Source organism: Osmerus mordax, chromosome 3 (genome assembly GCF_038355195.1).
Source record: "Osmerus mordax isolate fOsmMor3 chromosome 3, fOsmMor3.pri, whole genome shotgun sequence".
Classification (NCBI taxonomy): domain Eukaryota; kingdom Metazoa; phylum Chordata; class Actinopteri; order Osmeriformes; family Osmeridae; genus Osmerus; species Osmerus mordax.
This window is the reverse complement of record NC_090052.1, coordinates 9,004,437-9,130,902: the sequence shown is the minus strand read 5'-3', so window position 1 is coordinate 9,130,902 and position 126,466 is coordinate 9,004,437. Positions and strand designations below refer to the sequence as shown.

At 41.8% G+C, this 126,466-nt stretch overlaps 2 protein-coding genes across 5 annotated transcripts; both read left to right on the top strand.

The window, feature by feature from the left end:
- The first annotated feature begins 29,789 nt into the window (after positions 1-29,789).
- LOC136940322 (putative nuclease HARBI1) lies at positions 29,790-33,506 on the top strand. Of its 3 annotated transcripts, XM_067232408.1 has the most exons (13): positions 29,790-30,168; positions 30,450-30,520; positions 30,608-30,784; positions 30,875-30,936; positions 31,019-31,105; positions 31,193-31,234; positions 31,303-31,476; positions 31,556-31,578; positions 31,925-31,969; positions 32,075-32,244; positions 32,314-32,429; positions 32,526-32,637; positions 32,732-33,506. In XM_067232408.1, exons 1-13 carry the CDS (start codon positions 30,011-30,013, stop codon positions 33,100-33,102), a joined length of 1,608 nt encoding a protein of 535 aa, XP_067088509.1. In that variant the 5' UTR covers positions 29,790-30,010; the 3' UTR covers positions 33,103-33,506. The 3 variants fall into 3 exon arrangements, with proteins under 3 accessions (XP_067088509.1, XP_067088507.1, XP_067088506.1); XM_067232406.1 differs by having other exon boundaries at positions 31,925-32,244; positions 32,338-32,429; XM_067232405.1 differs by having other exon boundaries at positions 31,925-32,244.
- Positions 33,507-37,619: 4,113 nt separating this feature from the next.
- abat (4-aminobutyrate aminotransferase) lies at positions 37,620-123,019 on the top strand. Of its 2 annotated transcripts, XM_067232409.1 has the most exons (18): positions 37,620-37,684; positions 38,611-38,670; positions 55,589-55,668; positions 66,245-66,409; positions 86,246-86,343; positions 86,691-86,720; positions 96,564-96,681; positions 99,805-99,854; positions 100,060-100,140; positions 100,878-100,970; positions 102,277-102,339; positions 113,071-113,134; positions 113,886-114,034; positions 114,102-114,239; positions 114,370-114,537; positions 121,153-121,299; positions 121,383-121,494; positions 121,764-123,019. In XM_067232409.1, the coding sequence occupies exons 3-18, from the start codon at positions 55,638-55,640 to the stop codon at positions 121,883-121,885; spliced, it is 1,629 nt and encodes a 542-aa protein (XP_067088510.1). In that variant the 5' UTR covers positions 37,620-37,684; positions 38,611-38,670; positions 55,589-55,637; the 3' UTR covers positions 121,886-123,019. The 2 variants fall into 2 exon arrangements, with proteins under 2 accessions (XP_067088510.1, XP_067088511.1); XM_067232410.1 differs by lacking the exon at positions 55,589-55,668.
- Positions 123,020-126,466: the final 3,447 nt, after the last annotated feature.

Genomic DNA, 126,466 nt, shown 5'->3' with positions numbered 1-126,466 from the left:
AACTGCTACGGGGTTGCTCAAGGTAGCTGCTTAGGTCCATTACTTTTTTCTCTTTATATGTTACCACTCGGCGACATAATCAGAGAACATAACATAGATTTCCATAGCTATGCGGATGACACACAACTATATATCCACTGAACCCAACGATGCAACGGCCATCAATTCCATTACCAACTGCCTGTTGGCAATAAACAAATGGATGAATGATAACTTTCTTAAATTAAATGAAGACAAAACCGAAGTCCTACTATGTGGCCCCAAATCCAAAAGAGAGATGCTTATTAAGAATCTTGGAGGCTTAACCCCCTGTCTTAAACCAGAGGTGACGAGTCTCGGTGTAATCCTGGACTCAGATTTGAATTTCAACTCTCACATTAATAAAGTGACCAAAACAGCTTTCTTTCACCTGAGGAATATAGCAAAGGTACAACCATTCATAAACCAAAATGATGCAGAGAAGTTAATTCATGCTTTTATATCCAGCCGGCTGGACTACTATAACGCACTTTTCACTGGTCTTCCCAAGAAAACCACTGAAAGACTACAGCTCATTAAAAATTCTGCAGCTAGATTATTAACCAAAACTAAAAGGAGAGAACACATTAGTCCTGTCCTAGCTACTTTACACTGGCTCCCTGTTACCTTCAGAATTGACTTTAAGGTCCTTTTCCTCACATACAAAGCTCTACACGGACAAGGACCTAGCTACATTGCTAACTCCTTTATAAACTACACACCAGCTAGAACACTGCGATCATCAAATGCAGGCCTATTAGAGGTCACCAGAAGCAGTCATAAGAAGATTGGTGATTCGGCCTTTGTCAATTACGCCCCAAAACTATGGAACAAATTACCCATAAATATTAGGGAAGCAAACACTCTAGACATTTTTAAAAGACAGCTTAAAACCTACCTTTTTACCGAAGCATTTAAGTAATTTTATCTAAAAATTTTATCTAAAAAAGTTTTCTTACTTTTAAAGTTGTTTTCTCTCTTGAACAGAGATCTTATTGGGATTTTTATTTTTGTTTGAATTGTTTATCACTTGTATTATTGTTTTTATTGATTTTATGCAAAGCACCTTGAGCTACAATTCTTGTATGAAATGTGCTATATAAATAAAGTCTTACTTACTTACTCTTACTTACTCTCACATATATATATTTATTATTGTTTATTTTCGCCCCCCTAAGGATAAGTCAATATTTGGACTACATAGACAACGCCTGTGTCAAAATGTTCGTCTTGGTCTCGATTGCGTTGCTTGTATTTTTATTTACGCTCCGTTGCACGGTTTAGGAGGTTACAACGTTTTTATGGCAAAAAGTGCCTTTAGACAACGAAGGGTACTCAGTGCTAGCTACGTCACCACGTCAGCACACGTTAGCAACGACGCATGGATTGATGAGCTGTTGCACAGTGAGTATCGTGCCGTGGTGTACTACTACTAGCAGCATCATACATGTACATTTAAGCAAATCGAGACTTGCATGAACAGTAAGTAATGTCACATTAAAGAATGTATGTAAAGTTTAAACTCAAGCTTGTGTGGTGCGTCGCTGGCTTCAGTGCTTCAGTCTAAACTTAATGTCAAAACAAACGTTCTAATTTCCGGCGCTTTCAAACAATCCCCTCACTCAGTGAAGTTTGGCTAGCCACCGCAACTAGCTTGCTCGTAGCAAACTTCTTTTGAATTAGCCATTTCTCCCTAAATAGATGTAAATCTTATTTATGTTGTTGGGGGAGTATTTTCAGTTAGCAGATGGTACTGTTTGAATCGCGATTCCATCCGAAATACTGCCGGTGACAACGTTGTTACGTTAGCAACGACGCATGGATACAACGTGCATAGATGTGCTGTTGCACAGCGAGTATCGTATCGTGCCGTGGTGTAATAGTAGCATCATACATGTACATTTAAGCAAATCAAGACTTGCATGTACAGTAAGTAATGTCACATTAAAGAATGTATTTAAACTCAAGCTTGTGTGGTGCGTCGCTGGCTTCAGTGCCACAGCCTAAACTTTGTCAAAACAAACATTCTCATTTCCGGCGCTTAAAAACAATCCCCTCACTCAGTGAAGTTTGGCTAGCCTTCTTTTGAATTAGCCATTTCTCCCTAAATAGATGTAAAGCTTATTTACATTTTTGGGGGCATATTTTCAGTTAGCAGATGTTACAGTTTGAATTGCGATTCCATCTGAAATACTGCCGGTGACAACGTTGTTACAGTAGCTTGTTTCAAAGGGGGTTCTTGAGTAGGCTAAATGCTTGAAAATATCACTAGATGGGAAAAAACTTAAAGATCCTGTAAAGTAAATTCCATTTTTTGCTTCTAAGTACATTATATACGTGTGAAATGAGTTCCTGAAAGCATGTGCAAAGCGCTAAAACTTTGTCGCACTGAAATGTGGAGTTAAACCGAAGAACAGTTTCTCTTCCGTTTTCAGATCAAGTTTTAATGGGCGGAGCCCAAAAATGCCCTATCTACGTCATTTCGCCCCATCTACGTCAGATCACTGAATGGCTCTCCTGCTGTACTGTTATTGTAGCTTACATCAGCTAGCTAGCTAGCTTCAGGATGTCTCCCACCACCCGCAACTGCATCTTGCCTGGATGAAAGAACTCCAGCTGCGCTGCAATGCCATTTAAGTTCCCTATTGATAATGAAAGGAAAAATAGGTGGATAGATTTTGTGAAGATCCACGCTCATGGAAAGCTTTGGATAAACTCCAACAGCCGCCTCTGCGCCACTGACCATTTCACGGCGGACAGTTTTAACATGGACCAGAGACAGACGGGGTTCACCAACACACGGCTTCTCTTGCAGCACGGAGCAGTACCGAGCATTGCCCCCCCTGGCCGGTCATCCTCCGGTCGCACCTGGACCATCCACCGCCGCCAGCAGTTCATCACTCAGTTCTGTGTGCTTGTTATAATTATACTAGATAACTTTTCCATAGGTATCTCTGCTATAATTAGTGCAAACCGCTAACTTGATATTAGGCTACTCGGTGTAGAATGATGGTATTTTGGTGAAATGGTAGCTAATGTGAGAGTCAGGTGGCTGAGCGGTGAGGGAGTCGGGCTAGTAATCCGAAGGTTGCCAGTTCGATTCCCGGTCATGCCAACTGACGTTGTGTCCTTGGGCAAGACACTTCACCCTACTTGCCTCGGGGGGAATGTCCCTGTACTTACTGTAAGTCGCTCTGGATAAGAGCGTCTGCTAAATGACGTAATGTGTTTGTGTGTGTGTGAAGTAGCCTAGTTGGAGAGCTCACTGTCTGCTGTCTCTGGTGTCCATTTTTACTGTACAGCTCAGGGGAACATTTCATTTATATGCATCTGTATGTTTGCAAATAAATAAATTCAAATTCTATACGGTTTGTTCGGCTTGACATAGCGTCCATTATCTGGGTCGGAGGTAGGCACTAGGCAGCGAGGGGCGGAGCTTCAGCTCCTTCAGGCGACACGCCCCCCCCAGTCTCAAGCAGAGAAGACTGCAGATTTTTTCACGATTTCAAAGCCTAATTTAACATACTTGTCTGTGTTATTTTTTCATTTGGATGGGTATTTAATAACACATTATTCTGTGGTGTGGCGAACTTAAAACTCGTTTCCAGGTCCACTTTACAGGATCTTTAAGGGGACGGACCCATCTGCAACCGACGCAAGCGAGCACACCCTACAATTTCCCCAGAAATTGTACCCTCTCTAGTTTATCTTGCTCCTTTGCACCCCAGTATCTGTACCTGCACTTTTACTTTCTGTGTTAGTACAGCCCGAAGAGACAACGTGGGACCCCCTTCCAGTGGGCTCACCATCCGCAGGAGGGGTCATGGGGTGTGCAGTGTGAGACGGGCGGCGGCCGAAGGCGGGGGCCTTGGCGGTCCGATCCTCGGCTGCAGAAGCTAGCTCTAGGGACGTGGAATGTCACCTCGCTGGCGGGAAAGGAGCCGGAGCTGGTGCGCGAGGTAGAGAAGTTCCGGCTAGATATAGTCGGCCTCGCCTCAACGCACAGCATCGGCTCCGGAACCAGTCTCCTTGAGAGGGGCTGGACTCTCTTCCACTCTGGAGTTGCCCTCGGTGAGAGGCGTCGAGCTGGGGTGGGAATACTTGTTTCCCCTCGGTTCGGGGCCTGTACGTTGGGGTTCACCCCGGTGGACGAGAGGGTAGCCTCCCTCCGCCTTCAGGTGGGGGGACGGGTCCTCACTGTTGTTTGTGCTTACGCACCAAACGGCAGCGCAGAGTACCCACCCTTTTTGGAGTCTCTGGGAGGGGTGCTGGAAAGCGCTCCTCCCGGAGATGCCCTCGTCCTCCTGGGGGACCTCAATGCTCATGTGGGCAATGACAGTGAGACCTGGAGGGGCGTGATTGGGAGGAACGGCCCCCCCGATCTGAACCCAAGCGGTGTTTTGTTGTTGGACTTCTGTGCTAGACACGGCTTGTCCATAACCAACACCATGTTCAAGCATAAGGGTGTCCATATGTGCACTTGGCACCAGGACACCCGAGGTCTCAGTTCGATGATAGACTTTGTAGTCCATGTCTTGGACATTCGGGTGAGGAGAGGGGCGGAGCTGTCAACTGATCACCACCTGGTGGTGAATTGGCTATGATGGTGGGGGAAGACGCCGGTCAGGCCTGGCAGGCCCAAACGTAATGTGAGGGTCTGCTGGGAACGGCTGGCAGAATCCCCTGTCAGAAGGAGCTTCAACTCCCACCTCTGGGAGAGCTTCGATCATGTCTCGGGGGAGGCCCGGGGACATTGAGTGCGAATGGGCCATGTTCCGGGCGTCCATTGTTGAGGCGGCTGACCGGAGCTGCGGACGCAAGGCGGTCGGTGCATGTTGCGGCGGTAACCCTCGGACCCGGTGGTGGACGCCGGAGGCGAGGGAAGCCGTCAAAATGAAGAAGGAGGCCTATCGGACTTTGTTGGCTGGTAGGACTCCAGAGGCAGCTGATGTGTACCGGCAGGCCAAGCGGAATGCGGCTTTGGCGGTCGCGGAGGCAAAAACTCGGGCGTGGGAGGAGTTCGGCGAGGCCATGGAGAATGACTTCCGAACGGCTTCGAAAAGGTTCTGGACCACCATCCGGCGGCTCAGAAGGGGGAAGCAGTGCACTGTCAATGCTGTATATGGTGGGGATGGTGCGCTGCTGACCTCGATGGGGGACGTCCTGGATCGGTGGAAGGAATACTTTGACGACCTCCTTAATCCCACCAACATGCGTTCCGACGTGGAGGCAGAGTCTGGGGACATTGGGCGGGGCCCTTCTATCTCTGGGGCTGAGGTCACCGAGGTGGTTGAAAAGCTCCGCGGTGGCAGGGCCCCTGGGGTGGATGAGGTCCGCCCGGAGTTCCTTCAGGCTCTGGATGTTGTAGGGCTGTCTTGGTTGACACGACTCTGCAACATTGCGTGGACATCGGGGACAGTGCCTCTGGACTGGCAGACCAGGGTGGTGGTTCCCCTCTTTAAAAAGGGGGGCCGGAGGGTGTGCTCCAACTTTAGGGGGATCACACTCCTCAGCCTCCCTGGGAAAGTCTATTCAGGGGTTCTGGAGAGGAGGGTCCGTCGGATTGTCGAACCTCGGATTCAGGAGGAGCAATGTGGTTTTCGTCCTGGCCGTGGAACTGTGGACCAGCTCTATACCCTCGGCAGGGTTCTGGAGGGTGCATGGGAGTTCGCCCAACCAGTCTACACATGTTTTGTGGATTTGGAAAAGGCGTTCGACCGTGTCCCTCGGGGGCTCATGTGGGGGGTGCTCCGGGAGTACGGGGTACCGGACTCCCTGATCGGGGCTGTTCGGTACCTGTACGACCGGTGCCAGAGTTTGGTCCGCATTGCCGGTAGTAAGTCAAACTTATTCCCGGTGAGGCTTGGACTCCGCCAGGGCTGCCCTTTGTCACCGATTCTGTTCATAACTTATATGGACAGAATTTCTAGGCGCAGCCAGGGCGTTGAGGGGGTCCGGTTTGGTGGCCTCAGGATCGGGTCGCTGCTTTTTGCAGATGATGTGGTCCTGTTGGCTTCATCGGGCCGTGACCTTCAGCTCTCACTGGAGTGGTTCGCAACCAAATGCGAAGCGGCTGGGATGGGGATCAGCACCTCCAAATCTGAGGCCATGGTTATCGACCGGAAAAGGGTGGAGTGAAACCTCAGGGTTGGGGAGGAGATCTTGTCCAAAGCGGAGGAGTTCAAGTATCTCGGGTTCACGAGTGAGGGAAATATGGAGCGTGAGATCGACAGGCGGATCGGTGCGGCATCCGCAGTGATGTGGGCTCTGCATCGGTCCGTCGTGGTGAAGAAGGAGTCGAAAGGCGAAGCTCTCTATTTACCAGTCGATCTACGTTCCTACCCTCACCTATGGTCACGAACTGTGGGTAGTGATCGCAAATACAAGTGGCCGAAATGAGTTTTCTCCGCAGGGTGTCCGGGCTCTCCCTTAGAGATAGGGTGAGAAGCTCGGTCATCCGGGAGGGGCTCAGAGTAGAACCGCTGCTCCTCCGCGTCAAGAGGGGCCAGTTGAGGTGGCTCGGGCATCTGATAAGGATGCCTCCTGGACGCCTCCCTGGTGAGGTGTTCTGGGCACGTCCCACTGGGAAGAGGCCCCGGGGAAGACCCAGGACACGCTGGAGGGACTATGTCTCTCGGCTGGCCTGGGAACGCCTCGGGGTCCCCCAGGAAGAGCTGGTGGAAGTGGCCGGGAAGAGGGAAGTCTGGGCCTCCCTGCTTAGGTTGCTGCCCCTGCGACCCGACCCCCGGATAAGCGGAAGATTATGGATGGATGGATGGACATCTAATACCTCTGGGATCACCTTTGTAAGATCTCAAGTAACGGGACTCTTTTAGCCCCCACCTTTCTCCAACTCTCCTCTGGATTTCTGTAACTCCTTGGTCAAAGAAAAAAACACACCACACTCCTCTCTATTTTTATTCAACACAAAACAAGTTCAGGGACTCTAACCCTTTTAGGACTTTAGAGGACACTTAACCTCAGGGACTCTAACCCTTTTTAGGACTTTAGAGGACACTTAACCTCAGGGACTCTAACCCTTTACACAAAACAAGTTCAGGGACTCTAACCCTTGGAGTGGATTTAACCCTCTCCTTTTTTATAAACACAAAACACGTAGGCCTACAGGGACTTTCACCCTTTTTGAAGAGGACTCTTAACCTCTCCTTGACAAAGACAAACCACGTGTTAGGACTCTCACCCTTTTAAAGAGGACTCTAACCTCTCCTTGACAAAGACAAAACACGTGTAGGGACTTCCACCCTTTTGGAGAGGACTCTAACCTCTCCTTGACAAAGACAAACGTGTAGGGACTCTCACCCTTTTGAAGAGGACTCTAACCTCTCCTTGACAAGGACAAAACACGTGTAGGGACTTCCACCCTTTTGGAGAGGACTCTAACCTCTCCTTGACAAAGAAAAACGTGTATGGACTCTCACCCTTTTGAAGAGGACTCTAACCTCTCCTTGACAAAGACAAGCCACGTGTTAGGACTCTCACCCTTTTGAAGAGGACTCTAACCTCTCCTTGACAAAGACAAAACACGTATAGGGACTCTCACCCATTTGAAGAGGACTCTAACCTCTCCTTGACAAGGACAAAACACGTGTAGGGACTTCCACCCTTTTGGAGAGGACTCTAACCTCCCCTTGACAAAGACAAACGTGTAGGGACTTCCACCCTTTTGAAGAGGACTCTAACCTCCCCTTGACAAAGACAAACGTGTAGGGACTTCCACCCTTTTGGAGAGGACTCTAACCTCCCCTTGACAAAGAAAAAACACAAAAACGGTTGATTTCCCACCACTGTTGGTTTGACTAGGTACGATGAAACATAGTAATCGTCTAAATTTGGTTCTCAGTTCTGAATAGCAGTACTTTGAATTAACAGGTGTCTGCTTACCTTTTTTTATGTCGAGGCGCCTCTGACGATTACATCTGCCTCCTCGTACCGGTGTATGGGTCTTTCTCCCGATCTGTCGGTCGGGCCGGAACCGTCTGGACTTTTCAGCGTTGGGGTCACCATTTGAAGGACTGAAATATTGTGTGTCTATTCCAATGTAATGATAGTATGTGATAGTAATGACACAAATCTGTGTTCTAGAAAGAGTGGTCTGGAGTCGCAGAGGTCCGATAATATCAGCTTTAATGCAGCAGTTGGAAATCAACAAGTACAGAGCTCTGGGGTTGTCTAAGTTTCCCTACCCGCAACAGAGTTTGGGCTGGTTCACGAAGTCCAACTGGCTATCTGTCCCTCCCCAGCCTATATTTATACAGTGCAATTAAAACAGAAAGATGAAAAGAGGGTTGAGCTTGTTCTCTCGTGCATCAGGGAGTTGTTCTTGCCTACGCGTCCCACCTGCTCGGGTGCCGTCTCCACCCGGCTTCAAGGTTGTTTCTGAAAATGAAGAGATAGAGACACAAAGAACAGCCTGCTTCCCACACCCTGTGTGAGACACCATGTTTAAGCCTGAGCACACTTCTCAAATCATAAGACAGAACTTTAATAAGCACAATGAATAACTTTACTAAGCACAATATATTCTTTACTAACTAGTGTTAAGGTTAGCTATCGAGATGTGTTATGTGCAGCCATACTGTGTTGCTGTATACCAGGGGCCTTTACTACGAAACCAGTTCAACAGGATATATTTTCGTTACAGTAGTACAGCCAGCTAGCATCAATAAGTTTGGCAACCGCACTCTCTGTCACCATGTCACAATGGTGGTTTTCAACTCCGGCATATGCAAGTTTTCAGTTGTTTTGTAATTGGTTTGTACCACATGATCTATCGCAAACGGAAACATTCCACTACCGCATAATTGACACAAGACAAGCTCATTATAAAATAAATGATCAAATTAAACAAATAAATTAAATAAATATGATAGAGTAAAAGCAACACAATCGCTTTTTAGAAAGGCTTTTTAGAACAAAAAAGCGACTTTAAAAAAATCTAACACCCAGCAGTGTGTATTTTCTTTGCCTCCCCTTTCAAATGCAACATTCCTAGACAAAAAATTATATCCTGAGAAAAGTGGATTTTGAAGGGTATAGCTCCATACCTCCATTCATTCTGCACTCACTGGTGAGCGCCCTCATATGGAACCAGAGTGGAACTGCAACCAGTTCAGAAGCCGGAAGTTTCCTGAGAGTGGCAGTTCTCCCTATATCTGATCTGACTTTGATCTGTTATAACAGGGCTTAAAGTATTCCGGCACCGTGCCGGATGTCCGGCGTGCGGCCATAAAAAAAATAATTGGGAACTTGCATGTGTCTTAAAATTTTCGAGTTAATTGATTTCACCTACCAATCATATGAGAGGAACGCAGCTATAACTAACATTACAAGCCTATCAAAGCAGGGCAGGGCAGGGCGGGTCCTGGCAACACAGTGTGAATGAGGTCCATACATCACGTTAGCTTTGTCGGTGAAAGCATGGAGCGCAAATTTATGAAGCCTGGGGATGATGTCCTACCCATAGATAAAGGACTCAAAAATAAATGGCACTGGTCATGGATAGAAGGTAGAGAGATACTTGTTTCTGCACGTTTTGCTCGAGGAAGCTACTATATGCCAGCAGCGGTAAGATAGGGCTTGATCATCATGAGTTAGGTCCCGGTCATAGAGCCGCTGCCAGTGCACTCAAACTTACCACAACGTTGCCAGGAGCAACTGTTACAGCTGACACACCGTTGTCTATGACTGACCGTGTGTGCGACTTAGAAATACGTTTGTGCACATTTATTGCGGAACATGACTTGTCATTCACAATTTCTTAGCCACTGGTCACCCTGTGTAGAAAAATAGCAGAAGACAAAAAAGCGTTTCTCTCCACCCCCCCCCCAAACTTTTTCTTTGTGTGTGTGTGGGGGCCACAAAAAAAGTTTTACCCCTGGTTATAATGAGCATGTTATGTGTGCAGCATAAATTGCCATGGCAGTGTACCCTGGAATAAAGTGAACCACCACTATGACATAGAAATTAAAGAAATTAAAAAACCACCACTGTTACCCCTTTTCCACCAACGCATTTTGAGTGCCGGTTCGGAGCCGGTGCTTAATCGCGAACCAGTTCTTTCTCTTTCGACAGACTGAGAACCGGAAAAGTGGTTCGTACGTGGTTCGTACGTGGTTTGCAATTTACAGAGAAAATGTACTTTTCTCTGTTTATACTGTCCCAGAGTAGGACAACTTAGTCTTTGTTTCTTTTTGTTGTTGTTGTTGTTGTTGTTGCTCTGTTATATCGGTTTGGACTACTGTAATGCAAAATGAATATGTACGCTTTACTTCTCTCCTCTGTGAAATACGTTTATATCCACATCCCTATATCTTAACTCTAAATTCCAATAAAACATTCATCACCCCAAACATTATACTAATAGTAACCCAGATTAAGGGAGTTTTTTTTTGCAAAAGTTCCAAGGTTTAAATTAGGCTGATTTCCCCTGTGCCCCATAACTCCAAAATGCCTGAAAATTTGAATACATGCCTTATCTCTCATGGGGAACAAAAAAGCCTCAAGGACCCATAAGGTCCACCATGATGAATATGCTGTACTGTCCAAATTTGGTACAACCTTCAAAACCATTCTCCCCATGAACCATAGACCCAATCGACTTGAATTATCCAAGCCTGATAACGACCATTCATTTGAATCAGGTGTGTTGGAGCAGGGAAACATCTAAAACATGCAGGGCAGGGGGTCCCGAGGAACAGGATTGAGAACCACTGGCATAGAGGATAGAGAGACTGACTTGTTACCTTATGCTCACAAGTTCAAATCCCCATTCAGCCTATTGTTGTTGGCCAAACATGAAGTAGTTTTGCTCTCTTGTTGTCCCAACTCTTGATCTTCTACAATGTACATTTTTATCGCATCTCTGCTTGCAGCTATATTTTTCTATTGTGATTCCGTTATAAAACTTTAATAACTTTTTTCACCTACATAATTTCACACTGTTTACATACTTTCACACTGTTTATGCTAAAAACACTTTTTTCACCTTCATACTGCTGACATACTTCTGTCTGCTATGATATTGATAACTGTTATGCAATATACTCCACTATATTTGCTAATTTTTTTAACTTCAAACTTGTTTATGTTTCTTTCAATTTGTAATACTTTAACGCTTAAAAATGCATGAAAGTCAATAAGATACTGTTTTCATCACGCTTGTTTTCTCCTTTTTCAACAGTAAGAAAATATTGCAATGCATAACAATGACAAATATAATTTTAACACTCTCACCATTTTGTTTTTAAAGCAACACTTTTTTTCACCTTAATTTCACACTGTTTACATATTCTCACACTGTTTAAGCTAAAAACACATTTCCAACGTTATTGCCGACATACTTTAGTTAATGTCATTAATAACTTTCAACACTTTCTCACCTGCATACTTTCACAACATACTCTCACATACTATTCAAGCCATCAAAACAAAATCGTTTCAGCTGCTTTCAGCAAACACACACATTTTCTTCAGGAAATGTACCTTTTCTAGTTGTCTTTGATTGAAATAAGGACATTTGTTCATAATTTACATTTAAAATATATAATGTTATACTGTTTTATGGAACCATTTGATTTACGCTGGAAATATGTTGGATGACACAATAGCAATGAGCGCAACTGAGGTGGAGTCCATAACAACATTTTGTTAAATGTAATATTTGTAGATAGAATATTTGAATCTAACCATATAACCTAACCCATATAACCTAACTGTGTGTTGTCATGCATCATGTATTGAAACAGATTAAATACAGAGGTTTAATACAGATTTGCGTTCTGTGTACTTGACTTTAAGAGGGTAGGACTTGGGAGTTGAGCTGCAGGACTTTTGAGTTCAACTGTTGGACTCTAGAATAGACACTAATTAGTCTTCTATAATGAAAAGATAGATCATGTTCATGTGTTGGTTGTTGATTACAAATAAAAATCCAAGCACCTGAAATAACTTTACTTGACTAACAATGACCTAAGAGATGGGGAAGGAGGTTATCACCAGCCTACTGTCTTCCAATTATATCAGGGACATGGTATAATACTAGTTTGTCACCACAAGGGCACAATCAAATAGATCACTGACACCTGCCATCCTTTTCTTCCTGTCTCAGTATGGTAAAAAGAGTAAGAAATGTACTTTTTAATCAACATTTCATTATGGTTTATTATTTTAGAATACATAGTGGATGCTTCATAGACAATAGCCATTTGAAATAATGACATCAATAATATTCTAACTCACAAAACACTGTAAACCAACTAATACTCTTTATATATTGTTAATGATTAACAAGTAATCAATAAAACACAGCTCTCTATACAATACTGACTTAGCCAAATAAGACTGGCACCATCGTCATCATTATGAAGGCTTAATGACAAATTAGCAGAAGCCTCAGACTAGAGCTCTCCACAACATTTCAACCTGCCCACAATATTCAAAAATATTAGAGGCATTCAAGACTATGGAAATACCTTGTACTGTACATCAACTATGGGTTCTGTTGTTTTAAAAAAGGATACCGAAAAAACATACTAAGATGCCCTGCCCACATGGGCGTGGCTTTACGTAGACATTGCGCCAAAAATACATACTATTGCTACTATTTGGGGAGGAATGATATCTTGAAAAGTACATGTTGTACTATATGTTATATAGTACCACTGTTGTACATCTTGATAGCCTGTTAGTGAAGATATTGTTAATGAGTATTTTTCAATAGATTCTAGTTTTATAGTATGAAACCTGCAATACTTGAGTAAAAAGTTGGGAAATTACACAACATGCGGGCACATTAATAACCTTTTCATTATTATCCCATTGTCCTTCACAAAATCACATTGGTTAGGGTTAAAACATTTCAGGCAAAGCTGAAAAGTGTGTTTCGTAAAAACACACTTTTTTAAGGATGGTTAATTATTAGATGTGTACATCCTATTTCTGCACGTAAAGGAATTGATAAGCTTAATTTCAAATACAATTTGCTTTCTATTAATGAAATACCCATGGAGGGAACTGATTCGAAAAATTGGTATTTGAAAAGCTTGAATCACAATAAGAGCAATTGATATTACTATTATGTGCTTTCAAATGGGGTTTCCAAATAAATGGCTAAGACACTATGGATGAACTGCCATGCGAGGAACAAGTATGAGAAGAAAGAAAAGTGTTCCGTGAGAAAATCTGTGTGCTTCATGAACCTCCTTATTGTGCTCTCCCTCCCCAGTTGGGCTGACCATATTTAAGTTGGGTTGGGACAGGGTTGTGTTTAGTTGGCTTCTAGTTGTGTTCTGCCAAAACATCATTGAAGATGTTGAGGAAAAGGTGAACGTGGTACTCCTTAAAGACCAGAGATGGACGGAACCAAATCGAGCAGTCGCCACAACCCCCCAGGAGAACCCCTGTGTCAAAAAAGAGAAACATACATCAGCAAGTCCCTGAATTTGTTTATCTGTGAGAGGAGAGAGAACAACATTACTGCATCCCTTCTATGGTGTACCTCAGGGGTACCTCCTTGGACCAGTTTCTTATTCTCCATCATCCATCATCATCCTCCCTATGGTATTCAATAACCTACTTCTTATGAGTTTCTTACTAGTTTATTCTTCTTACTAGTTTATGTACCCTTAGTATAGTTAGTCCACATATTTAAATTTTAGGTATATGTTTATTGTATGCACCTTCCTGCCAAAGCAAATTCCTTGTCTGTGCAAACTTTCATGGCGAATAAATCCCATTCTGATGAGGATTCCATGTGGATTTAAACATACTTTTACAGTATACATACAGCTTCTAAATCAAAAACAAATGGTTGATAATGAAGTTTTACCTTTGTCCCTGGACTTAAGGAGGATACTGTTACGTGTTGCATCATTGCAAATGTCAATGGCACAGAATGTCCCCTGTCCTCGAGCGCGGCTCAACAGGTTAGGGTACTGTGCCTGGGAGGGAAAAGAGAAGGCAGTAGATGCACACAGAGATCCAGAGAGTGTGTGCAGATCCATAACTTGTTTTACAAACTAACCTGTAGTGCATAAAGCCCCTGCAGCAAGGCTTTCCCAGAGCGCGTGACCTCTTCCAGACGATTCTCTCTACGGATTACATTCAGGACCTCTGCCAGGAACAAGTTCTTAGAGGGGTCTCCCATCCACGTATTAAAGATGCGGTAAGCCTGGGAGAGAACATATGCAAAAACAATGTAAATAAACGTAAACTGCAAATGTTTACTCCTCGACAGGTCTGCAAACGCCTTTGTAAACCAATATTTGTTAAAACGTTTGTTAACCGAGACTGTAGGTCTCAACAGGTTTTAACAAATCGAGGCGACAAAGCGTTTGCTGACCTGTCGAGGAGTAAACATTTGGTTTCTTATATACTACAACAATACGTGGGAAGATCCCAAATCAAACACGTCGAATCTGGAGCAGACGCAATGTTGTCAGAGCAATCAGCTGCACTTGCACTGGTGACGTCACTACATCTCCAACGCAACATATCAACAACATCAATTCGTCTTCTGTCTGCCTCAGATACTTCTTTAAAACGGGAAGCAATTGCGGGGCGTTTGCGGACCTGTGCAAAAACCGTATTTAGTTGTTTTAGGCATGCTGCTTCAGATTTCACACACCTGTATTCAGGGCTGGACTGGCCATCTGGCATACCGGGCATTTGCCCTGTGGGCCGATGCACTTTTGGGCCGAATCGCTAATATAATTTATAGGCCTTTTTTTTTCGTCCTTTTTTTGGGGGGTCGGGCCGGCCCATAAAGAACTGACGGCGGCCCATTGGTTCATTTTCTTTATGGGCACTGGCATGACCCAATCAAAGCCTCCCGTAGGCCCTGAGACACGCATACGCTAATGCGTATTCTGGTTTAACATCGGTAACGTTTAGCATCGCTAAAATGGATAAACGACCACCAAGGCGCAAGGGAGGCGCAGAAAAGTGAAGGGAGAAAAATATAAAAAATCTACAGGCGAATGCCACAAAATGTGCAAAAAATTCGAACATGTTGGGGGGGGGGGGGCTTTAGCTGCTTCAACATCAGCATACCTGTAGATGAAGGAGGGAGGTATCTGGCTCAGAGAGGAAGAGACATACTGACAGGGTCAGGGAAGAAGCCGAGGAGGAGGAGAGTGACCATGACGGCCATGGGAGCGAGTGAGGAAAAGATGGAAGAAAAAGTAGTTGACGACGTGGTAAGGAGTAGGAAAATTAACAGGGACTCTAAGGAAGGGAGGGAGGCTGTGGGTGTGTTATGTGCGCCTTACGTCGTAACTGCAAAATCCAATAACATGAATAATACTGAATGAAGTAGCCAACTGAAGGGGAAGATTATGGGCATACCACGCTCACACAACTGATTTGTTATAGGCTAGTAGTAATACAAAATAAAATAAATGATCTATCTAGCTAAATTGGAGGACACAGTATTATTAGGTTACCCTATTAAAACCACTGCAGCCACCAAGCAGAGGTAAAATGGTATCACAAGGTATCTATATGGTAATAATACAGTGTTGTTCAGAGGGCCATGCAGCTTTCCACTGTTACTTGCACTTGAGTATGGACATTGTGTACTATATGGCCTCCAAATCGTCAATAAAAAGTGAGTGAGTACACGGCTTCTCTTGTATTGATGCTCTTTTCCAGGTCATATACTACTCTCAGCTTTATTGTAGCTTTTGGGAAGGGTTGTGGTTATTGTATTTAGCAGACACTTTTGTCCAAAGCGACAAAATATGAATCTTATGATAGTTAAAATTAACAGTAAACAGTTTTTAAAAGTTGCTAAGCCAATATTAAGCAAAATAGTAATAATAACAATAAAGGCAATACAATATCAAATATCAATAATAATAAAAAATACCGTAAAATACCATAAATATACATTTACATTTTACATTTAGCAGACGCTCTTATCCAGAGCGACTTACAGTAAGTACAGGGACATTCTCCCCGAGGCAAGTAGGGTGAAGTGCCTTGCCCAAGGACACAACGTCATTTGGCACAGCCGGGAATCGAACTGGCAACCTTCAGATTACTAGCCCGCTTCCCTAACCGCTCAGCCACCTGACTCCCCTGATATACAAATCATAACTCTAAGAATTAATTAATTATTTAAGTGTAAGATCAACAAATAAGTCTTGAGACCCCTCTTAAAGGATCCAAAACTATCACATGAACGCATATTTTAAGAGGACTGTCTGCAGGGAATGTGTCTGACCAATCACGGTGGGTGTGGGCCGCCTGGGTCAAAAATGCCAGGGCCGATTTTTTGGCCCAGTCCAGCCCTGCCTGTATTTGAGACAGTTGTACTACCAACGCACACCTAATTGATAGCCAATGAGAAAGGGAGTTGCTGCACTCATAGACAAACAAAGAATAGTCAAGGAGGTCAGCGGTAGTAAATGAAACCTGCGTTTTTAGCAGCATGATTCATTTGTCACAATGCCAGCAACGAAGTTGTCTATGGCTGCAAAAATTAACGTTAGTTAATAAACGCTGCAGCGTTTATTTGAAGAAATATGGTAATGTAAGCATGCATGTTGTCTTTTGTAGGCTAAACCGTTGTAACTTTGTGTAGTCTATTAGTTTACACAGAAACAGTTGTAGCTAATAAACTTCTAACTACACCTACTGAAATAAACCATCCACTTTAAGTAATGTATTTTTCTTAGTTAGCTAGCAAGTATTTCATCAGTAAAATAGTCTAGGATTATTTGTATCGCACGGACATAATATTATTCCTGTGCCGGTTTTCGGCTGGCTATATCCATATCTTTTAGGCTTGCGAGAGCTAGCTTAGTGCAACTCAGTCAACTCAACATGGCAGTGTTGAAAGCGAAGCGAACAAAATTGGCAGCCAATTATTTTTTCAAAATGTCTAAATGCTTATCCACACAACAAAAATGTCAACACTGCACTCCATTGGATTATAAAAAGGACACCTACAAAATATGCACAGTGCCCGGTTCTTGAGAAGGTATTCCAAAACTAAACCCATTCTAATATGTTCATGCACAGATACACAGAGATTCCTGTCAATATTAGGGAGATATATTGCATATATGATTTTGCATTATATATGCTGCTCTTAAATTTATAACGAAGAAAATCCACCCTGAAAAGTAATACAAAAATACTGTACTCCATGTGCTACTACAACAACAAAAAATCATAGATGCCACCTACGTCACTACCAAATAGAACACCACCATATTCACGACCGATATCGCCCAGTATGGCCGCCCACACTGCCCATTTGAATGAGAGAGACAGAGATATCTGGAGAAAATTAAAATTTTAGGCTCTGATCCTTATTTGTTACCCCCAGTTTTCATATATACTAGAGCCCGACCGATAAAGGATTTTTAAGGCCGATACCGATACAAATATTTGGTGATTTAAAAATCCGATATTCCAATATAAAAAAATAGTTAAAAAATACAGAAATGCGTAACAAAACAAACTATTTTCCCTAACATTAGTTATTTGTAGTTTACATTTAGTTATTTTAGCAGACGTTCTTATCGAGAGCGACTTACAGGGACATTCCCATAGGCAAGTAGGGTGAAGTGCGGGTTTAGTGAAAACTTTGTGATAACGGGATTCAATGTGCTTTAATTCTCTGATGAATACCTAGGTTAACGTTACCGTTTCCCGCCCAAGTAGGCCTACACCATCTCTTGGTCAGTTTTTGGCATGGTGCAGTTTGTACAACTCCTATACTTGTAACTGGGAATACATGAGATTGCATTACATTTCACAGTTCCACATGCAGAATTCACCTACCATTAAATTAACATCTCACTGTATAATGCATCCATGCTCCGTTCAACAGGATCAGAATGTGCAAATAATTTTTTATATTCATTATTCTCATGATGTCAGTGTAACTGACAATTCCACACAAGCCTGTAAATAAAAGTACATGGGGAGAGAACTACCAGTAGCTACCATACATAATTCTCTGCATCCATTTCTGCGGCAGCAGTCAATGTCTCTTCGTCATCTTAATAATCATCATTCTTTGATGAAAAGGATTCTGTTGGGGGAAACTGCTACTACAAGTTGAAATAGGCACCAATTATATTTTCTTTGTATCATGTCGAATATGATTAAAAACCAAGGTGACGTCATGGCTACAATCAGGATAAGAGCGTCTGCTAAATGACAAAATGTACAATCACAAGCAGGGTTGCCAGGTCTGTGTGACAAAACCTGCCCAAAAACCATCCCAATATCAGAACTCAAAATATGCCCCTGCCAAACCATATACACTGCTTTTAAAGTCCAACAGCATTGCTGTCATTGCCAAATGTATTGTAATATCTACAAAGTAACACCAGATGTTTGCCAGCATTAAAAACAGTTTTCAAGAGGTTTTCTCAGGAGACTGTGAGCATTAGGCACGTGTGCACACGCACAGTGCGTGTGTGTATGTGGGGTGTCCCATGTCCATGTGTGTACGTGCTGATCTGGAGTCAGTTTGGTAGGATTTGGGTATAAATAAATAATTTTATTTAAAATATGGATTTTTATTTAAAGATTCATGTAATATGCATGCAAAATAGGTCTAGGCTAACCAGCGGACACAAATTCAACCCGCGGCAACACTTCAAAAGTAGCCCAATTCCGCGGGAAAACCGCGGACCTGGCAACACTGATCACAAGTGTATAGCCTAAGCAAAATATGTCTTACCTGTTCGTAGTATGTTTTTATATTTAATATTACATTGAACATGCTATTTTATTAAGTCCACCACTTTTTCTCCTGTAATATTAACGGACAGTGGGGTTAAATGACCCGAAGATAACACAAGGCTTAATGTGTGCTCCCATCCGGACACAACAATGCCCAAGTTGTCCCCTACTACTTGGACAACCGTGAACTTAACTACACCTTGAAAGCTAGGGCTGTCAACAGTGATGCCATCACTTTCAAGAGACTTAAGCTCTTCAACCACAGGTTGCAGCACAGCATCAAGCCCATAGGTCTTTGCATCATCCGTTTTGTACACTACTAAAAGGAAGTGTGACCGTAAACTGGATAGCAAGTCTGGTGGCAAGCTCTTTATGATAAAATACACAAACCCTAGCTTATGTATCGAAGTCTTCGATCGAAGAGGATTTACAGTTTCACAGTCATCAGTGTAGATGAGGAGTGGAATGGAAACTTCTTTCAAGAATAGTGGATGTGTTTTACAAAAGTCCCCATCAAAGACATCCTGAAGCACATCACCCTTTCTCTGCTGCCATGCTAGCATTGCCTGTAAAATACCAGGAATTTTCAGAACCTGGACCAGAAGGCGCTTCAGTGGAATCTGCTGATATGTATCAGGGATAGCAACCTGTTTGACCATGCCGGTGGCAGAGTCCCTTTGCTGTACATAGGAAACCCTGGGCAAAACCTCTTCAACTGGCTGAATGAAGTTTCCTGATTGAGCAAAATACTGCATCTGTTTTTATCTGTCTCCAGGCCTCTGAAGGGTTCAGCAAAATGTTTAAACTCCTCTCTGAGTTCCTTTACCTCTGCTCTATGACCATGACCAAATTGACTAAATAGAGACATGGTCTTCGATTGTAGTCTAACCACAATGTCACCAATTAAACTAGAGGTCTGCTGAACCACAAAGATTATGGTGGAAAATGTTTGGGAAGACTTGGACCTCAGATTTGCTAAAAGAAAGAGCTACCCGATTGGTAATGCCTCCTTGTGCCAATTCCTCCCATTCATCTACAGCTTCCTGTGCTGGTTCCTCTTCAGCATTCAGGAACTCACAGGCCGGGGAGGACCTTCACAAAGAACAGGTTCAACTTGGTTTACATGCTGCAGTAGGTGTTTTCTGTAGACCTAATGAATGTGAATGTTCTGCCGCAGCCATTTTCGCTGCATTGGAAATATGTTGAGGAACTATTTACATTGTGTAATGCACGTAAATGTGTAAAGAGACACTTTGCATCACCAGGAATTTGCCTTTTGCATCGAAAGCAAACATATGCCATTTGTCCTACAATAACTAAAACAAAATAAAAGTAATTTCTTTACAACTGGTCTAATCTATTCTAACTACTTACAAGTTCCCTGTAATGTTTTAGGAACTTAAGCCTGAGGCCGATTTTTGGGATTAGGTTGTGAATGGTTCCATCATCAAGCAGTTTAAAACTATCCTCATCTATAGCATTATAGGCGAGTCAGGTGGCTGAGCGGTTAGGGAAGGCTAGTAATCAGAAGGTTGCCGGTTCAATTCCTGGCCGTGCGATGACGTTGTGTCCTTGGGCAAGGCACTTCACCCTACTTGTCTCGGGGAGAATGTCCCTGTACTTACTATAAGTCTCTCTGGATAAGAGCGTCTGCTAAATGACTAAATGTAAATGTAATGTAAATTATCTTTAAGACAGACACAAAACAAAAAATGCTATTTTACAAAATCACAACAAAAAGACACATAGACACCCATACACAGGCATGTTCCTTGCATAAAAATATATACACCCTATAAGGCTTTCAAACCTGATTTACTGACCTAGGAAACTATCAAGAAGGTCTGGAAGCTGCCATTCCTCAAGTGTATCCCTAACAAAGCTGTCCATAGCCTAGTGGATTAACCTGAAACATTAAAACGAGGAGAGCATCATATAGACCGATTATTTGTTTGTAAACATTAGGGATGCGCGCGCAATGTGGCTGCAGAAAACCGTGAAAGGATAGTCTTTATATTGGCTAGAGAAGTACACGGATTATACAAATAGTTCAATTTAAAAAGACCAAAAAGGTCAAGGAGGACAGCCTTTAAGAGAGAAAGCGATTCCCCATTGATCTGTCACATCAGAATGTTGATTTGGGTTACGAAAGTCTTGAAATTTGAGTGAGAATGTCGCCAGGTAGACCCCATAGTCTCTTAGGCGGCAGCCATGTCTTCACGTCATGTCACGACGTTCATAATTTTACAGTTTTACAGTCAATTCTACACCTAAAAAGTCAAGCAGGGCAGCTTTCAAGAGATATGGGAATTCTGCTTTTAGCCAGCTGGTCCGATTATTTTTGTGATTTGTGTAAAACTGGCAATCTGAGTGAGACTGCATCCCCGTTACACTCAACTAGGGTCGCTCACTGTGCACAATGTTGTATTTCACTCCATTCTACACTATAAACGTCAGGGAGGACTGCCTTTTGTAGATACAAGCCTGCTGAAGATAGCCAGCATCTCGGATTTCTTTAACCAAGCCTGTTTCATTCATCATTTGCCTGAGAAAGCGACCTCCGTTAGCAAGGCTAGTTTTGCCCGAGCCACGCTAGTTTTGCCCGTTCACTTGGTCAGGCCATTTAAAGGTATCGGGGTCAAGTGACATTTGTGCATGGACAAATGAAACGTAAATGTAATTGTCCAAAGGACAAGTGCCTCAAAAAGTTAAATGTCAAGCCCTGAAATCCAGTGGCCAGAGATATATGATGACCTGATCGACACTCCAAGTGTATTATACCCGGGAGAAGTTTGTCTTTTGCATCCGACATGCGCAGTTGAGCATGCTTGACAGTCGTGTGACATAGGGTGATAATTGGTCTAAAGGCTGAACAATAAAAATAGCACTGTAATATTATTATAACAAATACATATCCTACTGCATTGGTAATCTCAGAGGCCTTTACTGTGAAAAAAATATGATAATTTGCAAGGTAACTTCTGGTTTAATCCTACATTTTTACCCCCTTTCCACCAAAGTGAACCGGGAGCTAGTTCGGAGCTGGTGCTAGAGCCAGTTCAGAGCTGGTTCAAGAACGGAGCCTTCTAAGAACCAGTTTGCTTTTCCATGGGCTAGAGAGCCACCACAGAGCCACATCATTACGTCACTGTATACGTCTCATCTTGCCCAGCATCGCTAGCGCGGCAGCGCCAAACACAAAGCAGAGCCCGTCTAAAGGCTGTTTATCCGAAGAACGCAAGGTTGAGATGCGTGTTTTACTGGCTATTGCGCAATACCCTGGACTCGCAGCAGTATGAAAACACTGCCATTATCAGCGCAACATTTTATAAACTTTTGCTGTATAGTGTACATTTGTGTTAAATATAGGCTCAATAGCTCATAACATTTGTGTTTGTCATTTCACTCATTTGATAGGATTATGATCAAATGCAGCAACAAGTGTCTGCACTGCAATGCTAGCTAGGTTATCGAAAAGTCGGAGCAAATTTTACAAATGAGCAGTTTCATCAATAAAATAAGCACATTTTCAGCAACTACACTGCCCACTTCTCGTTATATTTGAATTAGTGGTGGGCCGTTATCGGCGTTAACGTGCTGCGTTAACGTGAGACTCTTATCGGGCGCTAAAGAAAATATCGCCGTTAATCTATTCTCAAAGTTGGGTTGGGAGCTGGGTCTATACTACGCAAGCTATGATGACTTTCACCTTGATATTTTAGCGCGGATGTATACCTAGCCAAATTGCACTGTAGGGGGCGAGAACGAGTCTTTGAACCTGTGTGTATGCCTTGTGTATGAAATTATCACATCAAACGTGACGTGCTAACATGGATGCAGCTATGAAGCCGCCTGGTTTGCTTCAGGGAAAATTTATTTTTAAGAAGCTTCCCAATGGAAACCTCGACAAGACTAAGGTTGTTTGCACCTTGTGCTATGCAGAATTAGTTTACTGTAGGAGTTCTTCCAGTCTTAAATACCACCTAAACGCAAAGCATCCCTTAGCTAATGCGGAAGATGCCGGGCCAAGCACTGACGTAGCGCAGGGGAAGAGTCGTCCTCAAACTACTATGTTTGAGTGGAACCGAGGCAAGCCCGTCAGCACAGCTCTATCAGCCAAGCTAACTAATCTAATAAACAGGTAATAAACACGAGTACATCTTATTGAACATAATTTATTTTCATCACCAATTATCATAGTAGAACAGCTTTCTCAAGCAGTTTGTGATGCTTTTTGGAAACAGGAGTTGAGCCCCTGGTCTAATGCGCCACCTAGAAACCCGTTCTCAAAGACTTACTTTTAGTCATTATTTGGGTAGCACACATATTCTGAATGCCTTCGACGGAATTCAAATGAGCCATTTTAATCTAGATTAATCTAGATCAATGCCACGATTACAGTGAGATTAATCTAGATTAAAAAAATAATCTATGCCCACCACAAATTTTTATTCATATGCTGATTTACAAGTACCGTTTAGCTGAAATATGAATTGTAAAAACTTAGAGCAATGGCGGTCAAAGGATTCTGTTCGTCTTGTTGGTCACGGTAATTCCGCCCCAAGCGGTTCTTAATTGGTTCCCACACTAACCCAGCTTCGAAGTGGTGCCCGCGAACCACTTTCCCTGGTTCGGAGCCGGTTCTCAGGCTGTCGAAAGAGAAAGAACTGGTTCGAGATTAAGCACCGGCTCCGACCAGCACCCACAACGCGTCGGTGGAAAAAGGGTATCTGTGGTCTGGTGCTTGGTGGTTCATTCACACTTTCATTTTCATTAATTCTGTCATCAGAAATATCATCTCCTTCCAGTTCAAGTACAATCTCATAATCCGTGTTGTCATACAAATGTTCAGCAATCTCTGCATAACTCAGAAGATTTAGTAGCAATCAACTGGTCTATGTGTTTCTTACATGTTTGTCCATCCACATTTACAAGTTAAGTTACAGGACCTAGTACTTGTTCAATTACACCAGATTTCCATTTCTTTCCATCCCCTCCCCGGAAATTATTTACCAGCACTGACTGATTTGGCTGTAAGACTCACACGGTTCTGGGTTTTTCTCAAACTTTCTTGTTTTTCTTGCATCTGCACAGAACTTGGGTGTAACTTGTGACAACCTAGTCCCAGTGGCGCGGGAAGGGGGGTGCTGAGGGTGCTGCAGCACCCCCTAGCTGCAGGAAGGAAAAAATGAATAAAGGTGTTAGTAATTTGTTTTATTAAATATATATATATATTAAAACGATATAATAAATAATTTTGCTTTGGGGAAGAAAATAGACGTGTGAAAAAATTGTTTGCTAGTTTTTAGCTATCACAGGCATGCATCTTGCTATATGGGGTTCATGGAAGTTGTTACTTGCTAACGGTTAAAGAAGAACGTGAAGGAACATGGGCCAATTAGAACTTTTTGTGTGTGAGCGAGCGCTAGTGAGCGAGAGACCGAGAGTGTTCATGTCCGAGTTTTTATTTTCCATATGCAAATACTGTAGCCTAGATTATAGACAGTACCTTACCACCCCCACTCAATACCTTCCTGCGCGCCTGCATAGTCCTGACATTTCTCCTAAGAAACAGCTCAGAAGGAGTTTTTCCTGTGGCTGATGATTGCGTGTTCCTATAACTAAACAAGAAACTATCAATGCAATGGTTCAAAGTACGTCCATAACCCTTCTGCTTGCAGACATCCCAAGTCTCCCGGAAGTTCCGGGAGTCTCCCGCATTTCAATAGCGGCTCCCGGACACCCGCAAATGCTATACAATCTCCCGGAATTCGGCATCATTGACCAGCAAGAACTGATGTTTTCCCTTTCCTGCAAAATCAATATGTATACACTCCCATGACTGCTCTGGCCATTTCCAAGGGGGTGCATTGGTGCTTTGTTAGGTGCATGTCTATTTTGTTGACAGGTCAGACAACTTTTTACCATGTCTTCAATTTCTGCATCTATGCTGGGCCACCAAAAATGGCTCCTGGCTAATGCCTTTGTCCTAACAATGCCCAAGTGTTCTTCATGTAGTTCTTTTAACATCTGGTGGTTTAGTGTGGTAGGTATTATTACTCTTAACCCCCATAGAACACAATCTGCTTCTCCACTAAGTTCCTCACGTCTGTTCCAGTATGGTTTCAATTCATCATCAAACATATGTTTAGGCCAACCACTCTGTGTTAAATGTCTCACTCTGGTAAGTATCTTGTCTTTATCTGTCTCTTTCTTTATGTCTTTGGCTGACACAGGAATTGACTCTAACCATGACACTCTGAATTCAGGGTTGCTTAGTGGTGCCTCTTTCTGTAATGGTAATCTTGATAACCCATCTGCATTGGCATGTTCTAATGATACTTTGTAGACTATGGCATACTGATAAGCTGACAATAATAGAGCCCATCTCTGAAGACGTGCAGCAGCTAATGCTGGCACTCCTGTCGTTGGTCCCAGAATCTTAACAAGTGGCTTATGATCGGTGACCAACAGAAATTTCCGGCCATATAGGTAATCTCTGAATTTCTGAACACCAAATATGATACCTAAAGCCTCCTTCTCAATTTGTGAGAAATGTATCTCTGTTTTGCTCAAGGTACGTGTGTGCTATCACTGCCCCTAAGCCATATGCACTAGCATCACAGGCCAACAATATTTGTAATTCAAGATCAAAATGTGTCAGAATAGTTGAAGATGACAACTGTGCTTTCGCCTTCTGAAAGGCTGCTTGACAACTAGTGGACCAGCTCCATGGGCTATTTTTCTGGAGCAACACTGTCATCAGTTGTATGATGGTGGACAGGTTCTCAATGAATTTCCCATAGTATGTCAATAACGCTAAGAAAGCACGAAGCTCAGTGACATTCTTTGGAACTGGAGCATTGGCTATTGCTTCCACTTTCTCTTGGATAGAGTGTAACCCTTCTCTGTCAATTTTGTGCCCCAAGTATGTTACATTTGATTGGCAGAAGCTGCATTTGTCACGGTTTACCCTAATACCTCTCTCTTGCAAACGCTTTAACACCTGTTCCACATTTTCCCAATGTTCACTTTCAGACTTCCCCGTTATCAAATTGTCGTCTAGGTAGCAGACAACACTTGGAAGGCCTTGAAGTATCTGATCCATAATACGCTGAAATATGGCTGGTGATCTGGCGATGCCATAGGGTAACCTATTCATCTGATACAGCCCTATTGGTGTGTTAATGGTAAAATACTGCTTAGATTCATCATCTAGCTCTACCTGCTGGTAAGATTCAGTAAGATCTAGCTTAGTGAAGTATTTTCCACCAGCTAACTTGGCAAACAGATCCTGTGTTTTAGGCAGAGGGTATTTGTCTACGTCTAACCATGGATTTATGGTTACCTTGTAGTCACCACAAATTCTGACCTCCATTAGTTTTTGGAACACAATTGGAGTAGCCCATTCACTATATTCTACAGGACTACAGACTCCTTTCTCTGGTAGTTTGTCTAACTGCTTGTCAACATCTGCACTCAAAGCATACGCTACTGACCTAGTCTTACAGAATTTTGGCTGAGCATTCTCCATGACTCACAGTTTTGCTTTTACCCCTGAGATAACACCTGGATCAGCATTGAACACTTGAGAGTATTTCTCACATAATTCTGTCAGTGGATCTGCTACTGGTACATGGTTCACTCTTGACAAGTGTAAGTACTGAATCCAATTCCTACCCATTAGAGTTGGACCACTTCCCTTTGACACTAACAAAGTTAGCTTTTCTGTCTGATTTCTACATTGTGCTGTCACTTGGAATTCACTCAGTAACACAATTGGCTCTGAAGAGCATGTTTTCAGACTAACATCACATGGTTGCAGCTTACACTTATTAAACCTTCGCTTCTCTGAAATTATGCTCATGGCTGCACCTGTGTCTACTTCCATTTTACGACGTAGTGGGTCCCTTGCTCGGCTGTGGCGCTTTTCGCAGCGACGGAAGGAGTTTCCTTGACTGTAGGTCTCTCTCTGCGATGCGTTCCTACAGGCCCGTTCCAGGTGTCCCTTCTTATTGCAGGCCCTGCACTGGAAATCCTTGTACTTGCAGTTGGCAGCAGAATGTCCTTCTCGCTGGCATCACAACGAGAGTGAGCTTTCCATTTTCTGCAGCTCACACTGTCTGTTCTCAGCGGTGTGTGCTGGAATGTTTTCAAACTGCTCGTTGTCGACTCAAAATTGTTCACAACGTCCTTCACTTTTTCCCATTTGAGCTTTTCTCCATAAGCAGCACTCAACAACTTAATTCTCAGCTCCTTACTGCTGATTCCATAAACTAATTGATCCCGCAACTGCTCTTCGAGCGTCGCGCCAAATTCACAAGTGGCGGCAAGTCCTTTTAGTGCAGCAACATATTCTGACAAAGACTCCATTTTGTTACTTTCATGCAAGGAAAGTATAACGCTCACTTAACACGTTCTTCTTTGGCACATGAAATTCCCTTAGAGCTTTTAGAATGTCATTATATGTAGATTCAGACAGCTTTTTCGGAGCTAGCAAGTCTCTCAGTAATGAAAAAGTCTTTGCACCTACCACAGATAAGAAAACGGTCCTTCGTTTTTCTTGTTCAATTCCGTTGGCTTCCACAAACTGTGCAAAACGTTGCTCATACGTTTCAAAACTTTCGCTGCTCTCGTAGAAGCACAAGCCCGTCTCACTGCTAAAGACAGCCATCTCTGGTTCACTTGCTAGTTTCCTTTTGTCGACGTTAGCATCTTCGTTCAGCTTCAAACAAAAATGTGGTTAAGAAATCCACTCCTCGTCGCCAGTTTGTTGTGTCCGGGTGGGGGCATGCATTACAGAAGAGGCGTTGGAGATGCCATCAATGTAACTGGTATTTATTAACTAATTACAGGTAACCCTGGCTCATCAGGAGCGCAAACAAAGCTTCCAACATTTGCAAAACAATGGCATTTCGGCATCAGATGATGCAGTGCTACAGTTTCTTGTCTGGTTCTGTGCTAAGCCACAATGCTGAAGTTGGTACCTTCTTGGCCACCTTAGACAGATTTCAAGAAATCCTAAGTGGTCTAACTGGTATTCCCCAGATGACAGTTTCTACATCTCCCTGCGCTATAAAATCTTTTACACTTCATCAGCTGAACTGTCACTAAGTGCGTCTATACACAGGGTATCCGCAGGGTCTTAAGTATTAAAAGTTGATAAATCCATTTTGGGAAAATTAAGGCCCTTAAAAGATAATAAAAAGTCTTAATCACAATTTTATGAGGTATTACATTTTGTTCAAGCTTTGTCCAAAGAGTTTGACTCCAAAACGTATGCATGAATATATTTATTTTCCTACCCATGACTATTATAAACAATGACGTGCTCAGATCAGCAAGTCACATATTTTGTGAAATGCACGGTTAGGTGATGTGTCGCCCTCCACACACGTCGCGAAACAGACTCCGAAATGGGGAAATGTAAATTTGCGGACTCCTGGTTGGAGAACGATGAGTTTATACAATGGCTGAAGCCTGTCGCTGAAAACAACTGTGAGGCTTACTGTACATATTGTGAAAAGAAGATTAGCGTAGCCTCGATGGGCATCAACGCTGTCAAGTCCCACATGCACGGTGCTAGCCACAAGGCCGCCGTTGGCCGCAGAGAGAGCCGCAGCTGTCCATCACTTCTGTGCTCCACCAGCGACACCACTACCCAACAAGACAGCTGAACTTGTCAAAACAGCTATCACAGCGTCCACTGCCCCAATCGTCTGCCGACATCAGGGTGGCTATGGGCGGTACATCAACGATGCACGCGGAGGATAATCTGGTGTCTCAATACTGCGGCAGTAGCGGAGTGGCCATTGGGAGAATCGGGAGAATTCCCGGTGGGCCTCTCTGCCCGCTCATAAATTGGACCTGCTTTCTCTTTTTTTCACACACCGAATTTACGCGCAAATTGCAAAACAAATACGCCTGAAGTGGCCGCAAAAGCGTTAGTACATGAGGCCCTGATTGTGTAGCTTACCAAAGCACTAAAACATGTGTGAAATGTTTTCAAACTTGTCTATAACTGTTCAGACACAACAATCAAAAATCCTTGATCATAGAAATTTTACTTTGGAAGGCAAAAAACAGTTTTTGGAACTTAAATGTGCTTACATGCAATGAGGCTCTCTTCTTTGCAAGATGAGTAAAATGGCTGATTCTTCAAAAATGTGTGGTCACATCAGAATCAGACCAATGTCTTCTATGGTTCCCTAGAAACAGGCACAACTTCCCCACTGGCACATATCACCCCACTCTCCCCTATGCCCTGGAAAAGAGCATCAATTCAAGAGAAGCAGTGTACTCACTCACCATAGAGTCCATAGAGTACACCTGGAATTCTCTTGAGATCTGTTTTAGGGCCTCTTGAGTAGTGATGACCATCCTATGGGCAGATCGGATGTCCATCCCTCCAGTCTGCAGGTACTGTGACAGTGGAAATGTAAGCTCAAATATAGACTAAAGGAATAGCTGAGCTGTAAGAATTGTCGCATATCTGATACCCTTTTCCACCGACGCGTTTTGGGTGCTGGTTCGGAGCCGGTGCTTAATCTCGAACCAGTTCTTTCTCTTTCGACAGCCTGAGAACTGCCTCCGCACCAGGGAAAGTGGTTCGCAACGGCCACCACTTCGAAGCTGGGCTAGTGTGGGAACCAAGTAAGAACCGTTTGGGGCGGGGTTACCGTGACCATTGCTCTAAGTTTTTACAATTCATATTTCAGCCAAACGGTACTTATAAATCAGCATCTGAATTCAAATGTAACGAGAAGTGGGCTGTGTAGTTGCTGAAAATGTGCTTATTTTTATGAAACTGCTCATTTGTAAATTTGCTCCGACTTTTCGATAACCTAGCTAGCATCGCAGTGCAGAGCAGAAACTAGTTGCTGCATTTTATCATACTCCTATCAAATGAGTGAAATGACAAACACAAATGTTATGAGCTATTGAGCCTATATTTAACACAAATGTAATACACAAGCACTACACAGCAAAAGTTTGTAACATGTTGCGCTGATAATGCCAATGTTGTCATACTGCTGCGAGTCCAGGGGCCTGTTGCACAAAAGTAGAATTAAGACATCCGGGATAAATGACTCAGCTGAGCTCAATGAAGCCAAAACATGTGCGTCCAGGCTTAATTGGTTGCACAAAGACCAAGCCAGGATGAGCAGACACGGATTCATTAAGCCAGGTGAAACCAATCCTGGATAGGTGCGCGCTCACGGCTCACTCAAATAGACCCCGCCACAGATCACAGATTAACTGATTTACCATGGCAACTAGAGCCGCGTACTTTTCCCCGTCGGAAGCACAAATCCTCATGGAGGCATACGAGGAGGTAAAAGATATAATTAAGAAGAAAGGCAACACCGCCACAGTGATAAAGCAAAGAGAAAAAGCGTGGCAAAGTATTGCAGACCGCCTGAATGCGTAAGTAGTGCACAATTACATACTCACCGCTCCGCTGAAACATCACAATTACAATTCAAATATTTAATTCACATATCCAAAAATGCAGTTGTACTGTAATTATGAAACGGTTAAATTTTTTATTGAAATGCACTGCAGATATGAGTGAAATTGTGTAAAGTAACTCCATCACACTGTATAAAGCTATGATAAATTTTTTGATATTTTTACTGAAAACAAGACAAAAATACCAAGTAATTTTTTGCAGTGTGACTCCATTAAATATGTGTGTGTGTGTGTAGATTAAACATGAACGGGCCAAAACGGACATGGCAGCAGGTCAAAATCAAATACAAGAACATTCTGCAGAATGGTATGGTCCCTGACTAATATTTAACAAAGCACAAGCATATATTGTACCCAGAAGGTGCCTGCTCACACATTGTCTGTACTGTTTTAGCAGTGAAAAAGAATACCCACAGACAAGGCACGGGTGGTGGGTCACCAAAGGCTGACCTTACCCCAGCAGAGGACATGGCCTTGGAGCTAAATAAAGGCAGGCCCGTCTTAGAGGGGATCCCTGGGGGGAAAGAGACGAGCATAGGTTCCTCCCAAGATGCCACCCGCTTCATTCAAGGTATGTCCTTCCATCTCTACATGGGATACAACCACATTCATATTGAATCAATTTGGACTGTCTGACTTTGGTTTACCTATTGCCTTGCAGTGTCTGGCAGCACTGTGTTCCTGTTAGAGCCACCAGCACAAGCACCAGACGATGCTGATCCAGTGAGTACTCCATCAAAGGCATACTGTAGGCCTGGCATGTCTTGTCTACTAGCTTCAATATGAATCCGATTAAATGTGATAGGGTGAAGGCCCCAGTGCAGCAGCAACAGCACATGATGGAGACGATGATGAGGAGGAGACCATCTCTCTGGATTCCAGAAGGCATGAGGTATCATGTTAAGACTGTGAAAGTACTATTTACTCTACAATGGTGAGGAGTCCTCATCAAAATCAAAAAATCTAATTTCTTTTACAGGACCCAGATGCTATACAGTGGGAAAACCAGCCTGGCAACATAGTGCGTATTAATAAAAGGACACCACATCCTGCCAAATTCCAGCTGCGCTAATTGTATTGTGTTCACAGAGCTCACAAGCTATCAGAAAGTTGTATGGCAACCACCTCCGGCGCCAAATAGAACTGGCAGACATAGACATTCAGTACAAGAAGAAAAAGATGGAAAATCTTGCACTGGAGTCCGAAATAAAAAAGAGGACAATTAGGAAACTGGACCTTGAAATAAAAAAACTTGAGAGGGAGGTGAGATATGCCTTCAATGTACACTGTATGCTAACTGTAACACAAATGTATTAATCATTATTTTTCTTTCCTCCCCCAGCTCCAAGAAGATGACACAGCTGAAAATAAAAATTAGGTATATTCTCGTAAAGTCAAGTGAGCCATGACATATGAGCTCTTATTGTGAGCACACAGGACGGTGGCATCTTTCTAAGGTTTTTTTTATTTTCCCAGCAATCAGTACAACCAAGTCATCGTTATAAGGCATCGCCCTCTTTTGCCCACCCCCCCAGCACCAGGTGTGGCCACTAGCCTATATGAAGGCCCAAAATTGTGTGTTCCTTTCTGCTCTGACAATGGCATGCCCATTCGTGCGAGATGTGGTGGATGAAGAAGCACTTGTGCTGAGGAGAGCCTTCAGGCGAGAAAGGGTCTTCAGGGACCGGTTGGACCCACTGGCCTTCCCTGATGACCATCTATATGAAAGATACAGGTTTTCTGCAGATGGCATCAGGTATCTATGCAGACTACTGGGTCCCAGGATTAAGCACCGCACTGCACGGAGCCATGCACTGAGTGTGGAGCAAATGGTTTGTGTGGCCTTGCGCTTTTTTGCTAGTGGAGCCTTCCTGTACTCAGTGGGGGATGCAGAACAGCTGAACAAGGCCACAATTTGCCGCACAATAAGGAGTGTGTGTCTGGCTATCAAAGCATTAGCAGATGTCTTCATCTCCTTCCCTGGCCACAGAAGACTCTGTGACATCAAAGAGGAGTTCTATAGGATTGCAGGTAAGAGGATCTACAAATTACAGGACAACTGTTAACACATAGTAGGATACTCATTACTTTGTGTGACAGGTTTCCCCAATGTCATTGGTGCAGTGGACTGCACACACATAAGGATAAAAGCCCCCTCAGGTGCCCATGAGGCCGATTTTGTGAATAGGAAATCCTTTCACAGCATTAATGTTCAGGTGAACATAACTTTTTGATATTGTCCATTGACGAACACTCTGCATTGCCAGTGATGTGCATTGATTGGTGTAATATTCCTCATCTTATGATTTCAGATGGTCTGCAATGCTGACTGTGTGATCAGCAATGTTGTGGCAAAATGGCCTGGCTCAGTCCATGACTCCAGAATCTTTCGGGCCTCTGAAATCTATCAGTGCCTATCACAAGGTAAGCCACACAACCCCTATTTATAACCATCATGGCTGTGTCAAGAATATCACTGTGTTTATGAGGTAGTAATGATGAGATTTTGTGTTGACAGGTGAATTCTCTGGTGTGTTGCTGGGAGACAGGGGGTATGGCTGCCAGCCTTTTCTCCTGACACCTTTCACAGACCCCCAGGAAGCACAGCAGGCCTACAACCATGCCCATGCCAGGACCAGGGCCAGAGTTGAAATGACCTTTGGCCTCCTGAAGGCACGCTTTCACTGCCTTCACAAATTAAGGGTCAGCCCTGTTAGGGCATGTGATATTACTGTGGCTTGTGCTGTCCTCCACAATGTGGCCTGCCTGAGGAAGGAGAGGGCCCCCAGAGTGCCACCAGCCATGGACTGGGACAATCCGGCAATCTTCCCTGATGACGACAGTGGTCGGCTGCTGAGGGACCAATATGTGTTGAATTATTTTAGTTAGTATGTGTGCTTTCAATTTTGGTTAAATATGTCCTGCGGTGGCAGAGGAATTTGGGTTTTTTTGGGTTCGTTTTTTTACGAATTTGGCCTCTTATGATGTTTGTGCGGTATACTGTGTGTAATACAAGGCTGCAGGGAGGCTACTGCATCCATTCATTTGTCTGTTCAGTTGATGTGTATGGATTTGTCCTGCATTTATTTTAGTGTGCAGACATGCAGGGTGTGTTATATACAGACCTTTGAATGTGTATGTATCATTTTGTATAATATGCTTGGATTCTGTGCTTTCCATCTTGTAGAGTCACTGTGACTTCAGTTTCGAAAGGAGCTGATGGTTTACCTGCTTTGTTTTGTCCTTATTCAATAAAGGAACATAATGTTACACATTGTGTTTTTATATTCATATGGAATGTGTATTTGTTTATATGACAGAGTACTAGGGCCACACTGAAGAAAAAGGATAAAGTCATAAATTTATGAGGCTGGTTCTTTCTGCAGAAAAGCTACATATTGTTTTTACAGTTTTGATACTTATGACAATGTGATACTTAATATTCTGGCACATCAGCATGTCTTTGTTTATGAAACCATACTGAAGTACAATTTCACGAAATGCCCCACATCTGTCATTTTAACAACTGTCCTCCTTTAAAACAACTGGTTACAATATTATGACTTGTGTTTTTTTCCCCTCTGTGGCCCTAATATTCTATCATTTTATATATAGCCTTATAGTCTATGGGAAACTGTAAATTATCTAATGATAGCAACATCATCTAAAAATCATTTTTTATCCAAAATCATTGAAATTAATGATCACAAACGTTTAAATAATGACAGTGGGTCTAGTTATATGTGATAACAATGTATAGTGAGCAGTGAAATAACTATTGGTTTCCATTTGTGGTGACTGCTGACTGACATTAGGGATGAGATTAAATAGATCCTGGAATTTAGCCTGGTCTGGAGCAGGCTAGCTCCACAGAATAAATCTCCATGGTAATTTATACCATAACATATCCTCCTGCCCCCTATCCATCTTTAGTGCAACCGGATTACGGATCAATTGAGCCAGGATCACCAAGATATCCTGGCTTAATCCCTTATCCTAGTTTTGTGCAACAGGCCCCAGGGTATTGCGCAAAGCCAAGAAAACACGCATCTCAACCTCGCGTTCTTTGGATTGATAAACAGCCTTTAGACGGGCTCTGCTTTGTGTTTGGCGCTGCCATGCTAGCGTTGCTGGGAAAGATGAGACGTATACAGTGACGTAATGACGTGGCTCTGTGGTGGCCCTCTAGCCTGTGGAAAAGCAAACCGGTTCTTAGAAGGCTCGTAAATTGAACCAGCTCCGAACCGGCTCTTGCACCAGCTCCGAACTAATTCCCGGTTCACTTTGGTGGAAAGAGGGCAAGTGTAAGTCTTCTTTGTATACTCTGGCTTTGGTGCGTACATTTCCTTTTGTTGTCTTCTGTTCCTGTCTTGGGGTTTGCCAAATTCTCCAAATACTTTCTTCAAGGCATCGTGCTTCGTCCACCATCGTGTCTTTCCAATTGGAGCAATGCGTCTGTGCCTCTCGTCATGACTCTCCCTCTCCCACAGGCTCACTCTTTGATATGACTCCCTGATGAACACTGCGGTGTCATTGAGGAGATCAAACAGTGACCCACTCTCAATCACTATCTGAGTGGTTTCACCCAATACAAGGTTGAGGACATGCGCATAGCGCCACACATGCACATGGTTGGGGAACTGTAATGTGAGCAACGCAGAGAAGCCTCTGTACTGTCCCTGCATGTTTGAAGCCCCATCTGTGGAATTTCCTATGCACAGGCTTATGTCCAATTTCAAATGCTCAAGGACCTCTGTAAGCAACTTCACAAAGGATGGATGCACTGCACCGGACCACTGCGACAAGCCTCTCATGGACCACATCAGTGACATATCTTAAAATCAATGAACATTGATCTTGCCCTGCTACGTCCTGAGTTGTGTCCAGCTACATGGAAAACATTCCTGCTTTATGGATCTCGAGGAGGTGTTTTCTTGAATTACGGTCCGGATTGCATCAATGACCGAGTTGATGGTTGTTTTGGACAGTAATGTAACAAATGAACCTCTGTCTCTTGACCCAGACTCTTTCAAACACACATCGTACTTTCCAAGCAATATTATTAGCTCCAAAAAATTGCCATGGTCTATACTATCAATATTGAGGTTGTATGCAGCCTCATTGTCCACATGTCTGTAACTCAGGCCTCTCTCACCTAAAACCTTGACAACCTCCACTACCCATTCCAAAACCTGGCATCTCTTCCTCACCTGGGGTCCGTTTTTCGTACGTCGCTTATTCACATCCGAGATCAAATGACACATCCAAAATGACATCATCTTGCTAATCATGATCTGGCTAATTGGGTTCTTCGAACACCCTTGTTGTTTATGATTAGTATAGCTGGACTGAGTTATGTGTTGGTCTAAAAGGGGGTATGTATCGATAGTAGAAACCTTGATCAGCCACGCTGCTATTGGCTGCTCAGTTCTTTATGGGCCGGCTTATTATAGCTTACTGAAGAAGCCGTGTTTTCACTGATCCACGACCTAGAATAGTCTAGGTCAGGGGTGGACAACCCTGGTCCTCGAGAGCCGCTGTCCTGCATGTTTTAGATGTTTCCCTGCTCCAGCACACCTGTTTCAAATGAATGGGTTGTTTTCAAGCTCTGTGGAAGCCGGGTAATGACCATCCATGACCATTCATGACCATTCATTTCCAAGGAAATGAATGGTCATTACCCGCTGTAGGTGCTGAAAACAATTCACCGCCAGAAAAGTAGGTGGAGCAACGCTGCCACATGACGTCTTTGTGTGTGGAACCAATTGCGGACCAATCACAGCCAAGGGGTATCTGTAAAATTACGGACTAGCGGACGGATAGTCAGGAAAATCAGGAGGTGCACGTAGAGCTCTCCGAGGGGCTCAGAGAGGGCGTTCCACATCGGAAAGGGCGTTCCCTGTGTCCGTCTCCGTGAAAACGGAGTAGTGTAATTCGGCCTTTAGCTCCAGCTCACACTTTCGTAAGTGGTTGTCGCAAAGTATGACGTGTACAGCTAGTTGCAAGCGTGCACGAGTTTCTAGGAACAAACTTCTGAGTATGGGCTAGCAAACACTGCCTTACTGGCTAACCTCATGCGTTGCATAGCATTCTAAATTTCATGGAAATCAAAATGCAGCTCATTAATCTTCGTGCAAACCAAAATACTAAATAAACCAACAAAAAAAAAGATACAGCACTGGCATAGCACACTGAATGATCGTATAGTTTGAACATAAACAATTTTGAACACTTGCAATATATACATACACATTCTTAAACATGTATATTTTGTACAAACCACATACCTGCATTCACTATAAAACATTCATTCCATAAGATATTTGCTGCAAACGCGACTGCATACAAGTCTGAAAAAGCATAAAACCAAGCATAAAACCAAACTCAGGACAATGCTCTCCATAACGCACAGCGCAGTGTGGTAGCCGCCAAAATATACTTTCTCGGTTACAACCTTTACAAATCACTTTCTATCGTTGGTTTTCAAGAGCATCAGTTAGTGTAACCAGGGCTGCCAACTTTTCCAAAAACCTTGGAGTGAGATTTGGTATTTTAGGGGGCCAACCACAATTTTCCTACAATTTTCCTGCAAAGCACCCGATACGACCCGATACAGACCCCCCCCCCCCCAAACCCCCCCGTAATTCGCACCCTGCTTAGTAAGCGTATGGTTTTAAAATATTTTCTAACATACGTCGCCGCGACGTCACCGCCAGTAGACGTTCCTTCCATGCCGTCGCCGTCAAGTTGCCGCCAGTCTCTCGTTTGCAGTCCCATTCAAAAATCCACACGGTCAGGTGGCGAAGTATGGTGAGGCTGCTCCTTCTCCTGGTAAGCCTTAGAATTGTCCCTTTCCGCTTGCCATACACGACAATCTCCTTAGGCAGGTTCTCCATGTCTCTTTCCGTTGGCCATACATGGCAAGCCACTGTTCTGCGCAAGACCGTACGAGCCAGAACTGGAAAGATGGCGCGGTCTGTTTCGCACTCTCGCTTGCCTCACTGCGCCACTGAGCACTTTCCATAGAAAAGATGATGGGGGTGCAATCTTTAAAGAGCCATATCTTTGTCTACTTATAATATGTCTATTGTTTCTAATCCAATCCCACCTCAATGCAAAACTAGATTTGATTGGGTTCATGGAAAACATACAAAGGCACTTGTAACCTGTATTCCCACACACCTACTGGGCCCTCAATTAATTGTGTGAGATGACTATCCTAAAAGGAAACTTACTGGAATCCTTCCACACTCCGTCTTTTCCCTTTTTGGTCAGCAGGGGGCGCCAGATGTGCATAACCAGACAGGTACCGGACAAGACTGTCTCCTTCCTTTACAGTTACACTGCTTAGTTACAAAATCACCTCTCACATTGTCTCTGTTACCGTCCGGCTCTGCATGCACTAACGTGTTTGCTTGGCAGTCGACCGAAAACTGAATTGGCGATAGAATATTTTTCAAACAAGCACAAGGTAAATTGGGTAGTGGAAATGATTCATGTTTTATTTTGTAAATTAATATTAAATGTACCTAATTCGTACAATGTAATGCGTGGGCGTATCAGACGATCCAGTTACATTGATTACTTCCTAAATAGTCGTCGAGAACATCAGTAGGAATGTGTAGCCCAGGCTATGCGTTGTGCAGTTAGGCTGGTGATGTAATACGAGTACAGAATGCCATATAGACAGCAATGCAGATAGCAGGAGCTAACTGGGTGGAACTGATTTGGTTCTAATCCAGAACACTTGATTCACATATTGGTGGTGTGGAACAATGTGTCAGCGGTAGCCGATGTAAAGGGGTTGGCGTAATGTTATCTTGCTAGCGCTCGTGCATGAGCACGGGATACCTTTGCCTATACCATATTGTCCACATAGCGCATGTAAGCCTACTGAGTTTGGTCTTATACATGTCATTTTATAAATCATACAATTGTTATTATATAAGACAAATAATAATAAGCCAAAAAGTGTTTTTCCAGTTTGACCGTGTACATTTTTTTTGACAGTTTACATTCTTCCGTTTTGCCTGTTTGCTAATGTCAGGAAATATGTGTAGGCCTACATCTCAAGAATAGACTGGTGCCGTTTCCACATTGAGCTGTTGATGCTGCCTGAATTTAATGAAGTCAGAGTACCTTTACATGTAGGCCTATTGCTGTCTTGAATCCTACTTTCAATGATTTGTAGGGAGCTGTGCTGAACTCATAAGCAGCGCAGACATTGGCCGTCGTTAGTTCCACTTCATTACTTCTCCTTCCCTCATTGGACGAGAGAGAGTTGGCCACATCCCTCCTTACATGATAGGCCTATAGTCCAAATACCGATCTATGAATTAAAGCACCAGGAGCACTCACCCTTCGATTTTTGACAATAGTTAAGCTTTTGTCTTTCAGACACCGTTTGTACCCTCGCTGACACGAGACTCCAGTGGTAGCCTACCGGTCGACACCTCGGTAAGTCCGGCATACAAATTGTAGCACTATCTATGATTCACTATATAGCCAACTTCACATCAACTACACGCACAGCAACATCAAACCATGTTCGCACTATAAACAATTTACCTGAGGGGTCCTACATGTCTTTAGACGGTAACTTAAAAAAATTGTTTTAATGTAAAATTGCCTTTAATTTAACGGTGTCTGCTTCATCGACGATGCGCCACACTAGTCAATTGACTTGTGTTGTCACTTCTGCAATATGGCGAATGGTGGTTTAATGCATGTTATTATACGAATACTTAAAACGATTCTCTGGCATAGTTTTTCATGTCTTAATGTATTTGCTGATATGTGACAAGGCAGATCTAGTCGGAACTGGAATTTTTACCCAAGACATTCTGTGCAGTCAATAGTTGTTGGGCGATATCTCTGCGCTATTTGCTAGCCTATCTGCCAACCGAGTTAATTAGTCTACCTTCTTTCGATACATTTTTTGTCGTGAGTATGCTGGCTTGATGCCATGCCATACATCAACCGCAAATGCAAAGTTTAAATATATTTGTCAATGACACTCGGGCAAACGTATAGGGCGGAAGAGGCGAAAACGGACATTCGTTGTGTAACTAGCTACTGCAAAAACGTATAGGCCTACCGGTGTAGCCCAAAACATTGAGTTCAAGTGAAGTTCATAACCTGTTTGAGAGGGGAAGGGGGACCAGATAAAACCCTACGTTCAAACAATGAGGTTTGGTTGATGCACAAAGCCATCAGGGCTTCTTACTGTGTTTTTAAAAGGTTGTGTTGGACCAAGAACCTTCTTTAGATCCTTAACTCAAATGTATGCAGGTCAACGTTACTGAATCCCTTGATCTCAGAAATGATGAGTTAGTGTGATTGTGATTATCTTCAGTAGTGGGTTGATCTCTCTCTCTCAGCCAATCTGGAGTCACCAAATGGAAACTACTCAAGCATAGCTGAACACACAAATACCCTGTCAACTGAATTCTAGAGCTTGTGGAGTTCCATTTTCTCACCTTGCAAATAAGACCTTTTTTGTGCTTTTAATGGTCTACGTGTACACGTGTAAAATTAGTGAACGGTTCTTGACTTGATTTGAAGTCAGCAGCTGGTTTCCTCAAGCTCTATGTTGAAAGTCCCTTGGAAGTAAAAATATATATCATGTATAACATAGAATACCCTACAGCTCATAATGAAAGACATTAGTCAACATTTCCAAACGTGTTCACAGAATGAAATTCAATGGAATAGATGTTCATCTCATCCTTGGACCTATCACTGCATTGCAAATTAATTTAAATTTAGCAACAAGCAAGGTTGGTGATTATGCCTGCTCTTGCTCATTCTCTCTTTCTCTACACTATTTTTGCATTCTGTCTCTTCTCTGGCTGTCTCATGTTTTCTTCCCTCCCTCTTTCCCTTCTCACAGCCTCACGAAAGCTCTGTTGTGAAATGGCTCCAGAGAGGCAGTGTGTTGGTGTTCATGGCTCCCACCCCATCCCCCTACTATAGGCCTGATTACACAATGCTGGCCTTGCTACTGTGGGAGTATACTCAACTCTTACTGTGAGATCCACCATAGAACCAAGTGAGAGGTCTTGTTGTTCCTCATGCTCTCCACTGCAAATTGGATTTCACGCCTGCCTGCACTGCCATTGCTCAGGTGTTTTGTCCACATTCAAGATTCGGAATCATCACATGTATTCAGTTGCACAAGTCAAGGGGTATGCCCCTGGGGGAAGTTGTGTGTGAGTTTTGTCACAAGGTCCCGTGAAAGTGGTGTGAACTGGTTTAAGATGAAAGGTTCTCTAATGCAAGAGGGGGGTATCCTTCCTTAATCTGGCTTGCATATCACAATGGTCTTGCTATCTGACAAAAATCAAACTATCACTGTACTATTATTGTTATTTTAGTAATTACTGAATGCAATGGTTTTAGCTCCTTAATCGGGTTACATGTAACTTAGTATACATTTTTACAAGTTTTACATATGTATTTGTGTTAAACGATTTACTCAGATCTGCTGGATGGATACTACAGAAATAGGACTGTACGAAAGGCCGTATATCAGCAGTGATTGTTAGAGTGCATGTCGGAGAATAGCACGGACACGCGCACCACTGCGGAAAAGAGAGAAAAAGAAAAAAGACCATGTAGAGACAGAAATGACATGCCTTTGTGTAAATAAGATAAATAACATAAGGCCATTTAGTTTGTTTAATAAAAGAGCAAGCTATAGACCTGTTTTATAAGAAAGGTAACCATAAATGACCTATTTTGCGCTATATATTAAAAAAAAGTGCGCCCCCCTAATATAATGGTAGGGGAAACACTGCATGCTTTAGAGTGGCCTACCTTAATCGATAGGCTAGGTCAGGGGTTCCCAAACTTTTCAGCCCACGGACCCCTAAAATAATGGTGCCAGTGACTCGCAACCCCTGCATCCACGGAGGTGGTTTACGTATACGTGGGAGTAAAAATAGGCCCTGGACTTTGATCCAGACCGGCCCACCAGAACCAGCCTCCGTATACGCCACCACAGCTAACCTGTTAATGCATGCACATTCTGTGTTTGATGTGATGCTAGTTTGGGAGCTCGATATGTAATACGACAAAAAAAAAAATTGCCTTTATTTGAGCGCAAAAGTTTTTGAGCTTTGTGTAAAATAAACATAGCCGTTTTTCAATTGGTAAAACCTTGTCTAGTGAAGGTATTTTTGTCTCTTAATTTTTCAGCCCAACCCTTACGTTTCTTAGCCTGGTTTTCCATCGTTATTCTTCTCCCGGTGCTCCCGATGGCCAGTCCGCTACTGCGGGGCTGTGTCCGCGGTGGTGGATTTTCAAGTCATATTATTTTTAATTCTCGTGCTGTCAGGGGGTGCTGCAGCACTCAGCAACCATAGTTCCCACGGCCATGGGTATTCCCTTTCCACTGACATCCAAAACTCAGCCAGTGTCTTGGCTGAGAACACTGCCTTTAACGTTCGGTCACAGTTCAACTAATGCGTCCTCCTGGTCGGATGTCAGATGGTTTGCCGTACTTGCAGAGAATGGACAATCAAAAGGCTGATGGCTTTTTTATTTGCATGCATTAATTTAACTACTATTTTTAACTTGTAATTTTTTTTCCTAAAATATGCTATTTGGGTGTGCGTTGCCTTCGGCAAGGGCACAACCTTTGTTCTCTCACATATATTATTATTCTTTCTTTTCCCACCCCTAAGCCTCAGTAAATATTTGGACTACATAGACAACGTAGGTGTCAAAAGTTTAGTCTTGCTAGCGATTGAGTTGCTTGTATTTTTATTTACGTTCCGTTGCACGGTTTAAGTTGAAATTAAGTTTTTGTGGCAAAAAGTGCCTTTTGTCAACAAAGGTTACTCAGTGCTAGCCTACGTCATAACGTCAGCACATGTTAGCAACGACGCATGGATACAACGTGCATAGATGTGCTGTTACACAGCGAGTATCGCATCGTGCCGTAGTGTACTAGCAGCACATGTAGGTTACATTTAAACAAATCAAGACTTGCATGGACAGTAAGTAATGTCACATTAAATAATGTATTTAAACTCAAGCTTGTGTGGTGCGTCGCTTTCTTCAATGCCACAGCCTAAACTTGATGTCAAAAGAAACGTTTTTCATTTCCGGCGCAGTCAAACAATCCCCTTAAGTTTGGCTAGCAAAAGCAGCTAGGCTAGCTTGCTCGTAGCACAATTTACTGAGGTCAGCTTCTCCACCGTGCAGGGCTCTAGTCTAAGATCAAATGGTCGTATTTGGCATTGTTACTGACAATAGTGATGGGGAAATCAAGGCTTTTCGAAACACCGATACAATTGAAACAATATAGCTGCAAGCAGCAATGAAATGGGCCAAGCAGCATTCGATATGGGAATTCAGTAGCTAAAGAAGCAAAGCAAAACTTTTAATTAAAAACATTTGCTTTTTTAAAATCGCATTATACTTTTCGGCAACGCGGTGACGCTACCCCGAAACTTTCGATTACCTTCACGGTGTTGCGCAAAAGACGTACACCGAGTTTTGTAACGATAAGTGTTTGGTAAATATGTCATTTTGAAACAAAATGCGCTGGCTGGATGTAACAGCGTTATATCTACAAAGCACAATTAATCCGCTTCTTCTTGACTATAAATCCCCTGACGTTATCGTTACCATTGTGATTATACTGCCAGACAGCTACTGTGGCGTACCTGGCTTCGCTAAACAGATAATCCTGTATCACGACATGCTTGACGACTGTGGCTGGAATCGATCTTACGACCTTGTGTTTCAAAGGAGCATGTCTTATCCCAGTGAGCTATTCTCGCTGCTGGGAAATTCTGTGTTCGGTTACTTTAATAAAAAAATTAAGCTGTTTCTCCCGTGGCGAGCTTTGTCAGACTTGACCCAAGTATAAACAGCTGTAATTCAGTCAGATTTTGACATATCAAGGTGATTGTGGTAGGAAGATGATTAGATGACATGCTCGCAATGACATTTCCAGTTTTGTCTCCATACAGTAAACCGTCGCAGAGACAAGGCCTCACGTCCGCTATGGCGTGCTCTTTGTCAAAATCGTTTGCGCGTAACTTGTGAATGGTTTGACTTTTCGATGCAATTTTGATAACTTTTTGTGTGCATGGTCTGAAGATGATCTCTTAGAATTTTCATGAAAATCGGAGCAACGGCCTAGGAGGAGTTTGAAAAAGTTGGCATTTCTTAAAATGCAAATCACGGAAAAACCTTCGGATTCCTTCCAATCGACGCAGACGATTCGAAGGAATCCGATGAACTATGGCGTCACTGTCGTTTAAGAAAAACGGTCTCATGGTTCAAAAGTTATGGGCGTAAACGCACCTCCAACTTTGACACCTTGGTGGCGCTATAGTTCTTCATGGATCGACATGAAACTTGGTGATAAATAGTCAGGAGACCGTTCCAAATCAGTGTGCCAAATTTCAAAACTTCGCACCAACCGCTGTGCATAATAATAATAATAATAATAATAATAATAATAATAATAATAATAAAACTAACAAAAACGATAGGTGGCCCCTAATTAGAGTTGCGGCCTTTGAAACGCTCAACCTTTACTCAACAGCGACATCTGCTGGCAGCTACGAGTATACCATAACTAAGTCTTATAGCTAATTGGGTGTGCTTTGCCTTCGGCAAGGGCACAACCTTTGTTCTCTCACATATATATATTTCTTTATTTTTATTGTTTATTTTCCCACCCCTAAGTCTCAGTCAATATTTGGACTATATAGACAACCTAGGTGTCAAATGTTTCGTCTTGGTAGCGATTGAGTTGCTTGTATTTCTATTTACGTTCCGTTGCACGGTTCAAGTAGAAATTAAGTTTTTGTGGTGAAAAGTGAAGCTAACGGTGGCTAACTTGCTAGCCACAGTCACTGACGCTACTAACGTCACTAACGTCACAAAAACTCGCCTGACTATCTTTAGCAGAACATTAGTTTAGCAGCTTGTTAACTTCTGGGAGATGGCTAGGCTAACTGCTTTACTGCAAGGCAGCTGCAGAAAAGCCACAAGCAAAGAGGCCTGGGTAATAACTAGTGATGGGGGAAACAAAGCTTTCCGAAGCAACGAGCTATTTGACACAATTGTGTCGAAAACAGTATCGCTTTTTCGAAGCGTTCGATACATCTTCTCTATAGGGACATCTGCTGGTCGAATTATGGTATGGCGACTGAATCGAGCGATGGAAGGAATCAAGTGACGTCAAGTCCTCGAGATGTCAGTCTCACAATCGCCATTGACAACTTGATAAATAAAGGTTATGTGACAAATGTGTCGATTTGTTAGTGTCAAAAATATGTTAGCATATATCTTGTTGTATTATAAACAACGTAACATCTTTGCTATTTTACATTCATAATATTTTTGTTCCTTTTTTTATAGCAATATTCTCAAGTATAGTTGTGTTCCGTAAGGCCTCGTGGTAAGAGCTCTGCCTTATAGACTGATCTTGCGAGTTCGAGTCTCGGGGACCTCGTTTTAGAGGAAGTATATTCTAAATGAATAACTTATTGTTTGATAATGTAGACTATCGGCTCAGGTTTTGGAACATGCTTTTGCAACTGGGAAAGGCCACATTTGAAGCTAAAACTAGAGAAGGATGTATGTGGTTGTGTACACCTACTTTCTCACTTCTCACATCTTTTATCTATCTCTGTGTCTATCTAGCTCTGGCAATCTGTATCTCTGGCTCTGTCAATGAATATATTCTATAGCGTCCGTAAATAGGCCTGTCTCCTCTCTATAATCTACGAATATTAGTGATTTCTGATGTCTTTTTAAGCGTTTGAATAAAACGCAGTTTGGCTCAGCTGCACTTCGACAGGTGATCACGTGGTTTTGCCCATTTGAAGCCACGCTCGACACGTTTGTGTCGGTACAAATTGTTTCGAAAGGTCGATACCGCTTCGTGAGCACGGTATCGAGCATAACATCACTAGTAATAACTATTTGCTCATTTTACTTTGTGATATGACACACAATTGTGATGTGTAACGTACAATATAAGATGATATTATTAAGGAAGTACATCTACTTTCGGAAACAGTAGTCTACTATTTCACTGAAGCATTAACATCATGACATTAGTCTCTGTTCCCCGGGCAACACATACTGCAGCGGTCTATGATGCATCTGTTTTCAATCGTTAAAATAAACATTCCTCACAAATACATTTTCGTTGTAGGATTTATTATGACAATAGATTACAAGTAAACTATTTGTGGGTGAAATTATCATTACAAGTGGTTTCAAACCAGTGTAGCTCACTGCAACGCTGTAGCCTACCCGAGACACTAGTGAGTAGCTAACTTCTCCACAGCTGTTTAGGAAGTCAAACGGCGACAGAACATGTTTGGCACTCCCCTTACTTAAATCAAAAGTCTACTACTAACCTGAACTTCATTGCCACAGCCTAAACTTTGTCAATCTGTTCATAAAAATAATTCATTTCAGCCTGAACCGTACAACGGAACGTTAAATCCAATTCTACCAACGCAATAGCTACCAAGACGAACACAGCAGTAGTCTAGTTCTGTACTGTAGTAGTACAATTTACCTGGGCAGCTTCTCCACACAGGGCTATATCGCATTTTGCGTTGTTACTGACAATGATCGCTACCAGTTTTTATGGATGAGCGATTTTCCACTAAATAAATGTCAAGCTTATTTACGTTTTTGGGGGCATATTTTCAGTTAGCCGATGGTACTGTTTGAATCGAGATTCCATCTTCTACTGCCGGCTAACGTCGTTGAATAATCTTCAAAGGGGGTTCTTTATTAATGAATGAATGCAATATGAGTAGGCCAAATGCCTGAAAATATCACGAGAAGGGTAAAACTTAAAAGGACGTTTAAATCATAGAGATTAGGTAAATTTTTACACCGGTCTGCCAAATGTATTTGTTTTGATTCAACTATGAGGCTGCCTCTTGCAGGGGAAATGAGAAGAAATCTATTTCATTCTACACTTCTCGTATTTTGAGTTGTAAATGAGCAGCAAAAAAAATATGCTTTTAAATCTATGTAATCTTTAAAAATAATAAATAATCATTTTATATGTAATAATTTTGATATAAAATATACAGAAATATCAGTTGTAAAAATTGCATTAAAAAACGGACCCCTGTGCAACCGACGCAAACAAGCACACCCTACAATTTCCCTAGAAATTGTACCCTCTCTAGTTCCACTTTGTAATCTTAAAGATCCTGTAAAGTGGACCTGGAAACGAGTTTTAAGTTCGCCACACCACAGAATAATGTGTTATTAACTACCCATCCAAATTCGAATTAAAAAATAACACCGACAAGTATGTTAAATTAGGCTTTGAAATCGTGAAAAAATCAGCAGTCTTCTCTGCTTGAGACTGGGGGGGCGTGTCGCCTGAAGGAGCTGAAGCTCCGCCCCTCGCTGCTTAGTGCCTACCTCCGACCCAGATAATGGACGCTATGTCAAGCCGAACAAAACCGTATAGAATTTGAATTTATTTGTTCAATGACTGAAACATACAGATGCATATAAATGAAATGTTCCCCTGAGCTGTACAGTAAAAATGGACACCAGAGACAGCAGACAGTGAGCTCTCCAACTAGGCTACTTCACACACAAACACATTAGCTACCATTTCACCAAAATACCATCATTCTACACCGAGTAGCCTAATATCAATTTAGCGGTTTGCACTAACTCATAGCAGAGATACCTCTTGAAAACGGCCGGAGGGGCGATGCTCGGTACGGCTCTGCGCTGCAAGAGAAGCTGTGTGTTGGTGAACCCCGTCTGTCTCTGGTCCATGTTAAAACTGCCCGCCGTGAAATGGTCAGTACAGAGGCGGCTGTTGGAGTTTATCCGAAGCTTTCCATGAGCGTGGCTCTTCACAAAATCTATCCACCTATTTTTCCTTTCATTATCAACAGGGAACTTAAATGGCGTTGCAGCGCAGCTGGATTTTGAAGGAGTCATATATCTATGTGTCTATTCCAATATGTAATGATAGTATTCAATGACACAAATCTGTGTTCTAGAAAGAGTGGTCTGGAGTCGCAGAGGTCCCATAATATCAGCTTTAATGCAGCAGTTGGAAATCAACAAGTACAGAGCTCTGGGGTTGTCTACGTTTCCCTACCCGCAACAGAGTTTGGGCTGGTTCACGAAGTCCAACTGGCTATCTTTCCCTGCCCCAGCATATCATAGACAATGCAATTTAAAACACAAGTATCAAAAAAGGGTTGAGCTTGTTCTCTCGTGCATCAGGGAGTTGTTCTTGCCTGCGCGTCCCACCTGCTCAGGTGCCATCTCCACCCAGTTTCAAGGTTGTTTCTGAAAATGAAGCGATAGAGACACAAAGAACAGCCTGCTTCCCACACTCAGTGTGAGACCCAATGTTTAAGCCTGAGCACACTTCTAAATTCATAACTTTAATAAGCACAATGCATAACTTTAATAAGCACAATATATTCTTTAATTTCTTGCATCCAGGGAAGATGCAGTGGTTTTGGCTCCGCCCATTAAAACCTGATCTGAAAACGGAAGAGAAACTGTTCTTTGGTTTAAGTCCACATTTCAGTGTGACAAAGTCTTAGCGCTTTGCACATGCTTTCAGGAACTAATTTCACACGTATATAATGTACTTAGAAGCAAAACATGGAATTTACTTTACAGGATCTTTAAGGATCCTTGTGGTTGAACGGAATTATTGCCGTCCTGCAATACAGATGGCGTGGTATCGAATATGGGAGCGATGGCTTTCATCTAACAATACAATTAAGCCCAAGTATGATTTTCGAACTGTATGAGACAATAAACTCAGTATAAAGTTGTTACATATTCCAGTGTTTCCGCTATGTAGATTTTTCCGTGGCGGTTAAATTTCTGCCGCCACGGTATCAGAAATAGGGCTGTACAAACATTTAGGCCGTCTTTCAGCCATGATTGTTAGAGCGCATGTCGGAGAATAGCACAGACACGCACTTCTCAGCGCAGTTGAGATTGCCGGTGTGCGTCCTTGAGAACTGTAAGTCGTGTAACTTATGTTGTCAATTCATTAAAGCCTGTTATTGTATTAGTCTATAGTTATTGCAAATTTAAATTAAGTTAACTAGTGATTTTCGTTGTTTGTATTCTTCCCCTGCTAGCAGAATTGCACGTCTGTTGATTCGATAGCGATTGCTGCCCTTGCTCACGTTTTGTATTTTAGGTGCATTATTATGCTGAAGTAGTTTTAATAAATAAATATTGGGTATATTGTTATTTGCTACAGAATGCTTAGCCTATCAAGATCAAATGAAGCAGACAGTGTACATGCTTCAGAGTGGCCTACCTTAATCGATAGGCTAGGCTACTGACCATTTCCAATAAAAAAATCCTAGAGGAAACACTGTTATTCAATAACAGTGTTTCCTCTAGGATTTTTTTTAGCAGTGGGGGCAGGACTGTCCTAACCCCCCCCCCGGGCCAAAACAAAGTCCTAACCCTATATTTTGGAGCAGGTTAATGTAATGCATTTACATTTACATTTATTCATTTAGCAGACGCTTTAATCCAAAGCGACTTCCAAGAGAGAGCTTTACAAAGTGCATAGGTCACTGATCATAACAACAAGATAGCCACAAAAACATCGCGAGTAGCCAAAACATGAAGCACACATTGTGAACAACCAAAGTAAGTGCCAAAGGGAAGAACCATAAGAGCATGTAGTTAAACAAGTTACAATTAAACAACATGAACCGCTATAAGTGCAAGTGTACCTGTGGAAAAAAGCAAGCAACAGTAATAAAAACAATATATCACAGCGAGAACAAAAATGTAAAACAGTTACCACTAACCACAAGAGCAACAAGTCTCTAAGCAAGAGTCATTGTGATCCTTGAGGAAACTAACATCGGGTCAAGCGAACCATTCCTAAGTACCGTTGTACTCCCGGAACAAGTGCGTCTTGAGCCTTAATAGTCTGTTGTAATAGTAATAGTCTAACAGCTAATGTCATATTGCACGTCCGATTTCCCCTAAAGAAATAAAAGACATCCTTAAAGACACCTTACAGTATGTTCTAAATGGCATAAATGCTGCCAATTAATAATTGACATAGCAATTTATTGGAAATGGAAATGTATATAATTTTTTAAATCTATATATATATTTTTTTTTATATACACACAACAGCACACAAACAGACAAATAAACAAACAGGATTTCGCTAATGGCACACAAGTAACTAACTTTCTCTAACATTCTCAAACTCTCTCAACCAAGGTTTCACGCATTCAAAACCTTGGCTTTGCCGCCTCATTTTATACCCCGACATGTCAGAGTCTTTTGGCAAGTACAAGACAGGTTTCGTTCAAGATCACGTCACAAAACGTTTCGAAACACTGTGACACATGACCGGAAGTGTGTTTAAAACCCGTCTTGAAACGTTCCAATGCAGTGAGTGTTGAATGTGTCGGGACAGTATCGACACCGCAGTACCGAGCGGACCATCACTAACTGACAATGATTGCTTCCAGCAAACGTCTTTTGAATAAGCCATTTCTGCTTAAATAAATGTCAAGCTTATTTACGTTTTTTGTGGGCATATTTTCAGTTAGCAGATGGTACTGTTTCAATCGCGATTCCATCTAGCTAATAATACTGCCGGTGAGAACGTTGTTACTTAGAAAAGCTTCTTTCAAGGGGGTTCAACTTGTTTCAAAGGTGGTTCTTAATAAATTAATGTAATATGAGTGGGATAAATGCTTGAAAATATCACTACTGTAGAAGGGAAAAACTTAAGGTGACTTTTTAGTCATATAGGTTAAGTTCATTCTACATTTACAGTACATTTAGTCATTTTAGCAGACGCCCGTATCCAGAGCGACTTACAGTAAGTACAGGGACATGCTACACTTCACTTTTTGTATTTTGAATTGTACATGAGCAGCAACAAATGTAGGCTATGCTTTTAAATCTATGCGATCTTCATAAATATATATACAGAAATATCAGTTGTAAAAATAGCAGTTAATTAACGGACCCATCTGCAAGCAAGCACACTTTACAATTTCCCCAGAAATTGTACCCTCTCTAGTTTAGCTTGCTTTGCCGAGCTAGAACGAGCCATGATATTGAAGTTTAGGGTTAGTTTCTTTAATCCGACACAATACTTAAGCAGTCAAACTAAAAACACGAAGCAAAAAGAACAACGTATAGGCCCTGCACGTATAATACTACAGTACCAATAGTATTGATTTTCGTAAAGTTCACGTGCTTCTTGATTGGACTTCATTCTGACAGTTGTCTGCAATGCCTTAGCTCCAGCTCACAAGCTCGCGACTGGTTGTCGCAAAGTATGACGTGTACAGCTAGTTGCAAGCATGCACGAGTTTCGGAGCTAGGAAGCTTCTGCGCAAGACCGGACGAGTCAGTCTGGAAAGATGGCGGGGTCCATTTCGCGCTCTCGCTTGCCTCACTGTGCCACTGAGCACTTTTCATAGACATTAATGGGGACGCCATCTTGGAAGAAAAATCTAGCTGTGTCTATTAATATATGTCTATGGAATCAACGTATCAAGTTTGATGTTGATTTCTCAAAGAGTCGTTGAGATATGACCCAACTTCCTGTTTGGTTGCTTTGTTGCCGATTTTGATGTTTGGCTGTACCGGACAAACTGTTTTGAAAATCAAAAATATTTGGATAACTTTGGTGAGGGTTGGTCTGAAGATGATGTGTGCCAAATGTGGGGTAAATTGGACAACAATTGAAGGAGGAGTAGCGAAAAAACGTGTTTTCTTAAAATTCAAAATGGCGGAAAATGTATATAGCCGGAAATTGACGTCATGGGGTGTGTTGAACTCGTCTTGACCCAGAGAATCTAACGGTACCTCATTTGTGAAAATCGGTCATACGGTTCAAAAGTTACGTGTGTAAACACAAGTCCAACTTTGACCAGTTGGTGGCGCGAGAGTGCTCCAATGGGAGACATGAAACTTGGTGTAAATAAAGAGGGGCCTGTCCTTAATGTGTGCCAAATTTCACAACTTTTTACCATACGGTTCTAGGGGCTGCCATAGACTCCAATGGCGGAAGAAGATGTGTAATAATAATAAGAAAAGGTGGAAACACTTAAGTGGCTCCGCAGCTTCGCTGCTTGGCCACCAACAAGGAAAGGACACATCTTGGATAGTAATGGGAATATGGGGAGACTGTGGAGTTGCTCCGAGTCTGCTCATAGCTAGGCAAAAAAGCAACATCATATCTCCTCATAGCTTCAGTGGTGGAGTTCCATGAGTTGTAATGTCCTAACACTCAAGCTCAATGGATCAGAATAGTTGCAGTCCTACACTCTGTTTAGAAACGGGGTTTGAGAGGATGCCATAGCTGTAATGCGGTTGACATTTATCCCTGTAGAACCAGAGTTGGACTATTTTAAAAGTAGCGGTGGGCATAGATATTTTTTTTAAATCTAGATTAATCTCACTGTAATCTTGGCGTTAATCTAGATTAAAATGGCTCATTTGAATTCTGCCGAAGGCATTCAGAATATGTGTGCTACCCAAATAATGACTAAAAGTAAGTCTTTGAGAACGGGTTTCTCAAGCCAGGTGGAGCATTAGACCAGGAGCTCATCTCCTGTTTCCAAAATGCATCACAAACTGCTTGATAAAGCTGTGGGGGCTCAAGGGGCTCAAGGCTGTTCATGCCAGACGCGCATTTCTCCATGCCGGTCACCAAGTCTTTCAGCTCCTCTGAGCTTTCCTTTTTCAGATGTAACGCTGACATGGTACACAAACATGGCATAGGCTATATTTAGGGAACGTGTTATTCGCAGCATCAGCAACAGCATCCCAGCATTGATCCTTCTTCACATTGTACTTGTAAAATTGGTGCTGGGGGTCATACAACTCGCTGTGCTTTTCAACTTCGAGAATTAATTTGATGTTGTTTATTTCCTTGAATTTCTCCTCTGATTTTCAAAATCGACTTGGGGGTTCTCTCTTGGTAGGCTATGTCTGCACACGTGTGTGTTGTGTGCAACACGTAACAACTCGTTTCTCTCAAACAAACAAAACAACTACGGGCATGCTGGTTCAACTATCAACAGATCTATCCGTTTATTTTCATTCGTTTTTATCAGGGTAACCACATCGAACAGCCGTTCGTTACCAACATTGTGTAGTTGGGTTTTATATAGGATGAATATTGGTAAAGTACGTATGCCTCCAACGTAATATTAAAAAAATAATTATAAAGTCTACAACTTTACAAATGTTCATCATAGTCTACAATTAATGTAGTAAAATCTTAATAACATGGTTTTTTATTCAAATATATCAACTAATATGGTTTATTTTATCATCCTGCAGCCGATTTCGCAAGCGTTTCGCGAAAAAAATTCAGCCAGCTGTCGAAACAATCGCTGCAGGTCGCAGGCAATCGCGGCGCTTCGCAGCCTGTGTGGCCAGTCCAATTTGATAACATGGGTGCCGAAAGAAAAAAGGCGGCATTTCGTGGCCAGTGTGTCCTAGGCGTAAGGTGCAACTAGGGAATGCCTGTGACCATAGTGTACAATAGGTCACAATTTTACCAAAGTCTATAATGCCATGCAACTTTGAACGAGGAAAATAGGAGGCGCGTCAAGGCCATTTCTAGGAGCCCAATCTAAAGACCCACAGGGCTCGACATTAACGCTTATCCGGGACAAGTGGATTTTTTTGTAGGGCAAGTGGAACAGAAATTGACGTGCCCCACTGGACAAGTTAAAACTCAAACTAATTAAAATGCCATGTTACTTCACGATATGTGCCACTTTTTGTGTCTTATGTGTCTATTTTTACCGAATTCTGCATTAGCAAAAAAGTGGCTTCATCCCGAGATCTCTACAGACCGTGCAGCTAATTTAATGCTCAACACTTGAAAGGGGGCTTATTACTTGAAAGAGGAATTATTTACTGTGTCGTCTCAGTTAGACTATCAGGGTTTGGAAATACTGTGACTTGCTAAAGTAGGCAAATGGCTAGTAGAACATAACATTTCATAATTTCAGTAAAGCAAACAGCTGCAAGACCCAGTGAAATGTTATATACAGCTAGCAAACTAACGTTAGCTAGCATCGCTACCGACATTGGCTAACTCGACCTCGGTAGGCTATCCTCAGTATTTGCAAGCTAGCTAAACTTGTACTATATCGAAAATAATTTTGTCGACATAACAATGGATTTTGCCACTAAATGTTGGTGTTAACTTTTTTTTTTTTCTACAATTTCACTTTCTACCCAGCAGAGGCTGCTTTACCAAGGGATCCTTTAAAAGGTGTATACTTTACAGTAGCTGATATTTAACTATACATTTAACCAATACAAATGCTACTAATGCTTGCTAGGTACAAAGCTGCCAACGCTAGCTAGCTAACGTCAACAATTTAAATTTTTATAAAATGATAAATCTTTACCCGGACAAGTGACTTTTGTGCATGGACAAGTGAAACGTTAATGTACTTGTCCAAAGGACAAGTGCCTCAAAGTTAATGTCAAGCCCTGACCTGAACAAAAGCTATCTTGCATGTAGTGTCCTTTTTCTGTGCTTTCAAAGGCTATGCTAATCGTCACGCATCCTCCAATATTGTGATACTATTTACATTTAGTCATTTAGCAGACACTCTTATCCAGAGCGACTTAAAGTAAGTACAGGGACATTCTCCCCGAGGCAAGTAGGGTGAAGTGCCTTGCCCGAGGACACAACGTCATATAGCACGGCCAGGAATCAAACCGGCAACCTTCTGATTAATAGCCCGACTCCCTAACCGCTCAGCCATCTGACCCCCACTATTTAACTCCCTTGATTTCCTGTATTCATTGTTCAGTCTTCTGAGATGCTCAACTTGAATGTATCAAACACCTGCACTCAAATATCTCAGACTTTTTCTATGTACACAAAAGGCCTATTTCTCTCATATTGTTCACAATTTTTTTTTTTCACAAATCGGTGCAAAACTTTTCAGCCCACGACCCCTAAAATAATGGTGCCAGTGACTCGCGACCCCCGCATCCACGGAGGTGGTTTACGTATACGTGGGAGTAAAAATAGGCCCTGGATCTGATCCAGACCGGCCCCCGTATACACCACCACAGATAACCTGTTAATACATGCAATGCTTGATGTGATGCTAGTTCGGGAGTTGATAGTAAATGCTATCAATGAAAACAATTTGGGCCTTTATTCTAGCGCAAAATATTTTTTGAGCTTTAGTGTCAAATAAACAGCTGTTTTTCAATTGGTAAAATCTTATCTAGTGAAGGTGATGTATTTTTGTCTCTTAATTTTTCAGCCCCACCCTTACGTTTCTTAGCCTGGTTTTCCATCGTTATTCTTCTCCCGGTGCTCCCGATGGCCAGTCCGCTACTGCGGTGGTGTATTTTCAAGTCATATTATTTTAAATTCTCGCACTATCAATGGGTGCTGCAGCACCGTCATCGCCCCTAGTTCCCACGGCCATGGGTATTCCCTCTCCACTGAAATCCAAAACTCAGCCAGTGTCTTGGCTGAGAACGCTGTCTTTAACGTTCGGTCGCTTGACAGTTCAACTAATGCGTCCTCCTGCTTGGATTTCAGATGGTTTGCCGTACTTACAGTGAATGGAAAATCAAAAGGCTGAAGCTTTTTTATTTGCATGCATTAATTTAACTACTATTTTTAACTTGTTAAAATTTTGGCTAAAATATGCTATTTCTAATTGTTTTACAATGTTCCTTGATTTCTGGAAATCATCTCGCGACCCCCCCCTCGTTGTCTCGCAACCCCACTTTGAGAACCACTGCGATAGACTGATGCGTTCTGCATAGAAGGGAGACTGGCTTTGGTCATGGTTTGGAATGGAAGGGACAAAACAGGACAATGGTGGATATCGCTATAAAAAACTACGTAGTTAAGGCGGCAGGCGTGTGTTGCTTAGGCGGCCGCCTTAACTGAAAAGTACTGTGGGAAACCCTGGTATGTCTGTGCACTGTGTGCCAGTGCTGTGGAGAAGTGTGCTGTTGTGGGTACAGACAGACAGACAGACACAGCCCATTGGTCTGGGGGATTACTTCACTGATGGGGTCCTCTCATACCTAGTCCCTCCCACTATTAAAAATGTAAAGGTTATACTGATCTGCATAAGGACTTTTCCTTTATAGGCTTGTGGCAAAACACAAATTATCTCCTAAATCACCCAAGAATGGCAAATGAGTATTGCACAAATGTTTTTTCCAAGCCCTGCCAATAAATAATTCTAAGTGAAGACCTTATTAATCATTTTGCCTAAAATTGAACTTAGTCCTGAGGCTAAAGCTAATGTACCATGTAGCTAAGGTGCTTAGTTAGATGAACCAATTTGTTTCCTGTTTGTGCCTTTTACAGCCTCTATATGGGCTCTGGTGAAGAGATCCCAGTTCTCTGACTGTTATCCATGCCAAAGGATGTGTTGCATAAGGCTAGAGGTAATTAGCATTTTTATAGCTTTCTGTACTATGGCAAATAACACAGCTCATGGTGATTGGTGAAAAGATTGTTTTAGTAAGCTCTTGTAGTAATGGCGTGTATGTGTGTATTTGTCACCTTTGTCTAGCCAAAGTGTATTACAGCACTTTTGAAAGATTGTATTATTTGTAATCAGGAACAGGGTCTTTCTTGATGAGGATATTAATTCTAAACAAGAATTTGCTCCTAAAATCTGTCATTGCAAGAGCAGTGTTTTTTACAACCCATCTGACTGTGTGTCTGTGTGTGCGTGCGTGTGTAACAGCCGTGGCCACGCTCCGTCACAAGGTCTACGGCCGAGGTTCGCCACTCACTGGGCTCGAACACGCCACCTCTGACTTGCCATGCGCGATCACTACCAGCTACGCCAACGAAAAGCTAGCTCTTCGTTGACGCGGGTGGCCTGTTATATACTTGAGGAGTGAGTTTCACGGATTCACACCCGTTACACGTGCACTTGTCCAGAGTTCTGTAATGGCTAGAGAGCTGACACAACACATCCATCCCACAACCCTTTTGTTTTTTTTGAGCTCTGCCTTGTATGTTACATTACTGTTAATGTCCTCAAAAAGTGTGTTATTATATGAACTTTGGATTTATATAAAAATGAACATTAACATGGACTGGACATTAAGTTGACCCTCTCAAACCACCTATTTGGCTTTACATTGATACAATATATCATATACACACACTGTATATCAGCATTGCTGTTCGAAGGCCCCCATTCAGTCCCATTTAGCATCAGGAATGATCCTTTTCCCCCACTTTACTGTATGTCCAGTTTAACTCTCTCTCGCTCGCTCGCTGGCTGGCTGACGACGCAGCCTTGTGTAACACTCTCAGAACCAGTTCCATCCAGTTGGGGAGGAGATGTTGTCTGGGGAAAGTATTTGTGTGTTTCTGGGGGGGAAGGGGTTGGTAGGGGTGGGAGCTGCTCTATTCAAGACGGTGGCTGCTGTCTGGATTTTTCCTCCTCCAGCTGCCAGATTACATAAGGGGGTGGGGTGGAGAGAAGAACCCCTAAATCAGAGCATTTTATATAAAAATTAGAGAGATTCAATGTCACCTTGTAGGGGTGGGAATCTTTTGGTACCTCACGATTCGATAAAAAATTGTTGTTTCCATGACTATGATAGGCAGTTAAGTGTTGAAGAAAAAAATCCCAATGCATCAAAACCTTGACATTTATTGTTTTTCTTGCAGTTTAGTAAACTCATTGTTAGAAAAAAAGATTATTTTTTAAATTTGTGAATCGATATGAATTGCTAGAAGACTGAATTGAGATTCAAATGCGAATCGATCCCCCCCACCCCTATCAACTTGTCCAGTGTCCTTGGATGCCTTTCACTTGCACACACATCCCATTAATGCCATTGTTCTCATCCTGACATGTGGAAAGTCCTTCAAAGATGGACCCTGGACCTCACTGTAATTAATACCAACTAGTGCATAGTGCCCCTGATGCAGCCGGTGATTTAAGATTAGGTCAGTGAAACACACACACACACACACATTTCTTGAACTATAAAGAGGGCATAGTGCCTGTGATAAAATTGGTGGGACACACACATACTCCTGGAATTATAGATGGGGCCTTCATTTGTCTGCTGTTTCCTACGATCTAAATTGCTTATGTTGATCCAAATGTACTATAATGGTTCTCTGTTAAATTGTCTTACCACCACAAATATCTAAACATTTAGTTCATAACAGAAGTCATTACATGCACAATGGTTGAGCCAGTTGTCATAATTGTAGCCCTAATTCACCATACAGTGCTTGTACATTTGCAATGTGCTGGCAGTTTTGACATCAGTAAACACGTTAATTTATCTAACAAAATTCACTGATCTATACTGAAAGTTTATACACTTTATATTGTCGTTCTGTTCTCTAGCTAGCCCTTTTGAAAGTAGATGATTATCAGTTGTAAAAGCGAATTCCTTTCTAAATAACGAAACAGAATTTCCCCATTTCCTTACTATGCTTTGTTTCATTTGATTGTGAATGCCTTTTGTTAATAGCATTAGTTCAATCGCGGTAGCCTACTGTCAGGGTTTTTCCTGCATAGAGAAAATTTTGGCGCGCGCCAAAGCCGTTTTCCCGAGCGCCAATGACAAATGCCGAGTTCCAAAGGCAAAAAAGTCTGCAATGAAGAAAAGAAAAAAAGCTGTGTTCATCACGCGTGCAATGCATGTCAGCGAATATGTTCTGAATAGTATGTTTCAAGTAGGCTACAGCCGAACCCTCGTTCTGTTTTGATCAATAGTAATCGAGTTGATAAGCGTGTCTTCTTGTCTGATCAATACGCAACTGTGAGGTGCGCGAATGGACAGAGTGGCCAGTAAACTGTCGTTCCGCTGCGAGGGACAGCCCGACGTGCACGAATACACCTGTACAAATGCAAATGAAATGTCCACTCAAAATGCAGACAAAAGTTTGATTTCCGATTTCCAACGCAGCCTCCATTGGTATTCTTAACCTGGAATGATAATATATAGTGCAGTCTTTCCTCTATGGCTAAATTTCTGCCGCCACGGTATCAGAAAACAGGCTGTACAAAATCTTAGGCCGTCTATCAGGAGTGATTGTTACAGTGCGTGTACACTGCAGCGACGCGATGCGAGCGACAACATGTTTTCCATTCATTTTCAATGGAGCCAGGCGAATCGCTTGCGTGGTGTATTGTGGGTAGCGACGCGACCGAGTTGAGATTTTCTCAACTTTATGCAAATGAGGAGCGATTTTCGCTAGCGATGGCCAATCGGAGTGTTTTCGTAACGTAGCAACCATGGTGAACATTTCTAGGTTTCAAGGTGGAGGATAAACTAATCGTTTGTGTGGCTGCTTACCCAGTGTTGTATGATACATAGCTGTATTCGTACAGAGATGTTAATAACAACTATGCATGGCGCAAGGTTGCCGAAGTTGTTGGTGCTTGTACTTTCAAATTCAGTCTAGTCACATTACGTAACTTCGTTCTGTGGTAACTAGCTAGCTAGCCCGGCTGGAACTCCCTATCGTATCGACAGATTAGCAGAGACTTCGAGTAATATAATAAAACGTTTTTTACACGTCAACGTGTATGTATATTAAACAGTTTTGTATTTTGTATACAAGTTGTATTTTGATCGATGTTGCGAGTACGTAAACCCAATGGCACACTTGGGCATGACAACTACAACAGTGACTTTAGAGAACTACATTCTACATTAATCTGTTTGAAACGCCCCTGACCGTGGTGAACTGTGGGAAGGCTCGCGAATCACTCTAAAGTCACTGTTGTAGTTGTCATGGCCAAGTGTGCAGACTTGGGTTTACGTACTCGCAACATCGATCAAAATACAACTTTTATACAAAATACAAAACTATTTAATAGACATAAACGTTGACGTGTAAAAAAATGTTTATTATAAGTCTGCTAATCTGTCGATAAGCGAAAATCGCTCCTCATTTGCATCAAGTTGAGAAAATCTCAACTCGGTCGCATTGCGTCGCTACCCACAATGCACCACGCAAGCGATTCACCTTGCTCCATTGAAAATTAATGGAAAACATGTTTTCGCTCGCATCGTGTCGCTGCAGTGAACACGCACTGTAAGAGTGCATGTCGGAGACGCGCTTCACACCGCAGTTGAGATTGCGTGTGTGCGTCCTTAAGAACTGTAAGTCGTATAACTTATGTTGTCAGTTCATTTAAGCCTGTTATTGTATAAGTCTATAGTTCTTGCAAATTTAAATCAAGTTAACTGGTCATTTTCACGAAACACCTGGGAATAAATACATTGATTAGAAAAAAGAAGAAAAAGCACCGAAGACCCATTTTGACCCAGGAAAAACCCTGACTGTACCCCGTTGATTTATAAAAAGGACACCTGCAAAATATTAACTTTGCAGAGTTCCTATTCGTAGGAAACTCGCTGCAGACCAGAGGACTAATCAGAGTGAAGGGGGCTGTGACACGAAGAGAGAATATGTGTTCATTATTTGTCATTATTTGATGTGGAAATTCTTATCCAAACATCAATTGTGTCAAACGTCACTGCACTCACACATTATAAAGAGGACACCTGCAAGATATGAGCTTTGCAGAGTGCCCGGTTCTTTCTCTGATCGTGGGAAACTAAACCCATTCTAATTTGTACACACACACACACACAGATTCCTGTCATTATTAGAGAGATGGTTGCCCCCAGACTAGGGTTGGGTATTCTGGTTTTTGAAATTGGTTCTTATCAGATCTTTGTTCCGATTCCAAAAGTTTTTTAGGAGAAAAAAAAATTAAAAGTATCATTTTCTGTTAGCTAGCTCTGATTCTGATGCGCAGATAGACACAGGAGAATATCCATTGATATTTCTGTGAAATTAAATGTTGCACTTTCTGTATTTATTCAACATTTGTAGGCCTATCACTGTAGCCTACTATGCTTTTACATTTAGCAACCTTCTGATTAATAGCCCAATTCCCTAACCGTGCAGCCATCTGACCCCCTATATGCTATATAACTACAAAAAGCATCCAAAGTATGCTTTGCAGGTATGCAAAGTATGCTTTTGACATAGTCAAATTATGAGATGAAAGTAAATACGAGGGAGGGGTAGCCTAACCTACAATTTCTATTTCTGGGAAAATTGTAAATATTTACTTGCGAGATGCCCCATTTAGGAGTAGTGTCCGACCGTGCTGCTATCAACTACCAAATTAACGTGAACACTGATGATTCAGCTCTGCAGCTAGCTAGCTAACCTACTATTGGAACACACACGGCCAGTTAACTCCTACATTCATCAACACTCAATTGTTTTCTGACATCTTAGAACGTCAAAGCTGGAGTCGCCAGAAGAAAAACTGTCTGTGGCGACAGTTACGCTCTAATTCTTGAAGACGTATTAGATGGTACTTTCACAGCAATTGGGTACTAAGTCAATGAAGTGAATTGCCAAGCACAAGTTCAAGAAAATATCAACGTATTTATTTGTCAGAAATATTAACCTATCAAACATTGCACAGTCAGTCGGTGAAGAAGTTAAGAAAGCTTTATTGCTTGCGGCCGGCCCACAAGGAGACAAAAACATCACACACCATGGTAATGCAAAGTTTGTGTGGTTCTCAAGTCTTCATGTAAGACTATTTAAACATATTGGTGAGAAGTCCCCTCCCCTGCATATCAGCTGTCAATGTGATCGATCCCAGAGATAGAGTGCGTGTGCACATGTGTGCGTCCCTAGCAGTGGAAACTTAGAGTTCTCTGGCCCTAGGCTTGACCATATGATTCACTCAACACAGATAAGGTTAAACACATTTATTGCAACTCTAGTAAGATAATGGTCAGCCTAGGTCAGTTGGTTTACGTAAGCCTAGTGTTCTATCTATATAGGTCATGTGGGGAGAGGGTTCTCTGCTGACAACAAATGCTAAGCACCAGTATTTTCAGAATGTAACGTTACATCCTAAATTTCGTGTGAGACTACACTACACTAAATATTACATTTAAATAATAATATAGAATTAATAACCTGCTTTTCAAAATAACATTTGTAATGTGAAATAAAAAGTGCTAAACAACTTAAACAAGAACAATGCATTAATTTGTGCAATTTTAACAAACACTATACAAACTATACAACACCAAAGTGCAAAACAACATTGTCAAAATGTGCAAAGGTGATCACAGTCACTGCTTATGGCAGAGCTGACATCTAGTATCGCTACAGGCTATCCTCCTTGGTTTTAAAAAGAACAATTCAAAGGCCTTTTGGTAATTCCACTCCTTTACAAGTGGACCATTTATGCTTATTTTCATGCAGGCTGTCAGACTGTTGCCCTGCAGCCTGTTCCGCAAGTCTGTCTTGATCTACACACGGAGTGAATGAAGTTTAGATTATTTTATACTTTTGTGTAATATTTACAATTTTGATATAATCTAAGATTGAGAGATGATGATGGACTTACCCTATTCATCGCAGAGAAATCCATCTCACAATTCACACTTGACACAGGTATTGTGAGGGCGATTGCTGATAGGAGGAACAGGTTTGGGTAAAGCAGATGTAGCTCATTATACCCAGATGCCATTGCAGTCATTATGTCTAGCTGGGACTTGTCCTGATGGATGACATTGGTCAATGACAGATATGCATGAACATACATAAACAAATTCATATGTTATGTTAATTACTCACTTTTAAGATTCCAGTTGTTGTAAGCACTTTAAAGCTCTGCCATTCTTGAAGAAGTGTCTTCTCATTGATGGGTGGGAACTGCTTGGCCAGCATTTGCAGGTCTGAGATGGCACGACTCATCACCTTGTGGTCCTGGTGGTCCCAGAGCATTAAAGGCACCAAGAATTTCAAGCGGCTGGAACCTCAGCTCCAGGTGCTGAATGAGGCAATGTAGGGCTCCATGACCTAGATTTGAAAGAAAATTAAAATTGAGACTCGTTATTGTTTATTCATTCTTGAGCTTGCTTTCTTGTGTCTGAAAACATTCCCATAAGGTGAGATTGGAAAGAGCCGCCCCACGTCTCCCCCTCTCTTCTTCAGCGTCGATATTAAGATGGGTCACCTTCTCTTTGACCTGAGCTAGATAACTGACATTTAAGTCCTTGCGTATCTTTTCGTTGTGAAAACCCATCTCCTCATTTGTTCACTCAACTGTAAATCCACTCTTGTGCTACCAAAGGTTTGCAAATGAATAGCAGCAATAATGTGCCTTTCTGAACACTGATGTTTGTTGGCAGATTTGGTGAGGGAGCTCAAATTGCTTCTCTGAGTTGAATAGCAAACAGTCCCAGCAAAACAACCTGTTCAACTCTGTGCTAGCTGTTAGCCATTTGAAACGGCCGTAATTAGCCTCGCTAAAATGCCTTGTGAATCCTTTGCCTGGTTGATGGCAATTGTTAACAATTTCAAGCTTCTCAGCAAAATTTCTCTGAGCAAATGGTACTGACAAAATCAGTTTCCGTTGCCGTCTCTACATCTCCATCACCATCAGCCATAGTTTTTAAAATTACGGTAACCGTTACCGTGTAACCTGCTAGCTAACAACTTAGCTGCTTGAGTTTGTGAAAAAGAGGACACTTCGTCGCAGTGGCGGCGTGGGGTGTGTATTGCATGCCGCACCATGACCATATGTGAATGCATACAAACGTCACAAATGAAATGACACAAATGACATAGGCTTTATGATCATTAATAGGCTATATGATCATTTATTTATTGAACCTTAACAAAAGTGCAAATGTAAACAAATCTTCTTTGTGGCATTTAGTCCAGTGCTTCTGTGGCTTTCAGTGGTTGTTTAATGTCTTTAATGTGTCTTGTCCATATATTTTTCCACTTTTCAGTCCTCCTCATATATTAAAGCACTAATAATAACAAAGGCGGCAAGGTGCTCATTTTTGCCAGATTGGAAATGGCGAAGTATCGTACCAAAGGCTCAAAGTGATAATCTGGCAACACTGAGAAGGCAGTCGACCAATGACAGTTCTCTCTACAGTCAGAGCTCGCGCAAAAAGGTGGAACGTACGGGAGATACCATTTTCCAAAACTGTAAGGGCGTAATAACTAGTTTGTGAAAGACCCAGAGAAACACATATCCGACGAGATTTTGGAATCCCTGCCGGATGCTTTTTTTAGGTCTCCGAAAGAGGACATGTCCAGGTAAACCCTGGTCACCCTACTTTACTGGCACTGTATTGTACAACAAGGGTACTCTGTTGAGCTAAGCCAGGGGTAGGCAACCCTGGTCCTCGAGAGCCGCTGTCCTGCATGTTTTAGATATTTCCCTGCTCCAGCACACCTGGTTCACATGAATGGGTTGTTATCAAGCTCTGTGGAAGCCGGGTAACGACCATTCATTTGAATTAGGTGTGCTGTATATGGTTTGTGACCCTCCAATCAATGCGTTGCGGCTGCGGCGGCGACACCAATCAGGATCCACAAAGTATGTAAACACATACACGTTGTGGATTAGCCTGCCTGCCTACCTGTTCGGAATGGATTAATTAGCCATGGATATCAGGCGATTTTTGAAGAGACCATCGAGTGCTCCCACTCCCACAGATGCCCGCAAAAGGCCCTTAAGTACAGAGTAAGACAATTCACGTTTTTAAACGTTGTTTTGGTTCGCACAACATCGCATTAAAGATCCTGTAAAGTGGGATTTAAAACAAGTTTTAAGTTCATCACACCACACAAGAATGTGTTAACTACCCATCCAAATTTGAATGAAAAAAAACAGACATGTTAAATTAGGCTTTGAAATCAAGAGAAAATCAGCAGTCTTCTCTGCTTGAGACTGGGGGGGCGAGTCACCTGAAGGAGCTGAAGCTCTGCCCCCTCGCTGGAAGGCGCAGCCTGTCTTGAGTACCTACGAACCAGATAATTTATTTGTTCAATGAGTGAAACATACAGATGCATATAAATGAAGCTTGTTCCCTTGAGCTGTAACACAGGAGTAAAAATGGACACCAGAGACAGCAGACAGTGAGCTCTCCAACTAGGCTACTTCTAGCACATAGCTACCAGTTCACCAAAATACCATCATTCTACACCGAGTAATATCAAGTTAGCAGTTTGCACTAACTCATAGCAGAGATACCTCTGGAAAAGTTATCTAGTTAGTTAGTATAATTATAACAAGCACACAGAACTGAGTGATGAACTGCTGGCGGAGGTGGATGGTCCAGTTGCGACCGGAGGAGGAACGGCCGGGAGGGCGATGCTCGGTACGGCTCCGCGCTGCAAGAGAAGCCGTGTGTCCATGAACCCCGTCCGTCTCTGGTCCATATTAAAACTATCCGCCGAGAAATGGTCACTGCAGAGGCGGCTGTTGGAGTTGATGCAAAGCTTTTCATCAGCGTGGCTCTTCACAAAATCAATCCACCTATTTTTCCTTTTTCTCATCACTATGGAAATTAAATAGCGTTGCAGCGCAGCTGAAGTTCTTGCATTCAGGTAAGTTGCGGGTGTAGGGTGACATCCTGAAGCTACATCAGCTAGCTAGCTAGCTGATGTAGGCTACAATAACAATACAGCAGGAGTCGTAACATAACTGAAGTGGAGTTGGAGAACCTCTTATGCAAATGGGCTCCAGGCTTTTATACCATTTCACTGGGTGAGAGCAGAAGCCATGCAGTGATCTGACGTAGATCGGTCATTTTTTGGCTCCGCCTTACAAAACCTGAGCTGAAAACGGAAGAGAAACTGTTCTACGGTCTAACTCCACATTTCAGTGCCTTAAAGTTTTCACGCTTTTCACATGCTTTCAGGAAATCATTTCACACGTATATGATGAACTGAGAAGCAAATCATGGAATTTCCTTTACAGGATCTTTAAGACGGGGACAAACGCTAGCCTACTATTAATAACGTGCTTTCAAATATGATGATGCAGGTACAAGCCAACCTTCCCGGTTCCATCTAAATGGGCCTAATGAAACGTAATAATAAATAAATTATAAAATTCATAGTTTACCCACCTCCTAGTTTTACCACTACACCACTGGCGGCAGGCGTGTGTTGCTTAGGCGGCTGCCTTAACTGGAAAGTGCTGTGGGAAACCCTGCAGGGTATAGTTCAAACATTGTTTATTATATTCAGACCATTCCAAACAGTATAAAAGTAATACAGTAATCTTTAATTATTGTTAATTGATCAGTGGTTAAAGACAGACCTCTTCATCCTCCACATCCATCCATTATTTTTACTGGACACATTTCACCACAAAATGTCTCGGAGATCTCACAAATTAGTTTTGCCTTTTTTGTGCCCCATTCTGCCATTTGTAATTTCATTTTGTCGGACGATCTTTTAATTGACAGGCAGTAGGCTAGAAACCTTTTTGTATTTTTATATTTAAGCTGTGAAGTCAACCAGTCAGCCATGTGAATGGCTTAACCGTAGCAGCGACAATGCAGAAGAAACGCGTGTCTTGTCGAATCCACTGTTCTTGGAAATTTGGAACCGGTTCTAAAATGGAAATCTACCCAACCCTACCCCAATATACACACAGATGACCAAATACACAAACACAGACATGCAAATAGACATTTATTCACATAAAATCACAGCCTCAAAACACATACAAACAGACACTTGCAGACACATACAATGCTGCAAGCCAGAGCAGGCTGTCAGACTTGTAGCGTGGCAGGATGGACTTCTCTGATTATGTCTGCTGATCTGTGGTCAGATGTTCTAATGGTTCCACTTCCAATGCGACAATCAGTAAGCCTAAACTAAAACTGGATAGTAGTGGCTGATTACTGGCTGAGATACTGAGGACGCAGATTTGTGTGCTTATGCGTGTGTAGTGCGACCAAGCGACTGAAGTACAGGTTGTGTAATGCTTTGGACTCACTTTGGACTGAGTTTTCCTTTTGCACTGTGCATGACTTTTGCACTGTGCATTCTTTCTGTCTGTCTAATCACTAATCCTGTCAACTTATCATTGATGGACTGCCCTCCCTCCCCTTTTTCCTCCCTTCACACTCCTCTCTTTTTCCTCCCCTGCTCTCCTTTCTCTCACAGTCTCTTTAGGTGACGGGAAGGCAGGTGTCAAGGACTGTCCGTCCTCCCTTCTATCACTCTGCCCTCGTCTCTACCTCGCTTTGTCACTCAGAGCCATGGCATCGTCTCTGCTCAGTCGGCAGCTGGCCCTCTCCCTCCAGCAGAACCTGAGGCTTGCCACACCAGGTAAAGCCCCCTCCAGAACCACTGACAGCTCTCTCCATCCATACCGTAGAACCAGAACAGGATGGAACCCTTCTGCTTTGACTAATGTTGGCTATAGGAATTGTTACTAGGGTTGGGTACTAAAACCCAGTGCCAAAATGGCTATACCTATATGACCGGTATGTACCGGACCGAATCAGAACGAAAATGTTGGTGCCTCATTTCGGTACCACTTACATGCCTGAACTGTCAATTTGAAGTATTTGCCCTCTGGTGCTCAAACGGATGGAAGAAACATCATCAACACACAGTTAAATTATACTGCATTCATGTGGTGTCAGAACACCAACACGGAAAGTTTAAGAACATTGCAGACAACAGTGATTGGTTCATGTTTTTTCTTGTGTTTTGTATTTCATTAATTTATATGTTTCAGTATATTGCGATCCTGTGTGTATAGAATGTATGTCTAAGATGTCATGGGAACTTTCAAACTATGGGAGCGAACAGGTGTGTGTGTGTGTGTGTGTGTGTGTCTGTGTAGAGTTAAAATACAGGTTTATGTGTAGTGTTGATAGAAAGGTCTGTGTAGAGCAAATGTAAATAGATTGTAAATACTAAAAATGTAAATACCAAAGGTTCACATCTGTCAATGATCTACATCAGTCTAGTTCCATCTGGATGTGTTCCTTTCTTTAACTCATGACTGAACAATGCGATTTGTTTGGTTCAAAGGCAAAGTCAGTTTTATGTTCCCAGAATTTTCCATAAATGCATGCATATACCGCAAGACTGTATTGTGACAGTTTACTTTTTTTCATGGAAATAAACAAGAATCAGTTTCATGGTTTTACCACACACAACCAATAAGCAGTAGGTGTGCAAACCTAGTCATTGTAGTATGAGTATTAGAATGACAAATAATTGAGTAATTCTATAGTCATTTCTCATTCTGACAAAATTATACCATCTGAGTCACTGTAAAAAATAAAATTAAAATATAGCTGCAAGCAGCAATGCGGGTTCCTCGGCAAAATATTATAAAAGTGTACATTTTAGAAGGTCAGGAGTTGGACAACAAGAGAGCAAAATTGATTCATGCATGGCAAAGAACACCAGGCTGAATGGGGATTCGAACTCGAGCATGAGGTTGCAAGTCAGTCTCTCTATCCTCTGCTACATACCAACTGATGAGATTTTATGAATAGAAAGGGCAGAGTATTAACTGTGGTCGGCTTTGGGACAAAGTTTAAGCAGCTGTAATTCAATCATCTTTTGACATTCTAAGGTGAAATTGCGCATGGTACTTCAGAATGATGTCATTCTGCTTAACTAAACAGATAATCAGTATCATGACAGGCCCTAAGGCCGTGTCTGGATTTCAACCTATGACCTTGCACTTTGGAGTACACTGTCTCAACCCATTAAGCTAATCTCAGTGTTGGCAATTCCTTCAGTCAGTTACTGTATAAAAAAGTAAGCTGTTTCTCCTGTGGCAAGCATTGTAAAATTCGGCCAAAGATTAAACAGCTCTAATTCAATCTTATTTTGACATAGCAAAGTGAAATTGTTTATGGTACTTTAGAGTGATGTCATCTTGAACCCTATTATGTTTGAAAAACCATCAGTCAAAATTATATTTGACTGATGCACAATCCCACATCTCTTGAGGCTGCCCTGCTCAACATTTTTGGGGTAGAAATGACCGAACTGTAAATAAAATGGTGAACATGACGCGACCAAAACATGGCTGCCGCCTTAGCCAATGCGGTCTCACTGCCATCCGAACTCACTCCAATTACAAAGACTTTCACAATCCAAATCACAATTCTGAGCCGACAGGTCTGTCGGGAATCGCATTTTCTCCGAAAGGCTGCCCTCCTCTAGCCTGGTCCTAACCAGACCCTCGTACATTTCATTTGTACAGAGGGTCTGGGATCGCTCCATTGACAAGCGTTAACTTCCTTGAAGGCGGGTATTCTGATGAAGTTTAAAACTATTGGCTCTGCCCAGAGCCACTCTGATCTGCCATAACAAATTGCTAGCGTTCGCCTTAGCCAAATCCTTCACCACTACTGTAACAGAGCTAGCTGCCGTAGCTGGAAAATCAAACTTTTCCCGAACCCCATGGGGAGGAGTGCCACAACATCATGGCCACTAACAAAACTCAGCAAGGAGTTTTCTTGCTCCGGCTTTAACTTTTGGATATTCGGCAGCGTTGCCACAACCGACCAAATAGCTTCACTCGCATCTTTCTCCGCCGCCATTACTGAACTACAACTCAAACTAGTGCACGACATCGTCATCGTTCTCAGCCACTCTCTCTGTTCGCTGATTGGCCCTATAAAAAATTTGTTTCTGAAAACCGACTAATACACCGAAATCCCAGACCTAGTACAGAATCAAAATTGAGCGGAAGTACGTAGGAGGGCAGAGCCAGGCTAGCCCTCCTCAACCTTTTTGGTGAAGAATTTGCCAAAATGCAAAATGATTAACTAATTATAAACAGAAGAAAAAAGCTAGCTACTTTTCGAGTCCGGTTTTCCTTCACTTCAAACTCACAATCTAAAGGTCTAAAAGTGCTCAAAACTTCACCATAGTAGTAGTGTACTTTCGCGAACCCAATCATTGATTATAGCTTAAAATGTGTAAAAATGGGTATGATGACTTACCGAACGTGGCTGCCTCCAACACGGCTATCAGGCGATTCCAGTTGAAAACAGCAATGGCCGCCCTGAAAGATAATTTATATTCATAACGGCGTGCTGCAATTGGAAGCTAAATGAAACAGGAGCAAGGAGTGAAGGTGGGGTCTTGGTCAGCCCACAATTTCCAGGAAGGATGTGCCTGTGTCTCGCCAAGCTTGCACGTGTGTTAAGGGGCAGGATGAGTCTGCGCGCGCTGTGGAGCAATTCAATTGAATTCAATCATATTTTGACATATCAAGGTGAAATTGTGTATGGTACTTCAGAATGATGTCATCTTTAAGGCAATAAGGTTTGAAAAGGGTTATACATACAGTGAGGAAAATAAGTATTTGAACACCCTGCTATTTTGCAAGTTCTCCCACTTAGCAATCATGGAGGGGTCTGAAATTGTCATTGTAGGTGCATGTCCACTGTGAGACATAATCTAAAAAAAATCCAGAAATCACAATGTATGATTTTTTAAACTATTTATTTACATTTACATTTAGACATTTAGCAGACGCTCTTATCCAGAGCGACTTACAGTAAGTACAGGGACATTCCCCCGAGGCAAGTAGGGTGAAGTGCCTTGCCCAAGGACACAACGTCAGTTGGCATGACCGGGAATCGAACTGGCAACCTTCGGATTACTAGCCCGACTCCCTCACCGCTCAGCCACCTGACGCCCTGTATTTGTATGATACAGCTGCAAATACGTATTTGAACACCTGAGAAAGTCAATGTTAATATTTGGTACAGTAGCCTTTGTTTGCAATAAGAGGTCAAACGTTTCCTGTAGTTTTTTACCAGGTATGCACACACTGCAGGAGGGATTTTGGCCCACTCCTCCACACAGATCTTATCTAGATCAGTCAGGTTTGAGTTTGAGCTTCCTCCAAAGATTCTCTATTGGGTTTAGGTCTGGAGACTGGCTAGGCCACGCCAGAACCTTGATATGCTTCTTACGGAGCCACTCCTTGGTTATCCTGGCTGTGTGCTTCGGGTCATTGTCATGTTGGAAGACCCAGCCTCGACCCATCTTTAATGCTCTAACTGAGGGAAGGAGGTTGTTCCCCAAAATCTCGCAATACATGGCCCCGGTCATCCTCTCCTTAATACAGTGCAGTCGCCCTGTCCCATGTTCAGAAAAACACCCCCAAAGCATGATGCTACCACCCCCATGCTTCACAGTAGGGATGGTGTTCTTGGGATGGTACTCATCATTCTTCTTCCTCCAAACACGTTTAGTGGAATTATGACCCCAAAGTTCTATTTTGGTCTCATCTGACCACATGACTTTCTCCCATGACTCCTCTGGATCATCCAAATGGTCATTGGCAAACTTAAGACGTGCCTGGACATGTGCTGGTTTAAGCAAGGGAACCTTCCGTGCCATGTATGATTTCAAACCATGACGTCTCAGTGTATTACCAACAGTAACCTTGGAAACTGTGGTCCCAGCTCTTTTCAGGTCATTGACCAGCTCCTCCCGTGTAGTTCTGGGCTGATTTCTCACCTTCCTTAGGATCATTGAAACCCCACGAGGTGAGATCTTGCATGGAGCCCCAGTCCGAGGGAGATTGACAGTCATGTTTAGCTTCTTCCATTTTCTAATGATTGCTCCAACAGTGGACCTTTTCTCACCAAGCTGCTTGGCAATTTCCCCGTAGCCCTTTCCAGCCTTGTGGAGGTGTACAATTTTGTCTCTAGTGTCTTTGGACAGCTCTTTGGTCTTGGCCATGTTAGTAGTTGGATTCTTACTGATTGTATGGGGTGGACAGGTGGCTTTATGCAGCTAAAGACCTCAAACAGGTGCATCTAATTTAGGATAATAAATGTAGTGGAGGTGGACATTTTAAAGGCAGACTAACAGGTCTTTGAGGGTCAGAATTCTAGCTGATGGACAGGTGTTCAAATACTTATTTGCAGCTGTATCATACAAATAAATAGTAAAAAAATCATACATTCTGATTTCTGGATTTTTTTTTAAGATCATGTCTCTCACAGTGGACATGCACCTACGATGACAATTTCAGACCCCTCCATGATTTCTAAGTGGAAGAACTTGCAAAATAGCAGGGTGTTCAAATACTTATTTTCCTGACTGTAAATACACTTCTTTCATTCATTTTGCATTGCATTCCTTATTCAATTTTAACCCCTATAGAAAGACATGTATTCTACAAATCTGTAACAAATTTCAAATTGATTGGATCTATGGTTCCTGAGGAGAAGGGTTTTGAAGGCTGTACCAAATTTGGACAGTACATCAAAATCTATCATGGCGGACCTTATGGGTTCATGAGACTTTTTTGTTCCCCATGAGAAATAAGGCATGTATACCAATTTTCAGGCATTTTGGAGTAATGGGGCGCTGGGAAATCACGTAGACTTTGGGTGTAGCTTATAGCGCCACCTATGGGAGTACATGGGCCATTAGCGGTCTGGGAGTAGTGAGTGACCTGTTGTATCATTTGGCCAAATTTGAAAAAATCGGGTCGAGGACTTTTTGAGCTATTGAGCCATTTAGCGGAGAAGAGGAAAATTTATAATTGGAATACTAACAAAAACAATAGGTTCCATCCTACCGGAGGAACCCTGAATATAGAAGCAAACAGCAATGAAGGGGCCAAGCATCACTCAATATGGAAATGTTGTAGCTAAAGAAGCAAAGCAAAACTTTTAATAAAATATTCGCTTTTTTAAAATTGCATTATACTTTTTGGCAACATGGTGGCGCTATCCCGAAACTTTTGATTACCTTCATGGCGTTGTGCAAAAGACGTATACCGAGTTTTGTAACAATAAGCCAATGCGTTCAGTAAATATGTCATTTTAATACAAAATTCGAAATGGCCGACGAGGGAAAGAGTAATATTTCACGACTTGGTATGCCACAAAGAATCAGAGAGTGCAATCTTGTGATTTTGGGTCAAACTGTTCAGAATTTACGATGCAAGAAATACAATGTGCTGGCTAGATGTAGCAGCGTTATATCTACAAATCTGACTCTTCTTGAGTATAAATCCCCTGAGAATGAAACATTTATCTTTTCCATTATGATTATATTGCTAGACAGCTACTGTGGCATACCTGGCTTTGCTAAATAGATAATCCAGTATCATGACATGCTTGATGACTGTGGCTGGATTCGATCCTATGACCTTGTGTTTCAAAGGAGCCTGTCTTATCCCAGTGAGCTATTCTCACTGCTGGGAATTGCTGTGTTCAGTTACTGAATAAAAAAAGTAAGCGATGTCTCCTGTGGCAAGCAGTGTCAGATTTGACCCAAGTACAAACAGCTGTAATTCAGTAATATTTTGACATATCAAGGTGATTGTGATTAGATGACATGCTTTTGATGACATTTCCAAAGTTTCTTCTCCATACGGTAAACCGTATTCGTGAACAGTTTGACTTATCAATGTTAAAGATTTTTCGTCGGCATAGTCTGAAGATGATCTGTTACGATTTTCATGAAAATCGGAGCAATGGCCTAGGAGGATTTCGAAAAAGTAGGCTTTTCATAAAATACAAATGACGGAAAAACCTTCATGACGACAGTGACGTCATAGGGTCCAGTCGAATCGTCTACATCTAAAGAATCCTATGATACCTCACTTAAGAAAAATGATCTTACGGTTCACAAGTTATGGGCGTAAACACACCTCCGACTTTGACCCCTTGGTGGCGCTATAGTGCTTCAGTGGTCGACAAAACTTTGCACCATACGGTTCTATGGGCTGCCATAGAACCGACAAATTGTGGCAACCAAATTGTGACAAGTGGTAATCTAATCATCACCCCTGGTTGCCCCCCTGGCAACCACATTATTGTAGCCCACTTTTTTCTTGTACTTTATTTTCATTTCAACAAATAAATCATCATTGATGGCATTCGAGCATATGCTTTGCAGATGTTTAAATTTGCATTCTGATTGGTTTACTACGTCCCCACTGTCAGACATAGGCTAATTGTTATATTTTCCACATATGCAGGGTTTTGATACAGAAATGCATTTTTCATTCGCAATGGCAAGATTAGCCTATAACAAAACATGTTAAGTTATTTCGATTTGGCATTATAACTAATCAGACTTCATCTGTAAGCAACACCACTTTAGCTCACATTAGCAAACACTAGCTAGTCTGAGAACAGTCTGTTAACATGAATATTTGCAAGTCTCCAAGTTTGGTAGCACATCTATGCATGATTCCATTGTAAACCAGAGTTATTGTATTAGTTATGTTTTCCAGATTCTTGTCATTTATTGTACATGCTACCTTATATTTTCCAGTTTTCAGCTCAGCAACCTCGGTTTTGCATATTCTAAACCAGCCTTAAAACCAAATTTGGCTGCTACATTTCTAGTGTTAGCAAATGCTAGCTAGTCTGTTAACATGAATATTTGCAAGCCTCCAAGCACAGACGTCACACTTTAAATCCTACCTGTTGCCTTTCACCATCCATTACATTTAGTCATTTAGCAGACGCTCTTATCCAGAGCGACTTACAGTAAGTACAGGGACATTCCCCCGAGGCAAGTAGGGTGAAGTGCCTTGCCCAAGGACACAACGTCAGTTTGCATGACCGGGAATCGAACTGGCAACCTTCGGATTACTAGCCCGACTCCCTCACCGCTCAGCCAACTGACAGCCAAATCCATCCACTTATGTAACTGCTGTCGCGTCCCTTGACATGCCATCTCCTTTTCCCTATTTTTCTAATTTTAGCCCCCGACAGCTTTTTTGCTTTATCCATCATTTTCCATAGACGACAACTCAATACTCGTACCTGCTCGCTCAGCGCTCACGGCGCCCCCGCTCCTTCTAGATGTCAAAATTGGTGGCCAAGCCGCGAAGCCACCTTAAGTGTTTTTACCTTTTCTTATTAGGGTTCCTCCGGTAGGAGGGAACCTATTGTATTCGTTAGTTTCCACCCCATTGCTCCAATTCTTCTGAAACTTGGTGTGCATGGCTCATTTTTCATGAGAAACAAAAAAGCCTCAAGGACCCATATGGTCCGCCATGATGGATTTTCCTGTACAGTGATAATTTGGGAAAACCTTCAAAATTCCTCTTCTCTTGAACCAAAGCTCTAATTGACTTGAAATTTTGAACAGATATGTATCATCTAAAAAAGTTACTTAAAACAGTTGAATCAAATACAAAATGGCTGAAAGGGGTGTACTTATGTAAATGTCCACATTGCCTCAATACAATTTGTGTCACTAAATCAAATGTCATTTTGAATGATGGTTTTTCAAACCTAATAGGGTTCAAGATTACATCACTCTGAAGTACCATAAACAATTTCACCTTGGTATGTCAAAATATGATTGAATTACAGATGTTTCAACCTTGGCTGAATCTAACAACGCTTACCACAGGAGAAACAGCTTACTTTTTCATACAGTAACTGAACATGACAATATTCAACACTGAGAATAGCTCAATGGGCTGGGACAGTGACCTGCTAAGTATAAGGTCATAGGTTTGAATCCTGCCACAGTGGTTGAGCCTGTCTTAAATTTGAATATCTGTTTAGTTAAACAGGATGACATCGTTCTGAAGTACCATGCGCAATATCACCTTGATATGTGAAAAGATCATTGAATTACAGCTGTTTAAACTTTGGCCGAATCGAACAATCCGTGCTACAGGAGAAACGGCTTCTTTTTTTTGTACAGTAACTGACCATGCATTCTCATCCTTGAGGGTAGCTCAATGGGTTGAGACGGTGTCCTACAAAGTGCAAGTAACAGGTTTGAATCCAGGCACAGTCTTTTGGCCTGTCATAATTTTTATTACTTGTTTAGTTAAACAGGCAAACAGGCAGACATCATTCTGAAATACCATGCGCAATTTCACCTTGAAATGTCAACCGTTTCTTAACCTTTGTCCCAAAGCTGACCAAAAACTAATACTCATATCACGCAGTCGGAGCACAGCTAGATAATCAGCGTCAGCACCCTTGGGTACCCAGCATGCAGTGCGGCATGTCAAAAAACGCAAAGACTTGTGGAAAATAGTTTGGTTACAACAGCCGTGCAAGGGATTTCAGTTGTTGTGTTCGTTCAGTTAGATGTTTGTAATGTTATTGTTTGTTAGTTAATATAATCTTGTTGGTCACCCTGATTGTGCATGTTGTGTAGTTTAATGGGACCAGAGAGTTGGCTGCTGTACTGTCACAGGCTATTCTCGCAAGGAGCTGAATATGAGCGCTGCCCTAGCCCAGTTGCCCACATGACTATTGTTAGTTGTGCATTGACTGAGAGTCTGGAAAGAGATCAACTCAAGAAGAGTTTCAGTATCCTATAAAAAGTTAATACTCAGCCCTTACTAATCATAAAATCTCAGCAGTTGGTGTGTAGCAGAGAGGCTAGAGAGACTGACTAGTAACCTTATGCTCATGAGTTAAAATCCCCGTTCAGCCTATTGTTGTTGGCCAAACATGAAGTAGTTTTGCTCTCTTGTTGTCCAAGTCTCGATCTTCTACAGTGTACATGTTTATAATATTTTGCCATTTTGCGGAGGAACCCGCATCGCTGCTTGCAGCTATATTTAGGGGCCAAGCAGCGAAGCTGCGAGGCACCTATTGTAATTGGTAGTATTATTATTATTATTATTCTTAGGACTGGGTGTCAATGGCAGGCCCTAGAAGCGCTAAGTCGAAAGTTGTGAAATTTGGCACACTCATTAGGGACAGTCCCCTGGTCCAATTCACAAAGTTTCATGTCCCATACTTGGGCACTCTAGCGCCACCAATGGGTCAAAGTTGGACTTGTGTTTACACACGCAACTTTTAAACCGTATGACCCATTTTCAAAATGAGGTACCATTGGATTCCCTGGACCAAGACGAGTTCAACACACCCTATGGGGTCAATTTCCGGTTATATAGATTTTCCGCTATTTCCGGTTTTATCAAAAACCTTTGAAAGCCTACTCCTCCTACAATCTTTGTCAAATCTTCTTCAAAATTACCAGATATGCTCTTCAGACCAAAGTTATGGTAGAGCATTTTGATACCCACAACCGTTTGTCCGTGACAGCCAATCAAAATCAGCAGAAAAGCCACCAAACAGGAAGTGAAGTCATATCTCAACAGTTGTTTGAGGCAGTGAAACTAAATTTGGTACGCCGCCTCGGAACCTTATTCTGAGGATGTCCTCCAAAGATTGTGTCGTGACTAAAAGGGGGCGTGGCCGGAAGCATAAACGTGTTTTGGCTAATATCTGTTGAAGTGTTTACCTTAATAAAGTAATTTATTTGTCTGTTGATGTCTTGTGAGATATCAAGCCTGACTATTAATAACTTTTCAAAAAATTCGAATGGACGTGGCCGCCATTTTGGATTTCATGGAAAAGTGTAAAAACCTTTTGCACGCCCCAATTTTTGTCCAATGTTTACCAAATTTGGCAAAGATGATCTTTAGACCTAGTTTCACAAAAGGAATCAGATGAATTTTAAATTTCCAAAAACGTTTGTTCGGTAGAGACGATCAAAAGCGGTGGCGAAGCCGCCAAACGAGGCGCAAGAGCATATCTCAGCAACCATTTGCGCGATTGTCACCAAACTTGGGTTCCATCGTTCCCATGAGGAGCAGAGGAGGCCTGCAGTGTTATACCAGAAAAATAACTTTGAACTCTCAGTACTTTTGAACGCAAACATATATTTCAACCAAACTTGGTGTGTTGCATGAGTGCAACAGGTTGTTGTGACTTAATTGTTGCACAAGTGCTATGGAGGCCATGTCCTGCTCTGGACTGCTTGGCCCCTCCATTGCTGCTTGCAGCTATATTTATTATTATTACACATCTTCTTCTGCCATGGGAGTCTATGGCAGCCCTTAGAACCGTATTGTCAGAAGTTGTGAAACTTGGCACACTCTTTGGGACCAGTCCCCTCATCAATTTCACCAAGTTTCATGTCTCCCATTCCAACCATCTAGCGCCACCAATGGGTCAAAGTTGAAGATGTGTTTACAGACGTTACTTTTGAACCATATGCCTCATTTTCCAAAATTAGGTATTGTTGTATTCCCTGGATCAAGACGAGTCCAATGCACTCTGACGTCATACCCAGTTTTATAGATTCTCCGCCATTTTGAATGTTAAGGAAAAGCGTTTTTTCGCTACTACTCCTACAATTCTTGTCGAATCTTCTTCAAAATTGCCACAGATGATCTTCAGACCAAGCCTCACAAAAGTTATCCGCTCGCAACCGTTTGTTAGTTACAGCCAATCAAATTGATGTGGCTGAATTGATGTGGCCGCCATTTTGAATATAACGTTTTTTCGCTACCTCTCCTATAAGGTTTGTCCAATCTTCACCAAATTTGGCACAGATCATCTTCAGACCAAGCCTCACAAAAGACATCACATGTTTTGATTATCTAAACCTTTTGACTGGAACAGCCAATCAAAGTCGTCAACCAAGCCACCATAAAAGAAGTGAGGTCATATCTCAGCACCTCTTTACATTTACATGTATTCATTTAGCAGACGCTTTTATCCAAAGCGACTTCCAAGAGAGAGCTTTACAAAGTGCATAGGTCACTGATCATAACAACAAGATAGCCACAAAAACATTGCGAGTAGCCAAAACATGAAGCACACATTGTGAACAACCAAAGTAAGTGCCAAAGGGAAGAACCATAAGAGCATGTAGTTAAACAAGTTACAATTAAACAACATGAACCGCTATAAGTGCAAGTGTACCTGTGGAAAAAAAAACATGCAACAATAATAAAAACAATATATCACAGCGAGTACAACATTTTTTAATCAGTTACCACTAACCACAAGAGCAACAAGTCTCTAAGCAAGAGTCATTGTGATCCTTGAGGAAACTAACATCGGGTCAAGCGAACCATTCCTAAGTACCGTTGTACTCCCGGAACAAATGCGTCTTGAGCCTTTTCTTGAAGGTGAGAGACAGTCAGTGTCTCTGATGGAGGTGGGGAGTTGATTCCACCACTGGGGGGGCCAGACAGGAGAAGAGCTTGTGTTGGGACCGGGCGGTCTTGAGCGGTGGGACCACCAGGCGGTTGTCTGAAGAAGACCGTAGGTGACGGGTGGGGGTGTAAGGCTGCAGGAGAGACTTGATGTAGATGGGTGCAGTCCCGTTCACTGCTCGGAAGGTCAGTACCAGGGTCTTGAATCTGATACGGGCCATGATAGGTAGCCAGTGGAGAGAGATGAGGAGCGGGGTAACATGGGAGCGTCTGGGTAGATTGTAGGCCAGGCGGCCGCTGCATTCTGAATCCTCTGAAGAGGGCGGGTTGCACATGCTGGGAGACCAGCGAGCAGGGAGTTGCAGTAGTCCAACTTGGAGAGGACAAGTGCTTGGACTAGCAGCTGGGTGGAGTGCTCAGACAGGTATCTCCTGATCTTCCGGATGTTGTAGAAGGTGAATCTACACGACCGGGAGACCGCAGCCATGTGGGCCGTGAGGGAGAGCTCGTCGTCCATGGTAACCCCAAGGTTCCTGGCAGAGGATGAAGGGGTCACCGTCGCAGATCCCAGGGTGATTGAGAGATCGTGGGAGATGGAGGGTTTAGCCGGGATGATGAGAAGTTCTGTTTTGGCGAGGTTCAGCTGGAGGTGGTGCTCGGTCATCCAGGTGGAGATGTCTGTGAGGCAGGCCTCAATCCTAGCTGAGATCCCCGGATCGGTCGGGGGGAACGACAGGTACAGCTGCGTGTCGTCAGCGTAGCAGTGGTAGGAGAAGCCATGGGAGGTGATGATTGGTCCAAGTGAGGTGGTGTACAGAGAGAAGAGGAAGGGTCCAAGGACGGAGCCCTGTGGGACACCAGTGGAGAGCTGGCGAGGGCCTGACAGTTTGCCTCCCCAGGAGACCTGGTAGGATCTTCCCGACAGGTAGGATGAGATCCACTGGAGTGCAGTGCCAGTGATGCCCATCTCAGAAAGTCTGGAGAGCAGGATCTGGTGGTTAACCGTATCAAATGCTGCAGAAAGGTCCAGCAGAATGATGACGGATGACCTGGAAGCCGCTCTGGCAGACTGGAGGGCAGTGGTGACTGAAAGGAGGGCAGTCTCTGTGGAGTGGCCAGTCTTGAAGCCCGATTGGTTGGGGTCAAGCAGGTTGTTCTGAGAAAGTTTGACAGTTGGTTAGATACAGCATGTTCAATTGTTTTTGAAAAGACGGGTAACAGTGATACCGGTCTGTAGTTCTGGAGGGCGGCAGGGTTAAGGGAGGGTTTTTTGAGTAGAGGGTTAACTCTAGCCTGTTTGAAGGCAGAGGGGAAGGTGCCAGAGGTAAGAGAGGAGTTTAGGGCATGGAGAAGAAAAGTAATGACATCTTTACTGCATTGACACCATATTTGGTATAAGGACTAGGGACCCTGTTCTAAAGAGTTCCAAAATAGGTCATGCCATTTCACCTCTAGGTGGCGCTGCAATAATAAAAAATTTGCCACCATTTATCTTCAGATCAAGCCTCACAAACCTTTTCACATTCCGGTAAGCTGATCAAAGTCAGCGATGAAGATTATATCTCAGGAAATATTCGCTGAATTGACAACAAACTTGGTACAGGTGCTCGGGACCCTGTTTCAAAGTGGTCAACAAAAGGTTGTGTCATCTAACCTCTAGGGGGCGATCCCGTGTCTGACACATATTAAATTGTGATACCAGCTGAATTGATGTGTCCGCCATTTTGAATGAATGAATAAAACGTTTTTGGTGAATACCAAATATTCACCTAATTTGGCACAGATTATCTTCAGACCACAATCACCTTGACATGTCAAAATAGAACTGAATTACAGCTGTTTAAACTTGGGACAAATCTGACAACCGCTTGCCACAGGAAAAATTCCTTATATTTTTACGCAGTCACTGAAATCTGATTTCCAGCACTGAGAATAGCTCACTAGGATAAATTGGTGTCCTGGCAACGTCAACGTCAGAGGTTCAAATCCAGCCAAAGCTGACAAGCTTGTCATGTCTCTGATTCTCTGTTTAGCGAGACTATAAGCCACTGCAAAGGAAGCCAAGTACACCGCAGTGACTAGATGTCGAAAGTTTCTTCTGGTTTATCTGACTTGCTTGGCCACCACATTGCTGCTTGCAGCTATATTTCTATGATAGAATCTTATGAGATAGGGCGCTTCGGAGATAGAAACTTTCAGTTTCCTTGTGTTCAAGCTTCTATTACTCAACACCAGTAGGACTTACAGGGGTCCTAACAACAGGGGAAATAACTTCAGTGTCACCTTTCAAAAGAGACCATTTACATGCATGTACTCCAAATGGTTCAACAACAGCTTTCAATGTACTTTGGGTATGTTGTTTAGGCGTTTTCAGGCACGTTTAACAGGACTATTAAAAGGTTAAACAATTAAAATGCTAAGTTTAATAATGGATAAAAAATTGATATGCTCAGTTTAATAATGGGACACGCGAACGTTTGCTGATAACACACGCCGCCCCGATAACGTGAAATTAGCAATAAGATCAATACTAATGGGAGACGAATGCCGGAGCTAAAATGTATGCTTCAAACGACGGGACAGAAGATAACTAGATCGACTACACACAATAAAGGCAAATTGCTTCACACAGTAACAAGTGGTTGTGATCACTTTTGAGCAGTTTAGCTCTACCTTAGATAGTTGGAGATGAAGTGCGAATGTTAGCTGCGCTGCTGCATGCATCGAACACATGACGTTCCAGTAACTTCATTCCATGCTGTGTGTTCAAATGCTTCTTCATATTTGGCTGTACCAGACAAATGGTTTGGAAAATCAAAATTCCAGCGATGATTTGAGTGAGGGTTGCTCTGACGACGATACCTGCCAATTCTGGAAAAGATTGTACAACAATTGTAGGAGGAGTAGCGAAAAAACTTGTTTTCTAAATCTTTATTGTACAGAAAAATCCAATATGGCGGCCTTTATAAGTTCTTGAGGCTTTTTTGTTCCTCATGAGCTGTAAAGCATATATACTAAATTTCAGAATTTGGGGACTTATGGCCTGCAAATGGCATCACTTTGAAAATGGGCAAATTGGGGCGTGGCCTGTAGCGCCACCTTCTGTCTTAAGTGGCCCATGTTTGGTATGGTAGTTACTAATGCTCTGCAGTTTCAAGGGCAGGGTATTGGTATTAGCTTTGGTCAGTTTTGTGACAAAGGTTAAGAAACGGTTGACATTTCAAGGTAAAATTGCATGAAATTGCGCATGGTACTTCAGAATGATGTAATATTGAAGCCAATAAGGTTTGAAAACCATCAGTCAAAATTATATTGTATTTATTGACATTTAAATAAATACATTTAGTCATTTATCAGATACAATATAAAATACACCCCTTTCAGCCATTTTGTATTGCATTTCTTATTCCATTTCACGCTATAAAAAGCAGTACCGGTCCTAGCACGTTTGGCGCCCTAGGCAAGAGCTCTCCCAGAGCAGGTCACGCCAAGGCAGAAATGCTGTGGCAGCCGCATGAGGTTTAGAAGTAGCCCACAAACATGCCTCCCAAAATCGACATATTTTAACACTCTTTTCAAACTTTCCCTAAAATGGCTTGAAAACCGTGGAAACTCTTCTTGAGTTGATCTTTTTCCAGAATCTCAGTTAATACACAATAAGAGTAGTTGTGTGGACAACTGGGCTAGGACAGAGCTCATGTTCAGCTGCTTGCGAGAATAGCTTGTGGTAGGACAGCAGCCGACTCTCTGGTCCGATTAGTTGTGTTGTGCAAGTAGGGTGAAGTGCCTTGCCCAAGGACACAACATTATTTGGCACGGCCGGGAATCGAACCAACAACCTTCTGATTAATATCCTGACTCCCTAACCACTCGGCCATCTGACCCCCGCATGCAACATGCACAATCAAGGTGACCAACAAGATTATATTAACTAACAAACAAAAACATTACAAACATCTAACTGAACGAACACAACAACCGAAATCCCGCGCACCGCTGTTGTAACCGAACTATTTTCCACAAGTTTTTTCAAATGCCGCACTGCATGCTGGGTAGCCAAGGGCGCTGACGCTGATTATCTAGCTGTGCTCCGACTGCGCGATATGATGAGATGCTAGGGACGCGCTAAGGTCTCGGAGTCTCCTGCATATACCAGTTCTGCCCGATTAGCAAGCTATGTTTTTTTTAGCAAGCTAGCCACCTTCAAGAAAAGGCTCAAGACGCACTTGTTCCGGGAGTACAACGGCACTTAGGAATGCTTGGCTGGACCTGATGTTAGTTTCCTCCAGGATCACAATGACTCGTATTGAGAGACTTGTTGCTCTTGTTGGTTAGTTGTAACGGTTTCAAATTCTTGTACTCGCTGTGAAATATTTGACTGTTGATAGTTTTTTCTACAGGTACACTCTTGCACTCTTGTGGGGAGTTTCATGTTGTTCAATTGTAACTTGTTTAACTGCATGCTCTTCCCTTTGGCACTTATTTGGTTTTCCACAATGTATGCTTCATGTTTTGGCTGCTCGCAATGTTTGGGGCTATCTCGTTGTTATGATCAGTGACCTATGCTCTTTTGTAAAGCTCTCTCTTGGAAGTCGCTTTGGATAGAAGCGTCTGCTAAATGCATGAATGTAAATGTAAGCTAAAAACTATGTTAGTTAGCTTGGCTAAACTGGTTTTCATAGCAACAGAGATGAACAAATCAAATCAATCGAACTTTATTCAGAAAGGGGGGTGGCGGGAACAATAAAAGTGTAGGGTACAGTAAAAGTGAAATGGAACACGTCTTTCTGCCTTGAAGCTGCGTGCGCATCCTCATTGTTTGTAAACACAAGACCCCATCTATATGTAAAGATAACATCCAAGCTAACAATTTCGCCAAATCTGACTGCAGCTTTGTATACTATATGTACCGTGTTATGGTTGTTTGAGTTAAACAACTTGCTAAATGAATTAAATGTCTGTTACATTTCAAATCCAACTATAAATGTATAAAAGAGAGAGTTCCAATCAAATCTGAATTTGTTTTAAACCTAGAGGTTTAAAAGGCTACCTTTGCCTAAACTGACGTGCACCAACTCAGAGCACTGAGTTTCAACATAAATGTACACATTTAGTCTCTATTCTTTACTCTACTCTTAATTCATGACTATGTTTAACTTAATGTCTGCACCTCTCTGTCACCAACTGTCTCTGGAGTGGGGGCTTCATATCCAACAAATGACACCCCTGAACTTTTAAAACAGATCTAATGGCCTACTACAATTGTAAATATACCATGGCTTCTTCTCCAATTGGGCCTCGATACAATGCCATCTAATATTTTCTGCCCATTCTGCACAGTTTGGGGACTTTCCCCACCAGCACCCTTTGCCCAGTTCCTCTATTCTGCCCTACTACATGTGTTTTTCAACACCAGTTACAATCAACCCTGGGCAGGGACGGCGTCAGAGAATTATTAATGCAGGTGCTGAGGAGGTGCTAGATCATTGACAGGGGGAGCTGCACAATTATATTTATATGTATGTATATATATATAAATACTATTAATAAAGAAGCAGTACTTCTCTTGAGTGGTTTTTATTCAGATGAATAATCATTGGATTCAGGTCAAAAGTCTATCACTTGAACTGGTTTCATCACTTAAGACATGGAAAGGATTAAACTTTTAGATTTTCATCAAAGAAAAATCAAAAATTAGATTTTCATCAAAACAAATCCAGCAAAAAAAGTCCAGCTGGAGAGGGGTAGTCCAGCAATGGATCTGTTTTGCTCTCAGCATCCTCTGTTGCATCCTCTGTTACACTCAGCATCCTGTTGTTGCTCTCAGCATGCTCTGTTGTACTCTGTTGAGCAGGCCTCTGCATGACCCTCCAGACCTGTAAAAGTGAAGAAAGGGTCCATGTCAGTAGTGAAAAATGAAGCTTTTTTCATCTACACTTGATATAAACTACCGTTTTGACTGTGAAATGCAGTGGCAATACTTGAACTTGAATCCAAATGTGTTGGAGACCCATGCAAAGTCACTCAAAACACTGGTTCGATTCCAGTCACTCCAATTGAAAGTTTTCCACAAATCACAAAAATAATCGGAGCATCTGGCTAAAGGCACAATTCCCACATCTCTTGAAGGCTGCCCTGCTCGACTTTTTTGGTGTAGAATTGACCGAACTGTAAAATGGTGATCTTATCAACATGATGCGACCAAAGCATGTCTGCTGTCTAAGCCTATGCGGTCTCCCTGGCGTCCGAACTCACTCCAATTACAAAGACTTTCCAACCCAATTCTGAGCCGACAGGTCTGTGGGGAATCGCTTTTTCTCCTAAAGGCTGCCCTCCTCTACCTTTTTGGTAAAGAATTCGCCGAGATGCCAAATGATTCACTAATTATAAACCCAGAGGAAAAAAGCAAGCTACAGTATTCCGTCACTTCAAACTCACGATCTAAAGGTCTAAAAGTTCTCAAACCTTTACCATAATTCAAGAGTAGTTTACTTTCACAAACCCAATCATTGATTCTAGCTTAAAATGTGTAAAAATAGGTGAAATGACTTACCCGAACGTGGCTGCCTCCAACACGGCTATCAGGTGATTCCAGTTGAAAACAACAATGGCAGCTGAAAAATAATTTATATTCGTAACGGCGAGCTGCGATTGGAAGCTAAATGATACAGGAGCTAAAAACCAGGGAGTGAGGGTGGGGGGCTTGGTTCAGCCCACAATTTCCAGAAAGGATGTGTGTGTGTCTCGCCAAGCTCGCATGTGTGTCAAGGGGCAGGATGAGTCTGCGTGCGCTGTGGAGCTATTCAATTGAATTCAATCATATTTTGACATATCAAGGTGAAGTTGCATATGATATTTCAGAATGATGTCATCTTGAAGCCAATAAGGTTTGAAAAACCATCAGTCAAAATTATATTAGATTTATTAACACAAATATTGTGGTAATGTGTACATTTACATAAATACACTTTTTTTCATCCATTTTGCATTGCATTCCTTATTCAATTTGACCCTATAGAAAGACATGTATTCTAAACATCTGTAACAAATTTCAAGTCGATTTGGATCTATGGTTCCTGAGGAGAATGGTTTTGAAGGTTGTACCAAATTTGGACAGTACAAGAAAATGTATAAGTCTGACAATGTGGGTCCTTGAGGCTATTTTGTTCCCCATGAGAAATAAGGCATGTCTACCAATTTACAGGCATTTTGGAGTCATGGGGCGCTGGGGAAATCACGTAGACTTTGGGTGTGGCTTATAATGCCACCTATGGGCGTACATGGGCCACTAGCCGTCTGGGAGTAGTGAGTGACCTGTTGTATCATTGGGCCAAATTTGAAAAAATCGGGTTGAGGACTTTTTGAGCTATTTAGCCATTTCACGGAGAAGAGGAAAAATAATAATAATACTAACAAAAACAATAGATTCCTGCTACCGGAGGAACCCTAATAACAACAGCCTAACAGTTGTCAAACCTCGGATTAAAGAGGAACAATGCGGGTTCCGTTCTGGTCGTGGAACAACGGATCAGATATTCGCTCTCGCAAGGATCCTGGAGGGGGTCTGGAAGTATGCCTATCCAGTCTACATGTGTTTTGTGGATCTGGTGAAGGCTTATGACCGGGTCCCCCGGGAGATACTGTGGGAGGTGCTGCGGGTATATTGCGTGAGGGGCCTTCTTGGGGCGATCCAATCTCTGTACACCCAAAGCTAGAGCTGTGTCCGGGTCCTCGGCACAAAGTCAAGTTTGTTCTGTGTGGGGGTTGATCTCCGCCAGGGTTGCGCCTTTTGTCACCAATCCTGTTTGTGATGTTCATGGACAGGATATCGATGCGTAGACGAGGTGGGGAAGGGTTGCGGTTTGGTGGGCTGGGGATTTCATCACTGCTTTTTGCGGATGATGTGGTCTTCCTGTCATCATCAAATTTCAATATTCTAGTCATTGTATTAAAGGTACACTTCTGTGAAGTGACACCATTAAGACATCCAAGCATTACAAAGATGATGATGATGTAAAGTGAAATCTCTCTCTATTGTGCTCTCTGTCCCTTTCATTGTCATTCTTGTCCTCTGATGTTCCTCTAGTTGAGACTGTCATATATTGACATAGGAACCCCCCCGTTACAGATTGCAGTTACATTTCAGTTACAGATGGAATGTTGCGGTTCTCATATCTGTAATTGTGTGTGTTTTGATGCATCTTGTCTTTTAGGGTGCAGGTATGTCAGCAAGGCTGCCCCACAAGCTCAGGTGGAGTTTGAGTATGATGGTCCCTCCATGAAGACACAAGTACCTGGACCACGATCAAAGGTACAGGACACACATACAAAAACTATCCAGTTTGTAGGGGTGTTTACTCAGATTTTCCCTCATTGGTACAGAGCAAACATGATACGTCACTCCATGACCACGCATTAATGAGTGTCAAAGAACTCAAAATTAATTTTATGCATTTAGGTTAATATTGTTTATGTAACAGCTCAGAAACTGTTTAGTAAGATCTTGTGAGACATCCATTTGACGTTCATAAGAACCAGCATCGAGGTATTCACAGAACTATGAAATTCGTACTTGCATACAGGTTAAAATGCACTTGAAAGTCAGTTAAAAGGCGGGTTGTTTAAAACTCATACTCCAAACGTCTCTATCTTCCACAGGAACTCACTAAACAGCTTGGAGATATCCAGGTAAGCATTCAATTGTTTTTGTTTCTCCTTACAGTATATGTGAGGTTGCATGTGCTTGCCTGTACTTTCTTTTTGTGCATGTGCAGACCTTCATACTTGGGAGACTATTAACTCAGACAATATAGACCACAACACTAAGCTAGATTATTTTTTCTGCAATTGGCAGCACACTGAGGTTACATGAGGGAGAAGGCCTTTGTACTGAGCATAATTTACATAACCCCCCCCCCCCACACACACACACACACACACACACACACACTCTCCTCACTTTCAGACACAAGAGGCACACAAAAGCAGATAATTACATGTGTGTGTGTGTGTAGGGGCCACATAGCATTCTGTAAAAGTTATCTTTCTCGGACAGAAGTTGATACTAAAGAGTAATTTTTTCCCTCGTCTTTGAGGGTTTAGGTTGGTTTAGGTGCAGTTCAATGGGCATCTATGAAGCCCTCTGTGATGTTGCTTGCATAAAGGGCTATGCACATACAATTTGATTTGAGTGCCTGATGCAGAGCAGCATGTTGCAGGGATGTGGGTCAAATGTTGGGGTGGATAGTCTGAGTGCCTCGGACATATCTGGGTTAGCGAGCAGAAGCAGACCTACTCACTCACTGTGTATGAGCAGTCTGATTGAATGGGACAGGCACAGAAGCTGTGCCAAAGTTTTTTTGCAAAAGCATATAACAGGGAACTTCAATGTAGTTAATAACAAGACTATGCATGCCTAGCTCTGCTGGACCCTGAATGCAGCTGGTTGGGAACATTGTCTGCCAGAAACATAAACCTAAACGTAAAACGTTCTGTTGTTTTTGAACGTCTTTGTCATCAGTGTTGCCTCTGAACGTTTCAGCCCTATGCCTGGCAAGTGTGAGAGCGCCGAATTGCGTAGAGGCCAAGAGCGGTATTGCAGACAGAGATTTCAATTATACCCAGATAGCAAAAATCCGTTGCCGTTTTGGAACTGGCCCAGTGTCGGTCCGGATGTGAACCACATCCGTAAAACGGACTCGGGCCGGTGTCCAATGGCAATGGTCAATATATGACATTCTCAAAAATTTAAAGATAACAAAAAACAAAAATTTATATTTAAAAATTAAATACAAATAAACATCTTTCATTAAATCAAATGGATAAGAGGAAGAAAACCATGTCCTAGTTTAATGATTCACTTTAACAATACTAAATGCACACATAAAACAGGAATGAACAATGAGTTAGACAGAAGACATAAACTTTAAGAGGTTGATGTCTCCTTGGCCATCGCCCTGTCTTTGCGGCCGCCTCCCCGGTCAGATGCCAGGTTGAACCATCTTATGGCGCAAGAGTCAATCTCACTGTCCGGTGCACTCTGATGATTCTGATGATTGATTGCAATTCTGCATCAAATGCTGGGATTATCTGAACAGAACCCTGCACTCAACACCAGCTAAACAATATTAGCACCCAGTAAACTAAACAGCAGTGATGGATGTTGCTTTAAAGGTGATGATGTAAAAAGACAATGAAGTTGTTGGCTTTATACCATGTTTTGCTTAGCATGAGAATTCCTCGAGTCTTTCAGCCACTCCTCCACTTCAGACATGGTGGCCAGTGGGAAACTCATATTGTCCGGCATCTCAGCCACTGGAGCTTCTGTACCCACTCTTGCAGCAAGACTGTTGACAGCAGCAGCAAGTTGCATTTGCTGCTGCTTGATGTGTTCCAGCAGGGTCAGGATGTGCAGCTGAGCCGCTACAGAAAGAGTTAAGAAAAAATTAAAAGTGTTACTTTTAGCTGTTACATGCTATTCCTCTCTTCATCATCTATCCATCTATCCTATGAAGTATGATAGATGGATACCATTACAATAATGGTATCTTGTACATTTGTATTTTTTGTAATATTTGTATTTTTATATTGTAATTTACGGCAACTTATATTTTATTGTATATTTAATTATATTCTAATCCCACTTAGTACTGCTAGTTTATGTACCCTTAGTATAGATAGTCCACATATCTAAATTTTAGGTATATGTTTATTGTATGCACCTTCCTGCCAAAGCAAATTCCTTGTCTGTGCAAACTTTCATGGCGAATAAATCCCATTCTGATTCTGATTCTGAATCTTCTGATTCTGATATATATTAGGGGTGTCAAACCCTGGTCCTCGAGGGCCGCTGTCCTGCATGTTTTAGATGTTTCCCTGATCCAGCTCACCTGATTCGGTGCAACAACTTACTTTTGAATGGTCATTTCAAGTAATTGGGTGTGCTTTGCTTTCGGCAAGGGCACAACCTTTGTTCTCTCACATATATATTATTGGGTGTGCTTTGCCTTCGGCAAGGGCACAACCTTTGTTCTCTCACATATATATTATTATTATTCTTTTTGCCCCCCTAAAACTCAGTAAATATTTGGCCTACATAGACAAAGTAGGTGTCAAAAGTTTCGTCTTGGTAGCGATTGAGTTGCTTCTATTGGAATTTACGTTCCGTTGCATGGTTTAGGCTTAAGTTAAGTTTTTGTGGCGAAAAGTGAAGCTAAAGGTGGCTAATTTGCTAGCCACAGTCACTGACATTACTAACGTCACTGCGTCACTAACGTCACGAAAACACGCGTGACTACCTTTGGCAGAACATTCGTTTCGCATCTGTTAACTTGGGGGATAGCTAGGCTAACTATAGCTTTACTGCAAGGCAGCTGCAGAAACGCCACAAGAAAAGAGGCCAGGGTGATAACTATTTACTCATTTTACTTTGTGATATGACACACAATTGTGATGTGTAATGTACAATATAAGCTGATATTATTAAGGAAGTACATCTACTTTCGGAAACAGTAGTCTACTATTTCACTGAAGTATTAGCATCATGACATTAGCCTGTGTTGCCCGGGCAACACATACTACAGTGGTCTATGATGTAGCGTTATCTGTTTTCAATCGTTAAAATAAACATTCCTCACATATACATTTTTGTCGTAGGATTTATTCTGACATTAGTAAACAATTTGTTGGTGAAATTACCATTACCTGTGGTTTCAAACCAGTGTAGCTCACTGCAACGCTGTAGCTTACGCGAGACACTACAAAAACATCTACACTACACAGCTGTTTAGGAAGTCAAACGGCGACAGAACATGTTCGGCACTCCCCTTACTTAAATCAAAAGTCTATCTAACTACTAACCTGAACTTCATTGCCACAGTCTAAACGTTGTCAATCTGTTCATGAAAATAATTAATTTAATCTTAAACCGTACAACGGAACGTTAAATCCAATTCAACCAACGCAATCGCTACCAAGACGAACACAGCAGTAGTCTAGTACCATCTGCTAACTGAAAATATGCCCCCCAAAACGTAAATAAGCTTGACATTTATTTAGTGGAAAATCGCTCATTCATAAAAAGCTCACTGGTAGCGATCATTGTCAGTAACAACGCAAAATGCGATATAGCCCTGTGTGGAGAAGCTGCCCCGGTAAATTGTACAATTTACGATTTTGCGATTTTCCACTAAATAAATGTCAAGCTTATTTACGTTTTGGGGGGCATATTTTCAGTTAGCAGATGGTACTGTTTGAATCGCGATTCCATCTTCTACTACCGGGTAACGTCGTAGAATAATCTTCAAAGGGGGTTCTTTATTAATGAATGAATGCAATGAGTAGGCTAAATGCCTGAAAATATCATGAGAAGGGAAAAACTTAAAATGACGTTTAAGTCATAGAGATTAGGTCAATTTTTACACCGGTCTGCCAAATTTATTCGTTTTGATTCAACGATGAGGCTGCCTCTTGCAGGGGAAATGAGAAGACATCTATTTCATTCTACACTTCACTCGTATTTTCAGTTGTAAATGAGCAGCAAAAAAAAATGCTTTTAAATCGATGTAATCTTTATAAATAATAAGTATGCATTTTTATATAAAATATACAGAAATATCAGTTGTAAAAATGTCATTCAAAAACGGACCCCTGTGCAACCGACACAAGCAAGCACACCCTACAATTTCCCCAGAAATTGTACCCTCTCTAGTTGACAGTTGCCGTTGCCAATGCTCATCCATATCCTGTCTGGCTAAAGGTAGAGCTACACATGAGCAACGGACAGCGACGTTGAAGAGAACAGTTTTAATCAACATCGAGGTAAGCGTGATAATATAATATTATAAATAATATGTGCAACAAGTCATATTTAATTAAAATGATGGAACACAGTGTATTTGTTACGTTATTGTTGTAGCTCGCACACTATGGCAAATCTGGCTAATGTTCCGTTAGTAGTACTGAGCTACAGTACAGTAGACAAAGCTAGAGCTAGCTTGTAGTAGCTACTAGTTTATTTTATAGCAGTTCTCCCAGTCGTGGTTTTACAATAGCTTTTAAAATTGTAGAATGGACCGACCAATCGGTTAGCTATATATATATATATAACAAGTTAGTAGCTACAGGTCTATCCCAGGGCTCCAGACTAACTTGGTGCCTTGGTTGCACTGGTGCGCCTAACTTTTTTTATTTAGGTGCACTAGCACAAAATTTAGGTGCACCCAAATTTTTCCTTGCGTCTCACACAATTTCAATGTCACCTTTTTATCACGCTCCATATACATTCATATATATTATGTAAATGATCTTAAACAAGAATAAGGTGTAGGTAAATATAGGCCTATTTTTTATTTGAAGCACAATCATACTGTAGCCTATATATATACATATTTTAAGTGCTTCACTGAGCTACCAAACTAAAACATTTTAAGCAAAATAAAACATTTAAAAATAGAAAGTGCTACTGTTTAAAAGTGCTTCCCTGAACTGAGACCTAACATTTCATGGCTCAGTCTTATAGCAGGTCCCACCTTGCTGTCGCATGCCCTTCAGATGGCCAACACCTGTAATTTGGCCTTCTTGCCCTATGGCCTTGGCTAAACCATCTTGCCACACTCTCCCTAGCATCAAAATCCTAGCTCCATGTGTTAGCTCCATGGCCCAGCTTCGTAACTCAGGGGTCCGCAATTCATTTTTACAAGGGGCCACATGAGAAACCTGAAATGTTTTGGAGGGCCTCATCAATTTGCTCACTATTCATTTTCTCCCATTGTAAAAAGCAGTAAAGTATATATTTTGATTAGCTGCTACTGGTTATCAGAAGAATAAGGATATTCTGTAAATATTTATATAAATATTTTAGATTTTGGTGTAGGTCAAATAGGAAAGATTATAGAAGTAATAAACAGTATAAACAGCAACAACAGTGTTTCATTTTATTTGTAACCAGTTAACCTTCACAAACACTGAAAAGTTGTTTTGCAGTATGTTAAAGATGTGGAATTGATCAACTTTACACAAAAAGCAAAAAGCGTTTTTACAGTTCATTTTGTTCTGTGAGAGAAATCCAGTGGGCTTGAACAAGTGCATCGAAATCTGTCTGAATGCGAAGGACAGCTGACAGGTAATGATCAGGGTCTGCAGTTCAACTAGCAAACCATCAGCCCGCGCCCACTGAACCAGTCAAGTTCTTATTATGTCCGCGTTAGTTTTTTTTCTTCACAGCTTTCACTTTGACCTCAGTAAACAGATACTTAGAAGTCCATGTCTTGTTAAAAGTTCATTTTCGAGGGCTAACCAACAGCTAACTCTCCTGTCGGTGAGGTTGCGCAAGCGCACATATGTAAATCGCCTGATCACTGTAGTCTTTCAGGACTACATATTCACTACCGCTCAACACATTTATTTATTTAAAATTTTTTATTTACCTCACGCGGGCCAGATTGAGACAGCCTGTGGCCGGTTATGGCCCGCGGGCCATACAATGCCCAGGTCTGCTAAACTGACTCTCTGGTGCTCGGGTCGTAATTTCAATCACATAGCACGGAGCTACAGGAATATCTGGACCACAGCCAATCAGAGGCAAAGACCCGCCCCATCTCTGTTTCTGATTGGTTTAGACCACGATATGATCCAACCATGAGTGTCAGTTCCGTCTTAGGATAACAAACGCTTCGTTTGTGGAGAGACAGCGGATGCGAGGAGGTTAGGTGCACCGGTGCGACCTAGGAAAATTTTTTGTCGCACCCGTACACATTTTGGTCGCATAGAGCCCTGTATCCATAAAGAGGTTAAAAATGTCCGGCCAGTAGCTAAGTAGCTTAGCTCTAACAATTTAACAGTGCACAGAACTGGATTGTATTCGATGTATATTGCTAGAGCCATCTAGCTACAGCCGCTAGTATACCCACTGTATAAGGAGATGGTTACATTTACATTTAGTCATTTTTAGTTACAAGAAGATTATAAACTTGTATCTACTTACTCAACGTTACTTTTCAAAAGCTGCTACTGTATCGTTAGACCACCTAGTTTGCTGAAGTGTCCTCTAAGTGTCCTCTAACAAACTGCCCAAAATAACGGCTTTTGTCCGAATGCTTAGCCACAAATTCACGAGACAGCCATCTCGTGCGATCAGCTTGCCGCTTGTTGATTATAACGGGACAAAAACATTTACAGTACTTTTGTTTGTACCGTTTTAACGTTGTTTTTATATACAGTTTGGGATGTAGAGTAATATACGAGGTCTATCGGTATACTGCAAAAGTAAATGCTTAACTGATAGTTGCCATGCACTTCTAAAAGTCTAACAGCAAATGTCAAATTATGTCAAACATACCTTCAAGTCATGAGCTAGCTCGGCTATTAAACCAACTAAACACCTCCTTAATTACTAAAGTAGGCCTGTTGGATTACTCTTCCTCTTCTAATGTTATGTTCTGATTGCCAGTGGGTTGTTGGTTATGGTGACTGTTATTTAGCATGTAATGAGCAAATCTTTAACATGGTTCTGTAGCAAGATGAGTTAATATTCTTGGCTGTTTCTGTAAGAGCATCTGCTAAATGACTAAATGTACTTACTACTTTTATTTTCCAGTGAGCAGAGCGTTGAAGATTCTTCCTGGTGATCTGCTGCCCATCATCAATAGTGTTGGGGACTTCTGTGTGCTTCTTCTTACCTCCTGCTATGACAACCATTCTCCATTCCACAAACATAGCTGTTGTCTCTACTCATTTGTCAATATGTGTACAGCAATCAAGTGCCAAGAGGGTGTGGGTTTTCATTCAAACAACCACTATACCAGCTGATTTTACAATTGAGTTGCTGCTCTTTATTAAACGGGAGCCACAAAGTGAAATCAGATGGTGTAGTTACGTAAATGTTTTTAAAAAGTTATTTAAATGTTTTGTTAGCACAGTAGGCAATTTGGTGACAACATGGCTGGTGTGTCACTGACTATCCAATGTTATCAATCCATATAGCCTCTCTATTATAATTGCACATCCTCATTACAATTTCCAGAGGGCTCATCTCATAAGCTCCGCTAAGGATATCCCTCCTGGAAAATGCACATTCATGTTTGTTAGTTCAGACAGTCAATAAATCTGCCATCTTACAAGTTTAATGCAGTTGAATGGCTTGATATTGCACAGGTTTTGCATCCCTTATGTAAGAGCCATTTTCATTGGTTTATATATCGCATCAATTTGCACACACCGCAACACTCATGGGAATGTAAAAATGTTTGTTGATGGACACATGGACTTGCATGTTCAATGGAAGAACATTGTGATCAATAAAGGGCCATCAAAACACAACGATGACTATAAGGAGTCTGTGATTTCAACAGCCAGCTACGGAGCGGTGTAAGGTAGAAGAGAGTGAGTCAGCTAGATTACTATAGGCATAGACTGTTTTAAGTCTGTATAGCAGCCCCTAAGTGGCTTTAAGTTTTAGGCTTAGCCACTATACATAAACTGACTTGTTAATCACACATTGTGGTGCTAATTGTGTGTTATTGTTTAATCACCCACATGTGGCTGCACAGAGTTTGCCAACCATGGTTTCTGATGTTGTATTATGGGGTAGATTGGTGTATAATTGGCCTTGTGTATATCAGGGTGAAGGCTATGAATGCAAGTAGGCCTATGAGTGTGTAACCCATCGACATTGTCTTACAATACAAAGTGTAGCACACAATGAGGGTTAAGGAAAATGTTCCGATGACACAGGTTATTACTGGATAAGAGCGTCGGCTAAATGACAATGTTATTAACGTAACGTAGGCTAATAGACTATTAAATATGCAAGCTGTCTTTTAAAGACTCGACGTCCATACTTTTCATGTCTGGGAATGTTTGAAACTGGATTAAGACGTCGTCAATGACGAGAAAAGACTGAGCAAAAATTAATGATAGAGAAATGTCCGAATCCGTTCCAAAAGCGGGCCAGTTACGTAGAATGATACTAATTTGTATCAGATCTGGAACGGATCTGGAACGGATCCGCAAAACGGATGCGAATGTTACGAGGATCTGCCGGAACTCAGCCAGATCCAGCGCGGAATCAGCTGCTATCTGGGATAGCTCGCAACATATTGAAAGACATTTTTGGAGCTGTGAACTTAGTTTAAAAAAAATTACTATGAACTGAACTAGTTAATGTAGAAAGTGAACTTTCCCAACACTGTTTGTCATTACCTAGCATATTGATTACTTGGTAAACTGAAGCCATGTTCATTTTAATACCAAGTTAATTTGTATACAGTAGACTAACTTTTTACAGCAATGAGAGTAGGATGTATGTATGTCCACACAAAAGTTGTATTATAAACGTTTAAATGCATGTCTGCTTATGGCAAGGTAAATGCAGTTAGATTACCCCCAAATTTCCAGTTTATTCCTGTTAATTCCCGTATATTCCCGTTAATTCCCGTGGAAAGTTTCCAACTTTGAATATTCCCGGAATTTTGCAACCCTAATGGTCATACAAGTAAACAGGACTTGCATTATTGGAGATTTTCTGATTTTCTGTCTCCTTTTGAGGACTTTTTATCAGCTCTTATCTTTGTTTCTTATATACTAGTGTAATAATTGGACCAATACGCTGTTCCTATTGGTCCAGAAGACGTTCTCAAAAGTTAATAATACGCAGAGGTAAATAAACGCTTTTACGGACCTAGCAACAAGCGGTTGCCTTGGAGATGTAGCCATTGACCTTAACAACGTGGCATCTGCTCGGCAACAAAGTATCCTAAAATGCCCCCCAAAAAACTAAAACAACTAAATACGGTTTTTGCACAGGTCCGCAAACGCCCCGCAATCGCTTCCCGTTTTAAAGAAGTATCTGAAGCAGACAGAAGACGAATTGATGTTGTTGATATGTTCCCTTGGAGGTGTAGTGACGTAACCAGTGCAAGTGCAGCTGATTGCTCTGACAACATGGCGTCTGCTCCAGATTCGACTTGTTTGATTTGTGATCTTCCCACGTATTGTTGTAGTATATAAGAAACCAAATGTTTACTCCTCGGCAGGTCAGCAAACGCCTTTGTTTCCTCGATTTGTTAAAACGTTTGTTAACCGAGACCGTAGGTCGAGGTTTACAAACAAATCGTTTTAACAAATATCGGTTTACAAAGGCGTTTGCAGACCTGTCGAGGAGTAAACATTTGCAGTTTATCTAACAGTACATTTCATAATCTTCTCTCTGGCCAAAATTGTGTAGACTTATCCACATTGGTCAACCAAACATGTTTCTTGCCATGCATAGATTTGTCCCAGCCGTTTACAGAAAGCAACCCTAACCATCATAACAGCCAGCAGAAGTGAAATCTAAATGTACAATTGTTGTACTACTACTTTGCTGAGATGTTAGAAACAAAATTCAATAAACTGTTTTGAATGAAACACTGAGTAAATGGAATGCATTTATGGACTTCTTTTTTATCAGAATAACCTGTGAGTTCCCTTGTAAATTATAGATTTGGTTGAGCTTTTCCCTTTCTTCACATCTACATCCTTCTCGTCTCCTAGAATGTGGGAGCAATTAACTTCTTCTGCAACTATGAGGAGAGCAGAGGGAACTATCTGGTGGATGTGGATGGAAATCGCATGCTGGACGTTTACACCCAGATCTCCTCCATTCCTATTGGTGAGTACCCAAAAAGTCCTTCGCTTCCTTTGGTGAATGCTTAGATCTCCCGCTATGCTCTAGGCCAGATAATTTGTTAGATTTATACTTTGTTAGCCAAAGTATTTAGCACTGTCTGTTTAACATGGTGGATTGAGCCACAATGTATACTGACCCAATACTGACCCATACAGCCGATTTAGCAGGATTATGCCATTTTTATCATCTATGATCCATTTTGCTCCTACACTGCTGAAAATCTCTGGGTGGCATATGGTGTACCGTACTGTATTTCTGTAGCCTTTGAAGAAACTGTGTGCTACTCGATGGATGGAGTCTTAGATGTCTGGGAAAAAAATGCAGTCTGTGTCGGAGCAGGATGCGTTGATTTATTAATCTTGTATGTGGCAGACTGGCGGTACTGTACTAGCTAGGGGACAATTGTGTGTGTTTTGTCAGTTTGTTTCTATCAAAAAGGTGATCCCACTATATTCAGTACTCTGTTTGAGATGATGATGATGATAATAAATATTTGTGTAGTACTTTCAAATCAACCAACTGAAACTGGAAAACTGGGGTGGTGGGTGAGAAAAGGAGATGACAGAACAAAGAGATGCAAGAATACACTTTTAACACAGATGTGTTAAATTGTATGATTATGCTTTCTGGTAGTTCCTGACTTTGCAACCTGGGCCACACAGTGCTGTTCTGCTGTCTACCAGTGTTGCAAGAGTGTTGCCGACACACACACACCACTCCACAGCTGTTGTCGAATGACTCATGACCTCTGGGGTATTGTCGTAAACTGACCAGATGGCAAACATCATGCGCTGAATTGGGGAGGAAATGGAGAGCATTGTTACAACAAAGCAACGTTACTGTAGATTCTAAAAAGACATTGGCACAGGTTACCAATGCCCGTAGTGAAGCTAAATCTTTAGACTCTAGTCAGTCATCATTCTCCTCCAATCACAAAATGGTGTTAGGTTGACGTGAAATTGATAACTGCTGTAGAGTTGTAAGGGTGACCAGATGATCATCCTGATGGAAACGACCCGTTACAGTCATAGACCACCTATTAAGCCATGATATGGTTATTAAGCATTAAACAATGACCATATACTCTTACATAACCAAGCAAAGTTTCAGGGCTTTCTGAGAAGCCAAATTAAGACACACCAGAATCAGAATCAGAAATCAGAATCAGAAAGGGATTTATTCGCCATGAACGTTTGCACAGACAAGGAATTTGCTTTGGCAGGAAGGTGCATACAATAAACATATACCTAAAATTTAAATATGTGGACTAACTATCTATCTATACTATACTATACTACACACATGCACTTCACTGACCTGAACCCAATGAGATTACCTCACCATTTTAATATCCTTGCATCCGTTGTATCACTCTCCAGGCATCTCCGCCATGGTTGGAAAACAAATTTGTCTTTAGTGTACATTTATCACTTGTGACTGACAATGGATTTGAACAAAAGCAAACTTAAGAATGTGTCAAGTGTTCAAGCTTTCGTGCATCAGCAAGTAATTATGTTGTGGAGAATGTAAATAGTCATTGTGTGCATAGTTTGTTTTTCTGTGTGCTTTTTCATCTGCGTATTATTCAGTTCTCTATTTTGTCTTTGTCTCTTTCTCTCTGTCTGGCATGTGTTGTTGAGGAGTAACAGTGGTCTTAAATGCTGAGATAGAGCCACGTGGAGTTCTTGTTAGTTTGTGTATTTTGGGTGCTTCTACTGGCTACAGACTCAGAGTTACAGATTATCGTTGTTAGCATGCAAATGCTATCACTTCCATGCAAAACAAAGCTCTCAGCAATCTCCATCCACAGTCTATCCATCTTGTTTTCTCCACTGGACAAGCTTTATATCCAAAGATCCCTATTCAGGGAAATATTGTTTTTTAATTATTGAAGGAAAGTGGGGAAAAACAATTTGGTCCAGATTGGTCCAGATTATTTAATCTCAGTGATAGATGGAATGGAGGTTTGGTGGTCTTAGGTTTGCTCTAGACATCAAAAGTGTTGTCAAACATCTTTTGTGTAGCTTAATTTCCTCTGAGCCTTTTGAACTTAAATGCAATCTGTGTTCCTGTCATTTCACTATGACTTTGCATACCAGTTGGTTCTTAAAGCAAGTTTGCAACTGTTTCATTAATAAAAAAAAAGTAGTACAGCTTTTTCACAGGATCTGATATGTTTGCTGTTTTGGGAGTCTGGGTCAGTAGTAGAGACGAGTGTAGTCAGTCTATGTTGGGTCCAGCTTCCCACACCAAAAACCTAAACAAAACTAAAAGGTACAATTTCTGCCACAAACCTTTTGCCACAAAAACGTTGTAACCTCCTAAACCGTGCAACGGAACGTAAATGAAAATACAAGCAACGCAAACGCTACCATGACGAACCTTTTGACACCGACGTTGTCTATGTAGTCCAAATAATGAGGGATCCTTAGGGGTGGGAAAATAAATAATAAATATATATGAGATAGAACAAAGGTTGTGCCCTTGCCGAAGGCAAAGCACACCCAATAATTGACAATGCTCATTGTTCATCTCAATCTCTTTTTTTTTTTTACCTAGCTTCTCTGGAAAGTAAAGTAATTGTTGAATGTCTGCATGTTGGGTTTTTTCCCATTGAGACTAGTGCCCTCCTCTGATAAGAGGTGGAACTGCTTTGCAGACCTTTATGTAAGATAACCTTTTGCAATTTTGATCAATTCATGTCAAATACACGAACTTGTGTGTTAGAGATAATGTAAGGACGTTATAGGATTTCCTTGAATAAAATGGACATTGCTGAGTTTTGTTTTACATGATGGAGGTAATGCATGCACATACATAATACACAGTACATACACACACACAGACACACACACACCTACAACAATGGAGTCTGTTATTGCTCTTTTGCAATTTTTTGTGTGATGCAGTTACTCTGTTGTTTGTCACCCACCTTTTCATACCAACTTAAACAGCAGTTAGCGGTTAAGTTTACTCTGACGCAATCAATTGACCATAAGTGTTTTAGAGAGTTTTCGGAGCTGAGTGAAAATATGAGGAATACAAATGTGAATGACGAATGCTAAAGAATACATTTATGTGTATTTCTACTATCTCATCTCTCAGGATACAACCATCCCTCGCTCATGAAAGTGATGGCCAACCCACACAATCTGGTGACTATGCCTCTACACTAGCAATCAGTGGGATTATTTATAGATGGCACATGTTATTGATCTCTGAAAAACTGTGTGTTTGTGTGCATCCTTTTACCCTATACACAGTAAGTTGTTCAAAAAGGCATTGTTACTGAAACTGACGGACGTGAAATGATTATTCACATTTTATTTTCATCCCAACTCTAATTCCCCTCCACATTAGAGTGCATTTGTGAACCGGCCAGCACTTGGGATCCTACCACCTGAGAACTTTCCAGAGAAGCTGTCAGAGAGTCTTCTCTCGGTGAGTGCAAGTACACACATAGACGCTAGAGCCCGACCGATAAAGGATTTTTAAGGCTGATATCGATACAAATATTTGGTGATTTAAAAATCTGATATTACGATACATCAGCCCATATATATATTTAAAAAATCCAGAAACGCGTAACAAAACATGAATAGATTTCCCTAACACTCTGCCCGACTCTGGCTGGATCAGATGGTTGTAAGGTTTGTGGCGTTCTAAACACGTGTTGCCAACAGGGACGTTGTAAAGTGCCCTCTGGTGGACAAACTATGCAACGCCAACAGTCATAACATGGTTGAGGTTGGTGTTGTTTGGTTGTTTCGTCCGTTTTTTTAATTTATACATTTTTTATTAATTAATCGTCTATTATAAAAGCTGATACCGATAGTTTGGAAAATGCCTAATATAGGCCGATAATATCGGCCCGCTGATTAATCGGTCGGGCTCTAATAGGCGCACACACACACATTTAATTGCAATCAAATATAGGTAATAAAGCTCAGTTATGAAAGAAAGTCCTTTCAGAATCTTCTCATGAATGTATACAAAATGCATGTGAAGTTTCAGAAACAAAGACAAACGACAGAACTTTCAGCAGCTTGTGTTTAGAAATATTTGCTTGGGCTGTCGTGGATCCACTATGATATCACTCTTGTTGAGTTATATATTATGTAACAGCTACAGCAGATCATAGTCCAAGAATGAGGCTAACATGACCTGTGTGTGTTAAGATTTCCCCTAGTGGTATGACTCGTGTACAGACTATGGCTTGTGGCTCCTGCTCCAATGAGAACGCTTACAAAGCCATGTTCATCTGGTACAGGGTAAGTTCTAGTTCAAACCAGCTTTGCAAAACAAATGAAATGCTATTGTAGCTGGTGTAGGTTGGTTAAACTCACTTCTCAGGTATGTAATAGGCCACCCACACAAGTGAAGTGTTAGCTTTTTGTTGGCGTAGCTGGTAGTGGTCGCGCTTGGGATGTCAGAGGTGACAGGCAAACGTCGGCCGAGTGTACCTCTGATGGGTGCACGGCCACGTTTGTTATATTGGTGCCGTGACCCGGATCATTAAGGGTAGCTGCAGCTGACCAGCTGGGGTAGCTGTGGTGTGTCGAGTGAGTTTAGAGGGGTGATTGTAGCCGGTGTTGATCGGTTAAACTCACTCCTCAGGTAAGTAACATGCCACCTGCACCAGCAAATTGCTAGCTTTTCGTTGGCGTAGCTGGTAGTGGTCACGCTTGGGATGTCAGGGGTGGTGGGTTCGATGCCAGTTAAGGGTGCACGTCGGCTGAGTGTACCTCCGACGTGGGCGCGACCACGGCCACTTCTGTTACTCAATACCCTTTTTTTTTTGGCTTGACACGAGGACCACCAGGAATCGATTACCCTCTTCAAGCATCACAGCGGTCTACCAGTCAGCTAAATATAATTGCACTGTTTGCGTTAAAAATAACCTAAATACCTAAAAAAAGTGTTCAGAAATTCTGATGTGTGCTTGATTAAACAGTTTTGCAAGTTAATAAATGATGACGAAGAAACACATGTGGATATGGGCCCAGTTTCCCATACATGGATTAAGCCTAGTCCTAAATTGAGAGAAATTCAATGAAGATCATTGAAAACGTTTTTAATCTAGGACTTGGCTTAATCCATGTCTGTAAAACTGGGCCATAAAGCGCAGGTGGCGTAGCCAGAGGTAGACGAGGCTAACTGCTAACCAATTATATGCACCATGAAACTATATGCCTGCTTAAAACTATAGAATAAACAAAATACAGTACATAAATAATATTGACATATTCAGCTAAATATACACATAAAATGAAATTATATTAGAAAATGTTAATTTACTTTATATGGTATCAATCACTAATAGCATATTTGCTGTAAAACTTGACAAGCCATTTTTTTTTATTTTAGTACCTTGTAGACCTCAGACCCATTTGCTTTTGAAAACACAAAACGGTCTAGGTGACCGCTTCGGTGGTCCGAGTGTAAAATCTTTTTTTATTGATGTTGCAATTGTGATCCACAGCCAGTGAATTTTGTGCATATGGTTTAAATGGTAATGGTGAAAAAAGCTGAAGAAGTTAATCTCTTGGAATTTGTCTGTGTGTCCATGGGTTCCAGAACAAGGAGAGGGGACACAACACTCCATCTGATCATGATGTCAGTTCCTGCATGATAAACCAGGTGTGTCATCCGTCTGGTTTCACCTCTCTCCCCACATATTAATAGACTGCCAATCATCACAGTGCCTGTGATGAAGTAGGTGACAGACACATTCCTGGAATTATAGAACTGTGCCAGTGATGCAGTCAGTGAGTAAGATGTCGTTGACACACACATTTCTGGAATAATAGATAGATTGTGCAGTCCCCTTGATGCAGCTGGTGATGCCAGTTCTTCAGTGGCTTTAGTACCTACATTTCTCATATCACAATTGAAACTCTCAAAAGTATTTGGCAACCTCCACATCTAGTTACTTATGAACATCATAAAAGCAAAATCTCATAATTTTAACCAAATTGCCAATGCTATGGTACATTCATGCTAGTTATTATGTAGCCTACAGTTGTCTATCTCCTATATTATCAGTTATTTGTCATGTTGATCAGAATGTATTATATTGGTTCTCTGTTAAATTGTCTTACCCCCACAAACATCTAGACATTTAGTTCATTACATAAGTCATTACATGGTTGAGCCAGCTGTCATAATTGCGACCATTCACCATACAGTTCTGCCTAAGGGGATGTTTGCGGCTCGCTATATACATGCCTCAAGAAACCGACCGAAGAGGTAGGAATAGTGGTCTTGTCCTATACCTGTTGCGGCTCAGTTCAACACCAACAACCAACCGAGGAGCAGGCCCGAATCATCAAGTTACAGACCCCGTGCAGTGCCCATGATGCAGCCAGTGATTAAGATGTTGTTTAGTTGATTTGGTTGCACACAGACAACACAGATTCCTGGAATAATATACATTTACATTTACATTTATTCATTTAGCAGACGCTTTTATCCAAAGCGACTTCCAAGAGAGAGCTTTACAAAGTGCATAGGTCACTGATCATAACAACAAGATAGCCAAAAAAACATCGCGAGTAGCCAAACATGAAGCACACATTGTGAACAACCAAAGTAAGTGCCAAAGGGAAGAACCATAAGAGCATGTAGTTAAACAAGTCACAACCAAACAACATGAACAGTGCCCATATCCCTAATGCAGCTTGTGATTAAAATGTTACAGGGTTTTTGCATCAGTAGGCTAAACGCATTAATTCATGTAACAAAATTCACTGATCTATGCGGAAAAGTATCCACTTAAAGGCTATTGTCTTTTTCTTAGCTAACCAGCATTTCATCCATAAAGAAAACCTTTTGAAATTTGAAAGAAGCTGATTAAATGTTATGCCAGCAGTTAGCACTGTTCGCCTGGCCATAACGTCAGTATTTGTGAATTGCCAATTGAAAGGTTGTCCAGCAAGTCCTCGTTTTATGATGCCTAAAGCAATGGTAATCAGGCTAAACCGTAGTGAGTTGCATGTGTAGGCCTAGTCTACACAGCAACAATTGTAGCTAATAACCTTCCAATTGTACCTACAAGAATAAAGTATCCACTTTAAATGTAGTCTTTCTCTTAGGTATTTAGACAGCATTTAATCCAAACAGAAATACTTGCTCACCTGGCCGTATTATTGGTGTTCCCAATCTTTTGCGGAGTCCGTTTGTCTTTAATGAGTTGGTCATAGAAAGCGATGTACTTTGTAGGACTATTTAATTTTCACGAACCACTCATCAGAGCAATACACAGAATTTCAACTCCACATAGTGTTGCGTGAGATAAGTGGTTTGATTGCATTGTAGCTAACCTTCCAGCTATACTGGAAAAAAAGTATCCACTTCCAATAATATCTTTCTTAGCTAGCCAGAATTTCAACTACAAAGACAACCCAGTTGTTCAAGAGCTTAGTGGAGCTAAGCTAAACCCTGTGTAGGGCCTGGCAAATCATGCAAGGGTCCTGCCTCCCCCTCGTGTCAAAGCGGGTGCAGCGTTGCCAATTTAGCAACATTTCACCTTCCCTTGAGACAAAAAAATATTATGTAGCAACTTTCCGTTTCTTTGGGGGTGTCAATGAGTACAACTTCGATGAGAGTAAGAAGCAGAACTATGGTCACGAAAAGAGGAAAAAAAATACAAATAAAAACTTTGCGGGAACAGCAATCAGGTAAACTTGTGTTCTCTCCTCCCCAAGTTTGATGTCAGCAAATAACCCTGGGAAAGTCTATTCAGGGGTTCTGGAGAGGAGGCTCCGTCGGATTGTCTAACCTCGGATTAACCATCCTGGCCGTGGAACTGTGGACCAGCTATACACCCTCGGCAGGTCCCGGAGGGTGCATGGGAGTTTGCCCAACCGGTGGATGTTTTGTGGATTTGGAAAAGGGGTTCGACCGTGTCCCTCGGGGGCTCATGTGGGGGGTGCTCCGGGAGTACGGGGTACCGGATTCCCTGATCGGGGCTGTCCGGTCCCTGTACGACCGGTGCCAGAGTTTGGTCCGCATTGCCGGCAGTAAGTCGAACTTGTTCCCGGTGAGGGTTGGACTCCGCCAGGGCTGCCCTTTGTCACCGATTCTGTTCATAACTTATATGGACAGAATTTCTAGGCGCAGCTAGGGCGTTGAGGGGGTCCGGTTTGGTGACCTCAGGATCGGGTCGCTGCTTTTTGCGGATGATGTGGTCCTGATGGCTTCATCCGGCTGTGACCTTCAGCTCTCACTGGAGCGGTTTGCAACCGAATGCGAAGCGGCTGGGATGGGAATCAGCACCTCCAAATCAGGCCATGGTTATCGACCGGAAAAGGGTGGAGTGCAATCTCCGGGTCGGGGAGGAGATCTTGACCCAAGGGGAGGAGTTCAAGTATCTCGCGGTCTTGTTCACGAGTGAGGGAAGAATGGAGCGCGAGATCAACAGGCGGATCGGTGCGCCTGCATGCGGGCTCTGCATCGGTCCGTCGTGGTGAAGAAGGAGCTGAGTCAAAAGGCGAAGCTCTCTATTTACCAGTCGATCTCCTACCCTCACCTATGGTCACGAACTGTGGGTAGTGACCGAAAGAACGAGATCACGAATACAAGCGGCCGAAATGAGTTTTCTCCGCAGGGTGTCCGGGCTCTCCCTTAGAGATAGGGTGAGAAGCCAAGTGATGCGGGACAGTCCATTACCTCATACTCCGTAGCAAATGGGGTCGAGGAGCCAGTGGGAGAGCCTCTGTGTAGACAGAGGTTTCTCAGCCTTCGATTCACCATAGCAGATCAGTAACTAGAGGGAAGACTTGGTAGGTGCAGTCCAAGTAGCGCGAGAGGGGGAAAATAACGCTCACAGCTCTGTGCCCTGAACATACAACTGATGACTTTGGGCACAAACACTAGATTAGGGCGCAACACTGCTTTTGTCTGGTCACCCGTGATTATCATACAGTCTGCATGTGTGGAAAAGGCGCACAAGTCAGTCACTCGCTTAACCATAGTCAGTGAGGAGTAAACTATTTTGAGCGAAACCAAGTGCTGGGATGCGCTATTGATCGGTTCAAACGGAGGTTTACACAGAGCCTCCAAAACCAAGGACGGGTCCTACAAAGGCACAGACACTCTCTTAGGAGGTCTGAGCTTGCACGCACCAGCCAGGAAACGTTGAATAGAGTCAATCTGGCAAACCTTCATGACAATCTCAGACAGACATTGTGCATACTTTAAAAGTACCTGAGCCCAGTCCCTTGTCAAACAGCAATTTGAAAACACATTGGAGTTGTCTAGGATCAGTCTTGCTAGCTGAAGTTCAAGTCTTTTATTGTCAGATGCGTAAAACAACACAGTCAGACTGGGCACTGAATTTCTTAAGACAAGACAACGCAAAGCAACCTGGCATAACATAACATATAAGTACTCAGAACATAAATTACAGAACATAAATTACACCTATGATAAGCAAAAATATAATAAACCTCCTAAATATACAAAATAATATACAATACAGTATACTAAACCTCTAATACACATAATAACCTATACTAACCTTAGACCTATACTAACCTAAAGTGGGGAGCAATTATGCTGGTGGTGGTAGGTGTCCTGTAGGGCTGGGAGCTTCCTGCCGATGATGAACTCGGCAGACCTGACCACACTGCGTAGGACCTTGCGGTCCCTGTCTGTGCAGCTCCCATACCACACTGTGATGCAATCAGTCATTATTCTTTCTTTTGTGCATCTGTAGAAATGAGTTAGGATGACTTAGTCCATGCCAAACTTCTTCAGTGTCCTCAGGAAGAGGAGGAGTTTCCAGGCCGCTTTTACCACCGTGTCCGTGTTAGCAGACCATGTGACATAATTGCTGATGTTTCCCCCCGAGGAGCCTGAAGCAGCTGACCTTTTCCACTTCGGATCCGTTGATGTGTAGGGGGGTGCATGCTCCTCCTCCTGCCGCCTCCTATAGTCCACAATCATCTCCTTAGTCTTCCTGACATTGAGAGAGAGCTTCTTAGAAATGGATGCGGCTAAATCGGGAGAAGCACCGTGCATAAGACCATGCTTTGTCTTTCGAGGAAAGAGTAGCATGGAGGGCAGAGCCTTTCCTAGGATCTTTGTTGCACATATTATTGTGTAAAAACACAAAGCAGAGATCGTGTTTGTCCCGACCGCCATCATGATGACAGCACTAACAGTGAGCCCTGAGAAGGGCTTTAAGTGGCCGTGGATGAGCCGACATCGAACCGAAGTGCCAAGCAGATTGCTCTTGGACGTTAAAAATCTTCTTGATAGCCGACTTCGAAGCTTCAGGATGACAACCCGTGCTGAAGATTGAGAGAATGAGCTGCCTTAACCATTAGATGCATGAGTTCAAAATATTTCCGACGGTCCCCACAGTGCAAGTTATTTTTCCGAAACGGTAGCTAGCTAACTTTAGTTAGCTTCCGGGCTAAGATACAGAGCATAATACTCATATCAATACTACTATGTCAGAAATATTAATCTATCAAGCATTGCACAGTGAGTCGGTGAGCAAGTTAAGAAAGCTTTATTGCGTGCGGCCGGACGCAAGGAGACAAAACATCACACGCCATTGTGCTACAAAGTTTGTCCGCTAGCAACCTATTTAAACAAACCCGCTCTTTACAGTCATTGGCTAAAACAAAGGCATGCAAATGTCCCATGGCTCTTCCTTCATTGGCTCCCTTGCATAGACCTGGCGTGCGTGCGTGTTTACGTGTGTGCGTGTTTATGACATCAACCCTGATTAAAACACAACAGCAGAATCTCCGGTCCTGATGTCGTAAAAGCTCCTTCACATAGGTGTCAAGCAAATGGTCACCAGACCTCAGTCTTCCTTCTAGCTCTGTCAAACAGTATCTCCTTTAAACAAACAAACCCCCCTCTTCTTACCGTATTTTACGGTAAATAAGCCGCATCGTGTACAAGCTGCACCCCCCCAGAATGAGCACTTTGTGTTTGTATATCAGAGTATAGAGGGTTTTCGACCTCTTTAATCAACCTAACCTTGGTTACGTTATTGCATTACTTACTTTGGCCTTCACAACACAACGGTCGTTAATAACTTGGTACTGCGTCTCCCTCACCCATCCACACACCATCTGGTTATAGGCCTCCAAACCTTTATAGGATTTAAGGTCTTCCGCTGTGTATGGGCTCGGCGAGAAAACCAGGTAGTTGACTATATCGGGATATGCAACTGAAGGAAGAATCACCGGGTCGTCACGGATCCAAGAAGAGGGAGCTAACTCTTAGGGATCTGCACTGCCAATAAATCGTGATTTCTCGAAATATCTCGCCTTTTCTTTTGGTCCAAGTCCTTCCCTATATGCCTTTGCATCTTGGACGCGTTTTGATGAGCTTTTAGGTTGTTTAGACATGGCTACAGTCACTTAAAGTATCCAAAGCGCACAATACTCCATTGTACTCTGTCAGTTTTTTACACTGAGTGCCTCCACAATGGCCACACATCAGGGTTACCGCTAAGAACGTGACGTCGGGGATAACCCTCTATAAGCCGCACTGGAGTACAAGCCGCACTTTATAAGCAAACAATGTTGCGTGGCCCAATGATAACAAATGGTCACTTGCACGTTGATGCTATGGCTGCGGACAGCTTGGATAGCGATCTAACTAGACTACATTCCCAATCAGGGTGAACACTCAAATTATCTAACTAATATTTAACCGTAGACCATAGCATTACACATATCAAAACAGAACGAACACAACAATAGAATTCCAAACAATGCTTATTTAACTAAGCTAATGCCCTTAACTTAGTAGCTTTTCAGCTTGCCGCAGGGCATTCTGGGTACCAAGAGCAATGCACGAGTATAGGCGATCTTACAGCATTGTGTAACACACTTCGATTATGGATAGTATGTCCAGAAATAAATCCAAGTCACTCATTTAGTGGCAGAATCCATTGTTATGTCTACAAAATTATTTAGATACATTATAAGTTTAGCTAGCTTGCAAATCCTGAGGATAGCCTACTGTAGCAGACCTTTCTATGTGACAACGGACAAGGGTGTTTTGTCCCTCGGGAGTTGCCGTAGGCTTGATGCTGAAAGCATTACGTGAAATCAGTGAGGGCTTTTCGAATGGCGATGTCAGGAAGAGCAGTGGTAAAATACAAGTTATGAAAAGAGACCGCGTCCGTGTCTTATTGTCCACACTATCATATACAATTATATCTAAAACGAACTTACAAAGAGCTCGGTTAGACTACCAAAGTTGAATTAGTAATGTTGTTAGCGATGCTAGCGTTATTTTGCTAGCTAGCCTAGCCTATAACATTTCACTGGGTTTGATTAACTGAAATTATTATGAAATCATATGTTCTACTAGCCATTTGCCTACTTTAGCAAGTCACTGTATTTCCAAGCCCTGATAGTGTAACTGAGACAACACAGTAGCCTAAATAAGTCCCTGTTCAAGTGTTGAGCATAAATTTAGCTGCACGGTCAGTAGAGATCTTGAGAGAAGCCACTTTTTTGTTCTAAAACTGGACTATAAGCCGCTTCGACATATAAGCCGCACAAGAAAACTGTAAAATCGGAGTACAAGCCGTGACTTATTTTCCGTAAAATACGGTAGTCCTCAGCCCCAAGATAAAGTATAAAGTCTTGTATGTTTACCCAGAGTTCAGATTTCGGGGTAGGCCTCTCTTTGTACACAGAGATAAACACAGTATCATTTTATACAGAATAAAAGTGTTACATCTTCAATTTTTCCGACATACTACCATGGTAGTCTTACCTGTTAGCCTTCTCATTAGTACATTTCGAAGCCATACTAAAGCGTTTGTTGCATAGTTTTTGTCTATCTGAAAATATTCAATTAGAATGTTCGAAATAAAATTTTTATGATGTTACGCTGTGGGACCCACATTCGAACTATCACATATTTGTGACGCTACTCCTTAACGGGTTAATTCTTCGTTGCACACTTTCAACAAGGTGTTGGAAATATTCCTCAGAGATTTATACATATCATATTGACATGACATTACTGCAGATTTGTCGGCTGCACATCCATGATGCGAATCTCCCGTGTTCCACCAAATCCCAAAGGTGCTCTATTGGATTGAAACCTGGTGACTGTGGAGGACATTGGATTACAGTGAACTCATTGTCATGTTTAAGAAACAAGTTTGAGATGATTTGAGCTTTGTGACATGGTGCATTATCCTGCTGGAAGTAGCCATCATAAGATAAATGCATTGAGTTGCTGCCATGTGATTGGCTATTTGTGTTAACAAGAAATTTAAGAAGTGTACCTAATAAAGTGGCCGGTGAGTGTAGAACTGCGTCTTGTGTGAACATGTGTTCATACAGTCAGGTCCATAAATATTTGGACATTGACACAATTTTCATCATTTTGGCTCTGTATACCACCACAATGGATTTGAAATGAAACAATCAAGATGTGCTTTAAGTGCAGACTTTCAGCTTTAATTTCAGGGTATTTACATCCAAATCAGGTGAACGGTGTAGGAATTACAACACATTTTATATGTGGCCCCCCCCTTTTAAGGGACCAAAAATAATTGGACAAACTAACATAATCATAAATCTAATTGTCACTTTTAATACTTGTTGCAAATCCTTTGCAGTCAATGACAGCCTGAAGTCTGGAACCCATAGACATCACCAGACGCTGGGTTTCGTCCCTGGTGATGCTCTGCCAGGCCTCTACTGCAACTGTCTTCAGTTCCTGCTTGTTCTTGGTGCATTTTCCCTTCAGTTTTGTCTTTAGCAAGTGAAATGCATGCTCAATTGGATTTAGGTCAGGTGATTGACTTAGCCATTGCAGAACATTCCACTTCTTTGCCTTTGGTTGCTTTCGCAGTATGCTTCGGGTCATTGTCCATCTGCACTGTGAAGCGCCGTCCTATGAGTTCTGAAGCATTTGGCTGAATCTGAGCAGATAATATTGCCCGAAACACTTCAGAATTCATCCTACTGCTTTTGTCAGCAGTCACATCATCGATAAATACAAGGGAACCAGTTCCATTGGCAGCCATGCATGCCCACGCCATAACACTACCTCCACCATGCTTCACTGATGAGGTGGTATGCTTTGGATCATGAGCTGTTCCTTCCCTTCTCCATACTCTTCTCTTCCCATCATTCTGGTACAAGTTGATCTTGGTCTCATCTGTCCATAGGATGTTGTTCCAGAACTGTACAGGCTCTTTTAGATGTTTTTTGGCAAACTCTAATCTGGTCTTCCTTTTTTTGAGACTCACCAATGGTTTACATCTTGTGGTGAACCCTCTGTATTTACTCTGGTGAAGTCTTCTCTTAATTGTTGACTTTGACACAGATACGCCTACCTCCTGGAGAGTGTTCTTGATCTGGCCAACTGTTGTGAAGGGGTTTTTCTTCACCAGGGAAAGAATTCTTCTGTCATCCACCACAGTTGTTTTCCGTGGTCTTCCGGGTCTTTTGGTGTTGCTGAGCTCACCAGTGCGTTCTTTCTTTTTAAGAATGTACCAAACAGTTTATTTGGCCACACCTAATGTTTTTGCTATCTCTATGATAGGTTTGTTTTGATTTTTCAGCCTAACGATGGCTTGCTTCACTGATGGTGACAGCTCTTTGGACTTCATATTGAGAGTTGACAGCAACAGATTCCAAACACAAATACCATACTTGAAATGAACTCTAGACCTTTTATCTGCTCCTTGTCAATGAAATAACGAACTCCCTTTATGAGGGAATAACATACACCTTGCCATGGAACAGCTGAGCAGCCAATTGTCCAATTACTTTTGGTCCCTTAAAATGGGGGGGGCCACATATCAAATGTGTTGTAATTCCTACACTGTTCACCTGATTTGGATGTAAATACCCTGAAATTAAAGCTGAAAGTCTGCACTTAAAGCACATCTTGATTGTTTCATTTCAAATCCATTGTGGTGGTATACAGAGCCAAAATGATGAAAATTGTGTCAATGTCCAAATATTTATGGACCTGACTGTATGCGAGTGCACGAAATGAAGCTTGCACTTTCCAGCAGAAACCTCTGAGGGGACCATCAATAATGGGCTTTGTAGCGGGGTGTAGGCTAGTCGAATTGAATGAATGAATTTGTTTAAGAAGAGCATATCAGATAACGTGAGTGAACAAATTACGTGAGTTAAAATTATAGACAATGATTTATTGAAATAAAATGGAAATATAATGAACAGTACTGGATATTGTTATTGGTTTAGTAAGAGTTGGATAGGCTAACAATTTGAACTACCGGGACAAACAATGGAACACGATGGAAAAAGCCGGAAGAGGGAGAATAATCAGGCCTTGTCTAAATGAACTGGAATCTAGTGCTAAACTAACAATAGTCAGTTTAACATGTAATCTAATCAAACATGCACAATGTAAATTACTGCATGCCAATGTCACAAGCAGTGCTGGTCCTAGCACATTTGGCGCCCTAGGCAAGGTTTGTCTCTACCCCTCTGCCCCCCTCTGCCTCCCCCCCCCTTGTATCTTGTAGTGTCCACGAACAGTGTAGTCCTTGAGAAAAATGTTTTTGTACGTCCGTAAGTCAGGTTTTGTCAATTCCGTTGTCCTCTGGGGTCCTCTGATTTAACAGAGGTTTGACTGCCCAAGGGGATAAGGGGCATCGGGAGTCAGATGGCTGAGCGGTTAGGGAATCGGGCTTGTAATCAGAAGGTTGCTGGTTCGATTCCCGGCTGTGCAAACCAAATGACGTTGTGTCCTTGGGCAAGGCACTTCACCCTACTTGCTTCGGGGGAATGTCCCTGTACTTACTGTACTGTAAGTCGCTCTGGATAAGAGCGAATGCTAAATGACTAAATGTAAATGCATCATATGAGTGATTTGTGAACTGTTTGGTTTAAAGGAGGGATAATTGTAGTAGGGGCACTGGGGTGTCAGGTGTGACTAGCAATGGCAAATAGTTTACATTGTAGGAGGGCTCTTTAGCAGAATTTTGCGTAGGGCCACATGGAGGTCAGCATCGGCTCTGACTGTGTAGCCTATAGTGCAGCTCAACACAATTGATAGTGCCAGCTCAAAATGGCTGAAAGGGATCCATTGCAAAACTGGTGGCAAATTATTTTTAGGGATCTCGAAGCACTCATCCAAACATCAAACGTGGCACTGCACTCCCTTCGGTTCTGAAAACGACACCTGTTAAATTAGAACTTTGTAGTGACACTTTGTACACTTTCTTGAGATAATCGTGGGAAACTTGCTACCCTAAAATCCCATTATATAAACACACACAGATTCCTGGCATTAATAGAGAGATGTATATTAGCCAGTTAGAGAGATTTTATTCAAGAGATTTTGATGTCTGATTGTTCTGCTCTGCTCTGACTTTCTTTCTGTTTTTCTTAGTCCCCTGGCTGTCCAGACCTCAGCATCTTGTCCTTCATGGGTGGATTTCATGGGAGGACCATGGGTAAGAAATGTTACACTTGGGGGAAAAAAAGAAGCAGCTTTGAGCTTTACATTTCCATGCAACTTAATTTCTGAATATTGCATATGTCTGGCACTCTTATATTGATGCTCTGCTGGACATGGTATATGTTCACCCTGGCATGGGTTATGTTTTTACCCAGTTCAAGTTTTTCTTGTTTTCTCGATGTCAGAATTGCCAGTAGCCTTGTTGTTCTGCATTAAGATTCCAGGACATAATATGCTGGAGAATTGAATTTATAATAAGTTATGTATTTTTGGGGTGGATAGAACACTGTAACTAGAAGTGTAGCAGTTGTCTGTGACTTACTATTGTTGCTAGGATTACAAGATAGGAAATAAGAATATATACTGTTGGTAGCTAGATTGCTAATTGGGAGTCAGGTGGCTGAGCGGTTAGGGAATCGAGCTAGTAATCTGAAGGTTGCCAGTTCGATTCCTGGCCGTGAAAAATGACGTTGTGTCCTTGGGCAAGGCACTTCACCCTACTTGCCTCAGGGGAATGTCCCTTTACTTACTGTAAGTTGCTCTGGATAAGAGCGTCTGCTAAATGACTAAATGTAAATGATATATGGAATAATAACAATATAATATCTTGTGACAGCACTATAGTTATTTGCTTGGAAATATATTGGCATGACACTGGATGCCCTGCCCACCTCTCCCTCAATTTGAACTCTGTTCTACAGGCTTTTGAACATTGACCTACGGAATATGATATGTTGAATTTTTAGGTTGCCTGGCAACAACACACTCCAAAGCCATTCACAAGCTGGACATTCCCTCGTTTGATTGGCCCATCGCTCCCTTCCCTAAACTCAAGTACCCCCTGGAGGACTTTGTCAAGGATAATGCCCAAGAGGAAGCCCGATGCCTGGAGGAGGTGTGTTTGTTTGCATTGATGTGTGTGAGTGTGCCTAAAACTTTGTATTGAAGTTTGTGTCTCTCAGGTTGAGGACCTGATTGTCAAATGGAGACAAAAGGGAAAGCCTGTTGCCGGTATTGTGATAGAGCCAATACAAGCGGAGGGAGGGGATAACCACGCCTCCCCAGACTTCTTCAAAAAGCTACGGAACATCACACGGAAGGTAGGTATTGTTTCATGAGCCATGGGGGCTACTAGATTTGTAGTAAAGGATTAAAAAATAACTTGCAAACTTGGTTTGCATTTTTATATCCTCTTCCATTTACCTCCCCCACCTTCTCCTGTCATCCCAGCAAGGCTGTGCCTTCCACGTGGACGAGGTGCAGACAGGGGGAGGAGGAACAGGAAAGTTTTGGGCCCACGAACACTGGGGCTTGGAAGACCCAGCAGACATTGTCTCCTTCAGCAAGAAGTTACTCACTGGTGGCTACTACCATAAAGATGAGCTCCAGGCTGACAAGGTGCAACACACACACTCATACCCCCCTTAACGATCCTCAAGGGGTCTGTATTCGTTTGGGTCACATGACCTCACTATAGCTTTGCGCCGCCATCTTTCCAACCGACTCGGTCTCAGTCATGCCTGCAATATGTTGTGGCTGCAACAACAGCTGAAAGAGGAACCCTGGACTGGTATTTAATTCTATACCAAAAGAAAAAGAAATAAGAAAGAAGTGGTTAGCTGTCATTCGAAGAGATCATTGGACACCCACGTCTCACACCTTACTATGCATACCTTCTGTAGGACAATCCAGGTAGCATCTAGCACTACAACTGAGCAGCTAAAGCTCTAGCAGAAAGCTGAAGTGTTCACTAGCAGCACTGACATCAACAATGATCAGAATAACCCATTGTAAGACATATTCATCTTTATCAAGTATAGCACAGTCAATCGGTGAAGAAGTTAAGAAAGCTTTATTGCTTGCGGCCGGCCACAAGGAGACAAAAAGACCACACGCCATGGTGATGCAAAGTTTGTCTGCTAGCATGTTGGGCTAGCTAACCATTTAAACGAAACCGCTATCCACAGTCATTGGTTAATACACAGGCATGCAACTGTCACATGGCTCTCCTTTCATTGGCTCCCTTGCATAGACCTTGTTTTTGTGAGTGCGTGTGTGCGCTCTCTGACCCCTCTTGACCATATGATTCACTTAATACAGATAACGTTAAACATCTTTTATGGCCTCTCAGAATCAGAATGGATTTTATTCGCCATGAAAGTTTGCACAGACAAGGAATTTGCTTTGGCTGGAAGGGCCAAACATTAAACATATAAGAATCTAAAATTTTAATATGAGGACTAACTATACTAAGGGTACATAACTAGCAGTACTAAGTGAAATTAGAATTTAAAATAAACTATACAATAAAATAAAATATAAGTTGCAGTAATTTACAATATAAAAATACACAAAATACAAATATTACAAAAAATACAAATGGTACAAGATTGTGTAGTGCAGCGCAAAAAGCAGTGTGTTTTAAGGACATTGAGTCATGAAGTCAGTGTGAACCCTTGGCCTAGTTGAAGAGGCCAACAGCGGAAGGGAAGAAACTGTTTTTGTGGCGTGTGGTATTGGTCCTGATGGACCACAGCCTCCAGTAAGATAGTGGTCAGCCCAGGGGGGTGTTCCAGGTAGCGGGTTTAACAAACTCTGAGCCTAACCCTGAACTCTGAGTTGAGTTACTCTAAATTGGGAAATTCCGAAAACTTGGTTCCAGAAAAGCGTATTTGAATTTGTTAACTCAACTCAGAGTACGTCCACTCTGAGTTAAGTGCGGGCATGAGAACTATTAAAAGCCAACATCAATGGAGCACCGATACTAGGATCCACCATGGCACCCGGGAACAAAAAGCGTTGTCCCACCACACTTCAGATATGTTTTATTTCGTGTTTATGGTCAATCTGAGCACATATTCCGGAAAAAAGCAACACGGCTGTAGCAGCGTTATACAATTGGCGTGGGAGACAAACTGCCAAGTCAATGCATACATTTGAATGTAATAGCCAGTCCATACATTAAACATTTAACCCCACTGTCCGTTAATATTACAGGAGAAAAAGTGGTGGACTTAATAAAATAGCATGTTCAATGTAATATTAAATATAAAAACATACTACGAACAGGTAAGACATATTTTGCTTAGGCTATACGCTTGTGATCAGTGTAGCGGGGTTTGCTCGTTTAAAGATAGAAATACTTAATTTATCATAAAGTCTCGGGGGGACCACCCTAATATTGGTTTAGGACATTAGGGAATCCTATGTTTAATATGTAATAATCAGTCTCATCTTTAGGAATGAATTCGTTCTAAGTGTAGAGCCAATCGTAACATCAGTGAACACGCACGTCAAAATATCTTTACAATGAATTTATTCAAGTAAGGTAAACAGATCTTATGAACAAGTTGGATTATGGGTTTGATATGAGAGATTGGTTTCAATGAACAGAATGAAATGGTCTAACTTATAGAAAGACAGAAATTGTACAGTCAATGATTACATCCTTACAAATCATAAACAGAGCTCACGCCAATGCCATGTCGAGGAGGAAAGAGCGTTAGCCATAGTTACGTTTGATCAGGGGTTGATCAATGATGTTGAGGGCGGTTTGCGCCAAAGGTCCATTTGAAGAATCTGAAGTCACAGCGCGGCTGCGCTGGGTCATGTGACTGATTCTGCGGGATCTCAGTGAAGTCGCATTTGGAATTGCGTTTTTGGTTCTTCTGTTGAAACGTGCAGATAGTGACGCCCATTGACCCCCTACAATCTTGAAATGTATTTGCTGAAACACCAGTTACAGGACGGTACATGGTCACAGGTTAATCATGTAAATTGTAGGAACAATAGCCGATAAACATACTCATTGTTAGAGTTCTATTTGTAGGTAATGAAGAAGACCAAATACAATTTCAATTATTTGTCTTTATTTCAGTGTCAAAAAGCATTTGGTCAGTTCTGAGTACACGTCCACGACGAGTAACATTAGCGATGTAGGCCTAAGGGCTGAGAATGTTGCTAAAATAAATTACAGATTGTGACGGGAAACGGTAACGTTAACCTAGGTATTCATCAGAGAATTAAAGCACATTGAATCCCGTTATCACAAAGTTTTCACTAAACCCGCACTTCACCCTACTTGCCTCTGGGAATGTCCCTGTAAGTCGCTCTCGATAAGAACGTCTGCAAAAAATAACTACATGTAAACTACAAATAACTAATGTTAGGGAAAATAGTTTGTTTTGTTACGCATTTCTGTATTTTTTAACTATTATTTTATAGCGGAATATCGGATTTTTAAATCACCAAATATTTGTATCGGTATCGGCCTTAAAAATCCTTTATCGGTCGGGCTCTAGTATATATCATGGAAAGCCAATTGGAGCAAGCCTGGGGCAGATAATAAGGGACAAAAGAAAACTGGGGGAAACAAATAAGGATCAGAGCCTAAAATTGTAATTTTCTCCAGATATCTCTGTCTCTCTCATTCAAATGGGAAGTGGTTTGCGGCCATACTGGGCGATATCGGTCGTGAATATGGTGGCGTTCTATTTGGTAGTGACGTAGGTGGCATTTATGATAAAAACAAATTGTAGTAGCACATGGAGTACAGTATTTTTGTATTACTTTTCAGGGTGGATTTTCTTCGTTATAAATTTAAGAGCAGCATATATAATGCAAAATCATATATGCAATATATCTCCCTGATATTGACAGGAATCTCTGTGTATCTGTGCATGAACATATTAGAATGGGTTTAGTTTCGGAATACCTTCTCAAGAACCGGGCACTGTGCATATTTTGTAGGTGTTCTTTTTATAATCCAATGGAGTGCAGTGTTGACATTTTTGTTGTGTGGATAAGCATTTAGACATTTTTTTAAAATAATTTGCTGCCAATTTTGCTCGCTTCGCTTTCAACACTGCCATGTTGAGTTGACTGAGTTGCACTAAGCTAGCTCTCGCAAGCCTAAAAGATATGGATATAGCCAGCCGAAAACAGGCACAGGAACAATATTATGTCAGTGCGATACAAATAATCCTAAACTATTTTACTGATGAAATGCTAGCTAACTAAGAAAAATACATTACTTAAAGTGGATGGTTTATTTCAGTAGGTGTAGTTAGAAGTTTATTAGCTACAACTGTTTCTGTGTAGACTAATAGACTACACAAAGTTACAACGGTTTAGCCTACAAAAGACAACATGCATTCTTACATTACCATATTTCTTCAAATAAACGCTGCAGCGTTTATTAAATAACGTTCATTTTTGGTGCAGCGTTTATTCGAGGGCGGCGTTTATTCGAGGGCGGCGTTTAATTAGTAAGGGTGATCTCGTGAATTGTAGCTGCAGTGCAGCCATAGACAACTTTGTTGCTGGCATTGTGACAAATGAATCATGCTGCTAAAAACGCAGGTTTCATTTACTACCGCTGACCTCCTTGACTATTCTTTGTTTGTCTATGAGTGCAGCAACTCCCTTTCTCATTGGCTATCAATTAGGTGTGCGTTGGTAGTACAACTGTCTCAAATACAGGCAGGGCTGGACTGGGACAAAAAATCGGCCCTGGCATTTTTGACCCAGGCGGCCCACACCCACCGTGATTGGTCAGACACATTCCCTGCAGACAGTCCTCTTGCGTTCATGTGATAGTTTTGGATCCTTTAAGAGGGGTCTCAAGACTTATTTGTTGATCTTACACTTAAATAATTAATTAATTCTTAGAGTTATGATTTGTATATCAGGGGAGTCAGGTGGCTGAGCGGTTAGGGAAGCGGGCTAGTAATCTGAAGGTTGCCAGTTCGATTCCCGGCTGTGCCCATTGACGTTGTGTCCTTGGGCAAGGCACTTCACCCTACTTGCCTCGGGGAGAATGTCCCTGTACTTACTGTAAGTCGCTCTGGATAAGAGCGTCTGCTAAATGACTAAATGTAAAATGTAAATGTATATTTATGGTATTTTACGGTATTTTTTATTATTATTGATATTCGATATTGTATTGCCTTTATTGTTATTATTACTATTTTGCTTAATATTGGCTTAGCAACTTTTAAAAACTGTTTACTGTTCATTTTAACTATCGTAAGATTCATATTTTGTCGCTTTGGACAAAAGTGTCTGCTAAATACAATAACCACAACCCTTCCCAAAAGCTACAATAAAGCTGAGAGTAGTATATGACCTGGAAAAGAGCATCAATACAAGAGAAGCCGTGTACTCACTCACTTTTTATTGACGATTTGGAGGCCATATAGTACACAATGTCCATACTCAAGTGCAAGTAACAGTGGAAAGCTGCATGGCCCTCTGAACAACACTGTATTATTACCATATAGATACCTTGTGATACCATTTTACCTCTGCTTGGTGGCTGCAGTGGTTTTAATAGGGTAACCTAATAATACTGTCCTCCAATTTAGCTAGATAGATCATTTATTTTGTGTTACTACTAGCCTATAACAAATCAGTTGTGTGAGCGTGGTATGCCCATAATCTTCCCCTTCAGTTGGCTACTTCATTCAGTATTATTCATGTTATTGGATTTTGAAGTTACGACGCAAGGCGCACATAACACACCCACAGCCTCCCTCCCTTCCTTAGAGTCCCTGTTAATTTTCCTACTCCTTATCACGTCGTCAACTACTTTTTCTTCCATCTTTTCCTCACTCGCTCCCATGGCCCTGTCATGGTCACTCTCCTCCTCCTCGGCTTCTTCCCTGACCCTGTCAGTATGTCTCTTCCTCTCTGAGCCAGATACCTCCCTCCTTCATCTACAGGTATGCTGATGTTGAAGCAGCTAAAGCCCCCCCCCCCCAAACATGTTCGAATTTCTTGCACATTTTGTGGCATTCGCCTGTAGATTTTTATATTTTTCTCCCTTCACTTTTCTGCGCCTCCCTTGCGCCTTGGTGGTCGTTTATCCATTTTAGCGATGCTAAACGTTACCGATGTTAAACCAGCATTAGCGTATGCGTGTCTCAGGGCCTACGGGAGGCTTTGATTGGGTCAGGCCAGTGCCAATAAAGAAAATGAACCAATGGGCCGCTGTCAGTTCTTTATGGGCCGGCCCGACCCCCCAAAAAAAGGCTGAAAAAAAAGGCCTATAGATTATATTAGCGATTCGGCCCACAGGGCAAATGCCCGGTATGCCAGATGGCCAGTCCAGCCCTGAATACAGGTGTGTGAAATCTGAAGCAGCATGCCTAAATGTTCATACACGTTAGCTTTCAAACAGAAAGTTATATACATGTGTAATAAATACTGGGGTTGAATTTAACCAATTAAATAACCGTTTTCAGATTTTTTTTGGTGCAGCGTTTATTCGATGGCGGGGTTTATTACACAACGTTCATTTTTGGCGTTTATTCGAGGGCGGCGTTTATTCGAAGAAATACGGTATATTTTTTAAATGCGTTTAGGATAATGGAACCTCTGCTGTTTTATATTAAATTGGTTCAGTCAACATCCTGTGACTTAAAATGTAAATGCCTTATCTTCTGCACAAGTGCATAGCTGTAGAACGTAAATAAACGTTTTTACGGGCCTAGCAACAAGCAGTTGCCTTGGAGACTGCCATTGACCTTAACAACGTTGCATCTGCTCGGCAACAAAGTATCCTAAAATGCCCCCCAAAAAACTAAAACAACTAAATACGGTTTTTGCACAGGTCCGCAAACGCCCCGCAATCACTTCCCGTTTTAAAGAAGTATCTGAAGCAGACAGAAGACGAATTGATGTTGTTGATATGTTGCGTTGGAGATGTAGTGACGTCACCAGTGCAAGTGCAGTTGATTGCTCTGACAACATTGCGTCTGCTCCAGATTCGACGTGTTTGATTTGGGATCTTCCCACGTATTGTTGTAGTATATAAGAAACCAAATGTTTACTCCTCGACAGGTCAGCAAACGCTTTGTCGCCTCGATTTGTTAAAACCTGTTGAGACCTACGGTCTCGGTTAACAAACGTTTTAACAAATATTGGTTTACAAAGGCGTTTGCAGACCTGTCGAGGAGTAAACATTTGCAGTTTACGTTTATTTACATTGTTTTTGCATGTGTTCTCTCCCAGGCTTACCGCATCTTTAATACGTGGATGGGAGACCCCTCTAAGAACTTGTTCCTGGCAGAGGTCCTGAATGTAATCCGTAGAGAGAATCTTCTGGAAGAGGTCACGCGCTCTGGGAAAGCCTTGCTGCAGGGGCTTTATGCACTACAGGTTAGTTTGTAAAACAAGTTATGGATCTGCACACACTCTCTGGATCTCTGTGTGCATCTACTGCCTTCTCTTTTCCCTCCCAGGCACAGTACCCTAACCTGTTGAGCCGCGCTCGAGGACAGGGGACATTCTGTGCCATTGACATTTGCAATGATGCAACACGTAACAGTATCCTCCTTAAGGCCAGGGACAAAGGTAAAACTTCATTATCAACCATTTGTTTTTGATTTAGAAGCTGTATGTATACTGTAAAAGTATGTTTAAATCCACATGGAATCCTCATAAGAAGTAGGTTATTGAATACCATAGGGAGGATGATGATGGGTGATGGAGAATAAGAAACTGGTCCAAGGAGGTACCCCTGAGGTACACCATAGAAGGGATGCAGTAATGTTGTTCTCTCTCCTCTCACAGATAAACAAATTCAGGGACTTGCTGATGTATGTTTCTCCTTTTTGACACAGGGGTTCTCCTGGGGGGTTGTGGCGACTGCTCGATTCGGTTCCGTCCATCTCTGGTCTTTAAGGAGTACCACGTTCACCTTTTCCTCAACATCTTCAATGATGTTTTGGCAGAACACAACTAGAAGCCAACTAAACACAACCCTGTCCCAACCCAACTTAAATATGGTCAGCCTAACTGGGGAGGGAGAGCACAATAAGGAGGTTCATGAAGCACACAGATTTTCTCACGGAACACTTTTCTTTCTTCTCATACTTGTTCCTCGCATGGCAGTTCATCCATAGTGTCTTAGCCATTTATTTGGAAACCCCATTTGAAAGCACATAATAGTAATATCAATTGCTCTTATTGTGATTCAAGCTTTTCAAATACCAATTTTTTTAATCAGTTCCCTCCATGGGTATTTCATTAATAGAAAGCAAATTGTATTTGAAATTAAGCTTATCAATTCCTTTACGTGCAGAAATAGGATGTACACATCTAATAATTACCCATCCTTAAAAAAGTGTGTTTTTACTAAACAGTTTTTCAGCTTTGCCTGAAATGTTTTAACCCTAACCAATGTGATTTTGTGAAGGACAATGGGATAATAATGTAAAGGTTATTAATGTGCCCGCATGTTGTGTAATTTCCCAACTTTTTACTCAAGTATTGCAGGTTTCATACTATAAAACTAGAATCTATTGAAAAATACTCATTAACAATATCTTCACTAACAGGCTATCAAGATGTACAACAGTGGTACTATATAACATATAGTACAACATGTACTTTTCAAGATATCATTCCTCCCCAAATAGTAGCAATAGTATGTATTTTTGGCGCAATGTCTACGTAAAGCCACGCCCATGTGGGCAGGGCATCTTAGTATGTTTTTTCGGTATCCTTTTTTAAAACAGAACCCATAGTTGATGTACAGTACAAGGTATTTCCATAGTCTTGAATGCCTCTAATATTTTTTAATATTGTGGGCAGGTTGAAATGTTGTGGAGAGCTCTAGTCTGAGGCTTCTGCTAAATTGTCATTAAGCCTTCATAATGATGACGATGGTGCCAGTCTTATTTGGCCAAGTCAGTATTGTATAGAGAGCTGTGTTTTATTGATTACTTGTTAATCATTAACAATATATAAAGAGTATTACTATGTTGGTTTACAGTGTTTTGTGAGTTAGAATATTATTGATGTCATTATTTCAAATGGCTATTGTCTATGAAGCATCCACTATGTATTCTAAAATAATAAACCATAATGAAATGTTGATTAAAAAGTACATTTCTTACTCTTTTTACCATACTGAGACAGGAAGAAAAGGATGGCAGGTGTCAGTGATCTATTTGATTGTGCCCTTGTGGTGACAAACTAGTATTATACCATGTCCCTGATATAATTGGAAGACAGTAGGCTGGTGATAACCTCCTTCCCCATCTCTTAGGTCATTGTTAGTCAAGTAAAGTTATTTCAGGTGCTTGGATTTTTATTTGTAATCAACAACCAACACATGAACATGATCTATCTTTTCATTATAGAAGACTAATTAGTGTCTATTCTAGAGTCCAACAGTTGAACTCAAAAGTCCTGCAGCTCAACTCCCAAGTCCTACCCTCTTAAAGTCAAGTACACAGAACGCAAATCTGTATTAAACCTCTGTATTTAATCTGTTTCAATACATGATGCATGACAACACACAGTTAGGTTATATGGGTTAGGTTATATGGTTAGATTCAAATATTCTATCTACAAATATGACATTTAACAAAATGTTGTTATGGACTCCACCTCAGTTGCGCTCATTGCTATTGTGTCATCCAACATATTTCCAGCGTAAATCAAATGGTTACATAAAACAGTATAACATTATATATTTTAAATGTAAATTATGAACAAATGTCCTTATTTCATTCAAAGACAACTAGAAAAGGTACATTTCCTGAAGAAAATGTGTGTGTTTGCTGAAAGCAGTTGAAACGATTTTGTTTTGATGGCTTGAATAGTATGTGAGAGGTTTGTGCAATAAACAATGTGAGAGTATGTTGTGAAAGTATGTAGGTGAGAAAGTGTTGAAAGTTATTAATGACATTAACTAAAGTATGTCGGCAATAACGTTGGAAATGTGTTTATAGCTTAAACAGTGTGAGAATATATAAACAGTGTGAAAGTAAGGTGAAAAAAAGTGTTGCTTTAAAAACTAAATAGTGAAAAAGTGTGAAAAGTATATATGTAATTGTTATTCCTTGCGATATTTTGTTACTGTTGAAAAAGTGGAACAAAAGTGATGAGGAGTATCTTACTTCAAACACTGGAACAGTGTTTCTAGCTCTCTACTTGAGCAAATATAGTGAGAAAATAGTATATTGCATAACAGTTATCCATGTCATAGCACACAAGGGTCTGCAATAACGTTGGAAAGATGTTTTTAGCTAAAACAGTGTGAAAGTATGACGGTGAAAAAAAGTGTTGCTTTAAAACCAAATGGTGAAAAAGTGTTAAAAGTATATCTGTCATTGTTATGCATTGCAATATTTTCTTATTGTTGAAAAAAAGAGTGATAACAGTATCTTATTGACTTTCATAATTTAAGTGTTAAAAGTATTAAAGAATGAAAGACTGAGAAACAGAAAAAAGTTTTAAGTTAGAAACATTTGCAAATATAGTGATGAAGAGTATATTGCATAAGTTATCGTTATAGCAGACAAAAGTATGTCAGCGGTATGAATGTGAAAGTGTTGCTTTAAAAACTAATTGGTGAGAAGTGTTAAAATTATATTTGTCATTGTTATGCATTGCAATATTTTCTTACTGATGAAAAAGGAGAAAACAAGCGTGATGAAAACAGTATCTTATTGACTTTCATGCATTTTTAAGCGTTAAAAGTATTACAAATTGAAAGAAACAGAAAAAGTTTGAAGTTAAGTTTTTTTGCAAATATAGTGGAGTATATTGCATAACAGTTATCAATATCATAGCAGACAGAAGTATGTCAGCAGTATGAAGGTGAAAAAAAGTGTTTTTAGCATAAACAGTGTGAAAGTATGTGAACAGTGTGAAATTATTTAGGTGAAAAAAGTTATGAAAATCTAATAAAAATGTACATTGTAGAAGATCAAGAGTTGGGACAACAAGAGAGCAAAACTACTTCATGTTTGGCCAACAACAATAGGCTGAATGGGATTTGAACTTGTGAGCATAAGGTAACAAGTCAGTCTCTCTATCCTCTATGCCAGTGGTTCTCAATCCTGGTCCTCGGGACCCCCTGCCCTGCATGTTTTAGGTGTTTCCCTGCTTCAACACACCTGATTCAAATGAATGGTCGTTATCAGGCTTGGATAATTTAAGTCGATTGGATCTATGGTTCATGGGGAGAATGGTTTTGAAGGTTGTACCAAATTTGGACAGTACAGCATAATCATCATGGTGGACTTTATGGGTCCTTGAGGCTTTTTTGTTCCCCATGAGAAATAAGGCATGTATTCAAATTTTCAGGCATTTTGGAGTTATGGGGCACAGGGGAAATCAGCCAAATTTAAACCTTGGAACTTTTGCAAAAAAACTCCCTTAATCTGGGTTACTGTTAGTATAATGTTTGGGGTGATGAATGTTTTATTGGAATTTAGAGTTAAGATATAGGGATGTGGATATAAATGTATTTCACAGAGGAGAGAAGTTAAGCGTACATATTCATTTTGCATTACAGTAGTCCAAACCGATATAACAGAGCAACAACAACAACAAAAAGAAACAAAGACTAAGTTGTCCTCCTCTGGGACAGTACAAACAGAGAAAAGTAAATAAATAAATCCCACCATCCCTCTGTCCCTCCCGCCTCCCCTTCTTACCTACCCACCATCCCCCCCACCCGACCCCAAGGATGAACAGAATCAGTTCACTTCTGTAGAGACAGAGACACTTTTTGCAGCTGTGAAGCCGGCCAACCAGAAGCGTCTCTGACTGATAGAAAGATCTAGGTTAGAGCTGTCATTACGTAAGAGGACAGAAGGTAAGTATGGGATTATTTTTGAAAATATGGTAGACAACATACCACTTCTTCCAGAAGTCTGCAACCACTGGGCATTCCCATACCATGTGAAGAAAGGTGCCCAAGGTATTATGAGTGCATAAACAGCAGATTGGTGAAGATAAAGCTTTCATTTTATGTAATGTGCGAGGAGTATAGTATGTCTGATGGATACAATTAAAGTTAATAACTTGGTGGTTGGGGTTTCTAGAGGATAGCAGCGTATTGTGCCAAATAAGTTGCCAATTCAGTTTGCTGCCATTAAATGACAGGTCCCCCTCCCACACGCTGATGATGGATAGAGGTTTAGAGAAGCCTTTGTCAGGATAGCATAAGTGGAAGAGACTAAACCACTAGGTTTGTTCAATGCCGTGTGAAATGGGTGAGTAACCAATGGGCCATCCCAAGGTACACCATAGGTGTGCATTGTTGTGCGCAGTTGTAGATATAAAAAAATGAAGAACCAGGTCAATTAAAGTGCTTTTGAATGTCTTGGAATGAGCGGAGACCCACCACCCCAAAATATCAGAAAAAGTGTATACCCCCTCCAATTACTCCAATGGGGGAATGATATTGAACGTCCTCCCAGCTGGAGACCATAGTTATGGAATATGGGGGAATGAAGGTACCAGTTGGGTGTAATTTTGCTAAATGTATTTGTAAATTGCCACCATCAGATTTGGATCTCTGGAT

Coding starts and splice junctions, on each gene's coding strand:
- LOC136940322 (XM_067232405.1), top strand. CDS start 30,011: ATGGCAACTAGAGCCGCGTACTTTTCCCCGTCGGAAGCACAAATCCTC. Junction 31,477..31,555: donor TAAAAAAACTTGAGAGGGAG/GTGAGATATGCC, acceptor TTCCTCCCCCAG/CTCCAAGAAGATGACACAGC. Junction 32,245..32,313: donor GGAGTTCTATAGGATTGCAG/GTAAGAGGATCT, acceptor TTTGTGTGACAG/GTTTCCCCAATGTCATTGGT.
- abat (XM_067232409.1), top strand. CDS start 55,638: ATGCCAAAGGATGTGTTGCATAAGGCTAGAG. Junction 100,971..102,276: donor CCATGTTCATCTGGTACAGG/GTAAGTTCTAGT, acceptor CATGGGTTCCAG/AACAAGGAGAGGGGACACAA. Junction 102,340..113,070: donor GTTCCTGCATGATAAACCAG/GTGTGTCATCCG, acceptor TGTTTTTCTTAG/TCCCCTGGCTGTCCAGACCT.